The sequence below is a fragment of the Dendrobates tinctorius genome, unplaced genomic scaffold, assembly GCF_039654945.1.
Source record: "Dendrobates tinctorius isolate UK_male_01 unplaced genomic scaffold, ASM3965494v1 ptg000297l, whole genome shotgun sequence".
NCBI lineage: Eukaryota > Metazoa > Chordata > Amphibia > Anura > Dendrobatidae > Dendrobates > Dendrobates tinctorius.
In genome coordinates, this window is record NW_027361964.1 from 505,528 (window position 1) to 649,706 (window position 144,179).

General features: G+C 46.6%; 2 protein-coding genes across 2 annotated transcripts in view; one reads left to right on the top strand and one right to left on the bottom strand.

Annotated features, from left to right (window-relative positions):
* Positions 1 to 48,090: 48,090 nt before the first annotated feature.
* Positions 48,091 to 105,591, bottom strand: LOC141073123 (interferon-induced very large GTPase 1-like). Its single transcript, XM_073560479.1, has 5 exons — positions 105,528 to 105,591; positions 71,460 to 74,254; positions 67,920 to 68,194; positions 66,920 to 66,994; positions 48,091 to 53,741 (listed from the first exon to the last, which is right to left on the bottom strand). Exons 2-5 carry the CDS (start codon positions 74,171 to 74,173, stop codon positions 49,096 to 49,098), a joined length of 7,710 nt encoding a protein of 2,569 aa, XP_073416580.1. The 5' UTR covers positions 74,174 to 74,254; positions 105,528 to 105,591; the 3' UTR covers positions 48,091 to 49,095.
* A 32,701-nt stretch (positions 105,592 to 138,292) lies between these two features.
* LOC141073124 (uncharacterized) overlaps positions 138,293 to 144,179 on the top strand; it is an 8,089-nt gene continuing 2,202 nt past the window's right edge. The window contains exons 1-3 of the mRNA XM_073560480.1: positions 138,293 to 138,666; positions 141,533 to 141,656; positions 142,276 to 142,349. Of these exons, the coding sequence (XP_073416581.1) occupies positions 138,351 to 138,666; positions 141,533 to 141,656; positions 142,276 to 142,349 (514 nt within the window). The 5' untranslated portion in view covers positions 138,293 to 138,350. The remainder of the gene's footprint in view (positions 138,667 to 141,532; positions 141,657 to 142,275; positions 142,350 to 144,179) is intronic.

Sequence of the window (144,179 nt, forward strand, 5' to 3'; positions counted from 1 at the left end):
GCCTCATTATACCCCTGTATAAGGATCTAGTGACGCAGTGTAGACTGTTATTCAGCATTGCTGTTTCCTCAGATTGTCAGCTCTTGTGATCAGGCCTCTGGTCCTCCTCCGGTCTCTCCTGTACAGTGAGGCCTCATTATACCCCTGTATAAGGATCTAGTGACACAGTGTAGACTGTTATTCAGCATTGCTGTCTCCTCAGATTGTCAGCTCTTGTGATCAGGCCCCTGCTCCTCACTCCGGTCTCTCCTGTACAGTGAGGCCTCATTATACCCCTGTATAAGGATCTAGTGACACAGTGTAGACTGTTATTCAGCATTGCTGTCTCCTCAGATTGTCAGCTCTTGTGATCAGGCCCCTGCTCCTCGCTCCGGTCTCTCCTGTACAGTGAGGCCTCATTATACCCCTGTATAAGGATCTAGTGACGCAGTGTAGACTGTTATTCAGCATTGCTGTGTCCTCAGATTGTCAGCTCTTGTGATCAGGCCTCTGCTCCTCACTCCGGTCTCTCCTGTACAGTGAGGCCTCATTATACCCCTGTATAAGGATCTAGTGACGCAGTGTAGACTGTTATTCAGCATTGCTGTCTCCTCAGATTGTCAGCTCTTGTGATCAGGCCCCTGCTCCTCGCTCCGGTCTCTCCTGTACAGTGAGGCCTCATTATACCCCTGTATAAGGATCTAGTGACGCAGTGTAGACTGTTATTCAGGATTGCTGTTTCGTCAGATTGTCAGCTCTTGTGATCAGGCCTCTGCTCCTCACTCCGGTCTCTCCTGTACAGTGAGGCCTCATTATACCCCTGTATAAGGATCTAGTGACACAGTGTAGACTGTTATTCAGCATTGCTGTCTCCTCAGATTGTCAGTTCTTGTGATCAGGCCTCTGCTCCTCACTCCGGTCTCTCCTGTACAGTGAGGCCTCATTATACCCCTGTATAAGGATCTAGTGACGCAGTGTGGACTGTTATTCAGCATTGCTGTCTCCTCAGATTGTCAGCTCTTGTGATCAGGCCCCTGCTCCTCGCTCCGGTCTCTCCTGTACAGTGAGGCCTCATTATACCCCTGTATAAGGATCTAGTGACACAGTGTAGACTGTTATTCAGCATTGCTGTCTCCTCAGATTGTCAGCTCTTGTGATCAGGCCCCTGCTCCTCGCTCCGGTCTCTCCTGTACAGTGAGGCCTCATTATACCCCTGTATAAGGATCTAGTGACGCAGTGTAGACTGTTATTCAGCATTGCTGTGTCCTCAGATTGTCAGCTCTTGTGATCAGGCCCCGGCTCCTCACTCCGGTCTCTCCTGTACAGTGAGGCCTCATTATACCCCTGTATAAGGATCTAGTGACGCAGTGTAGTCTGTTATTCAGCATTGCTGTTTCCTCAGATTGTCAGCTCTTGTGATCAGGCCTCTGCTCCTCACTCCGGTCTCTCCTGTACAGTGAGGCCTCATTATACCCCTGTATAAGGATCTAGTGACGCAGTGTAGACTGTTATTCAGCATTGCTGTCTCCTCAGATTGTCAGCTCTTGTGATCAGGCCTCTGCTCCTTGCTCCGGTCTCTCCTGTACAGTGAGGCCTCATTATACCCCTGTATAAGGATCTAGTGACACAGTGTAGACTGTTATTCAGCATTGCTGTCTCCTCAGATTGTCAGCTCTTGTGATCAGGCCCCTGCTCCTCGCTCCGGTCTCTCCTGTACAGTGAGGCCTCATTATACCCCTGTATAAGGATCTAGTGACGCAGTGTAGACTGTTATTCAGCATTGCTGTGTCCTCAGATTGTCAGCTCTTGTGATCAGGCCCCGGCTCCTCACTCCGGTCTCTCCTGTACAGTGAGGCCTCATTATACCCCTGTATAAGGATCTAGTGACGCAGTGTAGTCTGTTATTCAGCATTGCTGTTTCCTCAGATTGTCAGCTCTTGTGATCAGGCCTCTGCTCCTCACTCCGGTCTCTCCTGTACAGTGAGGCCTCATTATACCCCTGTATAAGGATCTAGTGACGCAGTGTAGACTGTTATTCAGCATTGCTGTCTCCTCAGATTGTCAGCTCTTGTGATCAGGCCCCTGCTCCTCGCTCCGGTCTCTCCTGTACAGTGAGGCCTCATTATACCCCTGTATAAGGATCTAGTGACGCAATGTAGACTGTTATTCAGCATTGCTGTCTCCTCAGATTGTCAGCTCTTGTGATCAGGCCCCTGCTCCTCGCTCCGGTCTCTCCTGTACAGTGAGGCCTCATTCTCCACCTGTATAAGGATCTAGTGACGCAGTGTAGACTGTTATTCAGCATTGCTGTGTCCTCAGATTGTCAGCTCTTGTGATCAGGCCCCTGCTCCTCGCTCCGGTCTCTCCTGTACAGTGAGGCCTCATTATACCCCTGTATAAGGATCTAGTGACGCAGTGTAGACTGTTATTCAGCATTGCTGTGTCCTCAGATTGTCAGCTCTTGTGATCAGGCCCCTGCTCCTCGCTCCGGTCTCTCCTGTACAGTGAGGCCTCATTATACCCCTGTATAAGGATCTAGTGACACAGTGTAGACTGTTATTCAGCATTGCTGTCTCCTCAGATTGTCAGCTCTTGTGATCAGGCCCCCGCTCCTCGCTCCGGTCTCTCCTGTACAGTGAGGCCTCATTATACCCCTGTATAAGGATCTAGTGACACAGTGTAGACTGTTATTCAGCATTGCTGTCTCCTCAGATTGTCAGCTCTTGTGATCAGGCCCCGGCTCCTCGCTCCTGTCTCTCCTGTACAGTGAGGCCTCATTCTCCACCTGTATAAGGATCTAGTGACGCAGTGTAGACTGTTATTCAGCATTGCTGTGTCCTCAGATTGTCAGCTCTTGTGATCAGGCCCCTGCTCCTCGCTCCGGTCTCTCCTGTACAGTGAGGCCTCATTATACCCCTGTATAAGGCTCTAGTGACACAGTGTAGACTGTTATTCAGCATTGCTGTGTCCTCAGATTGTCAGCTCTTGTGATTAGGCCCCTGCTCCTCGCTCCGGTCTCTCCTGTACAGTGAGGCCTCATTATACCCCTGTATAAGGATCTAGTGACGCAGTGTAGACTGTTATTCAGCATTGCTGTTTCCTCAGATTGTCAGCTCTTGTGATCAGGCCTCTGGTCCTCCTCCGGTCTCTCCTGTACAGTGAGGCCTCATTATACCCCTGTATAAGGATCTAGTGACACAGTGTAGACTGTTATTCAGCATTGCTGTCTCCTCAGATTGTCAGCTCTTGTGATCAGGCCCCTGCTCCTCACTCCGGTCTCTCCTGTACAGTGAGGCCTCATTATACCCCTGTATAAGGATCTAGTGACACAGTGTAGACTGTTATTCAGCATTGCTGTCTCCTCAGATTGTCAGCTCTTGTGATCAGGCCCCTGCTCCTCGCTCCGGTCTCTCCTGTACAGTGAGGCCTCATTATACCCCTGTATAAGGATCTAGTGACGCAGTGTAGACTGTTATTCAGCATTGCTCTTTCCTCAGATTGTCAGCTCTTGTGATCAGGCCTCTGCTCCTCACTCCGGTCTCTCCTGTACAGTGAGGCCTCATTATACCCCTGTATAAGGATCTAGTGACGCAGTGTAGACTGTTATTCAGCATTGCTCTTTCCTCAGATTGTCAGCTCTTGTGATCAGGCCTCTGCTCCTCACTCCGGTCTCTCCTGTACAGTGAGGCCTCATTATACCCCTGTATAAGGATCTAGTGACGCAGTGTAGACTGTTATTCAGCATTGCTGTCTCCTCAGATTGTCAGCTCTTGTGATCAGGCCCCGGCTCCTCGCTCCGGTCTCTCCTGTACAGTGAGGCCTCATTATACCCCTGTATAAGGATCTAGTGACACAGTGTAGACTGTTATTCAGCATTGCTGTCTCCTCAGATTGTCAGCTCTTGTGATCAGGCCTCTGCTCCTCACTCCGGTCTCTCCTGTACAGTGAGGCCTCATTATACCCCTGTATAAGGATCTAGTGACGCAGTGTAGACTGTTATTCAGCATTGCTGTCTCCTCAGATTGTCAGCTCTTGTGATCAGGCCTCTGGTCCTCCTCCGGTCTCTCCTGTACAGTGAGGCCTCATTATACCCCTGTATAAAGATCTAGTGACGCAGTGTAGACTGTTATTCAGCATTGCTGTCTCCTCAGATTGTCAGCTCTTGTGATCAGGCCTCTGCTCCTCACTCCGGTCTCTCCTGTACAGTGAGGCCTCATTATACCCCTGTATAAGGATCTAGTGACACAGTGTAGACTGTTATTCAGCATTGCTGTGTCCTCAGATTGTCAGCTCTTGTGATCAGGCCTCTGCTCCTCACTCCGGTCTCTCCTGTACAGTGAGGCCTCATTATACCCCTGTATAAGGATCTAGTGACGCAGTGTAGACTGTTATTCAGCATTGCTGTCTCCTCAGATTGTCAGCTCTTGTGATCAGGCCCCTGCTCCTCGCTCCGGTCTCTCCTGTACAGTGAGGCCTCATTATACCCCTGTATAAGGATCTAGTGACACAGTGTAGACTGTTATTCAGCATTGCTGTCTCCTCAGATTGTCAGCTCTTGTGATCAGGCCCCTGCTCCTCGCTCCGGTCTCTCCTGTACAGTGAGGCCTCATTATACCCCTGTATAAGGATCTAGTGACGCAGTGTAGTCTGTTATTCAGCATTGCTGTTTCCTCAGATTGTCAGCTCTTGTGATCAGGCCCCGGCTCCTCACTCCGGTCTCTCCTGTACAGTGAGGCCTCATTATACCCCTGTATAAGGATCTAGTGACGCAGTGTAGTCTGTTATTCAGCATTGCTGTTTCCTCAGATTGTCAGCTCTTGTGATCAGGCCTCTGCTCCTCACTCCGGTCTCTCCTGTACAGTGAGGCCTCATTATACCCCTGTATAAGGATCTAGTGACACAGTGTAGACTGTTATTCAGCATTGCTGTGTCCTCAGATTGTCAGCTCTTGTGATCAGGCCTCTGCTCCTCGCTCCGGTCTCTCCTGTACAGTGAGGCCTCATTATACCCCTGTATAAGGATCTAGTGACGCAGTGTAGACTGTTATTCAGCATTGCTGTCTCCTCAGATTGTCAGCTCTTGTGATCAGGCCCCTGCTCCTCGCTCCGGTCTCTCCTGTACAGTGAGGCCTCATTATACCCCTGTATAAGGATCTAGTGATGCAGTGTAGACTGTTATTCAGCATTGCTGTCTCCTCAGATTGTCAGCTCTTGTGATCAGGCCCCGGCTCCTCGCTCCGGTCTCTCCTGTACAGTGAGGCCTCATTATACCCCTGTATAAGGATCTAGTGACGCAGTGTAGACTGTTATTCAGCATTGCTGTGTCCTCAGATTGTCAGCTCTTGTGATCAGGCCTCTGCTCCTCGCTCCGGTCTCTCCTGTACAGTGAGGCCTCATTATACTCCTGTATAAGGATCTAGTGATGCAGTGTAGACTGTTATTCAGCATTGCTGTCTCCTCAGATTGTCAGCTCTTGTGATCAGGCCCCTGCTCCTCGCTCCGGTCTCTCCTGTACAGTGAGGCCTCATTCTCCACCTGTATAAGGATCTAGTGACGCAGTGTAGACTGTTATTCAGCATTGCTGTGTCCTCAGATTGTCAGCTCTTGTGATCAGGCCCCTGCTCCTCGCTCCGGTCTCTCCTGTACAGTGAGGCCTCATTATACCCCTGTATAAGGATCTAGTGATGCAGTGTAGACTGTTATTCAGCATTGCTGTCTCCTCAGATTGTCAGCTCTTGTGATCAGGCCCCGGCTCCTCGCTCCGGTCTCTCCTGTACAGTGAGGCCTCATTATACCCCTGTATAAGGATCTAGTGATGCAGTGTAGACTGTTATTCAGCATTGCTGTGTCCTCAGATTGTCAGCTCTTGTGATCAGGCCCCTGCTCCTCGCTCCGGTCTCTCCTGTACAGTGAGGCCTCATTCTCCACCTGTATAAGGATCTAGTGACGCAGTGTAGACTGTTATTCAGCATTGCTGTGTCCTCAGATTGTCAGCTCTTGTGATCAGGCCCCTGCTCCTCGCTCCGGTCTCTCCTGTACAGTGAGGCCTCATTATACCCCTGTATAAGGATCTAGTGATGCAGTGTAGACTGTTATTCAGCATTGCTGTGTCCTCAGATTGTCAGCTCTTGTGATCAGGCCCCTGCTCCTCGCTCCGGTCTCTCCTGTACAGTGAGGCCTCATTATACCCCTGTATAAGGATCTAGTGACACAGTGTAGACTGTTATTCAGCATTGCTGTCTCCTCAGATTGTCAGCTCTTGTGATCAGGCCCCCGCTCCTCGCTCCGGTCTCTCCTGTACAGTGAGGCCTCATTATACCCCTGTATAAGGATCTAGTGACACAGTGTAGACTGTTATTCAGCATTGCTGTCTCCTCAGATTGTCAGCTCTTGTGATCAGGCCCCGGCTCCTCGCTCCTGTCTCTCCTGTACAGTGAGGCCTCATTCTCCACCTGTATAAGGATCTAGTGACGCAGTGTAGACTGTTATTCAGCATTGCTGTGTCCTCAGATTGTCAGCTCTTGTGATCAGGCCCCCGCTCCTCGCTCCGGTCTCTCCTGTACAGTGAGGTCTCATTATACCCCTGTATAAGGATCTAGTGACGCAGTGTAGACTGTTATTCAGCATTGCTGTTTCCTCAGATTGTCAGCTCTTGTGATCAGGCCTCTGCTCCTCGCTCCGGTCTCTCCTGTACAGTGAGGCCTCATTATACTCCTGTATAAGGATCTAGTGACGCAGTGTAGACTGTTATTCAGCAATGCTGTCTCCTCAGATTGTCAGCTCTTGTGATCAGGCCTCTGCTCCTCGCTCCGGTCTCTCCTGTACAGTGAGGCCTCATTATACCCCTGTATAAGGATCTAGTGACGCAGTGTAGACTGTTATTCAGCATTGCTGTCTCCTCAGATTGTCAGCTCTTGTGATCAGGCCCCTGCTCCTCGCTCCGGTCTCTCCTGTACAGTGAGGCCTCATTATACCCCTGTATAAGGATCTAGTGACGCAGTGTAGACTGTTATTCAGCATTGCTGTCTCCTCAGATTGTCAGCTCTTGTGATCAGGCCCCTGCTCCTCGCTCCGGTCTCTCCTGTACAGTGAGGCCTCATTATACCCCTGTATAAGGATCTAGTGACGCAGTGTAGACTGTTATTCAGCATTGCTGTCTCCTCAGATTGTCAGCTCTTGTGATCAGGCCTCTGCTCCTCGCTCCGGTCTCTCCTGTACAGTGAGGCCTCATTATACCCCTGTATAAGGATCTAGTGACGCAGTGTAGGCTGTTATTCAGCATTGCTGTCTCCTCAGATTGTCAGCTCTTGTGATCAGGCCTCTGCTCCTCGCTCCGGTCTCTCCTGTACAGTGAGGCCTCATTATACCCCTGTATAAGGATCTAGTGACGCAGTGTAGACTGTTATTCCGCATTGCTGTCTCCTCAGATTGTCAGCTCTTGTGATCAGGCCCCTGCTCCTCGCTCCGGTCTCTCCTGTACAGTGAGGCCTCATTATACCCCTGTATAAGGATCTAGTGACGCAGTGTAGACTGTTATTCAGCATTGCTGTCTCCTCAGATTGTCAGCTCTTGTGATCAGGCCCCTGCTCCTCGCTCCGGTCTCTCCTGTACAGTGAGGCCTCATTATACCCCTGTATAAGGATCTAGTGACGCAGTGTAGGCTGTTATTCAGCATTGCTGTCTCCTCAGATTGTCAGGTCTTGTGATCAGGCCTCTGCTCCTCGCTCCGGTCTCTCCTGTACAGTGAGGCCTCATTATACCCCTGTATAAGGATCTAGTGACGCAGTGTAGACTGTTATTCCGCATTGCTGTCTCCTCAGATTGTCAGCTCTTGTGATCAGGCCCCTGCTCCTCGCTCCGGTCTCTCCTGTACAGTGAGGCCTCATTATACCCCTGTATAAGGATCTAGTGACGCAGTGTAGACTGTTATTCAGCATTGCTGTCTCCTCAGATTGTCAGCTCTTGTGATCAGGCCTCTGCTCCTCGCTCCGGTCTCTCCTGTACAGTGAGGCCTCATTATACCCCTGTATAAGGATCTAGTGACACAGTGTAGACTGTTATTCAGCATTGCTGTCTCCTCAGATTGTCAGCTCTTGTGATCAGGCCCCTGCTCCTCGCTCCGGTCTCTCCTGTACAGTGAGGCCTCATTATACCCCTGTATAAGGATCTAGTGACGCAGTGTAGACTGTTATTCAGCATTTCTTTCTCCTCAGATTGTCAGCTCTTGTGATCAGGCCTCTGCTCCTCGCTCCGGTCTCTCCTGTACAGTGAGGCCTCATTATACCCCTGTATAAGGATCTAGTTACGCAGTGTAGACTGTTATTCAGCATTGCTGTCTCCTCAGATTGTCAGCTCTTGTGATCAGACCCCTGCTCCTCGCTCCGGTCTCTCCTGTACAGTGAGGCCTCATTATACCCCTGTATAAGGATCTAGTGACACAGTGTAGACTGTTATTCAGCATTGCTGTGTCCTCAGATTGTCAGCTCTTGTGATCAGGCCCCTGCTCCTCGCTCCAGTCTCTCCTGTACAGTGAGGCCTCATTATACCCCTGTATAAGGATCTAGTGACGCAGTGTAGACTGTTATTCAGCATTGTTGTCTCCTCAGATTGTCAGCTCTTGTGATCAGGCCTCTGCTCCTCGCTCCGGTCTCTCCTGTACAGTGAGGCCTCATTATACCCCTGTATAAGGATCTAGTGACGCAGTGTAGACTGTTATTCAGCATTGCTGTGTCCTCAGAATGTCAGCTCTTGTGATCAGGCCCCTGCTCCTCGCTCCGGTCTCTCCTGTACAGTGAGGCCTCATTATACCCCTTTATAAGGATCTAGTGACGCAGTGTAGACTGTTATTCAGCATTGCTGCTTCCTCAGATTGTCAGCTCTTGTGATCAGGCCCCGGCTCCTCGCTCCGGTCTCTCCTGTACAGTGAGGTCTCATTATACCCCTGTATAAGGATCTCGTGACGCAGTGTAGACTGTTATTCAGCATTGCTGTGTCCTCAGATTGTCAGCTCTTGTGATCAGGCCCCGGCTGCTCGCTCCGGTCTCTCCTGTACAGTGAGGCCTCATTATACCTCTGTATAAGGATCTAGTGACGCAGTGTAGACTGTTATTCAGCATTGCTGTCTCCTCAGATTGTGAGCTCTTGTGATCAGGCCTCTGCTCCTCGCTCCGGTCTCTCCTGTACAGTGAGGCCTCATTATACCTCTGTATAAGGATCTAGTGACGCAGTGTAGACTGTTATTCAGCATTGCTGTTTCCTCAGATTGTCAGCTCTTGTGATCAGGCCTCTGCTCCTCGCTCCGGTCTCTCCTGTACAGTGAGGCCTCATTATACCCCTGTATAAGGATCTAGTGACGCAGTGAAGACTGTTATTCAGCATTGCTGTTTCCTCAGATTGTCAGCTCTTGTGATCAGGCCCCTGCTCCTCGCTCCGGTCTCTCCTGTACAGTGAGGCCTCATTATACCCCTGTATAAGGATCTAGTGACGCAGTGTAGACTGTTATTCAGCATTGCTGTTTCCTCAGATTGTCAGCTCTTGTGATCAGGCCCTGGCTCCTCGCTCCGGTCTCTCCTGTACAGTGAGGGCTCATTATACCCCTGTATAAGGATCTAGTGACGCAGTGTAGACTGTTATTCAGCATTGCTGTGTCCTCAGATTGTCAGCTGTTGTGATCAGGCCCCTGCTCCTCGCTCCGGTCTCTCCTGTACAGTGAGGCCTCATTATACCCCTGTATAAGGATCTAGTGACGCAGTGTAGACTGTTATTCAGCATTGCTGTCTCCTCAGATTGTCAGCTCTTGTGATCAGGACCCTGCTCCTCGCTCCGGTCTCTCCTGTACAGTGAGGCCTCATTATACCCCTGTATAAGGATCTAGTGACGCAGTGTAGACTGTTATTCAGCATTGCTGTGTCCTCAGATTGTCAGCTCTTGTGATCAGGCCTCTGCTCCTCGCTCCGGTCTCTCCTGTACAGTGAGGCCTCATTATACCCCTGTATAAGGATCTAGTGACGCAGTGTAGACTGTTATTCAGCATTGCTGTCTCCTCAGATTGTCAGCTCTTGTGATCAGGCCTCTGCTCCTCGCTCCAGTCTCTCCTGTACAGTGAGGCCTCATTATACCCCTGTATAAGGATCTAGTGACGCAGTGTAGACTGTTATTCAGCATTGCTGTGTCCTCAGATTGTCAGCTCTTGTGATCAGGCCCCTGCTCCTCGCTCCAGTCTCTCCTGTACAGTGAGGCCTCATTATACCCCTGTATAAGGATCTAGTGACGCAGTGTAGACTGTTATTCAGCATTGCTGTTTCCTCAGATTGTCAGCTCTTGTGATCAGGCCCCTGCTCCTCGCTCCGGTCTCTCCTGTACAGTGAGGCCTCATTATACCCCTGTATAAGGATCTAGTGACGCAGTGTAGACTGTTATTCAGCATTGCTGTTTCCTCAGATTGTCAGCTCTTGTGATCAGGCCCCTGCTCCTCGCTCCGGTCTCTCCTGTACAGTGAGGTCTCATTATACCCCTGTATAAGGATCTAGTGACGCAGTGTAGACTGTTATTCAGCATTGCTGTCTCCTCAGATTGTCAGCTCTTGTGATCAGGCCTCTGCTCCTCGCTCCGGTCTCTCCTGTACAGTGAGGCCTCATTATACCCCTGTATAAGGATCTAGTGACGCAGTGTAGACTGTTATTCAGCATTGCTGTGTCCTCAGATTGTCAGCTCTTGTGATCAGGCCTCTGCTCCTCGCTCCGATCTCTCCTGTACAGTGAGGCCTCATTATACCCCTGTATAAGGATCTAGTGACGCAGTGTAGACTGTTATTTAGCATTGCTGTGTCCTCAGATTGTCAGCTCTTGTGATCAGGCCTCTGCTCCTCGCTCCGATCTCTCCTGTACAGTGAGGCCTCATTATACCCCTGTATAAGGATCTAGTGACGCAGTGTAGACTGTTATTCAGCATTGCTGTGTCCTCAGATTGTCAGCTCTTGTGATCAGGCCCCTGCTCCTCGCTCCGGTCTCTCCTGTACAGTGAGGCCTCATTATACCCCTGTATAAGGATCTAGTGACGCAGTGTAGACTGTTATTCAGCATTGCTGTGTCCTCAGATTGTCAGCTCTTGTGATCAGGCCCCTGCTCCTCGCTCCGGTCTCTCCTGTACAGTGAGGTCTCATTATACCCCTGTATAAGGATCTAGTGACGCAGTGTAGACTGTTATTCAGCATTGCTGTGTCCTCAGATTGTCAGCTCTTGTGATCAGGCCTCTGCTCCTCGCTCCGATCTCTCCTGTACAGTGAGGCCTCATTATACCCCTGTATAAGGATCTAGTGACGCAGTGTAGACTGTTATTCAGCATTGCTGTCTCCTCAGATTGTCAGCTCTTGTGATCAGACCCCTGCTCCTCGCTCCGGTCTCTCCTGTACAGTGAGGCCTCATTATACCCCTGTATAAGGATCTAGTGACGCAGTGTAGACTGTTATTCAGCATTGCTGTGTCCTCAGATTGTCAGCTCTTGTGATCAGGCCCCTGCTCCTCGCTCCAGTCTCTCCTGTACAGTGAGGCCTCATTATACCCCTGTATAAGGATCTAGTGACGCAGTGTAGACTGTTATTCAGCATTGCTGTGTCCTCAGAATGTCAGCTCTTGTGATCAGGCCCCTGCTCCTCGCTCTGGTCTCTCCTGTACAGTGAGGCCTCATTATACCCCTGTATAAGGATCTAGTGACGCAGTGTAGACTGTTATTCAGCATTGCTGTGTCCTCAGATTGTCAGCTCTTGTGATCAGGCCCCGGCTGCTCGCTCCGGTCTCTCCTGTACAGTGAGGCCTCATTATACCTCTGTATAAGGATCTAGTGACGCAGTGTAGACTGTTATTCAGCATTGCTGTCTCCTCAGATTGTGAGCTCTTGTGATCAGGCCTCTGCTCCTCGCTCCGGTCTCTCCTGTACAGTGAGGCCTCATTATACCTCTGTATAAGGATCTAGTGACGCAGTGTAGACTGTTATTCAGCATTGCTGTTTCCTCAGATTGTCAGCTCTTGTGATCAGGCCTCTGCTCCTCGCTCCGGTCTCTCCTGTACAGTGAGGCCTCATTATACCCCTGTATAAGGATCTAGTGACGCAGTGAAGACTGTTATTCAGCATTGCTGTTTCCTCAGATTGTCAGCTCTTGTGATCAGGCCCCTGCTCCTCGCTCCGGTCTCTCCTGTACAGTGAGGCCTCATTATACCCCTGTATAAGGATCTAGTGACGCAGTGTAGACTGTTATTCAGCATTGCTGTTTCCTCAGATTGTCAGCTCTTGTGATCAGGCCCTGGCTCCTCGCTCCGGTCTCTCCTGTACAGTGAAGCCTCATTATACCCCTGTATAAGGATCTAGTGACGCAGTGTAGACTGTTATTCAGCATTGCTGTGTCCTCAGATTGTCAGCTCTTGTGATCAGGCCTCTGCTCCTCGCTCCGGTCTCTCCTGTACAGTCAGGCCTCATTATACCCCTGAATAAGGATCTAGTGACGCAGTGTAGACTGTTATTCAGCATTGCTGTGTCATCAGATTGTCAGCTCTTGTGATCAGGCCTCTGCTCCTCGCTCCGGTCTCTCCTGTACAGTGAGGCCTCATTATACCCCTGTATAAGGATCTAGTGACGCAGTGTAGACTGTTATTCAGCATTGCTGTCTCCTCAGATTGTCAGCTCTTGTGATCAGGCCTCTGCTCCTCGCTCCAGTCTCTTCTGTACAGTGAGGCCTCATTATACCCCTGTATAAGGATCTAGTGACGCAGTGTAGACTGTTATTCAGCATTGCTGTGTCCTCAGATTGTCAGCTCTTGTGATCAGGCCCCTGCTCCTCGCTCCAGTCTCTCCTGTACAGTGAGGCCTCATTATACCCCTGTATAAGGATCTAGTGACGCAGTGTAGACTGTTATTCAGCATTGCTGTTTCCTCAGATTGTCAGCTCTTGTGATCAGGCCCCTGCTCCTCGCTCCGGTCTCTCCTGTACAGTGAGGCCTCATTATACCCCTGTATAAGGATCTAGTGACGCAGTGTAGACTGTTATTCAGCATTGCTGTCTCCTCAGATTGTCAGCTCTTGTGATCAGACCCCTGCTCCTCGCTCCGGTCTCTCCTGTACAGTGAGGCCTCATTATACCCCTGTATAAGGCTCTAGTGACGCAGTGTAGACTGTTATTCAGCATTGCTGTTTCCTCAGATTGTCAGCTCTTGTGATCAGACCCCTGCTCCTCGTTCCGGTCTCTCCTGTACAGTGAGGCCTCATTATACCCCTGTATAAGGCTCTAGTGACGCAGTGTAGACTGTTATTCAGCATTGCTGTGTCCTCAGATTGTCAGCTCTTGTGATCAGGCCCCTGCTCCTCGCTCCAGTCTCTCCTGTACAGTGAGGCCTCATTATACCCCTGTATAAGGATCTAGTGACGCAGTGTAGACTGTTATTCAGCATTGCTGTTTCCTCAGATTGTCAGCTCTTGGGATCAGGCCCCTGCTCCTCGCTCCGGTCTCTCCTGTACAGTGAGGCCTCATTATACCCCTGTATAAGGATCTAGTGACGCAGTGTAGACTGTTATTCAGCATTGCTGTCTCCTCAGATTGTCAGCTCTTGTGATCAGACCCCTGCTCCTCGCTCCGGTCTCTCCTGTACAGTGAGGCCTCATTATACCCCTGTATAAGGATCTAGTGACGCAGTGTAGACTGTTATTCAGCATTGCTATGTCCTCAGATTGTCAGCTCTTGTGATCAGGCCCCTGCTCCTCGCTCCAGTCTCTCCTGTACAGTGAGGCCTCATTATACCCCTGTATAAGGATCTAGTGACGCAGTGTAGACTGTTATTCAGCATTGCTGTTTCCTCAGATTGTCAGCTCTTGTGATCAGGCCTCTGCTCCTCGCTCCGGTCTCTCCTGTACAGTGAGGCCTCATTATACCCCTGTATAAGGATCTAGTGACGCAGTGTAGACTGTTATTCAGCATTGCTGTCTCCTCAGATTATCAGCTCTTGTGATCAGGCCTCTGCTCCTCGCTCCGGTCTCTCCTGTACAGTGAGGCCTCATTATACCTCTGTATAAGGATCTAGTGACGCAGTGTAGACTGTTATTCAGCATTGCTGTGTCCTCAGATTGTCAGCTCTTGTGATCAGGCCCCTGCTCCTCGCTCCGGTCTCTCCTGTACAGTGAGGCCTCATTATACCCCTGTATAAGGATCTAGTGACGCAGTGTAGACTGTTATTCAGCATTGCTGTTTCCTCAGATTGTCAGCTCTTGTGATCAGGCCTCTGCTCCTCGCTCCGGTCTCTCCTGTACAGTGAGGCCTCATTATACCCCTGTATAAGGATCTAGTGACGCAGTGTAGACTGTTATTCAGCATTGCTGTTTCCTCAGATTGTCAGCTCTTGTGATCAGGCCCCCGCTCCTCGCTCCGGTCTCTCCTGTACAGTGAGGCCTCATTATACCTCTGAATAAGGATCTAGTGACGCAGTGTAGACTGTTATTCAGCATTGCTGTGTCCTCAGATTGTCAGCTCTTGTGATCAGGCCCCTGCTCCTCGCTCCGGTCTCTCCTGTACAGTGAGGCCTCATTATACCTCTGTATAAGGATCTAGTGACGCAGTGTAGACTGTTATTCAGTATTGCTGTTTCCTCAGATTGTCAGTTCTTGTGATCAGGCCTCTGCTCCTCGCTCTGGTCTCTCCTGTACAGTGAGGCCTCATTATACCCCTGTATAAGGATCTAGTGAAGCAGTGTAGACTGTTATTCAGCATTGCTGTTTCCTCAGATTGTCAGCTCTTGTGATCAGGCCTCTGCTCCTCGCTCTGGTCTCTCCTGTACAGTGAGGCCTCATTATACCCCTGTATAAGGATCTAGTGAAGCAGTGTAGACTGTTATTCAGCATTGCTGTGTCCTCAGATTGTCAGCTCTTGTGATCAGGCCCCTGCTCCTCGCTCCGGTCTCTCCTGTACAGTGAGGCCTCATTATACCCCTGTATAAGGATCTAGTGACGCAGTGTAGACTGTTATTCAGCATTGCTGTTTCCTCAGATTGTCAGCTCTTGTGATCAGGCCCCTGCTCCTCGCTCCGGTCTCTCCTGTACAGTGAGGCCTCATTATACCCCTGTATAAGGATCTAGTGACGCAGTGTAGACTGTTATTCAGCATTGCTGTTTCCTCAGATTGTCAGCTCTTGTGATCAGGCCCCTGCTCCTCGCTCCGGTCTCTCCTGTACAGTGAGGCCTCATTATACCCCTGTATAAGGATCTAGTGACGCAGTGTAGACTGTGATTCTGCATTGCTGTGTCCTCAGATTGTCAGCTCTTGTGATTAGGCCCCGACTCCTCGCTCCGGTCTCCTGTACAGTGAGGCCTCATTATACCCCTGTATAAGGATCTAGTGACGCAGTGTAGACTGTTATTCTGCATTGCTGTGTCCTCAGATTGTCAGCTCTTGTGATTAGTCCCCGGCTCCTCGCTCCGCTGTCTCCTGTACAGTGAGGCCTCATTATACCCCTGTATAAGGATCTAGTGACGCAGTGTAGACTGTTATTCAGCATTGCTGTCTACTCAGATTGTCAGCTCTTGTGATCAGGCCCCTGCTCCTCTCTCCGGTCTCTCCTGTACAGTGAGGCCTCATTATACCCCTGTATAAGGATCTAGTGACGCAGTGTAGACTGTTATTCAGCATTGCTGTTTCCTCAGATTGTCAGCTCTTGTGATCAGGCCCCTGCTCCTCGCTCCGGTCTCTCCTGCATAGTGAGGCCTCATTATACCCCTGTATAAGGATCTAGTAACGCAGTGTAGACTGTTATTCTGCATTGCTGTGTCCTCAGATTGTCAGCTCTTGTGATTAGGCCCCGGCTCCTCGCTCCGCTGTCTCCTGTACAGTGAGGCCTCATTATACCCCTGTATAAGGATCTAGTGACGCAGTGTAGACTGTTATTCAGCATTGCTGTTCCCTCAGATTGTTGGCTCTTGTGATCAGGCCTCTGCTCCTCGCTCCGGTCTCCTGTACAGTGAGGCCTCATTATACCCCTGTATAAGGATCTAGTGATGCAGTGTAGACTGTTATTCAGCATTGCTGTGTCCTCAGATTGTCAGCTCTTGTGATCAGGCCACTGCTCCTCGCTCCGGTCTCTCCTGTACAGTGAGGCCTCATTATACCCCTGTATAAGGATCTAGTGACGCAGTGTAGACTTTTATTCAGCATTGCTGTGTCCTCAGATTGTCAGCTCTTGTGATCAGGCCCCGGCTCCTCGCTCCGCTGTCTCCTGTACAGTGAGGCCTCATTATACACCTGTATAAGGATCTAGTGACACAGTGTAGACTGTTATTCAGCATTGCTGCTTCCTCAGATTGTCAGTGGGTCGCTTTCGCCCAGGGCAGCGAGGGCTACCCGGTTCCAGGCCGGTGTCAGAGGGGGAGGGATGCTTCAAGGCAACTGCGACCTGGTCCGTGGCCTTGGGTCCCCAATGTCAATGGCGGTGATGTTAAAGGTGTTAGAGTTTATTAGAATAGTTCGTGACGCCACCCGTGGTGTTTGGCAAGTATGATGTTGAGCCAACGCTGCATGCAGATCCGCTGGGGCTGATGGTGTGGTGCAGCAAAGATGGTGTAGCTCCCCACAGGCGGAGCTGTAGTCCCAGGGCAGTGTAGGTGCAATGGATGAGGAGAGGCGCAGTATGGTATGGATGCTGGTACCCAGGTGTAACGGTGCGGGAATATCTGGAAGACACCAGAGTATGCGGTTCCAAAGCTTTACTCACTGTTTGCAGTTCACACAACTGCCTGCCTCCGTACTGTGTTCTCCAGGTCAGGGCTCCAGCCAACCTCCAGGCAAGATAGGATTCTCCCTTCCACACTCCACCAACATGTACCTTACTGAACGACTCCTCCAATGCGTCTTTAGGTGCGAAGCACTCCAGTACTTAGTTACCCTGGAATGCCTCTCTCTAGGTGTTCCTAGTCTTTACTTGTATGACAGACAGCTGTATCCTGCTTCAGGGACTCCACTCTGCGTCCCGGCTCTCTATTCAGTTGCTGTTGTGTCCCAAGTCTATGGTGGGAGCAAGGCATCAGCGGCTCACTACTCCTCCAGTGTCTGTTGCCGGACATAAAGATCCAATCAACCTCGGGGACCGGACCCTGGCCTTTGCGCTCTCTGGACTGGAAGAGTTCTCTCTCTTTCTCAACCATCTTCCCACCGTCCTTCTATTCTCCTTCGTTCCGATCTGTTCTATCTCTCTTATGGAAGGTTAGGTGTTATGATGAGTCACCAAAGGAGGAAAAAACAAAATACCAGCTAAGTCCAGAAAAACCAGAGAGGTTGGCAGCTATCGGATTGCAGACCCCTGAACCTATCGACAACAACTAGCAGTAGCCGTGGGGGGTTCCTACGGTGCCCTAGACCCCTTGATCACAGCCGGAGAGCTACATAGCCTAAAGACAGAAAGGGGAAAAACTAAACTGCCCCAGAGCAGACCCCAAAGCAATAGGCAGCCCCCAACATATAATGACGGTGAAGCAAGATGAAAACACTAACACAGATAGATTTATAGGTTGAGCAAATGATGGGGCCCAAGCTAACTACATAGGACAGGATAGGAAAGCTGCTGTCTGCCATCTGCAAAAACCCTATCAAAATGAGCCAACCGACTGATAGGAAAAACTGGCCCTGAAGTCACTAGGCTTCAAAAAACTATATCAGCACTCAGGTATATTCTGAAGACAGAGCAAAAGATCAACAGATCAGAGACAAAAATGGAATTCAGCTCACCCCCGGCCGGGGATGGCAGAACTCCCAAAAAACAAGGCAAAACAAAAACAAAACTGAAGAGTACAAAGCAGAGCAGAAAAACTTAGCTTTGAGACGCAGGAATCAGACTGGTCTCCAAGAATCCAGCAGGAAAATCACCAGCCAGGAAGAAGGGCGTCGGCAGCCTTAAATCCAGTCCTCAATTTCAGCCACCCAGTTATCATCTAGCTGCCCAGGTGTTTGGTAATCAGTCTCACTACCTTCCTTCACCAGAGGAGGGAGTTCATCAGACCTCAATGATGAAGGGAAAAATGAACTCACAACAGTACCTTCCCCTTGAGGAGGGGTCACCGAACCCTCATCCCTGCCACCAGGGCGATCCGGGTGAGCCCGATGAAAGGCACGCACCAATCTTTCGGCATGAATATCAGAGGCAGAGACCCAGGAATTATCCTCCTGACCATAACCCTTCCACTTAACCAAATACTGGAGTCTCCGTCTAGCCAGACGGGAATCCAGTATCTTCTCTACCTCATATTCCATGTTACCTTCAACCAATTACAGGGTCCGGAGGTGCCACCCCAGGATCTACTGGTTCAACAAACCTCTTCAACAAGGACTTATGAAACACATTATGAATTTTAAATGTGACAGGATGAGCCAACCGAAAAGAGACCGGATTAATAATCTCCAAAATCTTGTAAGGTCCAATAAATCTAGGCTTAAACTTAGGAGAAGCCACCTTCATAGCGATATTTTTTGATGACAACCAAACCATACCACCCACCTTAAACTGGGGACCAATGGTCCTATGCCGGTTGGAAAACCGCTGGGCCTTTTCCTGGGAGAGAGACAACTTATCCACTACTTGGTCCCAGATCTGGTGCATTCTCTCCACCACAGTGTCAACACCTGGGCAGGCAGAAGGCTCCACCTGCCCTGAAGAAAATTGAGGGTGAAAACCAAAGTTACAAAAAAAGGTGACATCAAAGTGGCAGAACTAGCTCTATTATTTAAAGCAAATTCGGCCAAGGGCAAAAATGAAACCCAATCATCCTGATCAGCAGAAATAAAACATCTCAAATGTGACTCCAAGGTCTGGTTTGTTCTCTCTGTCTGCCCATTGGTCTGAGGGTGAAAAGCAGAGGAGAAGGACAACTGAATTCCCAGCTTGGAACAGAAAGTTCTCCAAAATCTAGACACAAACTGGACTCCTCTGTCAGATACAATGTTCTCAGGAATCCCGTGCAAGCGAACCACCTGTTGCAAAAACAAGGGCACCAACTCAGAGGAAGATGGCAACTTAGGGAGTGGTACAAGATGGACCATCTTAGAGAATCTATCACAAATCACCCAAATAACAGTCATTCTCTGAGAGACAGGCATATCAGAGATAAAATCCATTGAAATATGGGTCCATGGCCTCCTGGGCACCGGCAAAGGCATCAACAAGCCACTAGAGCGAGAACAAGGTTTAGACCGGGAGCAAGTCCCACAGGACTGCACAAAATTCCTGACATCACGAGACAAGGCGGGCCACCAAAAAGACCGACTCACCAGATCTCTAGTACCAAAAATACCTGGATGACCAGCCAATGCAGAGCAATGAACTTCAGACATCACTCTCTTCCTCCACTGGTCAGGAACATACAACTTTCCAGTGGGACAACGCTCAGGTTTGTCCTCCTGAAACTCTTCCAGAGCACGTCTCAAATCGGGCGAGATGGCAGAAAGAACTACCCCCTCGCCTAAGATGGTAGCAGGCTTAGTCACAACAGGAGAATCAGCAAGGAAACTACTAGAGAGGGCGTCTGCCTTGACATTCTTAGTGCCCGGAAGAAAAGAGACCACAAAATCAAAACGTGTGAAAAACAAGGCCCACCTAGCCTGTCTAGGATTCAAGCGCTTGGCCGACTCCAGGTAAATCAAATTCTTGTGGTCAGTAAGGACCACGACTTGGTGTTTGGCTCCCTCCAACCAATGTCTCCACTCCTCAAATGCCCATTTCATGGCCAATAGTTCCCGATTCCCCACATCATAGTTATGTTCGGATGGGGAGAACTTTCGGGAGAAGAAAGCACAAGGATTCATTTTAGATGTCACAGGATCTTTTTGGGACAACACCGCTCCTGCACCAATCTCAGAAGCGTCCACCTCCACCTGAAACGGGAGTGAGACATCAGGTTGCCGCAAAACCGGAGCAGAAGTGAATCTTCGCTTCAGCTCCTGAAAGGAAGAAACAGCCTCCGGAGACCAATTCAGCACATCAGCACCCTTCCTAGTCAAATCCGTCAATGGCTTGGCAATACCAGAAAAATTAGCTATAAATTTCCGATAAAAATTAGCAAAACCCAAAAACTTCTGGAGGGCCTTCAAAGAAGTGGGCTGAACCCAATCATAAATGGCCTGTACCTTGGCCGGGTCCATTTCAATAGTTAACGGAGACAAAATAAATCCCAAAAATGAAACCCTCTGTACCCCAAAAAGGCATTTCGATCCCTTGACATACAGGGAATTCTCCCTCAAAATCAGGAACACAGTGCGAACATGTTCCACATGAGAGTCACAATTCTTGGAGAAGATCAAAATATCATCCAGATAGATAATCAAAAATTTATCCACAAAGTCTCGGAATATATCGTTCATGAAGCACTGGAAGACAGAAGGGGCATTAGTGAGCCCAAAAGGCATCACCAATTACTCAAAATGTCCCTCCGGAGTATTAAACGCCGTCTTCCATTCATCCCCATGCTTAATGCGAATAAGATTATACGCCCCCCTGAGGTCAAGCTTGGTAAACCAGCAAGCACCTTTAACTCTGGAGAATACATCAGAAATCAGGGGTAAAGGATACTGATATTTAACAGTAATTATGTTGAGGGCACGATAGTCAATACAAGGCCTTAATGAACCATCCTTTTTAGGCACGAAAAAAACCCAGCACCTAAGGGTGAAGAGGATGGTCTAATATGACCCTTCTCCAATGCCTCCTTAATATAGGATCGCATAGCCTCGTGCTCGGGTACAGATAAATTGAAAAGCCGACCCTTGGGGAATTTACACCCCGGGTTCAGCTCAATTGCACAGTCATAACTCCTATGAGGAGGTAAAGACACAGTTTCATTCTCACTAAATACATCATAAAAGTCAGCCAAATAGTCAGGAACATCATGCGACTGGGGAGAGGTGGAGAAAACAGGAGCATCACTAAGGGCACACCGACAACCCCAACTCACCACAGACAAAGATTTCCAATCCAGAACTGGATTATGGATTTGCAACCAGGGAAACCCCAGAACAATGGTATCATGCGAATTATGCAACACCAAAAATCTGCAATTTTCTTGATGGTCTGGGGCGACCCGCATTACCACCTGGGTCCAAAACTGAGGTTTATTCTTCGCCAAAGGAGTAGCATCAATACCCCTCAAAGGGATAGGCATCCGCAGAGGTGTCATAGGAAATCCACAACGTTTAGCAAAATCCAAGTCCATCAGGTTCAGAGCTGCTCCTGAATCCATAAAAGCCTTGGCGGAAAATGTGGACAGGGAGCAGATCAGAGTAATTGCCAGAAGAAACTTAGGTTGAACACCACCCACAGAAAACGTGTGTACACAACGTTTCTCTCGTTTAGGGCAGACAGAAATAATATGCGAGGCATCTCCACAGAAAAAACACAGCTTATTACGCCTTCTGAACTCCTGACGTTGCACCCTAGACAAAACTCTATCACATTGCATAGGTTCAGACATTTGTTCAACAGGTGGCAACATCTCTCGTGTAGTTTTGCGTTCACGTAAACGCCGATCCACCTGAATGGCTAATGACATAGAATTTTCAAGACCAGAGGGAACAGGAAATCCCACCATAGTATCTTTTACAGTTTCTGACAAACCCTTCCGAAAGAGGGCTGCCAAGGCACCATCATTCCAGGTAGTAAGGACCGCCCACTTTCGGAATTTTTGACAGTACAACTCTGCCGAATCCCGACCCTGGCTTAATGCCAACAGGGTCTTTTCAGCCTGATCAATAGCATTAGGTTCATCATACAACAACCCCAAGGCTTGAAAAAATGCGTTCACATTATTCAGAATAGGATCATCAGGTTTCAAAGAAAACGCCCAATCCTGGGGATCGCCGCGCAGCAAAGAGATGACAATTTTAACCTGCTGCGCGGAGTTCCCCGACGAGTTAGGCTTCAAGGCAAAAAATAATTTACAATTATTCTTGAAATTCAAGAATTTAGACCGATCCCCAAAAAACACATCAGGAGTAGGAATCTTTGGTTCAGCAGCATGTGAATGAGCAAGATAGGCGGAAATTCCCCGCACTTCAGCAGCGAGCTGCTCCACACGATCAGACAATTGCTTCATCTCCATTGAGAGAAAAATTCCCCCTACGGCCTCAGAGATATAGAGGAAAAAATATGCACACCAAAAAAAAAAATTCTGACACTTTTTCCCTTTTTTTTTTTTTTCCTTTTTTTTTTACAATTCTCTCCTGCTATTGAGTACCCTAGGATCTGCGGTATGGCTGGTGATTCTGTTATGATCAGTCATCGAAGGAGGAAAAAACAAAATACCAGCTAAGTCCAGAAAAACCAGAGAGGTTGGCAGCTATCTGATTGCAGACCCCTGAACCTATCGACAACAACTAGCAGTAGCTGTGGGGGGTTCCTACGGTGCCCTAGACCCCTCGATCACAGCCGGAGAGCTACATAGCCTAAAGACAGAAAGGGGAAAAACTAAACTGCCCCAGAGCAGACCCCAAAGCAATAGGCAGCCCCCAACATATAATGACGGTGAAGCAAGATGAAAACACTAACACAGATAGAAAGATAGGTTGAGCAAATGATGGGGCCCAAGCTAACTACATAGGACAGGATAGGAAAGCTGCTATCTGCCATCCGCAAAAACCCTATCAAAATGAGCCAACCGACTGATAGGAAAAACTGGCCCTGAAGTCGCTAGGCTTCAAAAGACTATATCAGCACTCAGGTATATTCTGAAGACAGAGCAAAAGATCAACAGATCAGAGACAAAAATGGAATTCAGCTCACCCCCGGCCGGGGATGGCAGAACTCCCAAAAAACAAGGCAAAACAAAAACAAAACTGAAGAGTACAAAGCAGAGCAGAAAAACTTAGCTTTGAGACACAGGAATCAGACTGGTCTCCAAAAATCCAGCAGGAAAATCACCAGCCAGGAAGAAGGGCGTCGGCAGCCTTATATCCAGTCCTCAATTCCAGCCACCCAGTTATCATCTAGCTGCCCAGGTGTTTGGTAATCAGCCTCACTACCTTCCTTCACCAGAGGAGGGAGTTCATCAGACCTCAATGATGAAGGGAAAAATCAACTCACAACAGTTAGGTTATCAGTCTTATCAGTCTCTTTCTCTGGTCTTTCTCGTGCCAGCAGCCCAGATCACTGGGACCTGCTGCAGCACGTCCATCAGACACCCATCTTCTCTCTTCTCTCTCCTCTAACCAAATAAACTGAAATCCTACACTTTCCCTCTCATTTGTATCATCTAACTCAACCCGCCTCCCAGCACATCTCGTGTTACGAAGCAGGATTTCACGAGGGGTGCTCTGCTAACCCCCAGCCTGAAGCTGTTAGGTGGCCCCACTGAACTATCCTGTGTGTGGGATGCAGGTGTTGGAGTGTGGTCAGGATTTCCCACCTTACCTGGATGGTGGGGCACTACACCTTAGGAGAAGGTGCAGTACCTCTGTGGCAACTGAAACCTCAGGGGCGCCACATCAGCTCTTATGATCAGGGCCCGGCTCCTCGGTTGTAGTCTTACCATGTATTGTGGCATTTTTTGTTCATGTGCTTTGTGAATTAGTTAGTGTTGTGATATGTGTCGGTGCACATGATGCCTCCTGATCCTGATGCAAACGTAGGTCCGTGCCTCCCTATGTTAAGTATAGGGATGTAATCTGGATCAGGATGCATCAGGATTGCTACACATCACAGCGCACTGTACCACAACGCTAGTGTGAACGCAGCCCCACTCGTGCAGCCCCTAACTGGGAGCCCCCATGTCATATACATGCTCCCAATACATTGTATTATCATTACCACACTGTAACACAGGGCACAAGCCTTTGTAGTGAGGCGGGAGAGATCACTGTATGACAGAGCAGCATGCGGACATAGTCTAGATTATGTCTGCAGACTGGTCCCATACAGCACATCCCTCGCTTCCGAGCACGCTCAGTGCCGCCACACGGATCCCTGCACACGGAAGCACAAGGACCCGTGTTGTCCTGCATCCGTGCTCCATAGAGCTCCATGTTAATTCCAGACGTGTAGCCGCTGATCTGTGCGTCTCCCTGCGCCTGTGTGTTTTTCAGGTGACACAAAACTGCAACAAGTTGTGTTTTTGTGCATCTCATAAAATATGCAGACATGCGGATCTGTGGGAAAACGGTGACAGCTGGATGCACAGTCCCATCCGTCACCACTGAACGTCAATGGAGACGAAAACGGATCCGTGTGCAGCCAAAATCTGCAAGTGTGACACCAGCTTACCCCTATATAGTGATTGGGGCCGGACCTGATCTCTCCACAGGCTTTGCCTAAAATCACTTTACATTACTTCCCCCACCCTTAGGGCTCACACTCACCAGTGAGAGAGTCGCCTGATTCTCGTGTGAGTCTCTCGCATGGAAACCTGGCGCTGCTGCCGGCACTCGGACCGGAGGGGGTGACGGCATAGAAGTACATGTAACCACCGCTCCGGTCCGAGTGCCGGCGGCAGTGCCAGGTTTCCATGCGAGAGACTCACACGAGAATCAGGCGACTCTCTCGCTAGTGAGTATGAGCCCTTAGCACCTGCCGTCTGTCCTCCTCCCTGTAGTGCTGTCCTGAATCCTCCCGGCCCTGCGTTCAGCGTTACGTAGCGGCACTAGCACTATGTAGCAGATGCGGTAACGCACCCTTTGGCCACAATGATACTAACGCATCCAAAATCGGCATGATGCGTGACTTCATGACGTCCCCTTGAACGCGGTCTGCAGCAGTCGGGGGGCGTCATGAAGTAACGCATCGTGACGATTTTGGCATCCGTTTGGATGCGCTAGTAGCACTGCGGCCAATGGGTGCGTTAACGCGTCCGTTACATAGCGTTAGTGCTGCTTGCTATGTAATGGATCCCATTGAACGCAGGGCCATTAACGCAATGTGAACCCGGCCTAACACTATGAGAAGATGATATACCAAACACTGTGCTGAGCCTCTCCTCCTGCACAGACCATATACTGTATGTATACGCCACGGATGAGGGGACAGTGAAGTAGATCTTTATTCGGGACTAAAGGTAACGCACAGGTCACTGCAGATGATGACAATGTGCTGAGTCCCTCCATGCCATATATGCCATGGAGGAACTGGCAGTGTATATTTGGGACTGAAGGGTTAACTCCCCTGCATTTATTCAAAGTCCTCTCCTGACTGCTCCTCCCCCAGATGAGTCACAGTCAGTCTAAGCTGGGTCTGATAAGCTGCTGAGGTGCCAGGAAAAAAAAAAACGGCTCGTTCACCCTGCAGAGCCGGCTCATTTCGTTCACAGCAGGGAGCCGGCTCTTTGCATCAGATCGTTCATGAACAACACATCACTACTTAGGCTACTTTCACACATCAGGTTTTCGGCGTCAGGCGCGATCCGGCGTCGTGCCGGAACGCCGGATCCGGCAAATGTTTCGTAAAACTGGATGTGACGGATCCGGTTTTCTGCCGGATCCGTCTTTTTCTTGACAGACAAAACCGGATCCGTCTCATCCGGTTCATCCGTTTTTCTATCCGTTTTTCGACGGATTACGCCGGATCCGGTTTTTAAAATTGACCCTTGTGGCCTTCCGAACGGGATTGGCTACTGGAAAACTATATATAGCATGTTCCTACAGCCCTTCTTTGACAGGTTGTAGAGGAGAAAGTGCAGGTTGGAGAGAAGAGCAAGTTACTGGCGAAGATGGATGTTGTCATTGGAAATATTTTGAAGAATTTGGCGGATTTTATAGCGGAGGCGAATCGTTTGAGGGTGATTGTTCTGGAGAAGGAGAGAGCGAGACAGCAGCGCATCAGGCATCGTAGACGACGTTTGTGGATCCACCCCATCACAGCCAAGAGAATGACGCGTGGGGTCTATTCTACACTCTGCATGGACCTTCGACGAAACCCGGATAAATTTTTTGGATATGTTAGGATGAAAATGGAGAATTTTGATTACTTGGTGGAGCGCATTGCACACCTCATAAGAAAAGCGGACACCTATTGCCGCTTCTCTGTTTCACCCGCAGAGTGTCTGATGGTGACTTTAAGGTAAGCCACATTTATTGGATGTGATCGCATCAGAGCACACTTTCACTGCAATCTTGTTGGTGGTAGTTTGTATCTCCAAGTGTTATAGCTCAGTTTTGGTATGTAATGCTGTGATTTAAAACTAATTGATTGTTTTTTAATTCCCCACAGATTTCTTGCAACTGGAGAATCCCTTTCGTCACTGCATTTCCAGTACAGACTCGGGATTTCCACCATATCTGGAATTGTGAAGTACACATGCCGTGCACTGTGGGACTCCTTAGCTGAAGAGTTTTTACCAGAGCCCACAACAGAGAGGTGGATTGAAATTGCTGACAAGTTTCAACAGATATGTCAGTTTCCAAACTGCTTGGGCGCTGTGGACGGGAAACATATCCGCATTGTAAAGCCAGCTGGATCGGGATCGGAATATTTCAATTACAAGAAATATTTTTCCATTGTCCTCATGGCCATCGCTGACGCGGAATACAAATTTATTGCGGTTGATATTGGGGCCTATGGCCGCTCCAATGACTCTCAAGTTTTCAAACTGTCTGCCATGGGGCGTAAACTGTATCTAAACACCTTCCAGTTCCCACCACCTAGACCGCTGCCGCAAACATCTGGTCCACCTATGCCATTTGTCTGTGTAGGGGATGAAGCCTTCCAGCTGTCAGAACACCTTTTGAAACCGTACTCTAGCAGAGGATTGACAAGACCAAAACGCATTTTTAATTACCGCCTCACAAGAGCAAGAAGAATGGTTGAATGTACCTTTGGTATTCTGACAGCCAAATGGCGGGTCCTATTGACTGCGATCAACCTCAAGACAGAAACTGTGGACTAGGTGATCAAAGCATGCGTGGTACTCCACAATTTTGTTATCTGCAAGGAACCCATTTCCATTGAGGACACCTCTGAAGAAACCACCTTGCAAGATTACCATGACATTACCACTAGAAGTTCTGTGACGGTTTCAGTAATGAGGGACAATTTTGCACTATACTTTATGTCACCTCAAGGCAGAGTACACTGGCAGGATGACAGAGTGTGAAAGATTTGTGCCCAACCAAACTTGTGTACCTTCTGTACCAACAGTATATACCTTTGCCAACCAAAGTTGGCTATCTTGTCATGGTCTCTATTTTTAGCTTTAGGCCACAGGTGTGTACCTGGTTGTGTTTTATGCAAAGTATTTCACCTTTTAACAAAAGTTGTGTACATTGTTAGGAAATCACCAACAATAAACACAACTTTTTATTTGAAATACTTTGCTTCAAACACAACCAGGAACACAACTGTGGCAAAAAGCTAAAATTTACCCACAGTTATATACCTAGTTTTGAATACCATTTCACCTTTTAAATACCCTGTATTTAACCTTTTTCGCCGCAGAAAGAAAAGACAGACAACCAGTGTAAAATAATTTAACTTTTATTGAAAAATGTTTTTTTTAGTAAACTTTTTTAAAATTTTAATAAACTTGTTTAATAAAACTTTGAAACCATAAAACTGGTCATTTTTATTTAAATACACACATTATAAATCTGTGTAGTGTGTGGTGGAAATACTGCTGTAGGGGCTGCGGGACACTTCGACACTAGGAGTGTGGAGAGAGGACTGGGATCGTGGTGGGGAAGGAACAGTTAGAGGTGAAGGTGTGGAAAAAACTACAGAATGGGTGGACATGTGGGAAGCAGAAGAGGTGGTGGGTGGTGGAGTGGAGGGTTGGGCAGGGACTGTAGGAGCAGATGATGTTGATGGCAAGTTGTATGGGGAAGGAGTTTGGTACGGGGCAGGTTGCTGGAAGTGGGGAGATGTCTGGTACGGGGCAGGTTGCTGGAAGTGGGGAGATGTCTGGTACGGGGCAGGTTGCTGGAAGTGGGGAGATGTCTGGTACTGGGGAGGTTGCTGGTACTGGGGAGTTTGCAGGTACTGTGGAGGTTGCTGGTACTGGGGAGGTTGCTTGTGCTGGGGAGGTTGCTGGTGCTGGGGAGGTGGATGGTGCTGGGGAGGTGGATGGTGCTGGGGAGGTGGATGGTGCTGGGGAGGTGGATGGTGCTGGGGAGGTGGATGGTATGTAATAGGAGGGGGAGGATGGAAAGTTGCTGGAGGTGGATGGTATGTAATAGGAGGGGGAGGATGGAAAGTGGCTGGAGGGGGTGTAGATGTAATAGGAGGGGGAGGATGGAAAGTGGCTGGAGGGGGTATAGATGTAATAGGAGGGGGAGGATGGAAAGTGGCTGGAGGGGGTGCAGGTGGAGGAACTACTGTGGTGGGAGGAGGAGGTTGGGAGGTAACTTGCTGGAGAGCAGCGTGGCATGAATGCATTACATGCATCTGCTGGGCAGGAGAGAGCGTTTCCATGCGCTCCACAACAGACCTGAAAAAGGTGTGGTTTGGCGAAGATCTTGCTTCTGAATGCATGGTTTGCAGAAGTGTCTTCACCTCCAGAATGCTGGAGTTGATCTGCTGATAGCCTGCGGAGATTTGCTCTGACAAGACTTTTAGACAGTTCTGGAAAGATGCATTCAGATGCAAGAACTCTGGCGCATAAGTCTTTTCCTGACCCCTCTGCCGCTGCCGCCCAGTACCCGCAGGTGTACTAGAGGTGGCAGGGGCAGAAGGGTGGGGTAAAGGGAAAGCGATCTCCTCACCAGCAGCTTCATGTAATGTAGGCGGCCACGATGCTCCTGTGCTGGTGGATGGGACAGATGGGTCGAATGTGTGGGAAGGCTGGTCGAAGTGTCCCTCGGTGCCGGTCTCCTCAGGGATCGCCTCAGAAGGGTCCAATCGTGCAGGCTCCCGAGTGCTGCTCACCGTGCTGTGGAATAAAGAGAAAAAAAAACAATTAAAATACTGACATGGTATGGCCCTGGCTGAAAAAAAAATTTACATCTAACATTTTTTTTCACATGTGGTGTGTAATATTTACCTTCTGGTGACCATTGTTTCCCGGAGGAACGACAGGGCTTCTGCGTACTTGTACTTGCTCCTGCGTCCTCCAGATCCACTCGGGGCCCGCATCTCATTATTGAACTCCTTCTTGAAACGATCCCTCACAGACCGCCACCGATTCACAATTCTGTTCCCTGAAACGAGAAAGGAGTGGTTAGTATACAACATCAGTGTTTCCCAAACTCCAGTCCTCATGGTCCCCAGGGGTCATGTTTTCAGGATTTCCATAGTAAATAGAAATCCTGAACACATGATCCGTGGGGACCACGAGGACTGGAGTTCGGGAAACACTGGTTTACATCAAGCAACCGGTACTGTATATACTTACGCTCTTTAATCTGGGCCCGAGCTTCGAGGTCCTCCCAGCGGCCCACAAGGAGCGAACAGATTTCCTCCCAGAGTCGTCGGGTAACGATAAGGTCAGCGTGGCGGCGGTCAGCCATATTCCAGAGCGGCTCCCTTTCTCTGACGAGATCGATGAGGTGGTCCACATCGAGTCCTCCATCCTCACCGTCAGAGTCGGGAGCACGCTGTGAAGGCTGTTAAAGAAAAAGACAAAAATAACATAATTAGCCTCCACATAAGAAATGAAATAAAAAGTGCAAAAAAACAAAGCAAAAATATTTATACTTACACGCTGGTGACCGCCGCGTTGCTGTCGCCGACGACCCTGGGAGGCACTGCGAGGACCTCTTGGCCGAGCACCAGATTGGGAAGACTAGAGAAGAAAACAAAAAATGTTATGTCTTTGGATGTAGGCATTTGTTTGCTGTGTGTGGTCTGCAGAACATTGTTTTCTATGTGTTGTGTGTAGTGTGATGTTGTGTTTCTGCATTTGATGCAAAAAACTTACCAATTGTGAGCCCACTCCAAGTGTCTGTCCACCCCTTCCTTCTTCTTCTGGGAGCTCCTCTTCATCTTGTGATTCCTGTTTTGAAATAAAAGGCAATGAATAGACATATATTATAGAGAAGATGGATTTTGGTAATAAAAACTTACCGTCAAACGCTGACGATGCGAGGGAGGGCTCCCAGAAGATGATGTGCTGTCTTCCTGGTGGCCACACTCCATGCCTGTGGGTGGTGTTCCAGCTGCTGCCATTGCTGCTGCTGCTGCTGCATCTATTGGGCGGCTGTTGAATAAAGAGAAACAAAGGGCCAATGAATATCTTGATATTCAATAGCCCTAGTTTGGAGGAATGGGTGATTTGATAATTACCGTCTCTCATCTGCTGCTGGCCTCCCCTCCTCAGCATGTTCTATTTGCTGCTCCATTTGGGGTGGTGGTGGTGCTGATGGTGCTGCAGTGGTCTCCTGCCTTCTCCTGCTGCGCTTGGTTGCTTTCTTGGGTGGCATGTTGGGTGTGGTGAGGGTCACACTGACTTGCTTTTATATATGTCTTGTGGGCAGAGCTACTGAGCATGCTCAGACCAAAAAACCGGATCCGGCGCATTGCGGCGCTCATAGGCTTTCATTGTGTGAAAAAGCCGGACGCGCCGGATCCGGCGTGTCCGGCTTTTTCGCCGGAGACAAAAAACGTTACAGTAGCCGTTTTTTCCAGACGCCGGATCGCGACACATTGCGACACATTGCCGGATCCGGCGAAAACCGGATGAAAAGCATGGCCATCCGGCGCGATCCGGCGCAAATGCAAGTCAATGGGGGGGAAACCGGATCCGGCATTGCATTTCGCCGGATCCGGTTTCTGTCAAAAGCGCCGGATCGCGCCTGACGCCGAAAACCTGATGTGTGAAAGAGGCCTTATTATGACACTGTGAAGGGAACAGCAGCCATTGTTCCTCCATGCGTCTGTGGAGAAACCTCACCACTCGTTTTATTCATGCTCCTTAAACAGCCTGCTCTAAGCATAGTTGGTAAGCGCTATCTATGTGCTACAGTCCTGCGTTTATCAATACGTTTGCTGTACTAAGTAGGTAATCAGCACCTATGTATTACCTCATGTTACTGTATACAGTTGTGGCCAAAAGTATTGACACCCCTGCAATTCTGTCAGATAATACTCAGTTTCTTCCTGAAAATGATTGCAAATACAAATTCTTTGGTATTATCTTCATTTAATTTGTCTTAAATGAAAAAAACACAAAAGAGAATGAAGCAAAAAGCAAAACATTGATCATTTCACATAAAACTCCAAAAATGGGCCGGACAAAAGTATTGGCACCCTTAGCCTAATACTTGGTTGCACAGCCTTTAGCCAAAATAACTGCGACCAACCGCTTCCGGTAACCATCAATGAGTTTCTTACAATGCTCTGCTGGAATTTTAGACCATTCTTCTTTGGCAAACTACTCCAGGTCCCTGATATTTGAAGGGTGCCTTCTCCAAACTGCCATTTTTAGATCTCTCCACAGGTGTTCTATGGGATTCAGGTCTGGACTCATTGCTGGCCACCTTAGAAGTCTCCAGTGCTTTCTCACAAACCATTTTCTAGTGCTTTTTGAAGTGTGTTTTGGGTCATTGTTCTGCTGGAAGACCCATGACCTCTGAGGTAGACCCAGCTTTCTCACACTGGGCCCTACATTATGCTGCAAACTTTGTTGGTAGTCTTCAGACTTCATAATGCCATGCACACGGTCAAGCAGTCCAGTGCCAGAGGCAGCAAAGCAACCCCAAAACATCAGGGAACCTCCGCCATGTTTGACTGTAGGGACCGTGTTCTTTTCTTTGAATGCCTCTTTTTTTCTCCTGTAAACTCTATGTTGATGCCTTTGCCCAAAAAGCTCTACTTTTGTCTCATCTGACCAGAGAACATTCTTCCAAAACGTTTTAGGCTTTTTCAGGTAAGTTTTGGCAAACTCCAGCCTGGCTTTTTTATGTCTCGGGGTAAGAAGTGGGGTCTTCCTGGGTCTCCTACCATACAGTCCCTTTTCATTCAGACGCCGACGGATAGTACGGGTTGACACTGTTGTACCCTCGGACTGCAGGGCAGCTTGAACTTGTTTGGATGTTAGCCGAGGTTCTTTATCCAACATCCACACAACCTTGCGTTGAAATCTCTTGTCAATTTTTCTTTTCCGGCCACATCTAGGGAGGTTAGCCACAGTGCCATGGGCTTTACACTTCTTGATGACACTGCGCACGGTAGACACAGGAACATTCAGGTCTTTGGAGATGGACTTGTAGCCTTGAGATTGCTCATGCTTCCTCACAATTTGGTTTCACAAGTCCTCAGACAGTTCTTTGGTCTTCTTTCTTTTCTCCATGCTCAATGTGGGACACACAAGGACACAGGACAGAGGTGGAGTCAACTTTAATCCATGTCACCTGGCTGCAAGTGTGATTTAGTTATTGCCAACACCTGTTAGGTGCCACAGGTAAGTTACAGGTGCTGTGAATTACACAAATTAGAGAAGCATCACATGATTTTTCGCACAGTGCCAATACTTTTGTCCACCCTCTTTGTTATGTTTGGTGTGGAATTATATCCAATTTGGCTTTAGGACAATTCTTTTTGTGTTTTTTTCATTTAAGACAAATTAAATGAAGATAATAATAACAAAGAATTTGTGTTTGCAATCATTTTCAGGAAGAAACTGAGTATTATCTGACAGAATTGCAGGGGTGTCAATACTTTTTGCCACAACTGTATATTACCTCATGTTACCTGTGTATTACCTCATTTTACTTGTGTATTACCTCATGTTACTGTGTATTGCCTCATGTTACCTGTGTATTGCCTCATGTTACCTGTACGTTACCTCATGTTACTGTGTATTACCTCATGTTACTGTGTATTACCTCATGTTACTGTATATTACTTCATGTTACCTGTGTATTGCCTCATGTTACCTGTGTATTGTCTCATGTTACCTGTACGTTACCTCATTTTACCTGTGTATTACCTCATGTTACTGTATATTACCTCATGTTACCTGTACGTTACCTCATGTTACTGTGTATTACCTCATGTTACTGTGTATTACCTCATGTTACTGTATATTACTTCATGTTACCTGTGTATTGCCTCATGTTACCTGTGTATTGCCTCATGTTACCTGTACATTACCTCATTTTACCTGTGTATTACCTCATGTTACTGTGTATTACCTCATGTTACCTGTACGTTACCTCATGTTACTGTGTATTGCGTCATGTTACCTGTGTATTGTCTCATGTTACCTGTACGTTACCTCATTTTACCTGTGTATTACCTCATGTTACCTGTACGTTACCTCATGTTACTGTGTATTACCTCATGTTACTGTATATTACTTCATGTTACCTGTGTATTGCCTCATGTTACCTGTGTATTGTCTCATGTTACCTGTACGTTACCTCATTTTACCTGTGTATTACCTCATGTTACTGTATATTACCTCATGTTACCTGTACGTTACCTCATGTTACTGTGTATTACCTCATGTTACTGTGTATTACCTCATGTTACTGTATATTACTTCATGTTACCTGTGTATTGCCTCATGTTACCTGTGTATTGCCTCATGTTACCTGTACATTACCTCATTTTACCTGTGTATTACCTCATGTTACCTGTACGTTACCTCATGTTACTGTGTATTACCTCATGTTACTGTGTATTACCTCATGTTACCTGTACGTTACCTCATGTTACCTGTGTATTGCCTCATGTTACCTGTGTATTGTCTCATGTTACCTGTACGTTACCTCATTTTACCTGTGTATTACCTCATGTTACTGTATATTACCTCATGTTACCTGTACGTTACCTCATGTTACTGTGTATTACCTCATGTTACTGTGTATTGCCTCATGTTACTGTGTATTGCCTCATGTTACTGTGTATTGCCTCATGTTACCTGTGTATTACCTCATGTTACCTGTGTATTGCCTCATGTTACTGTGTATTGCCTCATGTTACTGTGTATTGCCTCATGTTACCTGTGTATTACCTCATGTTACCTGTGTATTGCCTCATGTTACCTGTGTATTGCCTCATGTTACTGTGTATTACCTCATGTTACCTGTGTATTACCTCATGTTACCTGTGTATTACCTCATGTTACCTGTGTATTACCTCATGTTACTGTGTATTGCCTCATGTTACTGTGTATTACCTCATGTTACCTGTACGTTACCTCATTTTACCTGTGTATTGCCTCATGTTACTGTATTACCTCATGTTACCTGTACATTACCTCATGTTACTTTGTGTTACCTCATGTTACCTGTATATTACCTCATGTTACCTGTACGTTACCTCATGTTACTGTGTATTGCCTCATTTTACTGTGTATTACCTCATGTTACCTGTACGTTACCTGTTACCTATGTATTACCTCATTTTACATGTGTATTACCTCATGTTACTGTGTATTACCTCATATTACTGTATATTACCTCATGTTACTGTATATTACCTCATGTTACCTGTGTATTACCTCATGTTACTGTGTATTACCTCATGTTACCTGTACGTTACCTGTTACCTGTGTATTACCTCATTTTACATGTGTATTACCTCATGTTACTGTGTATTACCTCATATTACTGTATATTACCTCATGTTACCTGTATATTACCTCATGTTACCTGTGTATTACCTCATGTTACTGTGTATTACCTCATATTACTGTATATTACCTCATGTTACCTGTGTATTGCCTCATGTTACTGTGTATTACCTCATGTTACTGTGTATTACCTCATGTTACCTGTACGTTACCTGTTACCTATGTATTACCTCATTTTACATGTGTATTACCTCATGTTACTGTGTATTACCTCATATTACTGTATATTACCTCATGTTACCTGTATATTACCTCATGTTACCTGTGTATTACCTCATGTTACTGTGTATTACCTCATATTACTGTATATTACCTCATGTTACCTGTGTATTACCTCATGTTACCTGTGTATTACCTCATGTTACTGTATTACCTCATGTTACCTGTATATTACCTCATGTTACCTGTGTATTACCTCATGTTACTGTGTATTACCTCATGTTACCTGTGTATTACCTCATGTTACTGTATATTACCTCATGTTACCTGTGTATTACCTCATGTTACCTGTGTATTACCTCATGTTACTGTATATTACCTCATGTTACCTGTATATTACCTCATGTTACCTGTGTATTACCTCATGTTACCTGTGTATTACCTCATGTTACTGTATATTACCTCATGTTACCTGTGTATTACCTCATATTTCTGTGTATTTCCTCATGTTACCTGTATATTACCTCATGTTACCTGTGTATTACCTCATGTTACTGTATATTACCTCATGTTACCTGTATATTACCTCATGTTACCTGTGTATTACCTCATGTTACCTGTGTATTACCTCATGTTACTGTATATTACCTCATGTTACCTGTGTATTACCTCATATTTCTGTGTATTTCCTCATGTTACCTGTATATTACCTCATGTTACCTGTGTATTACCTCATATTACTGTATATTACCTCATGTTACCTGTATATTACCTCATGTTACCTGTGTATTATCTCATGTTACTGTATATTACCTCATGTTACCTGTATATTACCTCATATTTCTGTGTATTTCCTCATGTTACCTGTATATTACCTCATGTTACCTGTGTATTACCTCATGTTACCTGTGTATTACCTCATATTACTGTATATTACCTCATGTTACCTGTATATTACCTCATGTTACCTGTGTATTACCTCATGTTACTGTGTATTACCTCATATTACTGTATATTACCTCATGTTACCTGTATATTACCTCATGTTACCTGTATATTACCTCATGTTACTGTGTATTACCTCATATTACTGTATAGTACCTCATATCACTGTGTATTGCAGACTCTGTGTTTTAGGCTCTGTGCAGGTCTGCCTTCTGACTCGCTCCTGTTATTACATCCTCTAGCTTCTCCCTTTCCTCTCACATCTACAATCAATAAGAGAAGGTTACAACTTACAGTCTCTTTTTCGTAAAGCAGATGGGGGTTTCTCTCCGTGCCTCACTCCACACCGTGCTGACGTGTATGAGGACAGTGTCGGGATCCCTCAGATTACTCTTTCATCTGAAGGACCGATGTTCTTAGGTGTGAAGCATCATATGTCTCTAATTAAATCAGCTCCGTCGAGAAGAACTACACAGACACCAGCTGTATAATACCACTCAGGATGCCTCTCAAGACGCCTCTGGCTTATCAGTTAGGCTTCCGTCTTTTATAGTAAAGAATTTAAACATTTTACAGACATGCGCAGTACAAATGATTTTACAACTTGTTTTAGACAAAGAAAGTCATTTAGGCGAAAAAGCAGAGGTATTTGACCTTGGTTCACAAGGGAGATGTCTGAGACATCTCCTCGAAGAACAGATAAGGTTTTAAACAAGAGAATGCAACATAGACAGAACTCAATTTAACTCCTTCAGTTCCTATCATTCCCCCCTTTGACATCTTCATTTTCCACAATCTGGAACACTGGATCCTGCAACAACAGCGGATAGTGGCTCGTTCACCAGGTACTATCCCAGGCCGACGGGTTGCCCAAGGGAGACAGGTCTTCTACCTTCTCCATCCCCCAGATACTGAAGCCACGTCCATCATTGCAAGAGTACGCTCAGGCCCGGATTGGCAATATAACCAACCGGGCATTTTCCCGCTGGGCCGCTGTCACGTGGGCCGCGGGCGGCAGCGCCCGAACATCTGGCCGCTTGCCAGCTGCTGCGGCCACTGTTGCTCCTGCCGCCGGCCCTCTGCGGGCACGGCGGTGATAGTTTCCAAGTTCCTCCCGCACTGCAGGGAGATAAGCCACCACGCCCCCCTCGCACCCCATCCTCGCAGTAGCATGAGACCTCCTCCCCCCCGCCCCCCACAGCGTCGCACCCGCTTGCCTGCTCGCTCTGTTCGCAGGACCTGTGATGAGATCACAGGAGGGGAGGAGTCAGGGGGTCACATGATCAGGAGCCTTTGTCCAGACCCCCGATCATATCACCCCTGACTCCGCCCCTCCTGTGACCTCATCACAGGTCCTGTGCGCTCAGCCTTGCCTCTACCGTCTGCAAGACTCTGCTTTGCTGTTGTCATGGTGCTGGTTGAGGTAAGTATGTGTGGGGTCAGGATTTACAGTGTGGATGTAGCAGAGCTGTGTGTGTACGAGGTGTACGGAGAGGAGCTGCGTGTGTACGAGGTGTACGGAGCGGAGCCGTGTGTGTACGAGGTGTACGGAGCGGAGCCGTGTGTGTACGAGGTGTACGGAGCGGAGCCGCGTGTATGAGGTGTACGGAGAGGAGCCGTGTGTATATGAGGTGTACGGAGAGGAGCCGCGCGTGTATGAGGTGTACGGAGAGGAGCCGTGTGTATGAGGTGTACGGAGAGGAGCCGCGCGTGTACGAGGTGTACGGAGCGGAGCCGCGCGTGTACGAGGTGTACGGAGAGGAGCCGTGTGTGTATGAGGTGTACGGAGCGGAGCCGCGTGTATGAGGTGTACGGAGCGGAGCCGCGTGTATGAGGTGTACGGAGAGGAGCCGTGTGTGTACGAGGTGTACGGAGCGGAGCCGCGTGTGTACGAGGTGTACGGAGAGGAGCCGCGTGTGTACGAGGTGGAGCCGCGCGTGTATGAGGTGTACGGAGAGGAGCCATGTGTGTACGAGGTGGAGCCGTGTGTGTATGAGGTGTACGGAGCGGAGCCGCGTGTGTACGAGGTGGAGCCGTGTGTGTATGAGGTGTACGGAGAGGAGCCATGTGTGTACGAGGTGGAGCCGTGTGTGTATGAGGTGTACGGAGCGGAGCCGTGTGTACGAGGTGTACGGAGAGGAGCCGCGTGTGTACGAGGTGGAGCCGCGCGTGTATGAGGTGTACGGAGAGGAGCCATGTGTGTACGAGGTGGAGCCGTGTGTGTATGAGGTGTACGGAGCGGAGCCGTGTGTACGAGGTGTACGGAGAGGAGCCGCGTGTGTACGAGGTGGAGCCGCGCGTGTATGAGGTGTACGGAGAGGAGCCATGTGTGTACGAGGTGGAGCCGTGTGTGTATGAGGTGTACGGAGAGGAGCCGTGTGTATGAGGTGTACGGAGCGGAGCCGTGTGTACAAGGTGGACGGAGTGGAGCCGTGTGTGTATGGAGTGGAGCCATATGTGTACGGGATGTACGGAGCGGAGCCAAGTGTGTACAAAGCATACAAAGCGGGCTTTTCCCACGGACATAGGAGTACACGGCGGAGCCCCGAGGAGCATTTTAAAACACACACATGACGTTCCACCTGAAGTGATGTGCTGGAAGCTGACCGGAAATGAGATAATTTCTTGAGGAGATTGTGACGGAACCAGGAATGCTTCAGATCCATCACCGTGTCCTCCTCCGACAGCGCAGACAGCAGGATCGCCTTGGAATCGGGGATGCCGGCCATGTGAGCGGATCATGATAGGTCCTGCACCGGGAGGCTCAGGTGGGCACTACAATGGGAGCCGGGCTGCTATAGTATCTTTATAGAATCTTTCTTTATTTCTTTCTCTCTTTTTCTTTCTTTCTCTGTTCTTTCATTCTCTCTCTGTTCTTTCTTTCTCTCTCTAATCTTTCTTTTTTCTCTCTCTTCTTTCTTCCCCTCTTTCTTTCTTTTTCTTTCCTCTCTTTCTCTCTGTTCTTTCTTTCTTTTCTTTACTTCTTTCTTTCTCTCTCTGTTCTTTCTTTCTTTCCCCTCTTTCTTTCTCTCTCTGTTCTTTCTTTGTCTCTCGATGTTCTTTCTTTGTCTCTCACTGTTCTTTCTTTCTTTCCCCTTTCTTTCTCGCTCTCTCTGTTTTCTTTTTTCTCTCTCTCTCTGTTTTCTCTCTTCCTTAGTGCCAGTCAGTGTGCCCATAATGCCAGCCACTGCGCCCTCAGTACCAGTCAGTGTGATCAGCAGTGCTAAATGGGTGCGATTAGGTGTGGACATGGGTGTGACTAGTTGTGAAATGGGTGTGGTTGGGCGTGGCCAAAATTTACAGCGGCGCGCTGTGCGCGCCGCAGTCTTTGTCCGTCTTTCCCTTCTTCAAAAGTTGGGAGGTATGATAGGGGCGGCTATGACCAGGGGGTCTGGTTGCCCAATAGAGAGCAGTTCTGCCAGGAATTCTGTAATCATGCATACAAAAGGGGACAGCGCTTTGGGCGGAGTACTGTACCTAAAAGCAATAAATAAGACTGAGCTGAAATCCTGGGCACAGCTGTGACTACATGTTATATAGTCGTGTTAATCTCCTCTCACTTCTTGTAACCTACAACTGTACAAAAATATTATATAGTCACCATGTGACTAGTGGCCTGTGTAACTTCAAATGCCAGGGCTGAATTTTAGTCCCAGTCCGGCCCTGAGTACGCTCCTTCATGCCAGAAATGAGATGTCAATCTAGGACTCAAAGGAATAATAGTTAAATTCTTGTTGTTTACAGTCAAACTTCCTTATCTATTTCTACATCTTTTCTTGCATACAGAGATACACCAAAAAACAAGTTTCAATAGCACATATATTACGAAGATACAGACAACAATACGTAATAGACTTAGTATAATCCCAGTTATCAGCCTCCAATACCCTTAAACCAATTAGCTGGATTAAGAAAGGAGAATGTATCTGACCACCAACTATCCTTAGTACGATCATTGTCTTTATCGTACTGATCTCTAAGTTTTTGAACATCCTCTATTTTTGATCTTAACTTTAAACTACTGTTGGGATCTATATAATGACAGCAAGCTGGTCCGATGACTTGACACATACCTCCTTGCGCTGCAGTTAAATAATCTAATACTATGGTATGCTGATTAGTGGCTATGATGAGCTGATTTTGGACAGCAACGGTGGTGTTCAATATCTCCAATATATCCCATATTTGGTCATCTAAGTAATCTGTAGCCCTGACTAATTTATCCCACATTTAAGTGATCATAGGATAAATAAAAATAGAGCTGACAATTTTATTAGCCACACTCATCTGCACTATGTGTGGTCTCCCAGAGAGGCGAGGTGTATTGTCAGCAGCTCTTTTGTACAACGTGTGTTTAGGTATACCCTGAGTATTCAACTGGTCATTCGGAATAACAAAGGTAGCTGGAGTCAAACGACCCAGAGTACAAGCACCTTTTACCCCTACTGGCAACCATTTATATGCATTGTCTCCACATATCCAGTACATGTCACTAGGTAGGTCCCATAGGGCTGAATGTTGTAGTACCAGTCTATGAACTAAATCTATGAATGCAGATACATTCTGAAGCATACACCAATTTGGAAGTTGTCCTAAAGGGCTACAATACCCTACATCGGGATTTCTACAGGTGGGAGTTCCTTTCTCATATCCAGATGACTCGTTGCAAGGTATATTACTCTTATGCTTTGTTAATTCCTGTGGCTAGTTTGCAATGTGATGCGTGGATCCAGGTTGGTCGTCCTTCCAACTTAACAGAAGTAGGCGTTGTTAGGAGTACTTGGTAAGGTCCTTGATATCGGGGTTCAAGGGTCTTTCTGGAGTGTTTCTTGACATATACGTAATCACCAGGTTGTAGACAGTGAGTTCCTTCCACACTATCTGGATCTGGAATGGAAGAGAAAACTAGAGAATGCATTTGAGTTAAATGCTTTTGCAACTGGATTACATAACTTGTCAAATTATCCACATTGAGTGTTAAGACCTGTGGGTAGTACAACCCTGTGTTCGGTGGTCTTCCAAACAGTATCTCGAAGGGTGACAGTTTAGTTTTCCCCGTGGGTGTGTACCTTACTGAGAATAATGCTAATGGGAGACACTCTGGCCATGGTTTATGGGTCTGCTCCATGGTTTTCTGTATTTTCAATTTCAGTGTCCCGTTCATTCTCTCTACCTTCCCTGAACTCTGTGGGTGGTAGGGTGTATGAAATGCTTGTTCTACACCTATCATTTGCATTACATTTTGCATTACCTCAGCAGTAAAGTGTGTACCTCTGTCTGATTCAATTGTTTCAGGGACACCGAATCGTGGTACTAGTTCCATCACCAGTTTCTTTGCAGTGGCTCGAGCTGTAGCCGTTTTCACCGGGTAGGCCTCTGGCCATCCAGAGAAGAGATCTACACATACTAGGATATTTGCATACACTCCTACCTTGGTAGCTGTATGTCGTCAATCTGCCGTCTCTGAAACGGGTAGAGAGGCCTAGGTGTCGCTTTCTTAGGGACTTTTACTGTTTTACCTGGGTTGTGCTGTGCACAGATGAGGCATGATTGTACAAGTTTCGCGGCTGCGCAACTGAAGCCAGGAGCGATCCAGAAGGCATCTACCATGGCACACATGTGACTTTTTGAGGTGTGATTGGGGCCATGTGCTGCTTGCGCCATGATTGGGAACAGGGACTTTGGTGGGCACATTTTATCCTTATTCTCCCATACTCCATTTGAGTTCAGCTCAGCTCCCAGTCTCCCCCGGTGTACCTTCTCTGTTGGGGCAGCCTTTTGCTGGAGGGATTTCAGGACATCTAGACCCAATGTGGCTGGAATACGCTGACTCCCCGCCACCGTCCACTGCTCTCTCTAGGCCGCCTTGTGCTATTTTAGCAGCCTCGTTCGCCCTTCTATTGCCCTCTACCTCCACGGAGTCACCTTTGTGTGTGCTTTTACCTTGACAATGCCAACCTGGACTGGTAACATCAATGCCTCCATCAATTGTTTCACCAGCTCTGCATTTTTAATGGGCTTCGAATCTGTGAAAATATTAGCGACTTTACCTGCAGCGGCTCTACACGCCTCAGTGAGTGCCTTCAACTCTGCCTCCTGCGCCGACATGTGAGGAGAGAGTGGTTCTGCTCGGATTACCTCATGTGAGGATACTACTGCATATCCAGTGTAGAATCGTCCATCCTGGTGGTATCTGGGGCCATCTACAAAAAAGAAACTCAAAGTCTGCATTAGGAACAGGTTTTTCATGAATGTGTGCAAACCCAACTGTCTCCTGACTCATCAGTTCTATGCAGACATGTTCATGCGTCATGTCAAAGTATCCTTCCTCACTTGCCAATACGGTCACCAATTCCCCCCTTTCTGAATCCACAGGCAGGAGGGTGGCTGGATTCAGAACGTTACATCTTTTGAGGAGTGACATACTCAGGAATTAGTAGAGCACACTCAAGTCAGAGCTGTCTGGCCATAGACAGATGTTTTGGTTGAACTTGTAGGAGTATGGCATGGATGTCATGTGGGGAATAGATTGTCAAAAGAAACGTCAGTGTCATCTCACATGCCTTCCCTATTACGTCTCCACTTTTTTCCTTGTGCTCCAGCATACATGACAGGTCGTCTTATTGTCCTTGTTTGCTCAATTTCTTTAGCTACCTTAAGGAGGTCTTTCGGATCTACATGTCTCCATTCAGGTCTGGCTGTCTGTACTGCGTCTCGTAAGTCTTTGTTCATACCGTCAATGAATGCATTCACCAGTATTCTAACATCAAGTGGGTTTATGCAAATGTACCCCATGTCTGCCCATTTCAGCTGTAACCGTCCAAAGTACATCTCTACACTCTCTCCTCTTTTCTGTGTCACATTAGTCAGGAGTACAGACTGCTCTGATTGTTCCACTGCAGCCCATTGTCTTAGTGACTCACAGTACGTCTCCCCAGATCGTGCAGATTTATCATCCATGCCCCAAGCCTGATTCTTTGTCACATCTGTGTGTGTCTTAATTATATGATCTAGTGCGTCACCTGCCTTTAAACTCACCAACCTCTCTAGGTCTGCCCAGGTACACTTATATGTCTGCTGTACTTCCTTTATGTGTCTGTAAAACGGGAATGGTTGGTCTTCAGGGGCAGGCAGCTGCTTCAGCAAAGCTAGCTGGTCAGAGGGGCTCCAGGGATAATACACCTGTATCTTTCTTATTCTAGTCACACTTCTAGGTCCTGATGGGGTTGGCCGTCTGATGTCTACTGTCAGCTTACTCCTCAAGGGCCAATGTCCCTACTACCCACTATCCACACTATTATGTCAGCTTCTTATGATCTTGTCTGGATAGGATTTAGTGCAATTCTCTTAGGTCAGTAGCACAGGTCACACAAGTAGCTATTCAGTCTGGGTTTGTCTGAGTCTGACCACAGTGTTTACAAGTCCATCTGTTTTGTCTGTGTCTCTGGTTACACTTTGTCAATCAAACATTCATAATACACCTTCCACACTGCTGCACATTCTCAAGCATCATTTATTCACTTGCTATTTTCTTCACTTGTCTGTGCCTTTTTGTACATCCAAACATTCACACTCTGGTATTTTTGCCTTTTTCAATATTTGTCCCACTTGTTTTACTGCTTCCTTCCTTCTCTGTCTCTTGTAATTTGACACAATTTGCTATACAAATCAATCACACAACTAGAAGCAGGTTCAAACACATTAATGACCAAGCAATCACTTACAATTCCCTTCTAAATTAGGCACCATATCTTACTTTTAACTTCCAATCTTCAATTAAGTACTGTTGCTTTAAAATGCACAAATCTTTCAGCTTGTACCTTACGGATAGAATTACAGAGAATTTTGAGCACAGCTCACACTCAGCAGAGATAAGAGCGAAGGGAGAAGAAACTGCGCAGCGCCATCCTTCACCCCTCCCGTCAGAATGCAGCGTCGTCCTTCACAGAATTCTGTAGTTCTTTAGACTTATCAAAATCAATTTCTACAAAGAAACTCAAAATCACGGGATTTCACTGTAAGAGCAGATAACTGTATAATGAGATTAACCATGTCTTGCCCTTTTTCTGGCCAAATGCATTCAGGAAACTTTACAATGTAATGCCACATATAACACGAACTATATCATTACTCAATTCATTCAGTCTCAGATGTAGATTTGAAATATCTATAACGCATCTGTCCGGGATTCCACCACAACTAGAAAGGTCACAAATCTCTTGACACAAAAATGATGTGTGATGATTCATTCATACGTGCTCATTCACTGATTTTTTTTTTTTTTTTTACTCAATTACTCATCTCTCATCTTATTCAGAGGTTCTCATAGACATATATACAAGGATTCACACAGCCTGCCTATCTTGCACTTTGGATTTGATTAATACTTTTTCCAGGTTCTTTGCTGCACTACTTCCATATCTATCCTCAATTATATCACATAACCGATTTCCTTCTTCAGGTGTCTTTCCCTGACTGTTCCCCATCTTATCTTTTATTCTTATCCTGTCTCTCTTGTTGTCTTCCTGTTAGTCCCCTGCCTTAGGTGGTGTATTGGGTAAGCTCAAGACTAGGCTCTACTATACCTCGTTACCTTCTTCCTAAGGTGCTAACAGGCTAAATGGAGTGTCTGTTCCTCGGTGTACTACGTGTTTCGTGTACTTATATGCTATGTAGCATCCGAACAGAAATACTCCCACAACACACAGGATTGTAAATAAAGTGTCCATCTACTGGGGTTCTTCAGTCATATCCTGTCACAGGCTCATTTCACGGTCCTGTGCTCATTCGGTCACACTCTTATCTGTCACAAGGTTTATTCGTAAAGGGTGTTGATTTAAGCTTAGGCGGTGACCTCCCCGAAAGGACGCTGTCACATGACCCAGTTAGGCAATATCACCACTCTTTGAACGAATACCTACTGTGCAGCTTATTTTTCTACTTTCCACAACCTTTCAAATCAAAGTAGCCATTCAACAACCTCCTCTATTTCTAGTGCGGAATCGTCTATTGTGAAAAACTTGTCCGTCCGGGCTGCGCAGTATGAACTGTTCACCCAGCCTTATATTCCATAATGTCAGACCTCTCCCATTTTGATTTGCATCAGCTCTTTTTCTAAAAATAGCTGTGCACAGACAGAACCTACAGTAACCTCTCATTCGAGCAGAAATTACATATGCGTGTCACACCCGATTTCCTCAGAGTTCTTATATGGACCTGATTTTACGGCCCCCTCCTCTACTAGATTCCCCTTTATACGGACCTTAGTTATAATGATAGATTATGAAGAGCAGAGAAGAGAAAAATTGATCTCTTACCTGGCCAGGTGTTTAGGTCTGCTGTTCACAATTTCATCAGTAACTGGAGTGGTCTGTAGATCGGGTAGTCTTGGAGAGGTGCATATATCAGGTCCCTGTTTCGGGCGCCAGGAAACTGTCGGGATCCCTCAGATTACTCTTTCATCTGAAGGACCGATGTTCTTAGGTGTGAAGCATCATATGTCTCTAATTAAATCAGCTCCGTCGAGAAGAACTACACAGACACCAGCTGTATAATACCACTCGGGATGCCTGTCAAGACGCCTCTGGCTTATCAGTTAGGCTTCCGTCTTTTATAGTAAAGAATTTAAACATTTTACAGACATGCGCAGTACAAATGATTTTACAACTTGTTTTAGACAAAGAAAGTCATTTAGGCAAAAAAGCAGAGGTATTTGACCTTGGTTCACAAGGGAGATGTCTGAGACATCTCCTCGAAGAACAGATAAGGTTTTAAACAAGAGAATGCAACATAGACAGAACTCAATTTAACTCCTTCAGTTCCTATCAACAGTATAGGGATAATGAAGGGCCAATGAAAGGTCGTCGTTCCGCTCTCTGCTCCTGACACACTGTGCACTTGTGGCCCTGATACAGACGCAGCCATCTGTTCAGTGACGAGCACCATCCTCTACGATATCCTTACAGATGTCTGCACAATCTGCACTGCGCCACATCGCGGCCATTCTCTTACCTTCCAGCGGAGACGCTCGCGTTGTACCAGTTGTTCATAGAAGGAGTATCCGCACTTTCAGGAGACTTCAGACTAAGCTGAGGGATGACACCATTTCTTGGCCATTCTATGACTGGCGTCCTGCTTTTCTAGCACTTTTCCCCTCTGATTAGATTTTCTCTTTGTGAGATCGGCCATTTTCTCCCTCCAGCTTCTCCGCTCCTCTCTCCTTCAGCTTTTATAGGCAACGCTGATGTTTTTGCTGACAAATCTAGGCAGGTTTTGAGTGTGAACGATCAGTGCAGGAGACCCAAACCCGACTAATAAGCGGGGAAAGGAGCAGATTTGTGATCATCACTTGGACCATCGATGTCTGAATACTGTGTAATTACTATTTAAAATGGTTTTCAAGTCTTCGTAAGTTGGGTAAACTTGAGAAGTGCTTGTAGAAACAGATAACTTTGCAATTTACCTCTTATTAAAAACTAGATTAAGGCCCGATGCTGTCGCATCGGGAGGATAGTGATGCAGCGTTGGTCTTGATAGGGCAGAAACAGATTGCTGATTATGTCAGTGAACGGCATATAGGATGAAGTGTGGTAGTAACAGAGGCTTCTTCAGCCAATCTAATGGATTTAGAGTTAGGGGATTCGTGTGTGAGACGACGGCGTTTATAAGCCTTAATCTTGTCAAGGCGATGGTGTTTTTGCTCAGGAGTCTCATTAGCACGGCGTTGTTTATGACGTAGTGCTAAAGCGGCTTTCCTTTCACTGGCATTGGCATACTGTTTGGTATGACCCATGTTGGCACAGGTAAAGGAGTCTATTTGGCAGTTATCTGGCAGTGAAGAAGGCGTCCTGGAGTATTGTAGAGTAAACAGATACTTACAGTACTTATAGTCTTCTTATAGAAGTGGGATCCAGCAACACAGGGCATATAAATGGCGTGAGATAAATGACTCATTAACTGGTGTAATTACGCAGAAAACTTAAACTGGGGTCCTCCTGTAGTTATGCTTAACGTTTGAAGAAACTGGTGTCCTCCTAGTCGAGGCAAAATTGGCCCTGTAATTAGACACCGGCAGTGAACAGGCAGAGGAGCAAGGCAACACGTCCAGACAGCAAGTCGGCGTGAGGTAAATGACGAAATTCCGGGGGATCCAAGATGGCGTTGGTGAAATCTCGCGCGATTTCGCCGACGCCATCTTGAGTATCGCGGGATTTCGCCGATCCAAGATGGCGTTGCCGCAAGAACATGTTGCCGACATGGACAACGTCTGGATCCAGGATGGCGCCGGCGGAAGAAGATGTCGGGGATCGTGCCGATGCCGATGGCGATCGTGGAGCAGCGGCGATGACGGCGTGAGTATGAGAGATGGCGTGAGAGAAAGGGTCGTATGTGGAGTGAAAGGGGGGGACGTGAGTGGAGAAAGGTGAGAGGAGTGTGTGTTGAGGAGGAGTGTGTGTTGAGGAGGAGTGTGTGTTGAGGGTTAACATGGCAAGAGGTGTGTGGTGACGGCTGGCATGGTGAGGAAGGTGTGTGTAAGGCTACTTTCAGACTTGCGTTTTTTTGCTACGTGCTTTTTGCGCACACAAACGCATGAAAAAAACGCATCATGCGTTTGTGTGCGTTTTTTGCGGGTTTTGGTGCTTTTTTTTAAAAAAACGCATGCTTTTTTTGCGCATACGTGCATATTACAATGCGCACGTATGCGCACCCATAGACTATAATGGGTGTTTTGCTGTAATAAAAACACATTGCATGCGCATGCGTTTTTTGGGGGCAAGTCGGACGCACAAAAAATGCAACGGGATGCATTTTGTGCGCCCGAGCGCACACTGCAAAAAAACGCATGCGCATACAAACGCGTACAAACGCATATGTATGCGCACCTATGCGCACCCATGTTAAAGTATAGGGAAAAAAACACAAGTGTGAAACCAGCCTTAGGACGGTATATGGTGTCGGGGAGTGTGCGGGGGGCAGAAGAGGCGCAGTGCTACCGCCAAAGGCAGCTTCTGTCTGGATGTGACGTCACCAAGTTACAACCGGACGGAAGCTGCTTAGCGCATTTATTATTATAGATCCTCTCCAATCAAGAATGGAGGGTTTATAAACTCTATAGTTTACAGCTTATTGCCAAGGTAAACTGCCTCGGAGGTGGCCGGTCTCCTGGGCAAGGGGCGCGAGAGTACCAGCTGTTTGCCATGCATCTTGAACGCAGTGCCAGATCGCTGTATCCGGGCCGCTCCAGAGCCCCTGCGATGTTCCAATGCTGAGACAAAGCTCTCCCTATTATCAGCATCTGGAGCAGACCGCCCCGGCCGGTGGGTTTGTATCCCGCTGCATGCTAAGCAGTGTAATACACATTCATTACCGTTCATAGTAGAAGAGTGTGCACCACACCGGGTATATTCTTTTTCTGTATTGAAAAGCAAAGTCGACTGCACGTAACGTGCTGATTTATACTGATATGGAAATCTGCGCCAGCAAAGATCCAGTCTTCATAGGAGATTTGAATGAAAAAACAAACTTTATTTAGAATAAGCATTACAACTAAAAACGGATAAACATAACAGATAAAAACCGTATATGGAGACCGGTATAAAAATGAGAGCAAATGATCTGACTCATTACAAAAAAGTGGAGTATTGAAGTCAGAATTCTGTCTCACGGCCATTGGGTTCCTACACAATCCCAAACCAAAGAATGTGGCCTTCAGTAATAACTACGCGATTGTTAAGCAAATACAATCATTAGATTTAGACGATCATTATGTCTGAGAAGAATTAGCTGTGTCTTGTTTCTGTGAATACATTTTATCTTACAGAACGTTCTAATAATGTCTGCAGGTTTAGTCTCGGCTCTTTTAGCAGAAACAAAACATGATTTTCTAAAGCTGGTACGTAGACGACATATAACAGGAAATGTAACATAATGGCAAATTATGGGTTATAACAGCGGTATTGATTATTTTTTTTATTAATATCATTCAAATATACGTCAAAAAGTCCTGGTTGCATATTTCACTGTTTTACGAATGTGCACAAAGCTGAGATGTAAAACGGCCTCATCCCTACATGAATTCTAAGATATCTGAATATTATCTCTGGATAAGAAGGTTATATTGAACAACACATGCATCTTGTAGAGATACACGCGAGACAATAATGTTTCTACCATTTTAGCACAGTCTTTTGTCGTTTTTGCTGTATGTTAACATTAAAAGATTTTTGCTATGTTATAGTACTCGGTGTAGTATAAGTAGAGGTGTAGCCGGTACAGCAAAAAGCTCTTGTGAACATATAGTGATCCGTATCAGTAGGAACACATACCGAGCTGAGTATATGGACAATTGGAACAGCAGAAGAGAAGATGACACGTTGGATCTGCTAAAGCTTTTATAAAACCAACATTGGGTCTGATCCCTAAATCGTCATCAAAGAGCTGTCCCAAGGAATAGGCGGCCTCCATAGAAAGGATTCAGCGCTCATCATCGCACGTTCCTGCTTCTCCATATCTACATGTTGAAGGTTTTCTTCAGACTTTCTTTTGCCATTTCCTTGGTCAGATTGTTCCACTCTTCGGGATGTTCCGCACGTTTGGCTCTATACTCTTCTGCAAATTGTTCATTGAACTCCTTAAGAACAAATTTCCAGTAATCAGAGGCTTCGATGCTGGAATCAGGCTGGATTTTCCAATCAGGATAAATCTCTTTATATCTCTTATATGGATGAAGTTTTGCATCCTTATTAGTAAATGTTACATTTCCACAGACATGAGTGGTACAAATGTCATGACAAAGAATAGATGTAGATTCCCATCTGTACGTTCCTAATCCTTCAGGTCGATGTACAGAGGCAACATGTTCTTTGTGTTCTTCACCTCCCGCCTCACAAGGAACCTTACAGAATGGACACTGCTTTCCACATCCAAACACCTTCTTAAACAGCACGTCTTCGGGTTTCACTGTTACTTTGGAAAGAATCACTTCCACACCCTGAGATTCATTGTCTGATATGATTTCTTCTTTTATGTCACTCAAAAAGTTCTTCAGATTTTTTATAAACTCCTTGGTGTTTGCCGAGTTTTGGAAGAGAATTGCTTTCATTGTTTCTTGTGGAAACACCAAATCACTGCTCAGTTCCTCCTGGAAACCATCAAGAAAATCTTCCATATTCCCTGACTGATTCCACATGTCAGTATTGTTAAGCAGTAACTCGATCTTTTTTGTAATGCGTGATAATATATTGCTTTGTATTGAGCTGAAGTTTTTGTATTTGGCTTTAATATATTCCAAAATCCAGTTTTTCACAAACTCTTCATAGTTTGCTGAATAATCTACATATTTTTCAAAAATATTTTCTTCCAGTAGATTTAGGAGAACAGTATACTGGAAAAATGTACGAGAGGTGTACGTCTCCGAGCCTTCAGAATTCATGATGTCATCTACGAGTTCAATACCTAGATTTCGAATGGTGTAATCAATTACTGCTGGTTTTAGACAATTTTCATAGATTCTCCTGGCAAGATTCTGGCTTTCATTCTTCTCTTGGAAAACGTTCATAAATGTGTTAAAGTATTCAGATTTCAATGTTTCCATCTGTAGATAAGGGTCATTCTTCTTTATGAAGTTGTTTTGCATCTTCTGGAAATCTTCTACAGTGTGTCCGAGAATGGTCAATTTTATATTAAGTTCAACGTCAGCTGAAATATTCGACTCCTCTTTAAGAGTGTCATCAATTATGTTCAGCAGATGTTTACAGTAGGTGTTGTCATAGTCAACATCTCGACCAGCTTGCTCTTTAGAATATTTGCAACATTTTCTTAGTAGAGACTCAAAAAATGAATTGTGATTTTCAGTTCTTTTCCCGCTCTTGAATAAGTTTATAACATATTTACAAGATGCAGTGACTACAGCCCATCCTTTTTTTTTCTCACCACCAGGCTTTTCATTAGGTTTTGGCAATTGTTGTGTTCTCTGTAGTCTTTCGTTGACGGCTGATCCTTTGTCTCTCATGGTCTTGGTAAGCTGTAGTAGCATGTTCTTCTCCACATCACGAGGTATGAGGGGTTTCACTTTTAATTCTTCCACCGTATGTTGCCACATATTCTCAAACTCCTTCTCCATCTTTTCATCATCCAGCTGATGTCTTTTCTTTCGACATTCCTCCACCAGGCTGGACACTTTCTGTTCAATCTCCTCAATGTACTTCATACGAACATTTTTAATGCTGAGTTGCTGTTTTTGAATTTGGACTGCATTGTTGTATTTCTCATATGAGGTCAGTCTAAGGTTTTCTCCGAGCCTCTTTGCACTGATTTTAAAGTCTTCTTTGTACTTAATTAAATAAACGCAATCTGTTTTTTGTTGGAAATAATCTTCCACCCACGTTGTTAACTTATTCTGCTCAGCTGAAATGAGGCTTTCCAACTTAATACAACATTCTTTTCCTTTGTTTTCCAAGGTTTCCTCAGATTGGTTCTTGATAACAGTTTCAGTATTGGTGAACCACTCATGGATCAATTTGTTGAATTTCCACTCTAATTCAGAATATTGCATGGACAGTTTGTTGTAGGCACTGGCAACCTTGCTGTTACGGAAACTGAATATAAAGTTCTCGTGTTTGACTGCATTCCATAAATCTTCCATCCATTTAATAAATTCAGAAATGGTTTGTGGCTTATTTTGTTTTTTTTTAATCAATTTTAGTAAATTTTGTTTCATTTCCGCAACACTTTCACTGTATCCAGCGCTGACAGGAGCCATTGGTGGCGACCCTTTCCACAGACTGGGAATGTACCAGTGGTGATGTTCTGGATCATACTCCATAACATCAGCAAATACCTTATATTGAGGCTTCTTTTCCATAGTTGCCACAGTTTTGGTCATTTCATTTAGTTGTTCCAGCAGCTTATTCCTGTCTCTCATGTTCATTACAGGAGCCGACACGTCACTCACATTCTGATGAACAAACTGGCAATTAGGCTTTTTCCCAATTTCCTTCATTCTTAAAAATGAGTGGACAACAATCTGTAAAATATCCTTCATTTCTGCTGTATTTTCCATCGCCATGTTGACTATGGTGATGTCACTCAACCCAACCACTAATGTGGCCAATTCATTGTCATGCTCATAACTGTCTTCCAGAGAATCCAGCTCAGGAGCTTTTAGCCCTTCGGTGTCGATGACCAGGAGAAATTCACAGCCTAGCTCCTTAGAGAGGTTCTTTTTTACTTTAATGAGAGTCATGAAGGCTCCTCGTGTGCATCGTCCACTGGCCACCGGGAACTGTAGACCAAACATGGTGTTCAGAAGCGTGGACTTCCCTGTGCTTTGTACCCCGAGGACAGTAATCACCCTAATTCTGCTTCTGCCACCTGTCTTACTGTTCACTATATTGAGAACATCTGTTATCCACTGCACAGGGATCCTGGAGGCATCTCCATCAATCAGCTCTAGTGGGAAGCCATCAAGAAGAAGACTGGCTCCTGTTTCAGGAAGATTGTTGCGTTCTTTATGTAGACACTTTTTTTTCCCCATAATATGCCAAACCTCATAAAACTGAGACACCTCTCTCAGGAAATGCTCGATTCCTAATGAACTGTCTGATATCTTCTGATCAATTTCTTTCAGCTCTTTGGAATCACTGGCTTGGGAAGATTTCTTCTTGTATTCCTGCTGTAAAGATGTGAGAGTTTTCCTTGCTGCTAAGTCCAAAGAATATTTTAACCAGCTTAAAAAATAAAAATTTTTCGATGGATTGTTTGTTTCAATTCCTTTTATAAAATGATCAATTCCTTCCGGGACTTCACATTCCCACTGTTTTCTCCGTATCTCATCACATTTACGTCTCAGTTCAGATTTGTATTCTTCCCCATTTCTATTTCCCTGCTTTTTCATCTGACAACATTCTTTTTCTAGCTTCGACAAGTCTTTGAGAAGTTGTGCTTGTAGCGTCATTGTTTTCCCTTTATACTTAACGACATCACAGATCTCTCGAGTTATTTTCGTGGCTTGTTCTTTTGCGGCCTGACATTCCGCTGCATTTTCATCTACACAGATCTCTTGCACTGCTGCTGTATGGGCCATGCTTTCTATACTGAGATTATTAACATTTTCCTTCTGTAACCTCAGCAGAGCCGAGCGAATCTTCTTAACAGTTTGTGCTTCATTTGTAGCTTTTGTAATTACTAAGACACGGTCCTCTTTTCTTTCAGTCATGGTCATCACTGATTCTCGCAGCTCTTCTATTTCTTCTTCGCTCTGCTGCCCTTCAGGGGCAATAATGAAGAGATACTTGGTGCTGGAGTTTTTATATCTCTGTAATAAATCACAATGAGACTTACTGATAGTTTCCATAAAGACAACAACAGTTGAAGATATCTCTGCTAGAAAGCGGAATGGCTTCAAGTGGCTCTCCAACTCCCCACGAAGGTTTGTAACAGCAACAGGCTCAGCAAAGATGCCTTTACCAGAAGGAAAGTGCCAAGATATCTCCACCAGCCCCAAAGAAATGGTCCTTTCCACATTTCCACCTTCCATGTCTCTGTGAACAAAGATGTCTTGGCAATGTTGTGTGGAACTTAGAACCAGGTTGAGAATTTTAGACTTGGAAAGTCGGCATCTTCCCAGTCTCACAAAAGAAAACGTTGGCATGGAGATGTTCACCAAGTGTTCTTCCTGAAATCCTTTGCTCTCTGCCATAGATTGAGGTCTCCATTTCTTCACTATTCCCTTCATTGCCCACAACATAAAGGTGTAGTCTGGACTATCGATAGCCGGCAGCAGCAGAGGGACAGAAAATTGACACATGGACATTTTTGATATCATCTCCTGCTGCAGGAAGTGATCTGAGCAGTGGAAGATAGCGCACTGTAGGTCTAATGGGTGGATAGCGTCTGACAAGTCACTGTCCGCATCCAATGTAAAGCGGTCATCTCTGCTCATTCCAGCTCTGTTCCCCATTGTACTGACATTTCTTGCTTCCTCGTGCAGCGACATCAGTTTTCTTATAAAATACCAAGCCACATTTTGCCCAGGAGAAATGGATGGTGTCAAACATTCAGCACCAATGTCGAGAACTTTCTGTAATGTAAGCTTGGATGTCCAGTAATTCTGGAATTCAATCTTCTTGAGAAGATCCTGGAAGTGAGACATCTTATCTGAAAAATAAAGGTAAATAATGGAATTTATTCCGTCAACTTTGATTGATCTTATATTAATATGTAATGCATGTAAGACATTTATATCAAATGATAAAGCAAACATGTTTGTAGGAGGTGGTTGTGGATGGTGCTGGTGCGGCCATTTAAATATGACGTAATAGCGGCCCTTAGTGGTAAATTGGCTCCGCACTGGAGGATGGAGGAAGGATGCAGGCGTCCACAATAACGTCTGATGCTGGCACAGGTGTGAGTGTTGTGGCCAGGGCCGCCATCAGGGCATTACTGCCCTGACTGGCGTATGGGGCCCGATCAGCAGAGGGGGCTCTCATCGGGCCTCGTCACCTGTACCCATCGGGCCCCACTGCCCCGTCCTCAGGACGCAGGTTCAGTTACTCTATTGCCGTGCGGGCCCACACAGCAATAGTTAAAGCTGCCAGCCAATCGGAGGCTGGCAGCTGACGTCAGCACGCACGTCGCCAGCATCTGACATCATTGTCAGTCGCCGGCGAATGCACACTTTTAGGTTGGAGTACAGATCGCTCACCGCTGGAGCGCGGCAAGGTAAGGAGAAAGGTGTTTTTTTTTCTTTTTAATTAGTATTGAAAGCGGCAAGCCAGCAGGTTGGAGACGGGGCAGGATTGGAGACACTTGGGGCAGGATGGAGATGGGCCATGATGGAGACACGGGAGCAAGATGGAGATGGGCAGGATTGGAGACACTGGGGGCAGGAAAGAGACTGGGCATGATTGGAGACACGGGGGTATGATTGGAGACACGGGGGCATGACTGGAGACATGGGGGTGTGATTAGAGACACGGGGAAGAATGGAGACGGGGCAGGATTGGAGACACTGGGGGCATGATGGGAGACACTGGGGCATGAATGGAGACACTGGGGGCATGATTGGAGACAATGGGGGCAGAATGAAAGACATGGGGCAGGATTGGAGACACTGGGGACATGATTGGAGACACGGGGATAGAACTGGAGACATGGGGGGCAGGATTGGAGACACGGGGGCAGAATTAAATATATGGGGGCAGGATTGGAGACACTGGGGGCATGATTGGAGACACAGGGGGCATGATTGGAGGCACAGGGTTCATGATTGGAGACACATGGGGCATGATTGGAGACATGGGGCAGGATGGAGACATGGTACGGGATGGCCAGGACAGATGGGGCAGGATCATGGGGCAAGATGGAGACAGATGGTGCAGGATCATGGGGCAGGATTGGAGACATGGGGGGCAGGATTGGAGACATGGGGGCAGGATTGGAGACATGGGGGCAGGATTGAAGACACAGGGGGCAGGATGGAGACATGGTAAGGGATGGAGAAAGATGGGGCAGGATCATGGGTCAGGATGGAGACAGATGGTGCAGGATTGGAGACATGGGGGCAGGATGAAAAACATGGGAGCAGGGTTGGAGACAGATGAGGCAGGGTTGGAGACAGATGGGGCAGGGTTGGAGACATGGGGCAGGGTTGGAGACAGATCGTGCAGGATCATGGGGCAGGATAGGGAGATCATATGGGGCAGAATGGATACTCATGAGGGCGGGATGGGAGAACATATGGCTGAAGCGAAGCCAGGAATGAGACACACGGGGGTCAGGATGAGGGCTATTATTACCATAGGGGCTAAGTAAGGGATATTATTACTGCAGTGATGTATTTATTATATTTTTTGAGTATACAGTTTTAAATGGGGAGGCGGTCCTGTTACTGTGTAGAGCGACACAATGTCGCCTTTTTTTCTTCATGTGGTGTAATGTAGAAGTTGGGAAAAAAATAAGTAATGCGTTCTGCAAATGGAGCTCTAGATAATTGTTATTTCCTGCAGAGACGAGCCCTGGCTGGAAGAAGTTATGGCGGTCTGTGCTGGATGAAAGATGAAAAGCGAAGATGAAGGACTTCACCTAGAGACGTCACTGGTAAGTCAGTGTGTTACCTATACACTAACACTATACACTGTATACTATGTACAGATGTCCTCTGTATAATGTCACCAGTGATCACTGTATTACCTATACATTATATACAGAGCTCCGGGGTATAATTTCACCGGTGATCCCAGTATTACCTGTACACAGACACTGCATACTAAGTACTGATCTCCTGTGTATAATGGCACTTATGGTGATATTAGTATTGTGTTTTTTTATTACTGATCAGTATTGTAGTATTCAGTCACTATGTGGTGGTAATATGTGGTCTGGTCATGGTATGGCTGTATTTGTTCCTTGTATGTGCTATTATTTGGTCACTTTGTGGTAGTAATATGTGGTCTTGTCATGGTGCGGTGGTATTTGTTCCTTGTATGTGATATTCGGTCACTGTGGTGGTAATATGTGGTCTGGTCATGGTGTGGCGGTATTTGTTCCTTGTATGTGATATTATTCAGTCACTGTGGTGGTAATATGTGGTCTGGTCATGGTGTGGCAGTATTTGTTCCTTGTATGTGATATTATTCAGTCACTGTGGTGGTAATATGTGGTCTGGCCATGGTGTGGTGGTATTTGTTTCTTGTATGTGGTATTATAGGCCACTATGTGGTGGTAATATGGTGTCTAGACATGGTGCGGTGGTACTTGTCCCTTTGGATGTGATATTATTGGTCACTTTAAAAATTGAAAAATAAATAAAAATGTACCTAAATTGTATTAGATAATTTAACAAATGTTTAATAGGTTAGATTTGAGTAGAACCGGCCAAAAGTGTCTACCGTGTTGTGGAGCGGTCTTGCACCAGAGGGTAGAAAGCCCCTCTGCTCTTGGATCGGAGACTACGCGACATCATCACAGGGTCTCGATCGTTCTCATGACAACATCCGGGTCACCAGAGCTAGCAAAGTTGCTTGATCATGCTCTTAGCAGAGCTGACAGTTTGCATAGTATATGGAAGCTGCTTGAAGGTCTATAAATGCCATCTACTCCAAGCGAGGGCTGCTGAGCGGAGTGGATTGCATTTCAGTACGGGGCTGCAGGTAACTACATAGTTAAACACAATATCATAGTTTAACGCAAGAGCATAGTTTGGTGTTTTTCTCCTATTATCTGTACGGTTTATACCCATTGAATATGTGCTCAATGGAAAATGCTACCAGGTGTGCATCTTGTGAGATGTCTGCAGGCCTTGAACTGCCGTCTGAGGGTGAATATGTCTGCACTCGAGTGCAGAGAGTTACATGTTTGGAAGCCCAGGTAATGGATCCAAATGTGCAGCTTACCACACTCAGGAGCATAGTGGACCTGGGGAGGAGTTTAGAGCTCACTGAGAGCCTATGGCCGGGACCAGGGATATGGAGGACGGTGGAGGTGGAAAAGATCAGGACAGAGAAGTACGTAACTGGGTAAATGTTACAAGAATTGTTAGGGGGAAAAGAGCCAGGGAGCTCGGTCCTGATCTGGCACAACCTAAGAAATCTACCTGTTTGGCAGATATTAGGAATGGGAGCCCATGACGAGGATCACTACAGCAGGCCCAGGACTAGGATCACTACAGCGGGTCCAGTACTAGGATCACTACAGTGGGTCTAGGACTAGGATCACTACAGCGGGCCCAGGACTGGATCACTACAGCAGGCTCAGGACTAGGATCACTACAGCGGGTCCAGGACTAGGATCACTACAGCGGGTCCAGGACTAGGATCACTACAGCGGGTCTAGGACTAGGATCACTACAGCGTGTCCAGGACTAGGATCACTACAGCGGGCCCAGGACTGGGATCACTACAGCGGGTCCAGGACTAGGATCACTGCAGCGGTACCAGGACAAGGATCACTACAGCGGGCCCAGGACTAGGATCACTACAGCGGGGTCCAAGACTAGGATCACTACAGAGGGCCCAGGACTAGGATCGCTACAGAGGGCCCAGCGGGTCCAAGACTGGGATCACTACAGCGGATCCAGGACTAGGATCACTACAGCAAGACATTGCTCCTAGCAACCAGGAAAACGACTGCTGTAGGAAGGAGGAAAATAGCAGGAGAGGCCAGACAAGTGTTGGTGGTAAGGGACTCTATAATTACAGTCATCTGCCGCCAAGACCGAGAATGCTGAACAGTGTGTTGTCCTGCTGGGTGCTCAGGTTCGGCGATTCGCAGATTGGACAGATTGCTGGGTGGGGCTGGGAAAAACCCAGTGGTCATGGTACACATCAGTATCAATGACAGGTTAGAGGGAGTTGGAAGGTCCAGGACTAGGATCACTACAGCGGGTCCAGGACTAGGATCACTACAGCGGGTCCAGGACTAGGATCACTACAGCGGGTCCAGGACTAGGATCATTACAGCGGGCCCAGGACTAGGATCACTACAGCGTGTCAAGGACTAGGATCACTACAGCGGGTCCAGGACTAGGATCACTACAGCGGCACCAGGACTAGAATCACTACAGCGGGTCCAGGACTGGGATCGCTACAGCGGGTCCATGACTAGGATCACTACAGAAGGTCCAGGACTAGGATCACTACAGCGGGTCCAGGACTAGGATCATTACAGCGGGCCCAGGACTACGATCACCACAGCGGGCCCAGGACTGGGATCACTACAGTGGGTCCAGGACTAGGATCACTACAGCAGGTCCAGGACAAGGATCACTACAGTGAGTCCAGGACTAGGATCACTACAGCGCGCCCAGGACTGGGATCACTACAGTGGGCCCAGGACTGGGATCACTACAGCGGGTCCAGGACTAGGATCACTGTAGCGGATCCAGGACTGGGATCACTACAGCGGGTCCAGGACTAGGAACACTGCAGCGGGACCAGGACAAGGATCGCTACAGCGGGCCCAGGACTAGGATCACTGCAGCAGGTCCAAGACGAGGATCACTACAGCAGGTCCAGGACTAGGATCACTACAGCGGGTCCAGGACTAGGATCACTACAGCGGGCCCAGGACTGGGATCACTACAGCGGGTCCAGGACTGGGATCACTACAGCAGGTCAAGGACTAGGATCACTACAGCGAGTCCAGGATTAGGATCACTACAGCGCGCCCTGGACTGGGATCACTACAGCGTGCCCAGGACTGGGATCACTACAGCATGCCCAGTACTGGGATCACTACAGCGGGTCCAGGACTAGGATCACTGCAGCGGGTCCAGGACTAGGATCACTACAGCAGGTCCAGGACAGGGATCACTACAGCGGGTCAAGGACTAGGAACACTGCAGTGGGTCCAGGACTAGGATCACTTCAGCGTGCCCAGGACTAGGATCACTACAGCGGGGTCCAAGACTAGAATCACTACAGAGGGCCCAGGACTAGGATCGCTACAGAGGGCCCAGCGGGTCCAAGACTGGGATCACTACAGTGGATCCAGGACTAGGATCACTAAAGCAAGACATTGCTCCTAGCAACCAGGAAAACGACTGCTGTAGGAAGGAGGAAAATAGCAGGAGAGGCCAGACAAGTGTTGGTGGTAAGGGACTCTATAATTACAGTCATCTGCCGCCAAGACCGAGAATGCTGAACAGTGTGTTGTCCTGCTGGGTGCTCAGGTTCGGCGATTCGCAGATTGGACAGATTGCTGGGTGGGGCTGGCAAAACCCAGTGGTCATGGTACACATCAGTATCAATGACAGGTTAGAGGGAGTTGGAAAGTCCTTAAGAATGAATACAGGGAAATTCGAGAGAAGCTGAAGGCCAGGACCTCCAAGGTGGTGTTTTCAGAAATACTGCCAGTGTCACGAGCATCACTAACTAGAAAGGCAGCTCGAGCTAAAGGAGAAAAATAAGTGGCTTAAAAATTGGTACAGGAAGGGTTTGGGATCATTGAGAACTGGGCCGACTTCTCTGTCGGCTACAGGCTCTATGGTAGGTACTGGTTGCACCTCAATGGGGAGGGTGCAGCTATGCTTGGTGAAATAATGGTCAGAAGGATGGAGAAGCTTTTCCATTGGGATCTGAGGGAGGGTAGATGTGCTAATAAGGAGATAGAGTAGACAGAGAGAGGGAGGCAGTAGGGGTGATTGAGGATTTAGGACATGCTGGGACATGCAAGGAGCATATGAAGTTGACAAGGAGTAATAAATCTGGTAATAGTATTAAATGAATGAACTGGATACTCTTATGTCACAGAATACGATGTGGTGGGCATTACGGAGACCTGGCTGGACGAAACCCATGACTGGATGACAAACATAGAGGGTTATACTATATTTAGAAAGGACAGGAAAGACAGAAAAGGTGTGTATTTTTTATTAAATCTAACTTAAGACCACTGCTCAATTTGATTTTTCCAAAGCATTTGATACCGTGCCACACAAGAGGTTGGTACACAAAATGAGAATGCTGGGTCTGGGGGAAAATGTGTGTAAATGGGTAAGTAACTGGCTGAGTGATAGAAAGCAGAGGGGGGTTATAAATGGGATATTCTCTAACTGGTCGCTGTGACCAGTGGGGACCGCAGGGGTCAGTGTTGGGACCTCTTCTCTTCAACATATTTATTAATGATCTGGTGGAAGGTTTACACAGTAAAATATCGATATTTGCAGATGATACAAGACTATGCAAAGCAGTCAATACAAGAGAAGATAGTATTCTGCTACCGATGGAGCTGGATTAAGTTAGAAACTTGGGCGGAAAGGTGGCAGATGCGGTATAACAATGATAATTGTAAGGTTATACACATGGGAAGAAGGAATCAATATCACCATTACACACTGAATGGGAAACCGCTGGGTAAATCTGACATGGAGAAGGACTTGGGGATCCTAGTTAATGATAAACTTACCTGGAGCAGCCAGTGCCAGGCAGCGGCTGCCAAAGAAAACAGGATCATGGGGTGCATTAAAAGAGGTCTGGATACACATGATGAGAGCATTATACTGCCTCTGTACAAATCTCTGGTTAGACCGCACATGGAGTACTGTGTACAGTTTTGGGCACCGGTGCTCAGGAAGGATATAATAGAACTAGAGCGAGTACAAAGGAGGGCAACAAAATTAATAAAGGGGATGGGAGAACTACAATACCCAGAGAGATTAGCTAAATTTGGAATATTTAGTCTAGAAAAAAGGCGACTGAGGGGGCGATCTAATAACCATGTATAAGTATATAAGGGGACAATACAAATATCTCTCCGAGGATCTGTTTATACCAAGGAAGGTGACGGTCACAAGGTGGCATTCTCTGTGTCTGGAGGAGAGAAGGTTTCTCCACCAACATAGAAGAGGATTCTTTACTGTTAGGGCAGTGAGAATCTGGAATTCCCTGCCTGAGGAGGTGGTGATGGCGAACTCAGTTGAAGGGTTCAAGAGAGGCCTGGATGTCTTCCTGGAGCGTAACAATATTGTATCTTACAGTTATTGTTAGGTTCTTTAGAAGGATGGAGATCTGGGGATTTATTCTGTCGGAATATAGGCTGAACTGGATGGACACAGGGCTTTTTTTGGCCTTGCTAACTATGTAAAATGTTACTATGTTACTATGTTATGGGTAAATGTACATGGGGACGGCAATAATGGAAAGTTGCTAATTAGAGTTTGCTACAAGCCTCCTAATATAAAGGAACAGATGGAGGATGAAATGCTGCAACAAATTAAAAAGGCAGAAAATAATAATAGGCTCCTTGTTATGGGAGATTTTAATTATCCAGTCAATGGGACAGAGAATCTTTTAGTTGTGCTAAAAGCTGCAAATCTGCAAATCAGGACAATGACCTCAGCTGCTACAGTAGATGAATTAACCAAGAAAGGTGATCTGCTGGATCTGGTTCTGTCACATAGAGCAGATACAATTTCAGATCTACAGGTCCGGGAGCACTTGGGATGCAGCAACCATAATATGGGAAGTTTCAGTCACTTTCAATCAAACATTCAAAAGGGGAAATGCAAAAATCTGGAACTTTAGGAAAGCTGAAATCAACAGTATAAGGGAAGATCAACAACAGCCAAGTGAGAAAAAACTCACTAACAAATAAAGCAAAATAAGTATGAAATATTCACCAGAACCAATCCTACTCAAAAAAGTGAATATATCAACAACAGTCCAAGATATGAAGACTTAAAATAATTTTTATTAATCACAATGTTAAGAAAAGGGGAAGCTGACAAAAATAGATATAAAAAATACCATGATAGCATGGGAATACTGACCAAAAACATCATAATTCTGCCCTTCCTCGGGTATTTATTAGCACTCACATGAAGTACACTATCTCATTCTGATCAAACCTTTCTATTAATTCAAGGAAGTTTTTTCCACCTCCATAATCACTTCCAGTTTATCCCTTTTTTCTTGAACATATCAGGTGGCATTTTGTATATAAAAAATATTATTTGTTTTTTTACACCAGATATAAAAATATATTCTTTCAGCACTGTGCACTTTATTTATATTGGGATTTTCTGATTTTTTCTGCTCATTTATAGCTTGGTCTGTATTACTTACTGCATGTGTTGGTAGCCCTGGCCCCTGTTATCTGCTTTCTAGCAGATTTCTGTAACATTTTTAAGTATGTCTAATAAAGTTTAACACATGTATTTGGATTACACTCGTATTGTGGTGGTCCAATCACTTCCCCACGTTTCTTGATATCTATGTATCTGAGTTCTCTTGTCCCTCATTGAATCTTGCTCTGGGCGTTTTTGTGTTAAATACAATTAGTATATGCATTTTGCGCCTGGAATTATCGAGCCTTCTTTTCCACATGAAATCTGTGTTGTTTAGTCCAACACCATTCTGCCGCTGGACCAGCTGGGGTAGACCTGTCTAGCATACTGAGAATATGTCTGCCTAGAGTAATGCCACGCCGTTAACCTCAGCAAGGAGGGGAGCATTTTCACATTTGTTCCAATCTAAACTATTGCAACCTAGTCTCTTAGAGGTTTCCACTACTTTTATTCTTTGAGGAATTATACTGAATTTTGGGAGGCATAATAAACAAACAGCAGTGAAAAAATAGTTTTGCTTATGCTGTTCACCTTGTCGTATAAGTGATAAGAAGGCTTTATTCTTCAGGTCACTACGATTACAAAGATGCCAAATTTATGTAGTTTTTATGTTTTTTGTCACGATAATGTGAATATGATCTATGGTTTGCCTTATTAACACACCTTTCCAGAACGTTCCGCACACACTGAGCTCTGCTGCATTCAGAGTTGCACAGTGACAAGTGACCCCCCCTCCTTCCCCCCTCTTGCCAGCAGCTGCATCCATCAGAGCAGTACAATGACACGCAAGGTGTTTTGTCGACCCCCCCTTCCCTCACAGCGTTCTTCTCCTCTGCCTGCCTGTAATCCAATACTCTAGTGTGTGATCTCCTCACCTCCCTAAGGAATGTTCTTTGTCTTCCACATGTGCTTTGGATTTCCCATAGTATAGAGTTAGAATCTAATCATTTGGACATAATGCGATGCCAGCTTATGTTAGGAATCGGAAAATTACATATCTGGGACGTGCTCCGACGGAGCTTCATAGCCTGGGTTTTCCAGACTCCAGCACCAGCAGAATCCGAGAAATGGATTTCTCCTGAACCGAGGTGAATAGACAGTTGTTTAGAGTCAATAGGAAGCTAATTTCAAGACAAGATGAGTGATGGTTCTGGTGTTATTCTGCTAGGCTCTCCAGCCCAGTTATGTAGCCAAGACGTTTTCAGAGCCAAAACTGCAACTCAGAGAAAAGGGGAGGACACCAGTAACTCAGCCCCTTTAGTGAGGTCATGACCCAGAACTATACTGTCACTCAGTCTGCAGTCTCCGTCTGCCTGGGGAAACAGATACAGAGCCACTCTGTGATGCATTGTGACGTATGACTCCTCCCACCAGCCTGGTCTGCCTGAGATGATCTAAGCAACATGAGTGTTTCTTTCCGTTAATCCCTGTTTTTTTGTAATTGCCTTGTACATACTTTAATTGTCTCATATTGTAAAATCTTTTTATACCTTCTGTAAACACTGCCTCCCTTTTTGGAGTAAAATTAATAGAGAAATCGGAGCTGGTGGCAGCAAAGCGTGTTCTGGGGTAAGTGGGTAAGCTGGCAGTGACGGACCGGGTTTTATAAGCTATTGTTTGGCTGCGGCCAAAGCATTTATAATTCCCTCGCTGCAGTGTGCCTGATAGCCAGTCCACAGTGAAGCGGCCCGTCCGGCGACCAAATATCCCAGGTGCAGTTCCCTAACTGACCTGAGGGTAAGGGGGGCGCCGGAGAGCTGCGAGTTCCAAAGCGGAACCAGAAAGTGGGATATACATTATTCCCTGCAGTTCGTGACATATTGTTGGCAGCAGTGGGATAACTACAATAAGCCCCAGGGCTGTGGAGTCGGAGTCGGAGTCGTGGAGTCGGAGTCGGTGCTCATTTTGGTGGAGTCGGAGTCGGAGTTGGAGTCGGTATAAAATGGACCGACTCCGACTCCTAAAATATATAATAAATTGGGTACAGTAATTCAATGCAGGATGTGCTGAATATTTTTTCATAGGAATTTGGGAAAGTTATGAAATGACCTATAAATGGCTGTTCTATTCCTGATCTAAGGCTACATTCACACACAGCGTTTTTCCTGCGTTTTTCCTGCGTTTTTTGAGGATACGTTTTTCAGCAGCAAAAGCCGATCAGCTTTTTAAAAAACCGCATCACCTGAAAGGTTTTTGAGCTCATAGATAATGTTTTCAATAGCAAAAGCAGATTAGAAATCTGCTCTATCTATCCATTTATCCATATCTGTCTATCCATATCATATCTGTACCAAAAAGAATGAAAACTGGGTAGTACACCAATATATATTCTGTTCTATCTAAATATCTTGATTATTGGATCATAAAAATTATCAAATGTCTGAGGTTCACATTGTACTACAATAAATTTTTCACTTAAATATAAGCAATGTGTGTGGGAGTCGGAGTCGGAGTCGTGGAGTCGGAGTCGGAGTTGGAGTCGGAGTCGGTGTAAGGGAAATTGAGGAGTCGGAGTCGGAGTCGCAGGTTTGGCTTACCGACTCCACAGCCCTGATAAGCCCCCCCTGTGATAAATTGATAGGTCAATAACCTTGTTTTCTGTTTTCATCACATTGTTGGCAGCGGTGGGATAACTAAGATAAGCCCCCTCTGCACATGTGATAGCCGTGAGCTGGCCAAAGGTCCCCTTTTCGGGAGTTTTGCTACTTTTTTCACACTAAAAACTATTTTTGATTAAAATATATTTTATTTTTGCATCATTATAATCTAATAGCTTCAACTTCTTTCATTTTTTTAAAGTATTTACAATGTAAGGGGCACAGTTGTGTCATTACTATGTGGGGCACTAAGAGGAGCTCTCTTTTTGTGCCACACAGCAGAAATAGCTCAGTATTGGGGGATCAGCAGGATGAGGAGTTTGTGCAGGTTGGGAATAGTCCCATTGGGGACGGTGCTAGAAATGTGAGACGTCAAATGTGTCTTTGCTGTAATCTCTGTAGACGAGTTATGGCTGGAGAAGTCGTCATTTTGGTCTGGGCCAGACGGGAAAGGCGAATGATTCCATTAGAAAGAACATCAGCTGTAAGTTACCATGTGAACATCTGAAATACATGGACTGTCTTTATACAGAGACTGTGTCCTTTCTCTGGTAGATACCCTGAGCCTCGACCCCATGGGTTTCTGTGTCAGCAGATTGGACCAGTGGCAATCACTGTCTTAGCTTTCTATGTGTGTACGGTCAACTCCAGTGTCACGTCAGAGACGGTATTCAGCTTGGCAGGTGGCTTTGACACACCCAAGTGGACCAGATTGTCCTCTACTAGGTGGATCTTATATTTGTCAAAAGAAATTAGGCATGGATAAGTGAGAACCTTCATTCACATGCAGCTGGTGCTAATGAATAGATCGGCCATCTGCCATCGCATCCGCCTGTCTGTACACAGTGTTGTACATTGTTCTTGTACCACCAGTGCCAATGTCCCCACCCAGCCGGGCATCCACTACCTGCACATCATGTTCTCGCCCCACGCAGCCACACATCTCTTTACCTGTCCCCTAATTTTGTAAATTGCTGTCAGCACTGGCCCTACATTGTTAGACGTCTTCTTGCCTGATCGATCATATCCTATACTGTGCGGTTGCTCCATTGCCAGTAGTGAGTCACACATCTGCTTGTCCATGGCGTTCTATAGGGACACTGTCCTTCTGCTGGGAATCCTACTTTGCACCGGGTAAATAAACCTGGCACCGCTCTCAGGAAGAAAAGGATAAATCTTGCACCGCAATTTAATGGCCATTGCTTCTTCATTATCGAAACAGCAATATTGTACGTCAGGGATTCCTTTTGGAGCATTACTTTTGAAAAAGCCAAAGCTTCTTCCGCCGTATACGTACTGCACATGTGAAAAGCGGGTGTGTGCGGCGGGCTCCTGCAGCGAGCCTGCCCCATACCAGGCAGGTGATGGCTGTCCAGGATCTGCCCCTAACAACCGCGGGGAGAGCAGTGCTCAAGTGTTTACTTGTTAAATGCTGCTATCAATCTCGGACAGCAGCATTTATCTTGCGCCGATGTGTGAGCGTGCCAATAACTCAGCTCATTGGCACGATTGCAGGTCACCAATGGGTTGTCATCAGCTGGGGGTCAACCTGTCATAGCCGAGCTCCCTTGGGACCCTGCCTCGAATAAAAACATCATCTCACCCCACAAAAAATAATAAATAAAATAAAAATGTTACAAGTCTTGGAAAATGGCGAAACATTTTATTTGCAAAATTCTGTTTTTTTTCACCAGTAAAATAGTAAAGAGCTGGACGTTTGGTATCACCAAAATCATATTGATGAGGAGAATCATACTGCGAGGTCACTCTTACCACAAAATGTACACCGTGAAAGCAATTCCCATAAAACAGTGACAGAACTCTATTTTGTTTTCACAATTTCACCGCACTTGGAATTTTTTTCCCGTTTTCGAATACTCTATGTGATAAAATAAATGATACCACCCGTCCTGCAAAAAACAAGCCCTTATATTTCTATGTGGACAGAAAAATAAGAGTTATGTCTTTGGGAAGGCTTGAAGGAAAAAAAATGCAAAAACGGAAATTGGCCACAGCTTGAAGGGGTTAAAGGTGAGAGATACAGTACTAGGAGACCTCAGAGTGTTACACCCCTCCTATTCAATTGGAGGGTTTACAGAAAAACAATTTGTTGTGAACTTCGAATTTCAAAAGATTCAGTCATCAGTCATCTCTAGTGATTAGTATGTCGTTACCTTTGTCAGTTTGCACTTTCTTTGATTCTTCACTGTGTATTTTCTTCACCTTTTGCTCAGGAGAATTTTCCTCCTCTGATAAAAAAACATAAGAATTTGTAAATTATTGTGCACAGGTCTAAGCTAATTGTATCTACAAGAAGAAAGTCAGGAACACCCCAGACTCTAGAATTATGACACGAGACCCTCCACTCCCTTTCTCCTTTAACCCATTAAGAACTGAACCACTTTTGGCCTTAAAGGGAATCTGTCACCCTATTTTTCGCCTATCAGCTGCCGGCACCGCCATCAGGGGCTTATCTCCTGCATTCTGTAATGCATTCTGTAATGCTGTAGATAAGCCCCCGATGTAACCTGAAAGATAAGAAAAACACGTTAGATTATACTCACCCCGGTCCAATGGGTGTAGCCGTCCCGTCCGGCACCTCCCACCTTCTAACGGTGACGTCTTCTTTGCTGCCTGTCGAGGCTCCTGCACAGGCATACTATATCTGTCCTGTGAAGGGCAGAGCAGAATACTGCAGTGCGCAGGTGCCGGACCTCTGAGCTGGTCCGGCGCCTGCACACTGCAGTACTCTGCTCTGCCCTCAACAGGGCAGAGCAGTGCGCCTGTGCAGGAGCCACGACAGGAAGGAAAAAAGACGTCACCGTTAGAAGGTGGGAGGTGACGGACGGGACGGCGACACCCATCGGACCGGACTGAACACCGGGGTGAGTATAATCTAACTTGTTTTTCTTATCTTTCAGGTTACATCGGGGGCTTATCTACAGCATTACAGAATGCTGGCGATAAGCCCCTGATGGCGGTGCCGGCAGCTGATAGGCGAAAAATAGGGTGACAGATTCCCTTTAATGATGGAGATACATGGTAATAACTCTGGACTCAAGGCCACCAGTCTCCTTAGGGGTACAGTGGCTACACCCCAGGACATTTGTGAAGTTATTGTTTAAGCATAGATTTGATTTCTGTATAATTAATACATAATCTTTCAGCTCTTACTCGGGTTCAGTTCCAAGCATCGGAGGAAGGCTCTACAAGTTGATTCATCTTTTTGAAGTATCAGGTTCATTAAGGTCCGTGCTTTTTTGTCATTTTCCATATTTTCAACCTTAAAATATTCATCTTGTGTGATAATGTTCTCTACATCGATTTTATCCAGAAATTTATCAAAGTCCTTCTGTAGAACAGCCATAATCTGTTCCCTCGATCTTCGTATGTAATTAACAGCCTTCTTCTGTAAAGACTCCACTTTAGGCAGAATTCCGACTGAAGATCTTAAAATGAAGTTAATAATTATATTTAGAAACTGTGTTAAATCATTTAATATCATACTGTTTAGTCTTAAGGCCCCTTTACGTTTAGCGATGCACCAGCGATCCCGACCACGATACGACCCGGTCAGGATCGCTGGTGCATCGCTAAATGATCGCTAGTGAGCTGCCACACAGGCAGATCTCACAGCGATGCAGCAGCGATCTAGCGGTCGTTACTTACCTTTCAGACGCGACGCTCCTGACGTCCTCCTGTCTGCGTCCACGCATCGCTCGTTGGCGCCAGCAGGAAGCCCAACAGGAAGCGCCCGACGAGAAATGGAGCCGCGCGATCTTGCGCAATCAGCGATGGACAGCGGGGAAGCCGGTCGGAGGTAAGTATCACACATAGCGATATCGCTGCTGCGTCACCAAATCGGTGATGCTTTAGCGATATTGCTAGCGATATCGCTATGTGTAAAACCCCTTTAGCTGAATCACTTTATGGTCATCTAAATTGCTATATACCATGTGGTGCTGTGCTATATACCATGTGGTGCTGTGCTATATACCATGGGGCTGTGCTATATACCATGTGGTATACCATTCTATGGAGGGCTGCATTATATTCTATGGAGGGCTAGATTATATTGTATGGGGGCTTCATTATACTTTATGAGGGGGCTACATTATATTCTATTGGAGCTGCATTATACTATATGAGGAGGGCTACATTGTATTCTATGGAGGGGCTGCATTATACTATATAAGGGGCTGCATTATATTCTATGGGGGCTGTATTATACTCTATGAGGGGGCTGCCATATTTTCTATGGAAGGGCTACATTATGTTCTGTGGGGTGGCTGCATTATGCTCTAAGGGGTGGCTGCATTATACTATAAGAGGGGGGTGCATTATATTCTAATATTTAGAAACTGTGTTAAATCATTTAATATCATACTGTTTAGTCTGAGCTGAATCACTTTATGGTCATCTAAATTGCTATATACCATGTGGGCTGTGCTATATACCATGTGGTGCTGTGCTATATACCATGTGGTGCTGTGCTATACTGTATTCCATGGGGCTGTGCTATATACCATGTGGTGCTGCGCATATACCATGTGGGCTGTGCTATATGCCATGTGGTGCTGTGCTATATACCATGGGGCTGTGCTATATACCATGTGGTGCTGTGCTATATACCATGTGGGGCTGTGCTATATACCATGTGGTGCTGTGCTATATACCATGTGGGTCTGTGCTATATAACCTGGGGCTGTGCTATATACCATGTAGTGCTGTGCTATATACCATGTGGTGCTGTGCTATATACCATGTTGTGCTGTGCTATATACATGTGGTGCTGTGCTATATACCATGTGGGCTGTGCTATATACCATGTGGTGCTGTGCTATATACCATGTGGTGCTGTGCTATATACCATGCTGTTCTGTGCTATATACCATGTGGTGCTGTGCTATATACCATGTTATGCTGTGCTATATACCATGCTGTTCTGTGCTATATACCATGTGGTGCTGTGCTATATACCATGTTATGCTGTGCTATATACCATGTGGTGCTGTGCTATATACCATGTGGGGCTGTGCTATATACCATGTTGGGGGTACATTATACATTATATTCTATCAGAAGGCTGTATTATATAATATGGGGGCTACATTATATTCTATGGGGAAGTGGGCTGTACAGTATTATATTCTATTCGGGGCTGCATTATATTCTATGGGGGGGCTGTATTATATTAATGTTATTCTATGGGGGTGATTGCATCATACTCTATGAGGGGGTTACGTTATACTATATGTGGAGGCTACATTGCATTCAATGGGGGGCTGCATTATATTTTATGGGGGGCTAGATTATATTGTATGGGGGCTTCATTATACTTTATGAGGGGGCTACATTATATTCTATTGGGGCTGCATTATACTATATGAGGAGGGCTACATTGTATTCTATGGAGGGGCTACATTATACTATATAAGGGGCTGCATTATATTCTGTGAGAGGCTGCATTATACTCTATGAGGGGGCTGCCATATATTCTATGGAGGGGCTACATTATATTATATGAGGGGGGCTGCATTATATTCTATGGGGGGTTACATTATATTCTGTGGGGTGGCTGCATTATGCTCTAAAGGGTGGCTGCATAAAACTCTGGGGTGGCTGCATACTCTGGGGTGGCTTCATTATGCTCTATGGGGTGGCTGCATTATACTGTATCGAGGACTATGGGGAATACATTATACTGTACTATATGAAGAACTATGGGGTTCATTATACTATGGGAAGTGAATTGTACTACATGGATGACTGGCGGTGCATTATACTATACGGAGCACTATGAGGAGTATATTATACTATATGGAGGACTGAGCAGTGTATTTTAATATATGGAGGGCTATGGGGAGTGTATTATACTGTATGGAGGACTGAGGAGTATATTATACTATATGGAGGACTATGGGGCATATTATGCCATATGGAGGACTATAGGGAGTGTATTATACTATATGGAGGACATTATATTATATGGAGGACTATAGGGAGTGTATTATACTATATGGAGGACTATGGGGCACATTATATTATATGGAGGACTATGAGGAGTGTATTATACTATATGGAGCACTATGAGGAGTGTATTATACTATATGGAGGACTGAGCAGTGAATTTTAATATATGGAGGGCTATGGGGAGCGTATTATACTATATGGGGCACTATGGGGAGTGTATTATACTATATGGAGGACTGAGGAGTATATTATACTATATGGAGGACTATGGGGCATATTATGCTATATGGAGGACTATAGGGAGTGTATTATACTATATGGAGGACATTATATTATATGGAGGACTATAGGGAGTGTATTATACTATATGGAGGACTATGGGGCACATATTATATGGAGGACTATGGGGTGTAAACTGTAGATGTGCTGCTGATAACATGATACTGTATGGGGACCGATTGATCCATTAGTGATTGTTTTGTCCCCATCATTCTTTCTCAGACGGTGGAAAGAGGCCGGGAAACAAGTGTTGAACGACTTCAATATTGTCGATCACACTTATTTAGCGGCCTGAACTCAGCGCATGTAACTACAATCGAAATGCCTCTGTGTGATGTGCAATATGTCAGCATTTGAGGTCCCATTTTAAACTTTGCATAGGGCCCCACTTGGCCTAAAACCGGCCCTGCTGATAGATTATTTGTATCACCACCATCATTACTACACATCTGTTTTTCACACCTATTTGTCTCCATTTTTGTCTGGGATGTTGGATTCATGGAGATCTCATCTGTGCCCTCAGGTATTTGACTTTCATTCCTTATGTTTTGTTTCATTTCTCTCAGAGGTGTTGAATTTGTTGACATTTCAGTTTTGTCATCATCATCTTCATCTTTACATATTTGGGGTTCAGAACTTAATTTTTGACCAATTTCCATCTGAGAAGTTTGATTGACGTCTAAATCAGTTTTATCGGAATCAGCTTTGGATATCTGGTTTTCAGCCAATAAATATTGTTCCAATTTGTTCTGAGCAGCTTCATCCATTGAAGTACCATCGCTGTTCTCATTAGATGTCTGTATGTCAATACTTATATTTTTTTCCACTTGTGTCTGAGATGTTGGATGTATGGAGGTGTCAGTTTCCTTATCATCTTCTTTAGATATTTGATTTTTAGGGCTTACATTTTGTTCCATTTCTCTCTGAAATGTTAAATTGTTTGAGATGTTAGTTTTATAATCTTCTTTAGATTGCTGGTTTCCTCTGCTAATGTTTTGCTCCATTTCTTTCTCACATGGTCGATTGATGGAAATAGCAGTCTTATCATTATCTTCAGAGTTCAGATTTTCACTATCTTTAGATATCTGGTTTCTGCTTTCCAAATATTCTTCCATTACAATCTGAGACATTGGGTTCCCAAAACTTACAGGTTTATCATCATCTTTAGAAATCTGGTGGTCATCATGTTGTTCTATTTCAGTCTGAGATGTTGGCCTGAGGGATGTTCTGGTACCGTGATGATTTTTATCTACAGCGTCGTCTTCATCAGGTTTTTTGTGATGACAAATTACACTTGGTTCAGAATTTCCACCATCCTTGTGATCCTTTGGAGATACCGTTGTCTCTGTCGTTGTAATTTTTCTGATATGTGAATCCTGATCTGAATATTTATTGTCACTGGTTCCTGTGGACACAATAGATCTATTCTGGGGAATAATGATCTTTTGGGTGGAACACTCTGTGGATTCAGTTCCTTCTTTGTTCATTTCTTCTGGTTGGTTTACTGGGACATTGTGAACCATGTCGGGACTTTCCTGGGCTATTTTAGACTTAGCAGTTGGCTTATGTAGCATGAAGGAAGCTTTGTTTCCAAGCATTATTTTATCTTCTTGATTCAATATCACACCTGTCTGAACTCTTGAACTATTCACAAAGGTTTCAGCATAGTTGTTGGGGGTGAGAACAATGTTTCCATCTTGTAAGATGTCAATCACACAATGCTCCAACTCAATTCCAGGACCAGTGATCTTGATGTCTTGAGAATCACCAGACCCAATTTTTGTGCTTTCTCCTAAATAGTATAGAAATAGCTCATTGTGATTTCTTCTGTGACTAGATACGTTTATCAGATAACATTTATCTTCATCAACTCTATTGCCAGAATGTTCTACCATGATTCCAAGCCTTTGAAGCTGTTTTTGTCGTTCTAAGGCAGATATTTTTGTCTTTTGTAGCTTTTCTTCCCAGGAGGTTTTGAATTCTCCGAGCAGTGTTTCTGATTCATTTAGTTTTGCCTGCAGATCCTCTTTATGTTTTGTTTTAGCTTGTTGTAGTTGTTCTCTCAGTCCTTTTACCTCTTTTGCTAGGTCAGCTATCGTCCTTGCTTTAAGATCTTCATTTACCCTTGGGTTGTTGACTATGCACTTGGCATTATCAGCATATTTCAGAGTGGAGAGCGTCTCCTGATAGTTGATTGATGCTGGGCTGATGGTGGCCAACATGACAGTTTTGCTATTTCCTCCAAGATTGTTCTTTAGCAGCCAGGTAAGAACCGAATCTCTATAATTAACATAACTGCTCTTTCTTTTACCCTCGGAAAGTTCAGCTAATGAATTTATGACCAAACCAAGAGATGAAAGTGACTTATTAATGTTTGAGCTTTCTTTTAGCTCCTCTCCTGTAGCTCCAGTTATGGAAATTCTTTCACTTCCTGCTAAATCCACAAGACTAACCTTACTGAGAAGTTCTTTCACAGTATTTTTCTTCTGAAATGTCTGTGTGACTGTGATAGTGAATATTGCGTGTGACCGGCTGCTTTGTTCATTCATTTTCGTATTGCTGATTTTCCGGCATTTGTTTCCTTCAAGTATCAGTGATTTTATGTCTCCGGCATTTCTGACAGCATGATGAGATAAACCCTCCACATATGGACCAACTGATTTGTGTTCTCGAACTCTCAGTGCCTTAAAGTCACTGGTAGGACGCAAAAGATCTTGGACTTTTTCGTTGTATATTTCTAGGTACGTGGCTTCAACTTGGAAACTTGTCAGATGACTAACGTCTCGGCTAAACAAGGCAGAACAAATTCTTGGCACCAGACCGGGTTGGTCATCTGTCCCCATCATAGAAAAGGTCTTCCCTGACCCTGTTTGACCATAAGCAAAAATGCAAGAGTTGAATCCTCTGAAGGCATTGTCCAGAATGTCTTCCCCAAGGGTTGTGAAAACATCTTCTTGACTTGCATACTTGGCCGGGCCTTCATCGTTTACCGACCAGAAACAGTGATCAAAGTGAAATTCTTTCTGTGCTGGACAGTTTCCATCAAATGTGGGAGACGAGAATTTCACCGCAGTTTGGTTTCCTTCCATGTAGACGACACATTCTGCCTTTTCATCAGTCTCTTTCTGATTCATTGGCCGGACTCTTACTGCCACTTTCACTTTGCTATCTGCCATTTTGATCTGGTTGTAACTTAATGTAATTTGACAAAGATCAGAAAAGACAAATCCTGATTCCCAATCATTTTCTGTTGAAACCTGTAAAATGAAGAATAAACACAATATAAATGTTCTGTACAATGAACAGACATAAAACAAATAGGAGATCAGCACCAGTTGTTACAATCCATAACTGATTATTTACCAGGGTGGTGTCTACATAGTGGCCTGAAGGGGACGGGAAAGATTACAAGGAGAATATGTGTCTGTGGGTCTGGTGGTTGGCAGGGGTTCTGGAGTTCCCTGGATGTCTGTTCGTAAAGTAGAAAGGAAGTGTTTTATGGTAAGGGTGCTGTAACATCTAGATATTATTAGAGGAGGACATGTATGAGAGATGTAGCTAAGGTGACCATTGATGGAACCAATACACAAAATAGCGGTTATCAGTAAAGTAGCTCAAAACCTTTCTTTCTGGAACAGTTGTGGGACATTGTGTAAGGTTCACATGTCAAACTGAGTGTCCTGGAGAACAGACACAGAGAAAGATGGGAGCTGGCTGCGTCACAGCGACTGGTGGGGACAGCAGCCAACAAAGCAGTATTAGAGAGATGGAGGATCAGGAGACAGACTGTGACTGCTCCTAGGAGACAGACTGCCAAAGTGACCAGAGACAGAAGGAAACTGTGTATATTACAGTTCAGCAAGAATCTGGCCTTCCCTATAGAGAGCACACGTGTAAGCTGCAGTGCAGTACAAGAGGACGTAGCAGCAAGATCCGGAGCATCGGGGGCCATCGGCTGTGACTGCAAGTATTCAGAGATGGAGTTATTGTCATTGTGGCCTGATGCCCCTGCTCACAACCCATTCAATCAAAGAGACTTTAAAGTTACATATTCTGACTCATGGATATGTAGAACGTATGGTGCCTGGATAGACCTCTCTTTCTGGGCCCCTTCCGTATCGACCTGTACTCACGTTCATACCGATTAATCAGACAGCTTAACTCAGCCACGATCTCATGTAAGAAGACTCCAGGAAAAGAGGGATGCTTTAACTGAAATTCTTGTATTATGATGAAAGCAGCAGGTAAAAAGGAATATTCTTCGGAGGACATGTAAGAAGATGCATACAGATGGAGGGACGATCACAAAATGGAGAATAAGGGAGGGAACAAACATACATCACAGGACTACAGGGAGAGAGTTGGGACAAAATACAGGGAAAGGCAAACTTCTGCCTAGCAGCAAGGATACAACACAAGTAATGCAAATATTAAATGATTTCCCAAGTCGTGGGACATGACACTCCCCGTCTGAAATCCTTGGATTTCACGATGTCCTTAATTCTTCGAAGTCGTTCGAACCTGAAAAACAAGAGAAAAGAAAAACATGCATGCAATAATAAACATTTTTAAAGTCCAACTCGTTGTTGTTGACCCGTAGATCACACCGGAAGATAAGTCCAAGTCTATTAAACCCATCTTCGGATTGGGGAAGCCGCAAACATGCCAACTCTTCCACCAACCCAGCAATCCAATGGCAATGTTCAAAGTTCAATCCAATGGAAAATGTCAATGTTCAATAAAACTGGGGGATGAGGAGGTATGCTCCCCGCCGTGAGCAACGTCCAGGAGCAATGTTCAGTTCATGTGACGTCCTCCTTTGGCAGTAGCAGCACGAGATCGGTGACCGGACGGAGGAAGGTTCGGGTAGAGCCCCCTTTTGTCACCTTAACTTCTTTCTTACGAGTCTTTCCATCCTCGCTGGGCATGACCTTGGTGATAAGACCCATTGGCCAGTCGTTACGATGAGCCTCTTTGTCTTTTAAGAGGACAAGGTCTCCTTCTTGGAGATTGGGACTGGGTGTCTGCCATTTGTGACGGTTTTGAAGCAGGTGCAAGTATTCGGTCTTCCAACGGTGCCAAAACACGTTGGTTATGTGTTGTACTTGCTTCCACTGACGTTTGTAAATGTCCTTGTTATCGAACTTCTCGAGAGGAACTGTAGCAGCTCCAATCTTCTGTGTAAGAAGTGTAGCTGGGGTAAGAATCATTGGAGAATAACAACGTGGGACTTGGAGTTGCTCTAAGAACTTCAAGGACTTCTTCCATGTCTCCCACCTTTGCTGTTTCTGAGTCGGAAGCGGGGTGTCCCAATCAGTGTTCTCGGCAGTGAGCTGTCTTAACAGTATCTTGCCTTGAATAGTGATGGATGCTACAAACCCGAGAGGATCGTAGATGCTGTTTATGACAGATAGGACTCCTCGTTTGGTAAAGGGTTTGTCACAGGGCGACACTTGGAAGGTGAAGGTGTCCTGTTTGATATCCCACAGTAGACCGAGGCTGCGCTGTGTGGGAGGAACATCAGAACCTAGGTTGAGGTCCTTTAGGTTCGTGGCATGGTCCTCAGATGGAAACGCGCTCATTACTTCTTGACTGTTAGAGATGATCTTGTGGAGTCTGAGGTTTGATGTGGATAGCATTTCCTGTGTCCTGGAGAGTAGGTCAATTGCCTCTTCACTTGTGGGCAAGGACTTGAGCCCGTCGTCTACGTAGAAGTTCTTCTCTACGAATTGACGAGCATCGGATCCGTACTCTCTCTCACCTTCCTGGGCTGTCCGTCTCAGTCCGTAGATCGCCACAGCAGGTGAAGGACTGTTGCCGAAGACATGGACCTTCATCCGGTAGTCTATGACTTGATTGTTGACATTGTTGTCTTTGTGCCATAGGAACCTAAGATAGTTTCTGCTGTCTTCCTTAATGATGAAGCAATGAAACATCTGCTGGATGTCGGCCATTATAGCAACAGGTTCTTGTCTGAAGAGGATCAATACTCCAAGGAGGCTGTTGTTCAGGTTGGGTCCAGTTAGTAGCAGGTTGTTGAGAGAGAGGCCTTCATACTGAGCACTGGAGTCAAACACCACTCTGATCTGGTTAGGCTTGCGAGGATGATAGACACCAAAGGATGGAAGGTACCAACATTCTTCTCCTTCCTTCAGTGGTGGTACAGGTTCAGCATGATCTTTGTCAAAGATGTTCTGCATAAAGTCAATGAAATGCTTCTCCATCTCTGGTTTCCTCTTTAGGGTACGTTTTAAGGATGAGAACCTTGCAGTTGCTTGCTGCAGGTTGTTTGGCAACCTCGCTCTTGGAAAACGAAAGGGTAAAGGAGCTACCCAACTGTTGGAGTCATCTTGAACAAATTCTTTGTCCATAACCTTTATGAATTCTTTATCTTCCCTTGTGGGTGCTAACTTGTTGTCTTCACTTGTGGAATCGAACACTGTTGACCCGAGGTTTTCATCCCAGGGCTGGAGCATGTTCATGTTGTTGAAGGATTCCTGTTGCCTCTTGGTGTTGCTCACTTTCTCTTTCACCCAGTAATGATGTGGGCATGGCTGAAAATGAGTGCTGCGACCATTTGGCAAGATGTGTGTTTTGTAAGAGGAGATGTTATTAGGTCTCTTCATCTTGTGTATGCAAACATTGCCTATAATTACCCAGCCTAGATCAAAGCGTTGGGCAAATGGTGCGTCGTGTGGTCCGTTAATTTGCTGACGTACCGTTGGGATATACGTTCACCAGGCAAATCTTCGCACAGGACTTGTCCCAGAGACCTTCTCCGCAGACATCTGTGCATGAAGAAGATATTGTGGTATGACTTGCAGTTTGAGCTGCGTCCTCCCCGCCATGGTTCGTGGTGGGGGAAGGAGTACGTGTAGAGTCAGGACTAGAGTTGAGCGAAACGGGTCAAAAAAATTCAAAAGTCGCCGACTTTTGGCAAAGTCGGGTTTCATGAAACGAAACCCGACCCTAGGATGAGGTCGGCCACGAGGTCGGCGACTTACGCGCCAAAGTCGCGTTTCAAAAGTTTGTTTTGCGCTCTTTTTCAGCCAATCAGGATCCACGGACACTGTGGGCAACGTGATGACATAGGCACGGGTCACCACCATCTTTCAGAAGGGCATGCAAGTGATTGGCTTGCTTTGGTGGGCGTCACAGGGGGTATAAAAGGGCGTGCACGCCGACCGCCATCTTACTTCTGCCGATCTTAGTATAGGGAGAGGTTGCTGCTGATTCTGTAGGGAGAGCGTTAGGCAGGGAAGAAGACAAAAAAACTGCTTCTGCTGCTAGCGATTTGGCCTGCACAACACACCAGTCACTGTGTGTGCAGTGCAAGGGGAGGCTATATAGTGGTGTATCAGTGGTGTTGGTTGTTGGGCTGCCTTCTAAGGCTTCCTGACATTCCTGCATTGCTGTTTACCCACTGCTCCGCAAACTGCTTTATTAAAAGCAATCCCAATTTTTTTTTTTTGTCCTGCTGAGAAGAAAAAAAAACTGCTTCTGCTGCTAGCAATTTGGCCTGCACAACACACCAGTCACTGTGTGTGCAGTGCAAGGGGAGGCTATATAGTGGTGTATCAGTGGTGTTGGTTGTTGGGCTGCCTTCTAAGGCTTCCTGACATTCCTGCATTGCTGTTTACCCACTGCTCCGCAAACTGCTTTTTTAAAAGCAATTCAATCTCCCTTATCCTCTAGTCACTTTTGTCACAGCTGTGCCATCGAGCCTGTCACATAGCGCTCAGATATTCATTGGGCCTCACACAATCCAAAAGTGTCCAGTGTCCAAAAGTGTGTGCAGAGATTCAAAATCTCCCTTATCCTCTAGTCACTTTGGTCACAGCTGTGCCATCGAGCCTGTAACATAGCGCTCAGATATCAGTGGGCCTCACACAATCCAAAAGTGTCCATCCAGTGTCCAAAAGTGTGTGCAGAGATTCAAAATCTCCCTTATCCTCTAGTCACTTTGGTCACAGCTGTGCCATCGAGCCTGTCACATAGCGCTCAGATATCAGTGGGCCTCACACAATCCAAAAGTGTCCAGTGTCCAAAAGTGTGTGCAGAGATTCAAAATCTCCCTTATCCTCTAGTCACTTTGGTCACAGCTGTGCCATCGAGCCTGTCACATAGCGCTCAGATATCAGTGGGCCTCACACAATCCAAAAGTGTCCATCCAGTGTCCAAAAGTGTGTGCAGAGATTCAAAATCTCCCTTATCCTCTAGTCACTTTGGTCACAGCTGTGCCATCGAGCCTGTGACATAGCGCTCAGATATCAGTGGGCCTCAGACAATCCAAAAGTGTCCAGTGTCCAAAAGTGTGTGCAGAGATTCAAAATCTCCCTTATCCTCTAGTCACTTTGGTCACAGCTGTGCCATCGAGCCTGTCACATAGCGCTCAGATATCAGTGGGCCTCACACAATCCAAAAGTGTCCATCCAGTGTCCAAAAGTGTGTGCAGAGATTCAAAATCTCCCTTATCCTCTAGTCACTTTGGTCACAGCTGTGCCATCGAGCCTGTCACATAGCGCTCAGATATCAGTGGGCCTCACACAATCCAAAAGTGTCCAGTGTCCAAAAGTGTGTGCAGAGATTCAAAATCTCCCTTATCCTCTAGTCACTTTGGTCACAGCTGTGCCATCGAGCCTGTCACATAGCGCTCAGATATCAGTGGGCCTCACACAATCCAAAAGTGTCCAGTGTCCACAAGTGTCTGCAGAAATTCAAAATCTCCCCTGTCCTATAGACACCTTGTACCTTGTTTTACATTACTGTATAGTTTGTTGGATTTTGTCTACATTTCTACCAAAAATGAGGAAGGCTGGTGGAAGAGGCCATGGAATTGGGCGGGGGTTGGCAGCTGGTAATGATGGTGTTGGTGGTGGATCTGATGGTAGTGGCAAGAGCAAAATAGGACCGAATGCAGGAGGTGCTGACCCTGCGTCATCGTCTGGCTACATAAGGCCTCGAACGCTTAGTTTTCTAGGAGTTGGCAAACCGCTTTTAAAGCCAGAGCATCAGGAAAAAGTTTTGTCTTACATTGCTGACTCAGCCTCCAGCTCTATCGCCTCCTCTTCTTCAGTTGTAAAAAGTAAAAGCACTGAGTCGTCATTGGAGGCTCATGTTCATGAACCACACCTTTCCTTGTGTCCTTCACCCCAACCAAGATTGAAGGATGACGCAGGCCATACTACTGATTACTCCATGGAGCTGTTTTCACATACCATGCCTGGATTATCAAGTGAAATGGTGAATTACCCAGGCCAAGATGAATCTGACATGGAGTGCACTGATGCACAGCCGCTGATGGATGATTCTGCTGGTACATTCACTCAGAGCACTACATTGTCCTCGCAGTGTACAGAGCCAGATTCTGACCCTGATGAGACTCAGGTGCCCCTTCCCGCACACTATACCACCATACATGGTGACACAGAGGAAGGTGCACATGACATAGAAGAGGAGGTGATGGATGACCCAGTTGTTGACCCAGATTGGCATCCATTGGGGGAAGAGGGTGCTGCTTCCAATAGCTCAGATGAGGAGCATCCACAGCAGACATCGACATCGCAACAGCTGTTATCTGGCAGGCCCGGAGCACTCCAAAGACAGGTTCCAAACATCAAAAGAGTTGCTGGACAGCTTGTCCAGAGGGTCAAAAGATCACAGCGTGCTAGGCCGCAAAATGTCTGCCAAAGTAGGAAGAGTGCAGTGTGGCACTTTTTTGACCAAAATCCTCATGATCAGGCCAAGGTTATCTGTAAGAAGTGCGCAAAGACCTTTAGCCGAGGGAAAAATCTGAAAAATTTGAATACCAGTTGCATGCTTAGACATTTAACCAGCATGCACTTGCAAGCGTGGACACAACACCAAACCTCAAGTGCCACATGTGCAACTGATCACAACGAAGGTAGTCAGCAACGCTACATTGTTTCCCCCACTGTAAGCCCACCGGTTAGCACAGCAGCAAATGTTGAGGTGTCGTTGCAAGACCACAGCAGTCAGGGAATCCCACTGTTATATCAACGAAAGACTGATTCTAGGCCATCAGAAAGAACACCAACTCCATCACCATCATCAACCCTCTCTCAGTCCGCCCTGTCCACCTCTACTTCCACCATATGCAGCTCTCAAATCCAGCTCACCCTCCCAGACACTATGAGTAGGTCAAGAAAGTACTCAGTCTCTCATCCGCGTACACTGGGTTTGAACGCCCACATTGCCAAACTAATCTCGTTTGAGATGATGCCCTTTCGGTTGGTGGAAAGCACAGCTTTCCGCGAACTCATGGCCTATGCAGTACCACGCTATGACCTACCCAGTCGCCACTTCTTCTCTCGCAAAGCCATCCCAGCCCTCCACCATCATGTGAAAGACCGCATTGTCCATGCACTCAAGCAGTCAGTGAGCGGAAAGGTGCACCTCACAACTGATGCATGGTCCAGCCGGCATGGCCAGGGCCGTTACGTGTCCATCACTGCGCACTGGGTTAATGTGGTGGATGCAGGGTCCACAGGGGACAGCGGTGGTGGGACAGTGCTGCCTAGCCCACGGTATAAGAATCAGTTGGCTGTAGGCGTTCGACCCTCCTCCTCCTCTTCCAGAAGCGAAAGCTCGTCCACAGAGCACAGTCGTACGAGCACTCCATCTGCAGCTGCCACTGTTGCACACGATGTGTCCCCCTATCGAGCAGCTAGTGGAAAGCGTCAGCAGGCTGTGTTGCAGATGATGTGTTTGGGCGACAGACACACCACCGAGGTGCTGGCCGAGTACTTGAAGCGACAAACTGAGTCATGGCTGGGCAGTGTACATCTTGAGGCAGGCAAGGTAGTTAGTGATAACGGCCATAATTTTGTGGCAGCCATAGCCCTTTCAAAACTCAGCCACATACCTTGCTTGGCTCACACCTTGAACCTGGTGGTGCAGTGCTTCCTCAAAAATTATCCGGAGTTAACAGCCCTGCTCCAGAAGGTGCGAAGACTGTGCGCGCACATCCGCCGGTCGCCTGTACACTCCGTTCGTATGCAGAAGCTGCAGCGATTGCTCCACCTTCCCAACCACCGCCTCATTATCGACATTGCAACAAGGTGGAACTCCACCCTGCACATGGTGGAGCGGCTGTGCGAGCAGAGGCAGGCCATAATGCATTTGTGGGAGGATACACGGCCAGGCACTTTGAGAGCAGACATGGAGTTGACAGGTGTGCAGTGGTCGAAGCTGAAAGACCTTTGTAAAGTCCTTCAGTGTTTTGAGGAATGCACACGGCTGGTAAGCGCAGACGACGCCATCCTAAGCATGAGCATCCCACTTATGCGTCTGCTCATGCAAACTTTGACGCACCTTAAGGAGCAGGCGTCTGCAGCCAATGTTGATGAGGAGGAAGAGGAGGAGGGAATCCTTGATGACATTTAGCCATTGTCTGCTCAGGGACCTCTCCTGGACGAGGTGGAGGAAGAAGAGGAGGAGGAGGATGATGATGGGGATGATTACTTAGGGGAGGAGGATGCATCTCGTGGGGCAAGTGAAAATGTTGGCGTGGCAAGGTCTGGTACAGGGTTTGTGCGTGACTGGAGGGATGTGGATTTGCCAGAACGTGCTCCTCCACCCAGCACTCGCAGTGCATCATTGACACCGGGAACATTGGCCCACATGTCAGATTATGCCTTGCGGATCCTCAAAAGGGACCCCCGCATTGCCAAAATGATGAACGATGACGACTACTGGTTGGCCAGCATCCTGGATCCACGCTATAAAGGCAAATTACAAAACATCATGCCACAGGAGAACCTTGACCTAATATTGGCTAATAAACAAGCAACTCTGGTAAATCGGTTGCTTGAGGCATTCCCAGCACACAGCAGCGGTGATGGTTCTCACACGAGCCGTACGGGCCGGGGGCAGCTTGGCAGAGTTGTTCGTGATGCACACAGCAGAAGTGGCGTTGGAGACAGGGGTTTCATGACAATGTTGTGGACTGATTTTTCAAATACCGCTCACACAACTGGTAATACTGCATCGATGGAAAGTGACAGGAGACAGCAGTTGTCAACTATGGTTACAAACTACTTTTCCTCCCATATCGATGTTCTCCCACACAGGTCATTCCCCTTTGACTATTGGGCCGCTAAACTGGACACCTGGCCTGAATTGGCCCAATATGCCTTACAGGAGCTCGCTTGCCCAGCTGCAAGTGTGCTATCGGAAAGAGTCTTCAGTGCAGCTGGATCAATCCTGACAGAAAAAAGGACCCGTCTGTCAACCCAAAATGTGGATGATCTAACCTTCATTAAAATGAACCACGCATGGGTTTCCAAGGATTTTGTCCCACCTTCCCCTGATGACACATAGGGTGACAGAAAAATGGCTTGCTTTGGTCCACCTCTTCCTGGTACTTCACCTATTTCGCCTTTTGCATCAGCTGAATGTCCAACATCAACATATGTCACTTTCTAAAACTCCCTAACTGTGCTGCCTCCCCCCCATGGCCGGGGTCACCACCTAGCGCACGACACCGTGCGAGTGCCGTTGCCCTGGACAGGTGGGTAGGCCGACTCTTGGGCGCGGGCACTGGCACAGGGTCCCTCATAGTGCAATCAAGTGTCTCTGACGGTGGTGGTGCACACCCGCCGTCAGACACACCGCTGTACTATGAGGGGCCCAGTGCCAGTACCGACGCCCGCGAGTGGGCCCCCCTTGCTTGGGCAGGGCCCCAGCATTTGCAATCTTTACCTCTCCCTGCTCCTCCGCTGTGTAATCTGGGCCGTCAAATCCATACTGTGCCTGACACCGTCTGAGCCTGCCTCCTGATGTATAGACATATATTTTGAATGTGTACGCTATCCATACATGTTATCCGGGGAAACGGTACCCTTTCTAACCTTTGTGCAATCACGTGCAATCCATACTGGGCCTGACACCATCTGAGCCTGCCTCCTGAGACATATATTTTGAATGTGTACGCTATCCATACATGTTATCTGGGGATACGGTACCCTTTCTAACCTTTGTGCAATCACGTGCAATCCATACTGGGCCTAACACCGTCTGAGCCTGCCTCATGAGACATATATTTTGAATGTGTACGCTATCCATACATGTTATCCGGGGATACGGTACCCTTTCTAACCTTTGTGCAATCACGTGCAATCCATACTGGGCCTAACACCGTCTGAGCCTGCCTCCTGAGACATATATTTTGAATGTGTACGCTATCCATACATGTTATCTGGGGATATGGTACCCTTTCTAACCTTTGTGCAATCATGTGCAATCCATACTGGGCCTAACACCGTCTGAGCCTGCCTCCTGAGACATATATTTTGAATGTGTACGCTATCCATACATGTTATCTGGGGGATACGGTACCCTTTCTAACCTTTGTGCAATCACGTGCAATCCATACTGGGCCTAACACCGTCTGAGCCTGCCTCCTGATGTATAGACATATATTTTGAATGTGTACACTATCCATACATGTTATTTGGGGATACGGTACCCTTTCTCACCTTTGTGCAATCACGTGCAATCCATACTGGGCCTAACACCGTCTGAGAATGATAGATGGGGCCCACCATACACTGGAACATTCCAAAGGTGGACATCAGACACTGGAGCAGCATTTACAGGGCCCATTATACACTAGAGCATTAGAAATTGGGCCCATTATGTTTGGAGCATTATTTGGGCCCATAAGACAGTAGAGCTTCATCCATGGGGACCAACATATACTGTAGCATTATGTGGAGCTCATCATATACTGTTTCAAACATTATATGGGACCAATGATTCTGTATGGAGAAATAGATGGGCCTCGTCATGAGATGTAAAAAGTGAGGTATTTTTCATTGTACTATACCGCTATTTCTCTGCCGTATCGGAGCATGATGAGTTGTGGTATGTGTTAAAGGGGCGCTCTTTCGCCCAGGGCACATGAAAACCTGGAGCCAGCCCTCCCCCCCCACAGTCTGTAGCCAAATAACCCCCATTTTTCAGTGCATAACTTGTATTATGAAGTTAATTAAGGTTGACAAGCTTAAGTAAGAAGAATTGATGCTTTTGGCATTCAAATGGGCACTGTAGGTGTGTTTCCTGTCCTCCTCTCACTGCCGACTTTTATTCCCCATTGACTTACATTGGGTTTCGTGTTTCGGGACGACCCCGACTTTTCCCTATAATCGGACGATCTTGCTCGACCCGACTTTTGGAAAAGTCGGGTTTCACGAAACGAAACGCGACCCTAAAAAACCAAAAGTCGCTCAACTCTAGTCAGGACGGTATGGGTGGAGTGCTTGTACGTGATCCTCACTGTCACACTCCATACACTTAATTGTAGTTTTACAGTCTTTAGCAAGGTGTTCAGTAGAAGCACAACATCTGTAGCATACCCCGAACTTCTTTAGAAGTTCCTTGCGTTCTTGGAGCGGTTTCTTCCTGAAGCCGATGCACTTTTTTAAGGGATGTGGCTTCTTGTGGATGGGACACTCACGATTTGGGTTCTCTATCTTTTCACCCTTGTTGCTCTTGCCTGGGGCTGATGTTGGTAAGGGAAGAATATCCGTCTTCTTCACTGAAACTGGACTCCTGCGGTTTCTGTCATTCGAGCGTGTGCTCACGTATTTAGAAGGAGGTGAAGCTGGGCCACTGGATTCTCCGTAGGAAAAGCTTGGGTCGTTCTTCCGCTCTGCAATGTCTTTTATAAACTCACAGAAGTAGGAGAACGGAGGAAATGACACTTGATGGTCTTTCTTGTATTTTGACCCTATTGTAGTCCACTTCTCTTGTACATTGTATGGTAGCTTGGAGATAATGGGGTTTACTCCACGAGCAGTGTCCAGGTAGCTAAGGCCAGGTAGGTGGGTGTCTGCCTTGGCCAGCTGGAGCTCTAACAGCAGGTCACTGAGCTCTAGGAACTTTGAACTGTCCTTGCTGGATATCTTTGGAAAACTCTGTAGTCGCTTGAACAGTGCATCCTCTATGGCTTCTGGACTGCCAAAGTTTCTCTCTAGTCTTTCCCATGCAGCCATGAGACCAGCCATTGGATTACTGATATGTACAGACCTGAGTCTCTTGACACGCTCTGTGGATTGTGGTCCTAACCATCTGATCAGCAGGTCCAGCTCTTCCGCAGCAGTGATGCCGAGGTCACTAGTTACGGTTCTAAAGGCACTTTTCCAACCTCTGTAATTTTCAGGTTGGTTGTCGAACCTTGTGAGACCGGTTTTAGTAAGTTCACGACGAATCATATACCTTGCGAAGTCGGACATGTCTGTTCTTTCTGACTTAGGATGCACAATTGTAGGCTGAGCGGTGTTGTACATAGGGGTGGAGACGTCTTCGCCTTGAAACATGGGGAAGTATGGAGTGGCATATGCATTTAGTCCAGCAACTGGTTTGGTGGGTATGGTTTCTGCTACCTGCGGAGGTGGCACTATGTGGTTGTCGAGGGTATAATGACCTGCCGGCATATTGGGTTGCATGTAGGTATTAGCCTGTGGAGTTTGGTGAGATGCAGGGTTTTGGCGCATACTGGAATATGAAGGAAGTTCAAGTTTGGGAGCATTGTACTGACCTTGAATGCAGGATTCTGTAAGTGGATCGGCATCCTGGTGCTCTGGAGAAGTGTCAACACCATCAGGTGTGTTAGTGATGATCTGCGGTTCGCCATCTTGGCTTAGCACGTAGTCTCTTGTGCGTTCAATAGGGTCTTCTGCCTCCATTTCACACAAACTGACGCTGTCTCTTTGACTCCCAATGATAGCCTGCTCGAGTACCTTTAATTCTGCCACGGCTGTTGCATGCTCACATTCCTTCTCTAGAGCTTCCTTTTCCGCTTTCACGCATGCCGCTTCTGCATCCATTTCTGCAGCAGCTGCATCCATTTCTGCTCTTTTGTGCAAAGGCAGCTTGTACCTTAGTAGTTTCAGCCTTAGCACGTGCTCTTATAAGCTGCTCAGTAAGAGTAGAATATTTTGATGAACTTGACCTAGATGAACGTTTTGAGTGCTTACACGATTTGGATGAGCGAGTTGATGCATCTGGTGTTCGTGCGATTCTAGCCTCTATCCTGGCTTTAATGTCACGTACAGTGCAGTCTCTTTCAGGATTAAGCTGCTGGAAACCTTGCAATTCGTTTAAAGTCGCTGGGAGATTCAGATTCTTCAGGAGAATAATGTATTGGTCACTCTTCTCCATATACATTTGGTATGCTGTGCATAATTGTTCTAGGACTCCCTCTGGTGGTAACTCATGAGAAGCAGGCCTTGATGCAGTGTCTATATGACTCAGCACTTTCTTCCATACTGAAGACACATCACTATATAATTCACATTTTGCAGTCTCTAAATTCTCCATGACTTTCCATGTGGGTTTGACTGTACGTTTTCCCCTTTCGCTAGATGGTGGATGGGGGTCTGGGTCTCTTTCCTGTGCTTGTAAGTCTGGTAGGGACATTGTATTCCTTGCTTCAGACATGATTAGATTGCAGGCAGGAAGAGTTGATGATGAGGGTTATACTTCCCACTGTTCAGCAACAGGAAATACAGACTCTGCACAGAGATGATACTTTGTATCTAATGCTGGAGCAGCTGCAGGGTCCTGTGTAATGATGGGAGTTATATTCCTCTCTGTTCAGCTGCAGTGTGTGGCTTCTATGCACGCTGGGGTCTGGCTGGAACTGGGTTACAGTCTATCTGGAAAATGTCCTTTTCCACTGAGATTCAGCACAGACATTGAGTTACTGTCTCTGAAGGCAGGTTATTCCTTTTTACTATTCTGACTCATGGATATGTAGAACGTATGGTGCCTGGATAGACCTCTCTTTCTGGGCCCCTTCCGTATCGACCTGTACTCACGTTCATACCGATTAATCAGACAGCTTAACTCAGCCACGATCTCATGTAAGAAGACTCCAGGAAAAGAGGGATGCTTTAACTGAAATTCTTGTATTATGATGAAAGCAGCAGGTAAAAAGGAATATTCTTCAGAGCACATGTAACAGGATGCATACAGATGGAGGGACGATCACAAAATGGAGAATGAAGGAGGGAACAAACATACATCACAGGACTACAGGGAGAGAGTTGGGACAAAATACAGGGAAAGGCAAACATCTGCCTAGCAGCAAGGATACAACACAAGTAATGCAAATATTAAATGATTTCCCAAGTCGTGGGGCATGACATTACATTTGCAACTTTATATCTTACTTATGATGAACACTGAATCTATGTCAAAAATCAATCCAGTCCCAGCGTTACATTTAATGGATTTAATTTGTTCTTAGAGGATAAGTGAGAGAGACGGGATGGAGAAGTCACCGAGTACATTACATTGGTCTGTGCAGGGCTCATCGGGCTGTCGGGGGGTTTGTGTCGGGCTCATCGGGCTGTCGGGGGGTCTTGCGGGGGGTCTGTGGGGCTGTGAGTGTGTGTGTCTACTTGTCTACAAGTCACAAATCATGCAGATGAGATGACGAAAACTACATCTCCAAGCACGCCAAAATACTCGGAGGTCACCCAAGCAACAAGTATACTCGCTCCTCCCTACATACCACAATAATGTACACTGCTACCATATTTGTATCATAATTGCCTCAGTCATACTGGTATTCTCATGGCTTCACAGTGTATCACACCTCTCAACTTTGGAAGAATAGAAAGAGGAAGAGATCATGCGCACGCCGTGGCAAGGTTTGGCCATGCCCCTGGCCACACCTCAATACACACCCATTTGCCTTTTCTTTCTCCCCTGGCAGGAGGAGTTGTCAGAGGGGCAATGGCAGTGCGGGAAATTCAGCAGATGCCCAAGGAATGGGACCGTTCACTGTATCCGGGGGCTATCCTCTGTATCCAGGGGCTGTCCACTGTATCTGGGGTCTGTCCGCTGTATACGGGGGCTGTCCACTGTATCTGGGGGCTGTCCACTGTATCTGGGGGCTGTCCACTGTATCCAGGGGCTGTCTGCTGTATCCAGGGGCTGTCCACTGTATCTGGGGGCTGTCCACTGTATCTGGGGGCTTTCTGCTGTATCTGGAGGCTGTCCACTGTATCTGGGGGCTGTCTGATGTATCCAGGGGCTGTCCACTGTATCCGGGGGCTGTCTGCTGTATCTGGAGGCTGTCCACTGTATCTGGGGGCAGTCCGTAGTATCCAGGGGCTGTCCGCTGTATCTGGAGGCTGTCCACTGTATCCGGGGGCTGTCCGTTGTATCCAGGGGCTGTCCGCTGTATCCAAGGGCTGTCCACTGTATCTGGGGGCTGTCCGTAGTATCCAGAGGCTGTCTGTAGTATCCAGGGGCTGTCTGCTGTATCTGGAGGCTGTCCACTGTATCTGGGGGCTGTCTGATGTATCCAGGGGCTGTCCACTGTATGCGGGGGCTGTCCGTAGTATCCAGGGGCTGTCCACTGTATCTGGAGGCTGTCCACTGTATCTGGGGGCTGTCCGCTGTATTCAGGGGCTGTCCGCTGTTTTCAGGGGCTGTCCACTGTATCCAGGGGCTGTCCGTAGTATCCAGGGGCTGTCCGCTGTATCTGGAGGCTGTCCACTGTATCTGGGGGCTGTCCACTGTATCTGGGGGCTGTCCACTGTATCTGGGGGCTGTCTGCTGTATCCGAGGGCTGTCCACTGTATCTGGGGGCTGTCCACTGTATCCAGGGGCTGTCTGCTGTATCCAGGGGCTGTCCACTGTATCTGGGGGCTGTCCGCTGTATCCAGGGGCTGTCCACTGTATCTGGGGGCTGTCTGCTGTATCCAGGGGCTGTCCATTGTATCCGGGGGCTGTCCGCTGTATCCAGGGGCTGTCCACTGTATCTGGGGGCTGTCTGATGTATCCAGGGGCTGTCCACTGTATCCGGGGGCTGTCCACTGTATCCAGGGGCTGTCCGCTGTATCTAGGGGCTGTCCACTGTATCTGGGGGCTGTCCGTAGTATCCAGGGGCTGTCCGCTGTATCTGGAGGCTGTCCACTGTATCTGGAGGCTGTCCGTAGTATCCAGGGGCTGTCTGCTGTATCTGGAGGCTGTCCACTGTATCTGGGGGCTGTCCGCTGTATCCAGGGGCTGTCCACTGTACCCGGGGGCTGTCCGCTGCATCCAGGGGCTGTCCGCTGTATCCAGGGGCTGTCCACTGTATCTGGGGGCTGTCCACTGTATCTGGGGGCTGTCCGCTGTATCCAGGGGCTGTCCACATTATCTGGGGGCTGTCCACATTATCTGGGGGCTGTCCACTGTATCTGGGGGCTGTTCACTGTATCTGGGGGGCTGTCCACTGTATCTGGGGGCTGTCTCCTGTATCCAGGGGCTGTCCACTGTATCTGGGGGCTGTCAGCTGTATCCGGGGGCTGTCCACTGTATCTGGGGGCTGTCTGCTGTATCCAGGGGCTGTCCACTGTATCTGGGGGCTGTCCGCTGTATCCAGGGGCTGTCCGTAGTATCCAGGGGCTGTCTGCTGTTTCTGGAGGCTGTCCACTGTATCTGGGGGCTGTCCACTGTATCCAGGGGCTGTCCGCTGTTTCCAGGGGCTGTCCACTGTATCCAGGGGCTGTCCGTAGTATCCAGGGGCTGTCCGCTGTATCTGGGGGCTGTCCACTGTATCTGGGGGCTGTCCACTGTATCTGGGGGCTGTCCACTGTATCTGGGGGCTGTCTGCTGTATCCGAGGGCTGTCCACTGTATCTGGGGGCTGTCCACTGTATATGGGGGCTGTCTGCTGTATCCAGGGGCTGTTCACTGTATCTGGAGGCTGTCCGCTGTATCCGAGGGCTGTCCACTGTATCTGGGGGCTGTCCACTGTATATGGGGGCTGTCTGCTGTATCCAGGGGCTGTTCACTGTATCTGGGGGCTGTCTGCTGTATCCAGGGGCTGTCCCCTGTATCCGGGGGCTGTCCACTGTATCTGGGGGCTGTCTGCTGTATCCAGGGGCTGTCCACTGTATCTGGGGGCTGTCTGCTGTTTCCAGGGGCTGTCCACTGTATCTGGGGGCTGTCTGCTGTTTCCAGGGGCTGTCCACTGTATCTGGGGGCTGTCCGCTGTACTCAGGGGCTGTCCGCTGTGTCCAGGAACAGCTGGGACTAGAGATGAGCAGATGGATTCCAAGGACTCTGATCCAGGAAAGTGATATCTGGTGGCTGAAAAGGAGGCCATGAATCTCTAACTTTCCAACGTCCTCAGTGGCTTTTATTCCCCCTGGGCCAAAGCAACATCATCTGTGCGTCCTCCTCATCTCTAGTTGGGACCTGTGGATTAGGTTTTGTTCCTTCATTCACAGTCAGAGCCGCCAGAACTGTTTTCATGAAATCACATCCACTTTGCTTGGACAATTAAACACAGCAGAATTTCTGTGCTAAAAAGCAACAGAAAATATTCAGCATTTCCTCTACATGTGAACAAGGTCTAAGTTTTAAGCAAAATGGATGTGATCTATGAAATCTCCGCTCCTTGTGATTTGAAGAATCTACTGAACACTGCTGAGGTTTTGGTGCATTTTTCCTCTCTATGCTTCTTCTGAAAAAAAAAGCATGAAAAAAAAAACACAGTTGCATTTTTAAGCGCAGAATCAAAGCTTTTCTGTACTTTTAAATAGAGTTGAGCGACTTTTGGTTTTTTAGGGTCGCGTTTCGTTTCGTGAAACCCGACTTTTCCAAAAGTCGGGTCGAGCAAGATCGTCCGATTATAGGGAAAAGTCGGGGTCGTCCCGAAACACGAAACCCAATGTAAGTCAATGGGGAATAAAAGTCGGCAGTGAGAGGAGGACAGGAAACACACCTACAGTGCCCATTTGAATGCCAAAAGCATCAATTCTTCTTACTTAAGCTTGTCAACCTTAATTAACTTCATAATACAAGTTACGCACTGAAAAATGGGGGTTATTTGGCTAAAGTTGTGGGGGGGGAGGGCTGGCTGCAGGTTTTCATGTGCCCTGGGCGAAAGAGCCCCCCTTTAACACATACCACAACTCATCATGCTCCGATACGGCAGAGAAATAGCGGTATAGTACAATGAAAAATACCTCACTTTTTACATCTCATGACGAGGCCCATCTATTTCTCCATACAGAATCATTGGTCCCATATAATGTTTGAAACAGTATATGATGAGCTCCACATAATGCTACAGTATATGTTGGTCCCCATGGATGAAGCTCCACTGTCTTATGGGCCCAAATAATGCTCCAAACATAATGGGCCCCATTTCTAATGCTCTAGTGTATAATGGGCCCTGTAAATGCTGCTCCAGTGTCTGATGTCCACCTTTGGAATGTTCCAGTGTATGGTGGGCCCCATCTATCATTCTCCAGAGTATAGTGCTCCCCAAAAATTGCTGTCCCAACATTGAAAACAATCAAATAAGTCTCCTCGCTAGGGAATCCCTGTACTTGTCTGGATTCCTCGTCGTCCCCATCTTCCATCTCACTGCACAGTATTTCAACTTTGCAAGTGCTGTGATCCTGGGCAAGCAGGGGGGGGCCCACTCGTTGGCGACGGCACTGGCACAGGGCCCCTGATAGTACGGTGGTGTGTCTGATGGCGGGTGGGACGAACCTGCACTTTCATCTGCAGCTTCCTCTTTGTCACCGTGTAAGATGGAACTGTATATGGGAAGGGTAACCTGAGTTTCATCAGGGTCAGATTCAGGCCGTGTAGCGTGCGAGGGGAATGTAGTGGTCTGGGTCAATGTACCAGCAGATTCATCGAGCAGTGGCTGGCCATCAGTGCACTTGTGTCGCCCCCAGGAGTACGGTCGCCACAGTGGCATTACCTTCTTCCTAGGGAGTGTGATGTCATGCTTGGGAGCAACGAACGATCTCTCTAGCAGGTTAACTGATTGGGCGGCGTTATTCCCACGAGTCATGACCCTCCAAACAGCGTTCATGAAGGCAAAGTGTTTGTTTTACGTGGGCAGTATGGTTGCAAAGCTGAACCTTAAAGGAATGTCCAGAAGGGCACCACCAGGAGTGGAGCCTACGGTTAAATTCGACTCCACCTGGAAAACCTCAACCATGCCAGCTACAGAACAGATGCACACATTTCAAGCTTAATTCCGTTAACGAACGAGACTCCGTCATGCCCCGCGGTCCGAGTCCGGCTTACTAGAGGGACACGTGAGACTCTGGCACATGAGATTGGCCAATAACTGGTGTGTCATGCCCTTACATGTCCGTGACTGCATGTGCTCTACACTGAAAAGGCCAGCGTTTGTCGCTTACAGGTGCAGATAACCCGCTGAACAACGTTAGTGATGGGGATCACTGATTACAATTATTACCCGTGAACAATGATTTCCCAGTAAGTGCAGGTCAACCGCAGTTCCGGAATTAGGCCTAACCGTCATTCCTGAAAAAATGAAAAACTTACGTGTGCAAACCACAGGTGCTGTAGCTTGCTTAACAGCTCGCCAGCCGTTCTCACGCCCAGTATGGATTACACGTGATTGCACAAAGGTGAGAAAGGGTACCGTATCCCCAGATAACATGTATGGATAGCGTACACATTCAAAATATATGTCTATACATCAGGAGGCAGGCTCAGATGGTGTTAGGCCCAGTATGGATTGCACGTGATTGCACAAACGTTAGAAAGGGTACCGTATCCCCAGATAACATGTATGGATAGCGTACACATTCAAAATATATGTCTATACATCAGGAGGCAGGCTCAGACGGTGTTAGGCCCAGTATGGATTGCACGTGATTGCACAAAGGTTAGAAAGGGTACCGTATCCCCAGATAACATGTATGGATAGCGTACACATTCAAAATATATGTCTATACATCAGGAGGCAGGCTCAGACGGTGTTAGGCCCAGTATGGATTGCACGTGATTGCACAAAGGTTAGAAAGGGTACCGTTTCCCCGGACAACATGTATGGATAGCGTACACATTCAAAATATATGTCTATACATCATGAGGCAGGCTCAGACGGTGTTAGGCCCAGTATGGATTGCACGTGATTGCACAAAGGTTAGAAAGGGTACCGTATCCCCAGATAACATGTATGGATAGCGTACACATTCAAAATATATGTCTATACATCAGGAGGCAGGCTCAGACGGTGTCAGGCACAGTATGGATTTGACGGCCCAGACTACACAGCGGAGGAGCAGGGAGAGGTAAATATTGCAAATGCTGGGGCCCTGCCCAAGCAAGCGGGGCCCACTCGTGGGCATCGGTACTGGCACTGGGCCCCTCATAGTACGGCGGTGTGTCTGACGGCGGGTGTGCACCACCACCGTCAGAGACACTTGATTGCACTATGAAGGACCCTGTACCAGTGCCCGCGCCCAAGAGTCAGCCTACCCACCTGTCCAGGGCAACGGCACTCGCACGGTGTCATGCGCTAGGTGGTGACCCCGGCCATGGGGGGGGGAGGCAGCACAGTTAGGGAGTTTTAGAAAGTGGCATATGTTGATGTTGGACATTCAGCTGATGCAAAAGGTAAAATAGGTCAAGTCCCAGGAAGAGGTGGACCAAAGCAAGCCATTTTTCTGTCACCCTATGTGTCATCAGGGGAAGGTGGGACAAAATCCTTGGAAACCCATGCGTGGTTCATTTTAATGAAGGTTAGATCATCCACATTTTGGGTTGACAGACGGGTCCTTTTTTCTGTCAGGATTGATCCAGCTGCACTGAAGACTCTTTCCGATAGCACACTTGCAGCTGGGCAAGCGAGCTCCTGTAAGGCATATTGTGCCAATTCAGGCCAGGTGTCCAGTTTAGCGGCCCAATAGTCAAAGGGGAATGACCTGTGTGGGAGAACATCGATATGGGAGGAAAAGTAGTTTGTAACCATAGTTGACAACTGCTGTCTCCTGTCACTTTCCATCGATGCAGTATTACCAGTTGTGTGAGCGGTACTTGAAAAATCAGTCCACAACATTGTCATGAAACCCCTGTCTCCAACGCCACTTCTGCTGTGTGCACCATGAACACCTCTGCCAAGCTGCCCCCGGCCCGTACGGCTCGTGTGAGAACCATCACCGCTGCTGTGTGCTGGGAATGCCTCAAGCAACCGATTTACCAGAGTTGCTTGTTTATTAGCCAATATTAGGTCAAGGTTCTCCTGTGGCATGATGTTTTGTAATTTGCCTTTATAGCGTGGATCCAGGATGCTGGCCAACCAGTAGTCGTCATCGTTCATCATTTTGGCAATGCGTGGGTCCCTTTTTAGGATCTGCAAGGCATAATCTGACATGTGGGCCAATGTTCCCGGTGTCAATGATGCACTGCGAGTGCTGGTTGGAGAAGCACTTTCTGGCAAATCCACATCCCTCCAGTCACGCACAAACCCTGTACCAGACCTTGCCACGCCAACATTTTCACTTGCCCCACGAGATGCATCCTCCTCCCCTAAGTAATCATCCCCATCATCCTCCTCCTCCTCCTCTTCTTCCTCCACCTCGTCCAGGAGAGGTCCCTGAGCAGACAATGGCTGAATGTCATCAAGGATTCCCTCCTCCTCTTCCTCCTCATCAACATTGGCTGCAGACGCCTGCTCCTTAAGGTGCGTCAAAGTTTGCATGAGCAGACGCATAAGTGGGATGCTCATGCTTAGGATGGCGTCGTCTGCGCTTACCAGCCGTGTGCATTCCTCAAAACACTGAAGGACTTTACAGAGGTCTTTCAGCTTCGACCACTGCACACCTGTCAACTCCATGTCTGCTCTCAAAGTGTCTGGCCGTGTATCCTCCCACAAATGCATTATGGCCTGCCTCTGCTCGCACAGCCGCTCCACCATGTGCAGGGTGGAGTTCCACCTTGTTGCAATGTCGATAATGAGGCGGTGGTTGGGAAGGTGGAGCAATCGCTGCAGCTTCTGCATACGAACGGAGTGTACAGGCGACCGGCGGATGTGCGCGCACAGTCTTCGCACCTTCTGGAGCAGGGCTGTTAACTCCGGATAATTTTTGAGGAAGCACTGCACCACCAGGTTCAAGGTGTGAACCAAGCAAGGTATGTGGCTGAGTTTTCAAAGGGCTATGGCTGCCACAAAATTACGGCCGTTATCACTAACTACCTTGCCTGCCTCAAGATGTACACTGCCCAGCCATGACTCAGTTTGTCGCTTCAAGTACTCGGCCAGCACCTCGGCGGTGTGTCTGTTGCCCAAACACATCATCTGCAACACAGCCTGCTGACGCTTTCCACTAGCTGCTCGATAGGGGGACACATCTTGTGCAACAGTGGCAGCTGCAGATGGAGTGCTCGTACAACTGCGCTCTGTGGACGAGCTTTCGCTTCTGGAGGAGGAGGAGGGTCGAACGCCTACAGCCAACTGTTTCCTATACCGTGGGCTAGGCAGCACTGTCCCACCACCGCTGTCCCCTGTGGACCCTGCATCCACCACATTAACCCAGTGCGCAGTGATGGACACGTAACGGCCCTGGCCATGCCGACTGGACCATGCATCAGTTGTGAGGTGCACCTTTCCGCTCACTGACTGCTTGAGTGCATGGACAATGCGGTCTTTCACATGATGGTGGAGGGCTGGGATGGCTTTGCGAGAGAAGAAGTGGCGACTGGGTAGGTCATAGCGTGGTACTGCATAGGCCATGAGTTCGCGGAAAGCTGTGCTTTCCACCAACCGAAAGGGCATCATCTCAAATGAGATTAGTTTGGCAATGTGGGGGTTGAAACCCAGTGTACGCGGATGAGAGACTGAGTACTTTCTTGACCTACTCATAGTGTCTGGGAGGGTGAGCTGGACTTGAGAGCTGCATATGGTGGAAGTAGCGGTGGACAGGGCTGACTGAGAGAGGGTTGATGATGGTGATGTAGTTGGTGTTCTTTCTGATGGCCTAGAATCAGTCTTTCGTTGATATAACAGTGGGATTCCCTGACTGCTGTGGCCTTGCAACGACACCTTAACATTTGCTGCTGTGCTAACCGGTGGGCTTACAGTGGGGGAAACAATGTAGCGTTGCTGACTACCTTCGTTGTGATCAGTTGCACATGTGGCACTTGAGGTTTGGTGTTGTGTCCACGCTTGCAAGTGCATGCTGGTTAAATGTCTAAGCATGCAACTGGTATTCAAATTTTTCAGATTTTTCCCTCGGCTAAAGGTCTTTGCGCACTTCTTACAGATAACCTTGGCCTGATCATGAGGATTTTGGTCAAAAAAGTGCCACACTGCACTCTTCCTACTTTGGCAGACATTTTGCGGCCTAGCACGCTGTGATCTTTTGACCCTCTGGACAAGCTGTCCAGCAACTCTTTTGATGTTTGGAACCTGTCTTTGGAGTGCTCTGGGCCTGCCAGATAACAGCTGTTGCGATGTCGATGTCTGCTGTGGATGCTCCTCATCTGAGCTATTGGAAGCAGCACCCTCTTCCCCCAATGGATGCCAATCTGGGTCAACAACTGGGTCATCCATCACCTCCTCTTCTATGTCATGTGCACCTTCCTCTGTGTCACCGTGTATGGTGGTATAGTGTGCGGGAAGGGGCACCTGAGTCTCATCAGGGTCAGAATCTGGCTCTGTACACTGCGAGGACAATGTAGCGCTCTGAGTGAATGTACCAGCAGAATCATCCATCAGCGGCTGTGCATCAGTGCACTCCATGTCAGATTCATCTTGGCCTGGGTAATTCACCATTTGACCTGATAATCCAGGCATGGTATGTGAAAACAGCTCCATGGAGTAATCAGTAGTATGGCCTGCGTCATCCTTCAATCTTGGTTGGGGTGAAGGACACAAGGAAAGGTGTGGTTCATGAACATGAGCCTCCAATGACGACTCAGTGCTTTTACTTTTTACAACTGAAGAAGAGGAGGCGATAGAGCTGGAGGCTGAGTCAGCAATGTAAGACAAAACTTTTTCCTGATGCTCTGGCTTTAAAAGCGGTTTGCCAACTCCTAGAAAACTGAGCGTTCGAGGCCTTATGTAGCCAGACGATGACGCAGGCTCAACACCTCCTGCATTCGGTCCTATTTTGCTCTTGCCACTACCATCAGATCCACCACCAACACCATCATTACCAGCTGCCAACCCCCGCCCAATTCCACGGCCTCTTCACCAGCCTTCCTCATTTTTGGTAGAAATGTAGACAAAATCCAACAAACTATACAGTAATGTAAAACAAGGTACAAGGTGTCTATAGGACAGGGGAGATTTTGAATTTCTGCAGACACTTGTGGACACTGGACACTTTTGGATTGTGTGAGGGCCACTGATATCTGAGCGCTATGTCACAGGCTCGATGGCACAGCTGTGACAAAAGTGACGAGAGGATAAGGGAGATTTTGAATTTCTGCACACACTTGTGGACACTGGACACTTTTGGATTGTGTGAGACCCAATGAATATCTGAGCGCTATGTGACAGGCTCGATGGCACAGCTGTGACCAAAGTGACTAGAGGATAAGGGAGATTTTGAATTTCTGCACACACGTGTGGACACTGGACACTTTTGGATTGTGTGAGGCCCAATGAATATCTGAACTCTATGTGACAGGCTCGATGGCACAGCTGTGACCAAAGTGACTAGAGGATAAGGGAGATTTTGAATTTCTGCACACACTTGTGGACACTGGACACTTTTGGATTGTGTGAGGCCCAATGAATATCTGAGCGCTATGTGACTGGCTCGATGGCACAGCTGTGACCAAAGTGACTAGAGGATAAGGGAGATTTTGAATTTCTGCACACACTTGTGGACACTGGACACTTTTGGATTGTGTGAGGCCCAATGAATATCTGAGCGCTATGTGACAGGCTCGATGGCACAGCTGTGACCAAAGTGACTAGAGGATAAGGGAGATTTTGAATTTCTGCACACACTTGTGGACACTGGACACTTTTGGATTATGTGAGGCCCAATGAATATCTGAGCGCTATGTGACAGGCTCGATGGCACAGCTGTGACCAAAGTGACTAGAGGATAAGGGAGATTTTGAATTTCTGCACACACTTGTGGACACTGGACACTTTTGGATTGTGTGAGGCCCAATGAATATCTGAGCGCTATGTGACAGGCTCGATGGCACAGCTGTGACCAAAGTGACTAGAGGATAAGGGAGATTTTGAATTTCTGCACACACTTGTGGACACTGGACACTTTTGGATTGTGTGAGGGCCACTGATATCTGAGCGCTATGTCACAGGCTCGATGGCACAGCTGTGACAAAAGTGACGAGAGGATAAGGGAGATTTTGAATTTCTGCAGACACTTGTGGACACTGGACACTTTTGGATTGTGTGAGGCCCACTGATATCTGAGCGCTATGTCACAGGCTCGATGGCACAGCTGTAACAAAAGTGACTAGAGGATAAGGGAGATTGGATTGCTTTTAAAAAAGCAGTTTGCAGAGCAGTGGGTAAACAGCAATGCCAGCCTGTCAGGAAGCCTTAAAAGGCAGCCCAACAACCAACACCACTGATACACCACAATATAGCCTCCCCTTGCACTGTACACACAGTGACTGGTGTGTTGTGCAGGCCAAATCGCTAGCAGCAGAAGCAGTTTTTTTTTCTTCTCAGCAGGACAAAAAAAAAAAATTGGGATTGCTTTTAAAAAAGCAGTTTGCGGAGCAGTGGGTAAACAGCAATGCAGGAATGTCAGGAAGCCTTAGAAGGCAGCCCAACAACCAACACCACTGATACACCACTATATAGCCTCCCCTTGCACTGCACACACAGTGACTGGTGTGTTGTGCAGGCCAAATCGCTAGCAGCAGAAGCAGTTTTTTTGTCTTCTTCCCTGCCTAACGCTCTCCCTACAGAATCAGCAGCAACCTCTCCCTATACTGAGATCGGCAGAAGTAAGATGGCGGTCGGCGTGCACGCCCTTTTATACCACCTGTGACGCCCACCAAAGCAAGCCAATCACTTGCATGCCCTTCTGAAAGATGGTGGTGACCCCTGCCTATGTCATCACGTTGCCCACAGTGTCCGTGGATCCTGATTGGCTGAAAAAGAGCGCAAAACAAACTTTTGAAATGCGACTTTGGCGCGTAAGTCGCCGACCTCGTGGCCAACCTCATCCTAGGGTTGGGTTTCGTTTCATGAAACCCAACTTTGCCAAAAGTCGGCGACTTTTGAAATTTTTCGACCCGTTTCGCTCAACTCTACTTTTAAAAAAGCATTGAAAACTCTGCTTCATATTGTAAGAGAATGGCCAGCCATAATATATACCGAACAGCCATGTTGTCTTTAGCAGCCTTCTTGGACAAACTCTAGTCAACTAACTTTGCTAAAATAGCTGAGGCTCTCCCCAGAATAAAGGTATAAAATGACCTCGGTGCCATTAGTAAGTATGGATTGAGTCCAGGGAGACTAACTGGATCAGCTGCAGGGCCTGTGATAGGAAATAAGTGGTATTATATGGTAGTGAATAGTATATATAATGAGCTAACATAGAAACCAGAATCAAGAGCTGTCAGTGTATGAGGGGTTATAGCAGCACGCTAAAAGCATGATGTGAATAATGGGGTTAGCTAAGAGGGACAGGGAGATTTATGATTTTTAATATAGTTTGGGGAAATGTTAATTAATGTTGTCATATTGTATTATTGTATTCTTTGTTCTAAAACACGTTTCTCTCTGCAATATGAGGTTATCATGAATACGCCCTTTACTGCAAGGTGCAGCTTTCTTTGTCTAAACCATGTATAAAAAGCCCTTGTTACTGTTCTTCGGGGCCAGAACATCGCCATTATGCCGCTATGCCACACCATGGCCAGACCACCGGCAGAAATCCCAGCGCTACTTTGCCTGTCTGGACCCCTGTTTGTGCCTGCATGCTTTGTCTGAAATGATTTTCCATGAAGTGTTCTGCTGCGTATCTCCAAATAAACTTCAGCCTCAGCTTGATAAAAGGATTGTCTACATATTCTTCCCGACTCTTCCAGCTCTCAGTAAGGGCTTTTCTTACACATATCTGCCCCCAAATTGCATTAAACAAGGAGAAAACTCATAAAAGAAATGCAGCAAACACTGTCACAGACCCACCCACTGACACCGGTATGTCACGGATGGAGGATTGCGATGCACTGCGACACACGGCTATCATAGGCGCAGTGGGGCTTATCTTAGTTATCCCACCACTGGCACCATGTGATATAAACAACAGCAAGCTAGCCTTGCCCTAACAATTTATCACAGGGGGGTTATTTTGGTTGTCCCACCACTGCCTACAATACTTCACAAAGCATTTCAGTTCCACTTTGGAACTCGCAGCCCTCCGGCACCCCCTTACCCTCAGGTCAGTCAGGGAACTACACCTGGGATAATTGGTCACCGGCCAGCTGCTTCAATGAGGTCTGGCCACCCGGCATGCTGCAGTGAGGGAATTATAAATGCTCTGGCCGCAGCCACCCAATTAGCTTATAAAATCCCTTTCTGTCACAGCCAGCAGTACCCGGGGCCCAGATCACATCTCGCTGCCACCAGCTACGATTCACTTAATCAATGAGTTAATTAAGAGTGTCCGTAGCAAACCCCCAAATTAGTAGCAATTATCTTAAAAGCGCATAAGTTCGTTTTTTAGAGCATGGAGACAGAGCCAATAAGTTTATAATTTATTCCCCAAAAGGAGGGCAGTGATTACAAAGATAAAACGATTTTACAAAGTTGAGATATTAGATATGTACACTGCAAATATAAAATAAAAGGGATTAACATTGATCAACATTTACAGTTGCTTAGGTGGTCTGTAGGCTAACCATGTGGTGGGGGAGGGCCAGCAGCCACACGTCTCCCTGCATCTGGGGACCTCTTGGCATCAAGCCTCCAACTCGAATGAATGATCTTTGGAAGGGAATACCTTAAAGCTTTGGGTTTGTGACATCACAAAAGGGGCAGTCTGGAGAGGGTCAGCCCCTTTTCTTGGAGCTACAATTCTGACTACAAATCTTATTATAACTATATCTTGCAGAGGGTACATCGTATAAACACGCACATGGTATCATTCTTTTTAGCCTGTCGAATACAATAATTCAAAACCAAATATGCAGTAGTTATGTTACACCATTTAGGAGAAATCCAGCTCTCCGTTTCTATGGGTGCTGGAACCGTGAAAATTATGGGCCAGAAAGCTGGGTCGATGCATTTTGCAGAAATGTAATTTTCATATCTCTGCCGTGTATGATTTTCGAAATTTGGCTTTTTTCATATTACCCATACTTATATCCAGCCGCATGGCAGGAAACAAAAGAAATCCTTTTCCTGGCTGTGCAGGGAGGGGGGAAGGTGGAGAGAGAGAATGTTTGCACAGGAAACGTCTGGTGTAGGGTTACAAGCAGGCATATAGCTGTGTGGGGAAAAAGGAGGGGGCTGCAGCTATGTGACAGGTAATTCTCAGTGTAATAGGGAACCTTAAGTCATACCTTACAGTCATATCTTACTTAACATTACAAACACGTAATAATCAGAGAAGATTGTTACTGCGTTGTCAGGTGCGGATCCTGCAGAAAGAACGCAGCATTTATGCTTCGTGTGGACATGGCCTCAGCATTACAGTTTTACTATATTTTTTAGGAGTTTAATAGAGAAAAATATTTTAATAATTTTTTTTACATCATTTATCAATTCCTGCAAATAATCTGATCTCTGTTTTGTGCAGGTCGTTACAATTACAGGGACTCAAATATGTTATTTGCTGATTTGTGATGTTTATTTCATTTTTTTATTCATTAAAGTGACAATTTTTTTCATTATCAAGTGTTTTTCATTTTTTAGTAATTTTATAGGAAGAAAAAAAATCTCTTATTCTCCCTCTATTATACGAATACATCGAAAACCACTGCTGTGTACAATGTTTCAGTATAATCGGCCTGTAGTCAGAGCCTGCAATACAGATCAAGTGTAAAGAATGTTTCCCATTACATCACCCAAGTCTGTCGCTCAGTAGCTTTAACTTCTGCCTTTAATGTTAAGGTCATGGGTTCGAGACCTGGGGAGACTCTCTAAAAAAAGTAACGCTTTTGTAATTGCTTCTAATTAATTTTACTACTTTTATAAGAACCCCCCAAAATATTTTTCTTTGCCTCAGTATACAGGAGCCACAGAAATACATTTTTTGTACACAATGTATCTCTATTTCCATGTATCACCTGCTTCTGGGTTCACTGCCTGCAGTACAGATCAAGATTACCAAATTCTCCTATCTACATCATTGTGGCCTGTAGCTCCTAGATAGCGGAGCAGCTTGCAAACATGCAGACGTGAGGTGGAATCCCAAGGAGACCCGATCACACAATGGAGGAAAAAGTGAATAACGCAGTTTCATTTATGCAGTTGTAAGGGGACAAGGGTGGTAGCCGTGGCAATGGGATTTAGCGTCTCTGCACCCTGGCTCCTCACAGGTGAAATATAAAGTTCCTTCAGGTGCTTAGCACTTGCGGTTTCTGCCACTCTGACTTCAGGGTTCCAAGAATCACTGCAGAGTCACAGCCCTTTGCAAACAATTCAACTTTACTGGAAGCAGTCACATAACACTTTGGCCGCACATTCCATACGGTTCCACATCCTGTTCTTTCCCTGGCTTCCAGGTGAACTTCAACATTCCGGTGATCTCTCCTTCCATTATGTTAGCAGTCCCAGCTGTCTCCATGGACAATTATTGCCCTATATGCATCACCAGCTCCTTGTAGTCCTCTTGTCCGGCACTCATAGGGATAAGATTCCAGGAACACTATTAACGCTGCTCCCATCCTGGTCATAGACCCCGGATCCTTCTTGGAGATCGTACACTCAGCTAGTGCCCATCCACAGTCTTAAGGCCTGAGGCCCCTCTCCTCCACAACAGCTCTATCTTCACAACCTGAAGCTGTCCCATAAAACTACATGCTCCTCGCCCTTCGGCAAGATGCTCTGGTTTCTGATGACTGAACCAGGAAGTACCTTTCCTATATCTCCCTGCTCTGTGCTGCTCTGCAGCCCCTCCAAACTGCTTAACCCCTGTGCTGCCTGTATCTCACTAGCCTATTCTATGTTATTACCTTGCTCTAATGTGCCCCCCTTAAGTTAACCCCACTAATGCTTTATGCTAGCATCTATCCTATCTTATCCATAATCCTAAACATATCAAATATATCACATTACAATGCATGACACACATTATTCAACAATGGGGAACAGCCAATTACGTTAGCATTACAGTATATGACAAATACATTACAGTACACACAATAACAAAACATTAATAAATCTTCAGGGTGCCACATATGTCTCATGTGCATCGCAATCAAAGGAGAAGCGGCACGTGACGCACTGAGTCACCCCCTTACACAGTGAGCAGACAGCAGCGGCAGAGATAAGCGAGTATATAGAAGATGGGACATAAGCTCTGACATGCTGGGACACTCCTGCTGAGCTAAGGACGGCTGGGAGCTTTGCTGCATATGTAGGGCCACTGCTATGGACATAGGATGGTTTGACATGTGATCAACTATTTGTAATCAGTTCTAAGTCTGTTGTGCACCAGAAAGGAGACAAAAAGTGTTGTGTATGGCTGATTGCACAGGAATGGTCAGATTTGACGTTTGCCGGGTCTTGCACATGTGCGCGGCGTGGTGACTTTCTTCACAGTGAGACTTGCGATGCAGGCCCATTGTGTGCACTGGTTGCTATGATGTCTATGGTGGGTCACCTGACTGTATGGTCTCTTATCCGAGAGAATTGGATGATTATACAAATCAGAGTGTGAGCATAGTGTACTCCGATTCTCTTGGGTGTGGAGGAGATGAGGTAACAATGTCTCCATCTTCTCCTTTGTGTCAGTCTGTGGAAATCCGTCTGCACTCAGAAGTCATCCGAGTGTGGTCTTATTGACTTGTATGGGTGAGCGCGAATATCGGATCAAACAGCTTTTTTTTTCTCAGTAAAAAAAAATTAATGGTGTTTGTGATTTTTTTGAGGCTGAAGAGACTGTAATCGTTATCATTATAGATTTCACGGTGACGGCAGCCTATGTCTGATCTCTGAATTCTGGGCTATGGACACAAGTCGCTGATAATCATCTGGATTTTTTTCCAGTTTTCCATTGTGTCCTTAACAAATCTTATCTGTCCATGATATTTTTGATAAGCCGTGCAGATAAGCATAAAAAGTCAAGTTGGCAGCTCGGCCCCCGAAAACATGTCTGTCCTTGTTATCAGCCCCTGCCAGAGCCACAGGTCTGGTGACATTCAGTCTGTGCTGCCCAAAAACGGAAAAAAACGTCTACCATGTCTGAGCAGTGCTCCGCAGATGTCTGGAGTCGTTCCTCGGGTCAGGGAGACTTGTAGATCTGGAGTGACAAAGTGTAGGGGTACTGGAAACTATCAAGGTGGTATGGGGGGAGACAGAGCAGTGCTGGGCAGGGGGGCACCATACCAGGGGCAAGAACCTTTGGATCAGAAAATGTATCCGGTTCCCTGAAATGGTTGTTTAATGTCTGATTCCGCCATTAATGCTTCTATTCTGGAATCGTGGCTTTGTACGGTCACTTTATCCGTTGTGTGTCTTTCTTCTACACGACCTTGTACACACTCGCGAACAGCTTTCTGCTGATGGTCAAATATGCAACATTATGGCAAAAACAGAAAAAGAGAGGAGCCATTTTCTTACCTTTCATCAAGGCTTTCCGCTGCCCCGAGGATCTTTTGTATCTCACCGGGGAGGTGATCGCTGCTCCGTATGTATCTCCTGTCATGAGAGCAATAGCTAAAAAGAAGTCTGGAACTTTCACTTTCTATTATGAGAAACTGTTTCGATTCCTAATTTCTTGCTTCACTTTTTTTTTCTATTTTTCATTCATCGTTGCTTTTTATTTTCTTCTTATATTTGCTAAATATTTAACCCTTTCCACGATTTTTACATTGACATGGACGTATGAGAATCGTTCTTTAGCAGGATGAGTTGTAGCTTTGAATGACATTTATTTGGTCATATAATGCACTGAAAAACAGGAAACAAATGATCAAATCCTGTAAAAAAAATTTAGGTTTTGTTTTCTCTGTGTTTACTATGAACGCGTACGGCCAATATGGGTTTTTTCCTTACCGAGAAACCATCTTATGCCCACCCGAACTGGTAGGCAACACCAATTTACCTTTAAAATAACAACACTACACAAAATAATATTTTTGGATAATTTTGGCCACAGCGGCCAGTTTATTAACAAACAAAACATAACCATGTTTAACAATAAATATTAAATATTAATATGTCATATGTAATGACATGAAGGGGAGGGTTCTTGGAGCCCATAAAATCTGGCTTAAAATATTTTGGCAAAAATTGTCCAACGATAACTCCAACCGCCAAGTTACCCCCAGCCGTACACCACCAGCTCGAGGGCACCATAAATCCCGTTCCGGGAAGGCCAACCACCAAACAGCTCCCAGGGTAAAACCCCCGTCCAGAGCCCGTAACCAAAATGCCAGATCACCCACAGAATTTAACTGTCCGGAATTTTACCTAAAATTCCTTTTTACGCTGAATCAGCGTCAACTCCAAGAACCCCACCCCCCGCCACACACGAACAGCCCTGACCACCTCAGGCTCGTGAGTGCCCCAACACCGCCACAGCCCTCTCAATTCCTTCTTGCATTGCAAGTGACCACAAATCCATCCCTATCTCATTCAAATGAACCCCATCATTCCTCCAAAAATTACCCACCCCAGCTTCCAATTCGAAATGTCGCACGCTTATACCCCCATTCCTTGAAACAAAACTCGACACAGCCCTATTCAACTTCACCCTAGCCCTATTGATACCCTTCACAGATCGGGCAGCTCTCCATGTCAGCCTTGGGACGATATCCGACCATACAGTAACGACCCCAGGAAAAGACGACCACAACCGAAGGAAGTCAAACCGGATATCCCTGATCAACTCCCTAACAGGTCTAACGCCTAAATCATTCCCTCCCAAATGCACCACCAAGATGTCGGGCGCTTTATCCAAACGAGCAAACTTGGCAAACTCAGGTAACGCCCTGCTCCACACCATCCCCCGAAAACCCAACCAACGAATGACGACCAGGTCCCTGTTAAAACCAAGCTGCCTGCCATCCGGCCTCACGTCTGCCCGAAGCGCACCCCAATGAACGAACGAGTGTCCAAGAATCAAAGCCAAGTAGGGTTGCCGACCTGAAATACATAACCACAACAACATCGTTAAATCCCCCCAGTCTGAGCCATGCCGCTCCAATCAATGACGTACATATGTTCGGTAGCAGCCCGAACTTCAACGACCAATCCGCTTAATCGCGGCCTCCCCCATTCCAAGGCTATCCGCCTCAGATGCTGCCCCAATCCTAAAGGAATGTGATCCATACATGCCTGGTGGAAGGCCCAACTCTCCCAAACTCCTTTTTAGCAGCGCAATAAACTGAAAACGAGACAAGAACGCCCCGTCTTCGTGGCACAACAATGGGCCGACCCGACCCGGCCACAAACTCCAATACAATTCCAAACAGCTTTTTGGGCACATCAACGCACCCCCCACGCTCCCCAACACCACACGCTTCCCTTTCCCGAGCTGATCAGTTTTCGAACGCCGAATCCAAAAAGAAACACCTGACGACCCCAATTCAACATCCTCCGCAAGCAGGCCACCTGCCCTGCCCCTACTGAGCGACACTAGTTCACCCAACCTCATCGCCCCAAAGAACGCCAGAGAAAAAGCTAATTTGAACAATGCCGACTCAAAAGTAGAACAGCAAACCACCTCCAGGACTCCACCTAATCGTTCCAAAATACTAAAAGAGATTGGTCGACGCCTAGCAAAAACCCGGTTACACCTCCGAAAACCTTTGAGAGCCTGCTTCACCCGAAAATCCTTCGTCACATCCACCGAACCCTCCAACTTAAAGCCGAAAGCAAGGCCAGCCATAAATTTGTTAACCCTTGAAACAGACCACCGCAGTTCCTCTGCCCTACCAACCAAAAACAAAACCCCCGACGTCTTCTCCTCTACAGACCCCAAACCTCCCCAATGGGACTCCCAACTCTGCCATATTTTCCATGATGCCTCGTACGACGCCCAAGTCTGGCTTGTAACAGACTCCCGAATTAACCTTCCTGCTCCTCCGTAACAATCCGCCACAAGTGAGAAGGGCATTCCTTTCCGGAAATCTCCGCGCCTGGTGCCAGCTCCCGAAACCGCTCCCACTGTAAACGAGACAAAGCATCCGCTATAGAATTTTGCACTCCCGGCACATGCACAGCCGAAATCCACGCATTCAATGCCAGACACCGCAAAACGAAATCTCTCATGAGCTTAACAACCGGGGGGGAAGAGGCGGACAAAGTGTTGATTACTGACACCACACTCATATTGTCACAGTGAAACCTAACTCTGCGGTTCTCAAACATTTCACCCCATATTAATACCGCCACGACAATGGGGAACAACTCCAACAAAGCCAGATTTTTCGTGAAGCCTCTCTGCCGCCACCAATCCGGCCAGCTACCAACGCTCCAACGCCCCTTACAAAAAGCCCCGTAACCAACGCCACCTGCCGCGTCCATATAGATTTCGCAATCAAAATCATTCAATATCTCTTGTTGAATCAGAGATCTACCATTGTAAGTCTCCAAAAATCACTGCCACACCGCCAAATCATCCCGGTGCTCCTTTTTTAACCGGATAAAGTGGTGCGCCGACCGAGCTCCCGCCGTCGCGCCCGACAACCGTCGGCAAAAAATCCGGCCCATGGGCATAATCCTGCAGGCAAAGTTCAACCTTCCTAGAAGTGACTGTAATTCTTTTAACGTCACTTTACGCAATCTCATGATTCGCCGCACCTCCAGCCTCAGCAATGACAATTTGTCCTCCGGTAACCGACACTCCATTTTTTCAGAGTCAATCAGTATACCCAAAAAACTTAAGACTGTGCAAGGACCCTCCGTCTTATCTCTCGCCAATGGTACCCCAAAAAACTCCGACACCCATTCCATTGCGGCCAACGTATTCTGACACAAAACCGAATCCGGTGGGCCTATGAACAAGAAATCGTCCAGATAATGAATCACGGACGAAACACCAGCAACGTCCTTAACCGCCCATTCCAAAAAAGTACTGAACGTCTCAAACAGTGAACACGAAATTGCACAACCCATTGGCAAACATCTATCCAAATAATAACCTCCGTTCCAAAAACATCCCAACAAGGGGATGCTATCCGGGTGTACCGGTAGCAGCCTGAAGGCAGACTCAATGTCAGTTTTTGCCAACAAGGCCCCCTTACCGTACCTGCGAACCCATTGCACCGCCGTGTCAAAGGAGGTATAAACAACCGAACATAACTCCTGATCAATGCCGTCATTTACCGACAACCCCTTTGGGTAAGACAGATGCTGAATCAACCTGAATTTATTCGGTTCCTTCTTGGGAACAACCCCCAATGGGGAAACAACCATTCCTTCCACAGGAACCTCCGTAAATAGACCTGCCATCCTACCCAATTCAACTTCTTTCAGTATTTTGGCTCTCACCACCTCAGAATGCAGTTCAGCCAACCTCAAATTCTTAACCGAAAAGGGGACCGTATGGCTAGGAGAAGGGATTATAAAACCATCCGCAAAACCATCCCGTATCACACCAGCCTTTTCTTGATCAGGGTACCTACTTAGAAAGGGGGCCATCTTTTGAAGTCGCACCGGTGTCTCCCCCTTGACCGGCTGCCACTGCTGGCTTCCCCCTTGTTTTCCTAAAACATTTGGATGCTCCATGCGAACTACCGTTGCAATGGGAGCAAACATGCTTAAACTTGCAGGTACTGCCATACTTGCATTGACCGTCGTTTAACTGCCAGCACGCTCCTGATTTCTCTTTTCCCCCTGACGCCCCTTGACTGCCGCTCCCTTGTGCGGCCTGCTGATTGCCACTCCCTCCACCACCAAGAAAGGGCTGCCCATGCCTAACCGGTGCAATCACCTTTAACCAAAGCCCGATATCCTTTTGGTCCCACCGAATCTCCGGCCGCACCGCCTTCCGCTGCCTAAATTGCTCATCATAACGCAGCCATGCCTGACCCCCATACGTACGGTGAGCCTCCCCAATCGCATCCAGATAGCAAAACAAGCCAGAACAATTGCCCGGAGACCTCTCTCCAATCACACTCGCCAATATCGCAAACGCCTGCAGCCAATTGACAAATGTCTGCGGGATCAACCGCCATCTCCGCTTTTCGTCCTCCTCCTTCTTACTATCGTCCTTCTTTCCCTTATCCAAATTAAACTTTTCCAATGGAAGAAGGGAGAAAATCTCCACAAACTCATCCCGCCAGATCTTCTCTTTCACTTCTTTCTTCAAATGTGCACCCAAAGGCCCCTCAAAACACACATATACCTCCCCTTTCGCTCGGTCATCCAATCTCACCGAATCCCCTTTTTCCGTTTCTGTCTGGACCGACACAAATATACCCGCCACTGGTATTTGGCCGCCTCCAACCGGCCTCCTTGCCTCGCTCGCCACGTGCGCCCCTGCCCCCATCCCCGGGATCCATGCCCCCGCTGGCGACACCGCGGACACGGGTACTCCCCCTGCAGCTGCTCGCACCCCTCCCACAGGCCCCAATGCATCCCCCGCCAAGGCTGGGCCATGCCCCGCCCCCGAGATCCCCGCTCCCGCTGGTGACATCCCAGACCCGCACGCCATCCCACTTTGCAGCCTCTCCAACATTTGCGACACGCTAAGCAAAAGATCCCGCAGGCCGGTCGCCTCCGCTCCATTCACTCCCCCCATCCCCCTCACGCCCGATTCAAACCCCCGACTCACACCCGCTACATCAGATACAGCCCCTATGGGCGACAGACAAAACATGGACTCATACTCACCAAGCTGCGCGGGTGCTGTGTCCCCGCCAGCCGGACATCCGGAATCCTGCCGCTCTCCGTCCTGCCGTTGCTCGCTGTTGGAGTCAGAATCTTCCGTGCCGCTTGGCTGCCCCAGGCCCGCGCCCCTGGCCTCCTCGTCACCAGGGGGGACCGGAGCGCCCGCAGCACTACGCACCCCTGACCTCAACCCTGATCTCGAGCGAGTTCGCCCGCGAGACCCAGGCAGGTTTGCCTGGTCCGATCCACGACCCCTGCCAGACAGCACGTCCTTGCTGCCCGCCGCTCCCCCCGCAATCTGTTGAGTGCCAGGGCCTGGCAGCAGGGCATCCCATTCCTGCTGCCCGCCCGCCGAAGTCCTCCTCCTTGTGGTCCTCCTTGCAGGGCCCCCCCCACGGCCTCCACTAGGGGTGCCCGCTGCGCCGCTGCTCCCGGCGTCCCCGACACCGTCTGTGCCGGCCGCCGCTGTCCTCCCGGCCTGCACCGCCGCTGGTCCGTCCCTCGACGAATCTTCCCTCCTCCCCTGGAGCGCCGCGGGCCCGAGCCGCTGCCCGCCGCGCTGCGACAGGCCGCACTTCCGGTGCGGCCCTCACTTCCTGCCCAGGCCGCACCGTGGTGACCCGCCGCCTCTGAGCGCCAGCCGGCCGGCTGGGCGGATTCCTGCCGGAGCTGGGGCAGCGTGGAGAAGCCGCGCCGCTGCACCCAGCCTCCGCAGGGTCCCCGGAGGGGCTCCGGAGCCTGCGCCTGCCACGCGTAGCTACCTCCGGGGAAAGTCTCTCTGGGGGCCGCGTCCTTCTCCTGCCCGCGCTCTCCTGGGTCCCGGCCTCACGAAGCAGCGAGGACAGCTGCGCCTGGAGCCAGCCTCCCCTCCTGGACCTCGCCACGTCCTGCAGCCTGCCTACGAGCGCCTCCACCGACTCCATCAAGACCGGACGGCGAAGTGTGGGATCAGGAACCTCTGGTAGGTCTTCCCTCGGCGTTCTCTTCCAGCCAGAATGCATTTTTTCCCGCACTTTCCTCACCCCAGTATCATCTGTCCCTCCCCCATACTCCTCCCATCATCTGCCTCACCCAATCCCCTCCCAATCCACCCCTATTTCAAAAACCCTGACCTGCCCAACGCAGTCATGGGGGGCCTCCATCTAGCTGGGCTTACTTCCAGCCCCCTCCTGGATATAAAATGACCTGCTGCTATGATTTTCCACTTCAGTGCTATTATGAGAACACTTTGCTAATTTACATAAATTTACATCTCCTGGTCCAGATGAATTACATCCTAGCGTACTGAGTTATCAGAGGAAATTGTAGAACCACTAGCCAGAATCTTTGAGAAATTCTTGGAGAACAGGAGAAGTCCCAGAAGATTGAAGAAGGGCAAACGTTGTCCCTATCTTCAAAAATTGAAAGAAGATAGAGCCAGGAAATAACAGGCCAGTGAGCCTTACTTCTATACCAGGAAAGATCTGTGAACAAATTATTAAACAGCATGTATGTAAGTACTTGGATAAGAATATAGCAATTAACCAGAGCCAGCATGGGTTTGTAGCAAACAAGTCATGCCAGACTAATCTAATTTCCTTCTGTGATGGAATCACTGACTGGGTGGATCAGTGAAATGCGGTAGATATGGTATATCTTGACTTCAGCAAAGCATTTGATAAAGTATCTCACACAATCCTTATTGAAAAAATGACCAAGTATAGGATTGACAAGGCTACGGTTAGGTGGATTCATAACTGGCTCAGTGATCGCACTCAAATGGTGGTTTACTGAAAGTAAAAACATCAAAAGTAGATTGACTGACAAAGGGTACAATATATCCACATCAACCGTGAAGTTGAACAGGCCAGAAGTATCCCACGTAAGAATTTGTTATACGGTCCTGGAAAGAGTCACACATCCTTTTCTCCCTCCATCATTACCTTTTCTACTGCTTACAGCTTCCAATTTCACACTATTAAGAGCATTATTATGAAATATCTCTCTGTGGTGAACCAGGATAACTGTCTCCATACTACAGGGTGGGCCATTTATATGGATACACCTAAATAAAATGGGAATGGTTGGTGATATCAACTTCCTGTTTGTGGCACATTAGTATATAGGAGGGGGAAACTTTTCAAGATGGGTGGTGACCATGGCGGCCATTATGAAGTCGGCCATTTTGGATCCAACTTTATTTTTTCCAATGGGAAGTGGGTCATGTGACACATCAAAGTTATTGAGAATTTCACAAGAAAAACAATGGTGTGCTTGGTTTTAACATAACTTTATTCTTTAATGAGTTATTTACAAGTTTATGACCACTTATAAAATGTGTTCTAAGTGCTGCCCATTGTGTTGGATTGTCAGTGCAACCCTCTTCTCCCACTCCTGACACACTGATAGCAACACCGCTGAAGAAATGCTAGCACAGGCTTCCAGTATCCGTTGTTTCAGATTCTGCACATCTCGTATCTTCACAGCGTAGATAATTGCCTTCAGGCTTACTCACATTATCCGATCCTGAGAATTACATCATATGGCTGAATGTTGCATGTGATAGATTCTTACTCCAAAAACTACATTAAAGGGAACCTGTCACCAGATTTGTCCCATGTGAGATACAGCTGCCATCTTTCAGCCCTCATATACCACATTCCGTAATGCTGCATATAAGTGCTTGATTCAGGCTGCAAGAGAAGAAAAACACCCTTTATTATACTCCCCTGCGGGGCGGTCTGGTCTGAGGGGTGTCGCTGTTCTTGGTCCAGTGCCTCCCTTTTTGTGAATGCAGTCCTCCTTCTTGGTTCGTGTGGATGATGCGTCCAATGCAGAGACGTAGCTAGGGATTCTGCTCGGGGGGGGTGAGAAATCTGAGTGGGCCCCTAACCAGTAACCCTGATTACAACTCAGGTGGCAAACCCAGTGGCAGTAGCTCTGGGTGGGTCCCCTCAGAGCAAGGGGCCCGGGGCAACTGGATCCTCTTCCCCCCTGGTAGCTACGCTACTGGTCCTACGCCATCCACACCGTCTCCCTGGCATCATGCTCCTGCCCTGATGAAGGCAGAGTAAAGTACTGCAGTTTGCAGGCGCCTCCCGAAGAAGCGAAGCGAAACGCACGTCGGGGCAGAGGGACTCCATCGCATGTGTGGCGGGCAGCACCTTGGATGACAGGTATAATCATCTCCTTCACTGTTTCTCATGGATTCAATCATGTGTGTTATTAGCAGCCTGTGAGCATAATGGGAGTTGGTTCTGTCATCTTAATGGCACCCCTGTTATTGGCCATAGGTGGCAATAGACATTTAGTGGTTAGATAATGCATATTGCTATAGCGCTAATTACCATATGTAATTCTTCTTGTTGTTCTTTGGTTCATATATTGTAATTATTGTATGCCAACTATACAAATTTTTTTTCCGCGCTGTCCGGGCACCATTGTGCACAGCTTTGATTGTAGGTCCCTCTTTTTAATTGCATCCTTTTTTGTATATATTGCTGTTTCTATTATTTCAGTAAAATTTACATTTTTTTATGAAATTAATATATGCTTCTTGTTGTTTCCATGTGAAATTGATTGGCAACTTAGTAGATGAGCATTTTGTTTGAGAAGTAAAATATTGTTGATTACTATTGGACGAATTTTGGCTATTTAGATATCACTTACAATAAACTAACAATCACAGACTGATACAGAGGAGAGAGGACCCTGCCCTTGCGGACTTAAAATTCTACAGGATGGTGGGGAAGGAGACAGTAGGTTGGGGGGTTGCAGCAGCTCCAGTGATGGTTGCCGGAAATGCCGTCTTCACTTGTCTGCTAGCTCTGACTTTCTGTAAAAGAGCTGCAAGAGTAGGGAACTGATAAAGTGTCAGCGCAGCCATTATCCTCCAGAATTTGCCAATACGTTATATGACCTGTGATATGTCAGCCGCTTTGTTTCTGTGAAACGTTCTGCAAGTTCTGGTTCTGTAGATAAGAGGTGCTCCCAGAAACCCGGCGTCCGGAGGTCTCTGGTACCAAAGTTATCCTTCAGAACTGATCATGGTTATCTTCCAGTCGGGGCATGTGTGGAAACGTCACGTCTGTGAGACAGAAGTTTCATTTAAATACTGAACACTTTTGTAACAGGGCAGATTGATAGGCGTCCTGTATACGCCTTTTATATCTTATTTTTATATATTTCTTTTAATTGCAACTTTTTTCCACATACATTTTCTTTTAATTGAACAGTGAAGAGGGATGTTTAGCATCTAGATTTCCATTTCAGTTGGTGGAGAATGCGGGCATCTCCAGCAGCCATTGCCCACTTGGCCCTTGCCCTTGCCAAAGCAACTTACACAGGAGGATCAACAGAACAGACGAAAGCGGCCACAGGTGAGAGGATCAATAGAACAGACGAAAGCGGCCACAGGTGAGAGGATCAACAGAACAGACGAAAGCGGCCACAGGTGAGAGGATCAACAGAACAGACGAAAGCGGCCACAGGTGAGGGGATCAACAGTACAGACGAAAGCGGCCACAGGTGAGAGGATCAACAGAACAGACGAAAGCGGCCACAGGTGACAGGATCAACAGAACAGACGAAAGTGGCCACAGGTGAGAGGATCAACAGAACAGATGAAAGCGGCCACAGGTGAGGGGATCAACAGTACAGACGAAAGCGGCCACAGGTGAGAGGATCAACAGAACAGACGAAAGCGGCCACAGGTGAGAGGATCAACAGTACAGACGAAAGCGGCCACAGGTGAGAGGATCAACAGAACAGATGAAAGCGGCCACAGGTGAGAGGATCAACAGTACAGACGAAAGCGGCCACAGGTGAGAGGATCAACAGAACAGACGAAAGCGGCCACAGGTGAGAGGATCAACAGAACAGACGAAAGCGGCCACAGGTGAGAGGATCAACAGAACAGACGAAAGCGACCACAAGTGAGAGGATCAACAGAACAGACGAAAGCAGCCACAGGTGAGAGGATCAACAGAACAGACGAAAGCGGCCACAGGTGAGAGGATCAACAGAACAGACTAAAGCGGCCACAGGTGAGAGGATCAACAGAACAGACGAAAGCGGCCACAGGTGAGGGGATCAACAGTACAGACGAAAGCGGCCACAGGTGAGAGGATCAACAGAACAGACGAAAGCGGCCACAGGTGAGAGGATCAACAGAACAGATGAAAGCGGCCACAGGTGAGAGGATCAACAGAACAGACTAAAGTGGCCACAGGTGAGAGGATCAACAGAACAGACGAAAGCGGCCACAGGTGAGGGGATCAACAGTACAGACGAAAGCGGCCACAGGTGAGAGGATCAACAGAACAGACGAAAGCGGCCACAGGTGAGAGGATCAACAGAACAGATGAAAGCGGCCACAGGTGAGAGGATCAACAGAACAGACTAAAGTGGCCACAGGTGAGAGGATCAACAGAACAGACGAAAGCGGCCACAGGTGAGTGGATCAACAGTACAGACGAAAGCGGCCACAGGTGAGAGGATCAACAGAACAGAAGAAAGCGGCCACAGGTGAGAGGATCAACAGAACAGACGAAAGCGGCCACAGATGAGAGGATCAACAGAACAGACAAAAGCGGCCACAGGTGAGTGGATCAACAGAACAGAGGAAAGTGGCCACAGGTGAGAGGATCAACAGAACAGACGAAAGCGGCCACAGGTGAGAGGATCAACAGAACAGACAAAAGCAGCCACAGGTGAGAGGATCAACAGAACAGACGAAAGCGGCCACAGGTGAGATTTCTTACCCGGATCTCCTTTCCTCCTCCTCTATAGGTCTTGCTTTGAGGACTTTGGCTACAAGAGATATTGTCGATCTCTCACAGGTGACTCTTAGCTGTAACTGCTCCATGCATTGCCCCTAATCCTGGAAGCAAGCAGCTTCCTGGAGGTTATAAGTTAATTTTCTCCTGCTAGCAGCACTTTCTAACTGGGCAACATTGTTATGCCATTTACCTGCAGATTATCTCTATATCTGCAGGTAATTAGTGTTGTTGCATATGACAGGTTTACTTTAAAGCATTGTTCTGTGTTGAACAATATTTTGCTGCCACCTACTGTTCCTACAAAGTATTACAAACAACTGTGTTCAAGAAGTATCATTTCTCCTTGCGGAGAATGACATGCTAAGCATGTCGCAGTGAGGAGACTTAAAGCCGCAATGCTCCTCTGGGAAATATGCTAATTATGCAAATTGTCTCTTCAGAGAGGAAGAGGACTAGAACTCTAGTGCCACCTATTGGAAGTAGCAATCCTAAAAGTAAATGTTAACCCTTTAACGAGCCTAGTTACATGACTTAGGATAAAAGCCAAGCCAGAGTCTCAATTTGCAGACATGTTGTTTTGGGGCGTAGTCCCTCGGCTGAAGATGCAAATTGCATGGTAATTTAAGAACGTTTCCACCTCTGATAGAACTGTATGAGAATTAGAAAATGTGAATATCTCCTCTATAACAACATATGAAATGTGACAGTTTATGTCTGTACTCTGAGCCATTTTGCTTTTCATGATATAAAAGGTTTTTCCTAATATCTTGCCTAGTTTAAAGATGAGTCCTGCTGAGAGTAGGCACCGGCAGGCCTCCGTCACTGCCTGTCAGATGGCTGATCTGACACAGTGCTGTGCAAAGTGTCAGATCAGCGATCTGACTTTACAGTATATAGTAATGTCCCATACTGGGACAATGTAAAGAAGTAAAAAAAAAATATTAACATGTGTCAAAATAATTTTAAAAAATTCCTAAATAAAGAAAAAAAAATAAAATAAATATTTTTACAATAAATAAATTTCTTTATGTAAATAAAAAAATAAATAAAAATACACATATTTGGTATCGCCGCGTCCAAAACGACCCGACCTACAAAACTGTCCCACTAGTTAACCCCTTCAGGAAACACCGTAAAAAAATAAATAAAAAACGAGGCAAAAAACAATGCTTTATCATCATACCACCGAACAAAAAGTGCAATAAAACGCAATCAAAAAGATCATAAAATAAAAATGGTACCGCTGAAAATGTTATCTTGTCCCTCAAAAAACAAGCTGCCATAGAGCTCCATCAGCAGAAAAATAAATAAGTTATAGCTCTCAGAATAAAGCGATGTAAAAATAATTATTTTTTCTATAAAATAGTTTTTATTGTGTAAGAGCGGCAAAACATAAAAAATATAAATGAGGTATCGCTGTAATCGTACTGACCCGAAGAATAAAGCCGCCTTATCAATTTTACCACACGCGAAACAGTATAAAAAGCAAAAAAAAGGAATTCCTGAATTGCTGGTTTTTGTTCATTCTGTCCCCCGAAATTCAGAATAGAAGGCGATAAAAAAATGTCATGTGCCTGAAAATGGTACCAATGAAAACGTCAGTTCGTCCCACAGAAAACAAGCCATAGCATGACTCTGTCGGCCGAAATATAAAAAAATTATAGCTCTCAAAATGTGGTGATGCAAAAGCAATTAAAAGCGTCTTTTAGTGTGTGACAGCGGCCAAACATAAAAACCTGATATGAATCTGGTATCGCTGTAATCGCACTGACCCGAAGAATAAAGCCGCCTAATCACTTATACTGCACAAAGAAAGGCGTAAAAAAATAATAAAACCAACTTCACCTGCTGTTGATTTTTTTAATTCTGCCTACCAAAAATTGCAGTAAGGCTCGGCGCATATTTATCCTGCGCTCTACGCTGAGCGCTTACACCAGGGTTTCTGTGTAAATCTCTGGAATACGTGATTCACATGAAACCCCCAATGGAAAATTCCCTATAATGAGGCTGTGGAAGGCACTGTGGGCACCGTAGGACCTGTGTTCTGGCAGCGTCCGTCTTCTTAGGACTGCATAAAAGGCCACAGTTTTGTGCAGTTTTTAAAAGGACACCGCTGAACAGAAGCCAGATGGAGTCCAGAGTAACTCTGCTGCATCATTAAAGTGAATGGATCCCTTGGGGGTTTCATCTGAATCACGTCACTCAGAGATTTAGATGGAAACCCCAAAGTAAGTGCTCAGTGTAGAGCGACGGATAAATACGATCCCAAACGTTATGTAAAATGTTCCCAATAAAAGCTTCCACTTAATCCACAAAAAAAGCAACTCCCCACTCAGATCTGTCATCTTGTAATGGAAATATGGGGGCTTCCACATTACTGGTAGCACAAAGGCTCTAGAAGAGCTAAATGGCTACATGCTCCACAAAAGAAATTCAGCAAATTCTGCGCTCCCAAATCCAAATGCCCCCCTCTCTTCTGAGCACCAGTGTGCCAAAACAACATTTAGCGCCCACATGCTTGGTATTTCTGTAGTGATAAGAGCCCGCCTAATTTACAGGTGCGTGTCCACAGAAGCATGAGCTGGCAATAACGTACTGGTCACTACAACGCAGTTTGCAATTTTCACTCACCAACATCCACTGCTGCTTGTTTCTGATACCCATGGAGTCAAAATCGTCACTACATCTGTAGATAGACTCTCAAAGGGTTATAATTTTCAAAATGGGGTCACTTGTGGGGGTTTTTCACTGTTTATGCACATCAGGGGCTCTCCAAATGCGACATGGCATCCTCTAATTATTCCAGTAAATTTTACATTAAAAACGTCAAGTGGTGCTCCTTCCCTTCCGAGCTCTGCCGTGCACCCAAACAGTGGAATTCCCCCACATATGGGGTATCGGTGTACTCAGGAGAAATTGCACAACAAAATATATGGTCCATTTCTCCTGTTACCCTTGAGAAAGTAAAAAAAATTAGCTCTAAAGGGAAATTTTTGTGAAAGAAAAGTAAATGTTTATTTTTCCTTCCACATTCCAAAAATTCATGTGAAGCACCTGAAGGGTTAATAAACTTCTTGAATGTGGTTTTGAGCACTTGAGGGGTGCAGTTTTTAGATTGATGTCACTTTTGGGTATTTTCTGTCATATAGACCCCTCAAAGCCACTTCTAATGTGAGGTGGTCCCAAAAAAAATGGTTTTGCAAATTTTGGTGCAAAAAATGAGAAATCGCTGGTCAAATTTTAACCCTTATAACATCTTAACAAAAAAAATTGTGTTTCCAAAATTCTGCTGATGTAAAGTAGACATGTGGGAAATGTTACTTATTAACTATTTTGTGCGATATGACTCTCTGATTTAAGGGCATAAAAATTTAAAGTTTGAAAATTGCGAAATTTTCAAAACTTTCACCAAATTTCTGTTTTTTTTAACAAATAAATGCAAGACAAATCAAAGAAATGTTACCACTATCATAAAGTACAATATGGATTGAGAAAACATTCACAGAATCGGTGGGATCCGTTGAAGCGTTCTAGATTTATGACCTCATAAAGTGACAGTGGTCAGAATTGTAAAAATTGGCCCGGTCAGAAAGGTGAAAACAAGCTTCGGGGTGAAAGGGGTTAATTTGTACATCCAATAGATTTCTTTCCTGTTACGTTTCTGTATCCTATTGGGAGTATTTATAAGGATGTGTTGTAAGAGGAAACCTCTCCTGATATTGCGTCTCTGGGAGTAGAGTGGAAGGTGTAATGGTTGGGTAGTCTTAGCCACATACTGTTTACTGCATTTACTCTCAATAACATAAGTAACACATTCCGTTGAGCAATTTAAAATTGATTGGTTGGGAAAAATTTCCTTGTAGCAGAGAAAATGAAGTTCGTTGCTCTATGGTCAATGATATTGGAACATAAACAATTTACTCTTTACTTCTGATGTTCAATCTGGGATCATTCACATTAACGGAAGATTTCAGGCGGCGGGGGCTACAATGATTTTTATAGTTAGAGCCCTATGAAAGGTAATATTCTGCCTTCAGGCAAGCTGACACGATATGCAATCCAGCATACAGCATAAACCACGGCTCTGCCTTCCAAAATAAGCAGACTGTTCTCTGTAGTCTAACTTGTTTGTTTGTGAAGAGTTTAGAACATGCGCGGTAAAACTGTAATGAATACAAATAACATGCATAAGTATTGGCAGATGATCACAGCTAACACATTTATAGAAAGTGTACGGTGTGATGCAAACATTACATAAGAATACGAGTCCCTGATTACATTCACTGTGAACTGGCATCTAAACGGTTAATAACATCTCCAGGCTGCTAGACAGTAATTAACACCTCTCTGAATCACTGCATTGCAAGAAACACTGATTCCTACCAGATATGCTTTAGCCGGGTAGCGACTCAAGTAGAGAAGTTGCAGGAAAATCAAAGGTTACACAGGAGGACAAAATAACATGTGCATCCTTGTGAGATCCACAAAGGAAAATGGAGTTTCCCTCCTACCAGAATACACTGCTTCGTTACCACAAAGCATTGCATCAATCCCACAGTGCATTGCTTCTGTTAAAGGCACAGGCTTTAAATGCATTTAGGCATAGCTATAAATTCAGCCACCACTAGATGGTGCTAATATTAACCCAGCACATATTACAACATACTGCCCTATATCAGAGGGCAGAACAGGTAATGTTGGGATTTCTAGGGAGAATTTTTCCCATCGTTTAATACAATTTGCCAATTTTTTTTTAAAAAAATCACATATTTGCTTATGATGACAATTAAATTGTGTGAAAAAGTTGGAAATGTAATTGTTCTCCCCCATTACACGCAACGATATTGTGAACGATATCATTGCAACTTCACCAGATGGTGACGTTGCAGCGATGTCGAAACGACATTGTTGCGTGTGACACGTAGCAACAATCAATGATCAGTTGGCTGATCGTTAATCATTGCCTAATGGTCTGGGCCATAAATCTATCGTTGGTCTCCCGCTGGGCAGCACACATCGCTGCGTGTGACAGCGAGAGACCAACGATCAGCGAGCTCCCTGCACCATACAGCAGATGCGGGGAGCTGGTATCAAGGGTAAACAGCGGGTAACCAAGAGCGACTAATCCCAAAGAGTTTTTTATGCTCGTTTAATTAGCTGATTCGGATGTTTCTGAACGGAGAATCTCTTCTTGATGTTTAAAATCCTCATCCAAACTACATTTTTTTCTAATTCTATGAAATTTGTTAGGAGTCGGATTTCTGCGTTTACTCCGCAGGGATCCAGACCCTCACATTCTGCAGTCTCCTGCTGTTTATCTACTGCAGAAGAGATTGCAGAGGAGATTGCCTTGCAGCAAATCTCTCCTGAGGCTAAGTCCTTCTGTCCTCCTACTGAGCATGCTCTTGGGATGAGCTCCCATTGGAGATCGGGAGTCATGTGCTCAGGTCCCGCTACAGACCTCATTGGTCCATCTCAGAGATCTGGAGGCTTGCAGAAGGTCCCGGCTGCTATAAAAGGCGCGCATGGCTGTTCCGCCATGCGCTAGTATAGACTTACTTGCTGCTGTGTGTATGAGGACGGATGTATGATTCTGGTGAATGACTCATTATAAAACCCCTTCCCTCTGATATTACGCATGTGGTTAGGGACTGAGTTAGAATCAGGACCAGCGCTCCTCTGCTGCAACATCCACAGCTGCTAGGGTCCGACATTGCGCTTGCGCCTTAGCCTTGTCGTTTAGCGGCAGTGTCCACGCCGCGCTGCAGTAGCAGCTCTCCTTAGCATCCGCAGCTGCGACGCTCCGCACACACGGTAGGTCTAGACAGGCGTAGTGCCGCCATCTTGGGCTACTCCTGTGACCTGATACTGTGTGTGTATTTATACTGAGTACTGTGTCCTCAACAGGCTCAGTCTGTGAATTTGTGTTTATTTTTGCATCTCTGTGACTTAACCAAGATTGCTCTGCGCACCTGGGTGAAGTTTAACCCTTTGCGCATATCCGCCATATTGCTCCTGCCACCACTTAGCAGCGGTTATATCACCTACTGCACGGTGGACCCCGAGCGGCGAACGCACTTTATTATTATTTCTATTTAGCGCGTTCCGCCGTTCCTAACAGAAATTGGTTGTTTGGTATAGTATTTGGCCACTTAGTGTAGTGGCTACCTTTGTAGTGTATGTAGCTGTTGTTGTCCACCTCCTTAAAGAAGGTTTATTGAGGATGGTGTCATCTTTTGAGAATATTATATAAATTATATAAATTTATACTACCGGAATTATAAAGCGGGGAAAAGGAAAGACCCCAATTATTTTTATTTGTTTGATGAATATTTCTATATCATTACACATATTATCCCAAATAAAAAATAGGTCATCGATGAAACTTTTATATAAAACAACCTGTCTTCACCAAGTGCCACTTAAAGTAAATAATTCCTCAAAAATACTCATGAAAAGATGAGCATAAGTAGGTGCTACTTTCGAATCCATCGCAATGCCCTTTACTTGATGGTACTGATGTCCCTCAAAAATGAAAAAATTACGTATTCTCTAAAATGAATTTCAAACCTTTCAAAATGAAGGTTTTTTGCCTTGCAGATAGTCTAGTGTCCAGAGTAAGATAACTAGTAAAACAGATTAAACCAATATCATGAGTAATATTAGAGGAAAGTCCATCCATTGTAAAAAACACACATTGTGTTTTCCAGTAGACAGGGCTGGCGTTAGCAGCAGGCAGACCAGGCAGCTGCCTAGGGCCCCCGCTCCCCCAGCCATGCCGCTAATAGTGGCACATCATACAGCTGCTATGGGACCCGTGGGTAAGCGGGCCCACCTGCCACCAGTGCTGACTCCCCCCACCGCCGCCACATTGAACTATATCGGTGTCACAATGGCAGTGCAACATCTGAGACCAGAGCAGAGCCTGGAGTATCGTGGGGCACGAGGAGAGGTGAGGATTGTTTTTTTTTAAATATATCAGTGAGTACTGGACTGTGGGGCCACTCTCGGAGAGGGGGGCTACATTATATTCTATGGGGAGGTGGGCTGTATTATATTCTATGTGGGGCTACGTTATATTCCATTATACTATATGAGGGGGTTAGATTATATTCTATGGGGGCTGCATTATACTATATGAGGAGGGCTACATTGTATTTTATGGAGGGGTGACATTATACTGTATAAGGGGGCTGCATTATATTCTGTGGAGGGGCTGCATTATATTCTGTGGGGGGGCTACCATATATTCTATGGAGGGGCTGCATTATACGCAAAATTTGGCATTTCCGTGCGGTCACCGCACACGTCAGTGTAGGGTTCGTGGGCCGGGCTGGGGGCTGGTCCCTCAATATACCGCGCAGTGACGTACAGACACACGATGAGGCAAGTTTCGGGTACAACAGGTCCAAGTTTATTCTCTTGCCGTCCACCTGACGGCCTCCGAAGTACACCGCACTTCAATTCACTTTGCTTCACTTCACTTATTGGCCCCCCGTTTCCAGGACCGCTTTCCGCACACCGTACTTTACACCGGGACGTACATTACGTACCGTCCCCTCTTCACTCTTCGACGCTCCTGTCAGATCCATCACTGTGGCCTCCTTAGGCCCGTAAACCAACAGTACTTTTACTGATCAGTCATCTCTCTCTCAATACGGTATGCTTTACCTCAGTGCCTCGCCTAAACTGCGGGACTTCGTGTCAGGACCACCCCCCTGACTTTCTCTCTCCTCAGTCCCCCTGGTTCGGTTTTCAAATTTATATCATTCCCGGTTCCCTGTAACTCCGCCCCCATGACCAACGGTTTCCTAAGCCCTAAGCAGATGTCAAGTCCTTTGCTCACACTCCTCCCTGCCCTCTAATGGTCAACCCAAGGTACTGCACGTCCACTACACTTTCTCAGCTGTTTCTCCACTGTAATAACTGACACCTGTATAAACTGTGCAAATCTTCCTTTCTCTATTCTGACACGTCCGTCCGTCCATCAGGTTATCTTCCCTACATCAACTCACCGCATGTGGACGCAGCTGCATTCAGCTCATGTCCCTGTGTACCCAATGTTAAAGATAGGTGCTCAGGGAAACATTGGACGCATGCGGCAGTAGGCGGAGCTTGGTGGGAGCTTCACGGAGGAAGAAAGGAGGAAGGAATGCAAATATGAAACCAGCCTAACAGAGCACTTCCTCCAATAGTAATGAAACAGCACAATATGGAAATGTCCAGAGTATTGAAGAGCGGGGTGCGACCGCTAATATGAATCAGTCTGTAACGATAATTTAAAATATGACGTAAGATTCCCCTGATTATCACATTTTCTGGCGCATTCCAGACTTTTCTATTCACATACTGAACTCTGCTATGTCAGTGGTGAGGGTTTGACTCCCCCCCGTTCTTCTCCCTCTGCCTGACTGTAATGTGAAACTCCAGTGGGCGCATTCCTCCCTCCTCCTCCACGAATGTTAATTAGCAGAGAGAATCCCCTTTTGTTTGCCAACATGTGCTCTGAGACTAAAATGGATGTAGTTAGAATCTAATCATTCGATATAACTCGGAGCCAGATTATGATAGAAATATGAAAATTACATATCTGGGATGTGCACCGACAAGGCTTCATGGCCCGTGTTTTTCACGGTTCCAGCACCAACAGAACCAGAGAAATGGATTTCTCCTAAACCAAGGGGAACAGACAGTCAGTATTTGTAGTCATCAGAAAGCTGATTTCAAGATAAGCTGAGTGATGTGTCTGACATTATTCTGCTAGTGTCACGTCTCCGTCAGATTTGGGGCCTGCTGTTCCGGTCGCAGCCACTAGGAGGCGCCGGACCGCCACTTCGCCGTCAAACTCGGGTACGGCTGTTCCTGCCGCGGCCACTGGGAGGCGCCGTGGTTCTATTGCGTCGCCGTCGGACTCAGAGCCTATGGTTACAGCTTTAGCCACTAGGAGGCGCCGGTCTGTCACGTCACCGTTGGATTCGGGGCCTGCTGTTCCAGTCAAGGCCACTAGGAGGCACCGGACCGTCATTTCACCGTCAGACTTGGGGACGGCTGTTCCTGCCTCGGCCACGGGGAGGCACCGTGGTTCGCCCATGAGAGGTGGCTCCTGCGCAGGCATCTGGTGGGCGCGGGCTCTGCCCCTCTGTCAGTCATCAGGGGGTTACTGCATCACCATCTAGCCTGGTCCTGGGGGCGGCCCTAATGACATCACCAGTCCAGGAACCTGTGAGGGATGACCTGATCCCTCAAATACCTTGGGACTGGTCTTGCAAGCCGCCGGATATATTCTTGGTTCCCCTGTGTGCTACTTAGTGATTGATTTCTGTTTGACTCTGACCTCAGCCTGGATTTCTGACCCCTCTTTTGCCTGACGATTCTGTACTTCTGCTACTCTCCTGGTTTATGACTCTGACCTCAGCCTGGATTTCTGACCCCTCTTTTGCCTGACGATTCTGTACTTCTGCTACTCTCCTGGTTTGTGACCTTGGCCTGGATATTCTGACTCTGCTTCTTCCTAACGATTCTGTACCTCTGCCGCCCTCCTGGTTTTTGACTCTGACCTTGGCCTGAATTTGACTCTGTTATTGCCTGCCGTTTTTGTACTTCACTCTGACGACCGTCCTGCTCTGGCCGCTGCTCATATTCAGACAGCTACCTCCTGTGCTCTGTTGTAAATCCAGATCCCTGTATAGGGGTAAAGGGTATCAGTGTTTCTCGGGGTGTTGCCTGGCTGCAGCCCAGAACCGCAGACGGATGTTACATTATATCCGGCCATAACATTAACTGCTTCTTGTGTATATACCCAACATATACAAAAGCAGTCCCCCTGAACTTTTTTTTCCTTCTTCTGACTGAGCTGATTTTTGGCCTGAACACCTGTTGCACTGCACTGCCTGGAAGATCACTCTCATTTTCCTGCACAACTATGCGGCAGTCTGGAGTCTTCAGGGAGAGAGCTGCACCTCAGAGATCCATGCTCCTGGGACGTCGACCTCTGGGCAACTACTCTGGCTATGGTTGCCCAGGGGCTCAGGTATTGCCCGCAGATGCGGCTAAAGTTTTATTACCTATCTCAGTTTTATTTGGTCAGAAATCGCTGTGTTTAAACGCGTATGTGGATAGTGGGTCTGAAGGAAATTTTATGGATTCTTTGACTGCTAGGAGTCTGGGTGTAACTCTACTAAAACTTAACGCCCCTATTAAAACCACGGCTATTAATGGCACGTCCATTATTCAGGAGGGGGTTAAGTTTGTTACTGCCAAGGTTGCTATGTCTGTGGGAGCCTGACACACTGAGGTTGTGTCATTTTTTGTGATGGACAATTTATCCTCTGCAGTTATTCTGGGTATGCCATGGCTACGCCAGCACAATCCTGTCATCGACTGGCACTTGGGTGACGTTGTACGCTGGAGCCCACAGTGTCAGGAAAATTGCATATCCTTGGCAGTAAACCAAGTTAAGGTTAAAACCCCCCACATACCGTTTGCTTTCAGAGATTTTGAGGATGTCTTTTCTATTGTGGAATCTGAAAAGCTACCCCCCCCTCACAGAGAGTATGATTGCCCTATTGATCTGATTCCGGATGCCCGTCTCCCTAAGGGAAGAATGTTTAATCTCTCTGGCCCAGAGCGTCAGGCCATGAATGACTATATTGCAGACAGCCTAAAGAAAGGGTTTATCAGACCGTCCATTTCTCCAGTTGGGGCCGGGTTCTTCTTTGTGGAAAAGAAAGATGGTGGTCTCAGACCCTGCATTGATTATCGGGAGTTGAATGCAATCACTATACAGAACCAGTACCCGCTTCCACTCATCCCTGATCATTTTAATCAGCTAACAGGAGCCCGTTGGTTTACTAAACTTGACCTCCGGGGGGCATATAATCTAGTCCGCATAAGAAACGGTGATGAGTGGAAAACGGCCTTTAATACACCCCTTGGCCATTTTGAGTACCTGGTAATGCCGTTCGGACTCAGCAACGCACCTGCCGTATTTCAGCACTTTGATAATGATATTTTTAGAGACATTTGTGGGGTGTATGTCGTGGTGTATTTAGATAACATTCTGATTTACTCTGCTGACCCTGTGACACACTCTCAACACGTCTGTTCTGTGCTACAGAGACTACGTGAACACTCCTTGTTTGCTAAACTGGAGAAATGTGTATTTTTTGCTGAGGAGGTACAGTTTTTAGGATACCTGGTTTCAGGTAAAGGCTTCCACATGGATCCTGCCAAGGTCCAGCCTATTGAGGCTTGGGTGCAACCCAAATCGCTAAAAGCGCTGCAGTGATTTTTGGGGTTTGCTAATTATTACCGCAAGTTTATTAGAGGTTTCTCAGAGATTGCCAAGCCACTCACGGATCTGACCAGGAAAGGGGCGGACGTGGCCAATTGGAATCCTGAGGCAATTCAGGCGTTTTCTACATTAAAAGAGTGCTTTGTGGCCAATCCGGTTCTGGTTCAGCCGGATCTGGACCGTCCATTTATTGTGGAGGTTGATGCCTCTGAAGTCGGAGTGGGAGCAGTGCTATCACAAGGCACTACCTCTCTCACTCAGCTTCGTCCATGTGCGTTTTTTTCCCGTAAATTCTCTTCCACGGAAAAAAAAACTATGATATAGGGAATCGGGAACTATTGGCAATTAAATGGGCCTTCAAGGAATGGTGTCACTTCCTCGAGGGCGCCAAACACACGATCACGGTAATTACCGATCATAAGAACCTGACATACCTGGAATCAGCAAAAAGGTTAAATCCTAGACAAGCAAGGTGGGCATTATTTTTCTCTAGGTTTAATTTTATAATCACCTTCCGCCCTGGTACAAAAAATGTGAGGGCCGATGCCCTCTCTCGCAGTTTTTGCCCCTCACAAGCTGAGGACTGTGAACCAGTTCCGATATTGGCCACTGGGATCGTGGTGTCCGCAGTGTCTTTGGACCTTCTGGAGGAGATCCGTAAATCCCCAGAACAAGCCCCTGACACTGCGCCACCCAACAAATTGTTTGTTCCACCTGCGTTCCGCCTACAAGTGCTTAGAGAATCACATGACTCTGTCTTGGCAGGCCATCCTGGTCTCAATAATACCGCCAGATTGATAACTAGGAATTTTTGGTGGCCGACGGTGGTTAAGGACTGCAAAGAATATGTGTTAGCATGTGAGGTCTGTGCCCGCGCCAAGTCCTCCCATAACCGCCCTGCCGGCTGGCTCCAGTCCTTGCCCATCCCCGAGAGTCCATGGACCCACATCTCCATGGACTTCATTACGGACCTGCCGTCCTCAGAGGGAAAAACATGTATCTGGGTGGTGGTGGACAGGTTCAGTAAACAATGTCATTTTGTCCCCCTGTCGGGGTTACCTAACTCGGAAACGCTCAGTAAACTGTTTATTGTACATGTGGTACGTTTACACGGTGCCCCGGCCAATATTGTGTCTGACAGGGGTACCCAATTCGTGTCAAAATTCTGGAGGGCGTTCTGTAAACGCATTGGTATTGAGCTGTCTTTTTCCTCGGCTTACCACCCTGAGACCAATGGGCAAACCGAACGTGTCAACCAGGCTCTGGAGCAATACCTTCGCTGCTACATCTCAGAACACCAGTCCGATTGGGCAGAACATCTGCCACTAGCCGAGTTTGCCCTAAATAATCAGTATCAGGACTCCATTAAGTCTACCCCCTTTTTCTGCAACCACGGGCTGCATCCGCGCTTTGGCTCATTCTCGGCCAGAATGTCGGAACTTCCTGGGGTAGAGAAAAATATACATCGTTTAAAAACCATTTGGTCTGAGGTAAACTCGAATTTAAAAGGGGCCCAGGTTAGACAGACCTCGGCAGCGAACAAACGGCGATCCAAAGGACCGCACCTGGGAGTTGGAGACAAGGTTTGGCTCTCCACAAAAAACATCAAGCTTAAAGTGCCATCTGCCAAACTGGGTCCCAGATTTATTGGTCCATACGAGATTATAGAGGTAATTAACCCGGTGGCCTTCCGTTTAAAACTCCCTCAGTCTTTCAAATTACCCAATGTCTTCCACAAGTCTCTCCTCAAGTTGTATCGCTCCCCTATTCACCCTGCCCCGTCCCCTCCTCCTCCCATTTCGGTCGGAGGGTCCTTGGAGTATGAAGTCCAGGGTGTCCTTGACTCCCGCCTTGTAAGAGGGTCTGTACAGTATCTGGTACACTGGAGGGGCTACGGCCCGGAGGAGAGGTCCTGGGTCCCTGTGAAGGACATCCATGCCAAGGCACTAATTAGAACGTTTCACCTCCTTCACCCTGACAAACCAGGTTTTGAGGGTCCGGAGGCCCCTCTTGGAAGGGGGGGTACTGTCACGTCTCCATCAGATATGGGGCCTGCTGTTCCGGTCGCAGCCACTAGGAGGCGCCGGACCGCCACTTCGCCGTCAAACTCGGGGACGGCTGTTCCTGCCGCGGCCACTGGGAGGCGCCGTGGTTCTATTGCAAAATAAAGGATGGAATCTCCAGCGCTGGACTTCAGTTAAAAATACATCATTTATTGTAAATTCTTAAAATAAAACAGGAAAAAGTATGAATAAGGACATACAGGCAGATGGGGTCTCTGGTGGTCTCCAACCAACGCGTTTCGACCTAGAGGGTCTTACTCATGGTTCACACTAGACCAATACTGACGACTACAAATAGTACAAAAACTAGTAAATCACAGGTGTTGGACAAAAGAATTAATGAAAATAGGGAGTATCCCTATCAGTTAACTCTTGCAAACACTCAGCCTAATGTGGAGCTGAAACAAAAACTTGTCGGAAAAACAGGGAAAAAAAAAAAAAAAAACAATAAAAAGATATCATAAGAATATAATAACAATCACAAAAATTATCAGAATAACCAGAATTGAATAGGACTAAGTAGAATGTAAATATACAGAAGAAAATATCAATCTAATTGCAATATTAAATCAAGTCGTTTGTTCAGACCTAATGGTACTCTTGTATTTAATTTAAAAATCCAAAAGGATTCACGATTTAATAATTTTCTCCTGAAATCACCTCCCCTAGTAGATCTATAGACTTTCTCTATTGCTATAATTTTGAGACTATCAGTTTTACCTCCATGAACAGTTTTACAATGATAAGAAACTGCTGAAATATTATAATTACTACTAGTAGCTTCTGACAAGTGTTTCCTAATTCTCTTTTTAAGAGGTCCTATTGTGCAGCCTACATATTGTAGGTTACAAAAAACGCATTCAATAACATATATGACTCCTTCTGAATTACAATTTATGTGAGACTGAATAGGGTATGATATGCCAGTAACACTAGAAGTGAATCTGCTAGTTTTAACCACATAGTTGCAGACTTTACAGGGATGATGTCCACATTTGGAAAAGCCTTTATATGACAACCAAGTATTATTTGGGGCCTGCTGTTCCGGTCGCAGCCACTAGGAGGCGCCGGACCGCCACTTCGCCGTCAAACTCGGGTACGGCTGTTCCTGCCGCGGCCACTGGGAGGCGCCGTGGTTCTATTGCGTCGCCGTCGGACTCAGAGCCTATGGTTACAGCTTTAGCCACTAGGAGGCGCCGGTCTGTCACGTCACCGTTGGATTCAGGGCCTGCTGTTCCGGTCAAGGCCACTAGGAGGCGCCGGACCGTCATTTCACCGTCAGACTTGGGGACGGCTGTTCCTGCCTCGGCCACGGGGAGGCGCCGTGGTTCGCCCATGAGTTATCGTGGTGACAGAGAGGTGGCTCCTGCGCAGGCATCTGGTGGGTGCGGGCTCCGCCCCTCTGTCAGTCGTCAGGGGGTTACTGCATCACCATCTAGCCTGGTCCTGGGGGCGGCCCTAATGACATCACCAGTCCAGGAACCTGTGAGGGATGACCTGATCCCTCAAATACCTTGGGACTGGTCTTGCAAGCCGCCGGATATATTCTTGGTTCCCCTGTGTGCTACTTAGTGATTGATTTCTGTTTGACTCCTGACCTCAGCCTAGATTTCTGACCCCTCTATTGCCTGACGATTTTGTACTTCTGCTACTCTCCTGATTTGTGACCTTGGCCTGGATATTCTGACTCTGCTACTTCCTAACGATTCTGTACCTCTGCCGCTCTCCTGGTTTTTGACTCTGACCTTGGCCTGAATTTGACTCTGCGATTGCCTGCCGTTTTTGTACTTCCCTCTGACGACCGTCCTGCTCTGGCCACTGCTCATATTCAGACAGCTACCTCCTGGGCTCTGTTGTAAATCCAGATCCCTGTATAGGGGTAAAGGGTATCAGTGTTTCTCGGGGTGTTGTCTGGCTGCAGCCCAGAACCGCAGACGGACGTTACAGCTAGGTTCTCAAGCCACGTTATGATTGTAATTAGTTTTTTAGCCAGATTGTCACTCTGAGAGAAGGGAAGGGCAGCCATAACTCAGCCCCTTTAGTGATGTCACAAGCCCAGAGGTATAAGGTACTTTCCCTCCATGTGCAGTCACTTCTAGCCTGGGACGCTGTGGCTCCAAGATCTCAAATGCGTTGTGATGTCTGGCTCCTCCTCCCCCAACATGGTTCTGCCTGAAATGATCTAAGTAACATGTGAGTTTTATTTATTCTCTTAACCCTCTTTTATTTGTATTCGCAATGTACATATTTTAATTGTCTCCCATTGTAAAATCTTTTTATATCTCTGTAAACACTGCCTACTTTTTGGAGTAAATATAAAATTTATTAGTTCCGACTCCTTGCTCTGTGACAAATTCATGTGCCTATAAGCTAATTACGCTACTAATTTGGGTTGGCTTCGTACCCTGTTATGAATGGGTCACCGAGGAGGAACAACAAAAAGCTAAGTCCCAGAAAACCATAGAGGTTGGTAACTATGCAGATTGCAGATCCTTGATCTTAACCACACAACTAACAGTAGCAGTGGAGCGTTCCTACGATGTTCCTAGATGCCTCGTCACTGCCGGAGGACTACATAAACCTAAAGCAAGAAAAGGGAAAACTAACTGCCCCAGAGCAGACCCCAAAGGAATAGACAGCCCCTACACATGTATTGACGGTGAAGCAAGATGAAAACACAAACACAGGCAGGAAAATAGCCTGAGCAAACGATGGGGCCCAACTAACTATAAAGAACAGGAAAGGAAAGACACTGTCTGCAATCTGCCAAAAAACCCTACAAAATAATGTCCAACACTTCTGATAACAAAATTAACCCTGAAGTCACTAGACTTCTCCCACTATATCAGCACTCTGAAATATTCTGAGACAGAGCAAAAAGAGGCCAATCTAATAAGGGACTAAAAAGCAAATTGGCAAATACAGATAAATAGGAGTGGAAATTCAGCACAGCCCAGCCGGGGCTGGCTGAACACACAAAAAACTGAATAGACAAACAAAATCAAGTGTGAACATTAGCAAAAACACTTAGCTTTGAGAAGGCTGGAACAGAGCTGAAAACCAAGACCTGAGCAGCCTGAAGCAATCACCAGCACTGACGTAGGGTGTCGGCAGTCTTAAATCCAATCTAAGATTCCTGAGGTCCAATCGTCATCATCACCATCAGGTGGTAGATCTCCACTGACCAAATCAGCCTCACCACCTCCTGTCACCACCAGAGGGAGTGTGGAAGGCTAACTCACCACTGGTGGACCAGAGAATGAACTCACAACAGTACCCCCCCTTGAGGAGGGGTCACCGAACCCTCATCCACGCCACCAGGCAGATCAGGATGGGCCCGGTAAAAAGCACGAACAAATCTATTGGCATGAATATCAGAGGCAGAGACCCAAGAATTATCCTCCTGGCCATAACCCTTCCATTTGACCAAATACTGGAGTCTCCGTCTAACCAAACGAGAGTCCAATATTTTCTCTACCTCATATTCCATATTGCCTTTAACCAATATAGGGTCAGGAGGTGCTGCCATAGGAACCACTGGCTCAACAAACCTCTTCAACAGTGATTTATGAAATACGTTATGAATCTTGAACGTAACTGGAAGAGCCAATCGAAAAGAAACAGGATTAAGAATCTCCAAAATTTTCTAAGGTCCAATAAATCTTGGCTTAAATTCTGGAGATGCAACCTTCATAGGAATATTCTTAGACGACAACCAAACCATATCACCCACTTTAAACCGGGGACCAATGGTCCTACGTCGGTTGGAAAATCGCTGGGCCTTTTCCTGAGAGAGTGACAACTTATCCACCACTTGGTCCCATATCTGCTGCATTCTCTCAACCACAGTGTCCACACCTGGGCAGGACGAAGATTCCACTTGCCCTGAAGAGAATCGAGGATGAAACCCAAAGTTACAGAAAAAGTGTGACATCAAAGTGGCAGAACTAGCTCTATTATTCAGCGCGAATTCAGCCAAGGGCAAAAATGAGACCCAATCATCCTGATCAGCAGATATAAAACATCTTAAATAAGACTCCAAGGTCTGGTTTGTGCTCTCAGTCTGCCCATTGGTCTGGGGATGAAACGCGGAGGAGAAGGACAACTGAATTCCCAGATTGGAACAAAAGGCTTTCCAAAATCTGGAAAAATAATATGCAAATTGCCTCTTCAGAAAGAAAGAGGACTTTTACTCTACAGCGCCACCTATTGGTAGTAGCGATCCTACAAGTCAGAATCAACCCTTTAACGAGTCTTGTAATATGACTTAGGATAACAGCCAAATCAGAATCTCAATTTGCAGACACGGTGTTTCGAGCTATTGGCTCTCGTCAGTGCAAAGTATGAGATCTGATTTGGCTAGGTGAGAGGCTCTTGACTGAGGTCTAAGGGGTAAGGTTTCTCCTTGTGGAGAGTGACATGCCAGCTCTGGCTTGTCAAGGTAAGGAGGCTTAATATACAGCGAACTCACCACTGGTGGACCAGAGAATGAACTCACAACAGTACCCCTTTATTAATTTAAATATTGATAGAGAAAATCAGAAGCTGGTGGCAGCGAAGTGTGTTTTGGCTAGGTGGGTAGCGCTGGCAGTGACGGAGCGGGGTTTATAAGCTAATTGTGTGGCTGTGGCCACTGCACAACAAGTAGCCCGTCCGGCGACTAATTATCCTAGGTGCAGTTCTCTGACTGACCTGATTGTAAGGGGGCGCCGGAGAGCTGCGAGTTCCAAAGTGGAACTGAAAAGTGGGATATACATAAATCCTGGCAGTTTGTGATATGGTGTGGCAGTGGTGGGATAACTAAAATTAGCCCCCCTGCGGTGAATTGTTAGGGCAAGACTAGCTTGCTGTTTTTCATCACATGGTGCCAGCGGTGGGATAACTAAGATAAGCCCCCCTGCGCCTGTGATAGCCATATGCGGCCAAAGGTCACAGCCCTGATCGTGACACAGTCCAACAGTAATATGACGCAGGTGTGCACAAGGCACTAAATGTGGGAGTCCAGCAGTATGAGAGTAAGCACACCACGCTAATAAGGAAGTCCAGCTATATTATGAATGAGCACACACACAACACTAAAGTGTAGAAGTCCGGCAATCATATGGGTGGAAATGCACTCGGCACTTAAACGTGGAAGTTGAGCATTGTACGGGAGTAGCATTAACAAGAGAAGGTCACTATATGTTCCTTTTGGGCTGAAAGTCCCGCACAAGTCCAGCACCGCAGCCCAACAAACACAGACCAAGAGGAGATGGTGATGTCAGGATTTCTTAGGCTGTGTGCACACGCTGCGGATTATGTGCGGATTCATCCGCGCGGATTTTGTAAAATCCGCAGGTGAAACCGCAGGTCAAAAGACCTGCGGTTTTACCTGCGGATTGCTCTGCGGTTTTGCCCTGCGGGTTTTCATCTCCTCAATGGAGGAGATTGCAAACCGCAGGAGAATCCGCAGAAAGAATTGACATGTCAATTCTTTCTGCGGATTGAAAACCGCAGATAATCCTCGCGGAAAATTCCGCACCGTCTGCACTGCGGTTTTTGATTCCCATAGGGAATCATGGTACTGTACACCGCAGCAAAAACTGCTGCGGGTCCGCAGCGGCCAAAACCGCTGCGGAACCGCAGCAAAATCCGCAGAGTGTGCACACAGCCTTTCAGGTCAGAAGCAAATAGCTCCGCACTAGAGGTCCGGATAGTAGTCAACCACAGAGAGCATCAGGGAGATGCACAGAGGACTGTAGGCAGCAGAACGTGGAGAGGCAGAGCACCGAGTAACGAGCAGTAGCAGGGAGTCCACCAGAAGACAGGCAGGAGCTCAGGAGCCAACAGCAACAAAATACTCAGGCAAAGAGGAACACATGGGCCGGACTTAAATAATCAGGACAGACAGGAAGTTCCATGACAGGGCGAGATACAAGACGCCATATTGGATAAGGGCGAACAGGCACAAAGGAAAGTCCAGAATCCTTACACAAAGGGAAGAGCTGACGCCGAGTGCACAAGAGCTGCTGAGTTCGAGTGATGACATGTGCTCCTAACAAACTGGTAATCGCTGCAAGTGTTGCGGCTGTCAAACAGCCACGAGACATGCAGCCATGGGGACTCAAACATAATAGTAGCGCACGCCCACGATGCTCTATGACCACTCGAGCATGCTCAGATAACATCATATCCCAGCATGCTCGCTCATCACTACTTAACATCACTTTTTGGCAAATGTGTCTCATTCATTGACCATTGAGACATTAATTGCAGTTGCAGACCTTCATGTTCTTCTGATCGTGGCTGCTCAAATATTTGGGCATCACTACACACGATCTCCTCATGTCCCTCATGAAATAAGAGGTCGAAATCAATAAATGGAAATGTAAAGACTCACTTCTCGGAGTGTCCGAGTGTGGGAATGTAGGGGACTGGAATGGAACACCCCTTTAATATCTTCCCTCCCTTTAAGAGTTTCTATGTACAGTCGTTATTAATGTAAATATTCTATTATGTTTCGGTACTGCTACACAGCTGTGTATTACCGACGGTCTTTTTGGTACTGCCTCGATTATGTGTTACCAAACTGTAAAATATTATACTTTGATGTGACCTTATCTTATATTGAATTGTATGTCATATTATAACGTGTAGATTAGGGTAAGTCAGTGTATCCTTCGGGTTCAATAGCGGAGGGCACTTGTAGGATATAGTATTTATAGACTGGGTAAGTGTAGTGTTGGAATGGGCCACTAGATGGGGGCTTACTAGTGGGTCCTTGATAGGTACAGTTGATAGATAGTTTACTAATAGTTAACTGTAGGAGGAGCTGCTGTGGGTTAAGCTAGCGTAGGTAGTAGGAATTAGCGTAGGTAGTAGGAATTAGCGTAGGTAGCAGCACGCCCGACAGGTCCACAAGGGCTCTAAGCCCAGGACGCCACAGCAGTTACGCAACGTTGGAGTAATAAGTCTCTTGTTCCATATGCATGGTTATCTGGTGGCCTTGTATGTATGATGTACTAAAACTAATGATGATTGTACAAAGAAAATGTTTACAGTAGGGTCAAAACGTCTCTCTGTTTGCACAGTTGCACTTTGGATCTGTTTCGCACATGTTGTCCATTTGTCCAGTCTTGCATAAATTAATAAAGGATATATATATTTTTATCTTATATGGGTCTTTCATCATCTTTTTGCTTGTGGTTTCCACATTCCTCTTTTTTTTGACTCTACATGTTTAAGCGATTGATCCTTAATTTTTTGGTCCAGTTCTTTGACAGCTGACACCAAGAGATTGATTTGTTTAATACATATATATGATGTATAACATTAATTAGAAGCAGAGAAGCACGGGCACAGTCAGACAGGTGCTGGATAAGACCGGAGCACCTTGGGAAGTTACAGTTCACATCAGCAGCAGGAACAGAGAAGGAAACATGGTCCAAAAGTCATGCAGGGCGCAGATGTGGCAGATTCTCAATAGGGTTGAGGCCTGTAAGTCAGGCAAAATGGATGAGCGGGATCCCCTATGTACTGAGGTCCTACAGTAGTGAAGCTGCGGAACCGCCAAAGGTGCTATTACCCCGAAATGTACATGAGGGCGAAGAAAGTCAGAAAGGGAAAGAGCAGGAGGAATGCTGTGTGGACTGTGATGTAACTGATGTGTCCGGGACCGTTGAAGAGGAAAGTAAAAGCATTAACTTTGCATCAGAACCGGTATCTGTGTCTGTTATTTCATCTACATGCACTGGAAGTAAGTGTGCAGGAGCTGGGTCGCACCGCAGTGGAATCCCTGACCATGGACCAGCAATCAGAACAGGTACTCCGGTAGATACTGAAGATATTCCTGTGGGAGGAGAACGGGACACCAGAGCCCCGGTGTCCTCGGCTGCGACTACCGTGCTGCCCTCCTCTTACAGGACCACTTGTCTCCTGGGACTCGCCATGGTGGGAGGAAGGAGGATCGATTAGAGAACTATATGGTCCAGAAGTATAGTTAATACTCTCTGTAAGACCTGGAGAAGAACGTCTTGCCCATTAAGATCTATATGAGAAATATTTTCAGTTCTTTATATTTTTTGCATTTTGGTACGTTTCTATGTGAGACCTCCTACTCTGTAGAACATGGACAGCAATCTGCGACACTCCGGTAAGAAATAGATCCTGAGTGTGGACTGATCGCAGGTCAAGAAAGTATCCACAATCTCAATAAAATATAATCGATCCTCCTGTTAAGAGAAAATTGCTATGACTGTAATATTTTCTCATCACTATCTTCTAGTGCGCCATAAGGAAGTAGAAACATATTCTGGTAAGAAATTATACATTGACCCCTGTATTTAAATCTCCCTGGAGCATGGACTGATTAAAAATCAGGAACAAAGCTGTGTGTAGATAAGGTCTGAAGAAACATTCACAAACAAATGGCTATAAAAACAAGACTTTGGCCTAATGTCTTGGTGGCTTAGTCTGAGTGCAGAGCGTTGAATGTGCAGACATCTCACCAGCCATGGACGATGAAGGACGGAGGAGGAAGATTACAGATTTTACCTTTGACAAATGTAAAAGGGGCAACCAGGGTTTTCAGAGAATCCTCCTGCAGCTGTTCGGGTACCTCGGCCATGGGAAGTCATCATTTATCAACTCCGTGATGTGTGTCTGGTCCAACAGTGGCTACAAAAATTGGGCAAACGCAGCGAGTACAGACGAGGGTCACACGACGCAGAGGTTGACTTACCAGCTCACCGAGAACATTGTCCTGGTCGATAACAGGGGCTGCTCCAAAATGAACACATATGAAACTGGGGAAATCTTCGCCCAACTTGGTAAGTGTAAGAAATAAACAGGAAGGTGTGAAAGAAGACCTGGCTTCTTAGTGATGTCCTCCAGAACATTGTCACTGTAACTGTGCTTTCTCCATGGATGGTGTTACAGAACAGATACTGAAGAAATGAGAGTCCCACATATACTGATGCAATTAGCGTGAGTTACTCCTGATCATGGTGGATACCTTACTGGCAGTGTTGCCCAGTATCAGACAAAGCAGCTATTCTTAGGGCCACCATTTAGATCTATCGAACATGTACTCTTATTCCGTTTGTATTGTACATATTAACCAAGAATGAGATTTAAGGTAACAGAAATAGTGCCAGACCCCATCATGGAGTTCTTTTCTCTGTTAGAACCTCGGCAACCACTAGGTCTCAGCTGTTGGGCCAGTCCCACCATGATCGGAGGGCACTATAGGATTGAGGCGTTGAGTCCGTCCAACCACACATTATTTTTTTCTTTCTGATGTCATCATGAATCACATGAATATCACATATCAATGACCACCAGCTCAGATAAGTGATCTGCTCCTAGCTGCAGAGCTCCTCCATCCATATCTCTTCATAGTGATAATCATTAATCTCAGAGTTGTTTTACACCTGAGCTAATGTGATAAAATACCTGGTAAATCCATTCATGTTTGTGGTCGGATAGAATTCGATCAGAAGTTTATAAATATTGTACCCCGAATTCTTGATCGGGGTAAAGCCCAAGTTCTCGCCATGATTTCTTATAAATAAGGAGATTTAATGATTTCTTAATGAAATCTTACTGAAAAATATGGAATAATTTGTCTGTCGTGAGTGAGTTATTATGGATGTCTTCCTTGCCATAACTCCATCCCTGAGTCTTCTCTGGTCTGTCACCTATTCCAGAAGATACAGGCGTGTCGTAAATGTCAGCACTGACCTCTAGCGGGGGAACGTTTGACCGTCATTATGGAAGGCACAGTACGAGGAGGGCTTGGATGTCTTTTTGGATAAACGTAATATTTCAAGTTATAGTTACTAGTTTCAGTGACTGAAAATTCTTCTTCGCATCTAGTCTCATTTAGTTTTAACGTTTAAGCTATAGATCTGTGAAATTATAAATGTATAGCAAATTGTTTATTTACTGTACAAGAGTTAATATGTTCCACACTCCGGTTACATGAAAACTTGACTTTCTCCATGAGGTCACTGTCTCCCTAGTCATTGTTGGGCAGGTTTGACCATTTTACGTTAGTTCATTTGTGAGTGTGGTGCGGGAAAAAATGGCTGCCGCAGTTGTGATGGGTCTGAGGGTATGTTTGGTGCTCATATTTATTGAAGACTTTGTGAAAAACCGGGCCTTGTGGCAAACCCGAGAAGCAAGGTGATCAAATACATACTGGATACTGTCGCGATGAACAGCTAGTGGACGGACAAGGAGGAAAAAGACGTGCAATGATTAGTGATAAGCGAAGAGTGAAATATTTGGATTCGAGAAAATTGGCACGAATAATTTCTAATATCCGCGTATTCGTACCGAATAACGAATCCAAGGCAAGTCAATGGGAAAGCCGAATATTTTTCTGCTGGACCCAACAAACAAGCATGGAGGCCTGAGAAAAAAGCTAAAATAGATGGGATGGCGATCTGTTATGATTGCATCTGCCGAACTAAAAACCCGCTCAGACAACACACTCGCAGCAGGGCATGGCAGCGCCTCCAAGGCGTACACGGAGAGGTCGGGCCAAGTGTGGAGCTTGGACAACCAATAGTTAAAGGGCACTGAAGAATCAGGAAGGACGCTGGTATGGTTACTTAAGTAGTCCTTCACCATCTTGGTCAACTTCTCCCTCCTCGTCATAGTTACACCCACAGATAGCCCTTGCTAATGTGACGGTCTCATGAATATGGCCCAGTTAGTGGACATTTCGCCCCTCCCTGAGATGCACCTGGTGTGCCTGGCCCTCCCCTTGTAATCATTGTGAGTGAAAAGAGCCGGTACCTCTGCCAGCAGTGTTGTCTGAGGGTAATATTTTCAGCAAGTCTTCCACAATGGCCCTCTGGTATGCAGGCACTGAAAATGGCCCGCCAGGAAAAAAACATTAAAAAACCCTCCTACTTACCCTCCCTGCGCGCCCTCGCAGCATCTTGTTAGCTGAAATGCTCGGTCTGCTGTGGACACTATTGGTAGCATTAGAAACTGACACTTTTTAATAGAAAGTGATTAGTGAATTATTTATATTCTATGTGTAAGATCTGTAGCCCAAACACTAGATGTGCGGTGCTCGTTATATGAAACACCACAAGTTGTTATTTCTTCTATTTGTAGAGAGGAACTGATCATAAATCTCTGGGTGTAAGTCTCAATCCCCATGACAATGGTAGTGATTATCTGAGCATTACTGTATACGGGCTATTCCTATTGATATATTTATCATTGCACGTCTTTTTTCCCCGTGTCCGTCCTCTAGCTGTTTAGTGTGACAGTATCCAGTATGTATACAGAGAGATTATTATGGCTGAAAATTCTGAATTTATCGTCTCTGAAAGATAATACACATAAATTCTGCCGTCAGGGTGCGGATTATTTCTTACTGTCCCTTGTGTTATTTCTATCCGGGTTACAGCGCAGGGTTTATCTCATGTGTAATAGATGCAGGTGTTCACTTTGGGACCTGCACCATTGTCCAGAATGAGGGTCCCCCTGATCCCCGGTTCTGACTGTTGCAGCGGCCTCAATGACCGGAGCGGTGGTCACACGTCATGAAACATCCGCTATGTATAAGAAGTAACTGAACAGAGAGAATGTGATGATGATGATGAATTAATTTCCTTCTGATTGTATCATTTATAGTTGTTATCACCTATTTGATGCCTAATTGTAACTTTTCAGCTAATTTGCTGCCTCTGGACAAGTCGGTGGATTGGAGCAAAGGATTTGGGCTGGTGGACAGGATTGTGGAGGCCGAGACCCAAGTGAAAGCCTCTGACTTCACTATTCCTATATTCGTGTACAGGTAGGAGCTCTTCTCCCCAATATCCCGATCTCAGTAATAAGACATTCCTTATATATATATATTCAGAAGCTGCGACATGTAAGAGCTTAGAAAGAGCCAGTAGCACAATCTGTACCAGAGCCAGCAACGTCCCATGTGTACCGGGGTTAATGTATGTGGCGCTGAGACACATGGGCTCCCCAAGCTACAAGGGCTAGAGGTCAGCAGAACGGTCTCCGGAGGATCAATTTCAAATTGAATTTCCTGAAATTCGTGGTTTTACACCAAATTAAATCATTTTAAAATTTTATTTGAAGTTCACAACAGTGGAGACCACTCTCCTCCCCCCAGGTGCTTTTTTGCATTTTACAAGCAATTTTAAGCTTTTCATTATTACGATTGGATCAAATTCATTTGCTGTAATTCAATTTTTGGGGTAAAATGAAATTGGCAAATTAGAATTTCCAAAAGATCATCTCAGCTCTAACCCGTCCCACCTGCAGCCGTCATCTCTGTCCCCTTATCGTTTCACTAGTAGCTGCCTGTAGTCGTTGCACAACGCTCACACTGCTGTCTACGTAATTGCTCTGTATTCATGATCATTGGGATCGGTTGATTGATTTCTTTCTGTTTGATTTAGTGTGACAAGTTCTCCAACTCCTGGGCTACAGGACGAGCTAAAAGAAATATTTCTTACTGCCAGACAGCTAACAAGTAAGTGTCCTCCGTGTACATACAGATCCATCATAATATAATAATAATCGTTATTTATATAGCGCAACATATTCCGCAGCGCTTTACAGTTTAACAGTTTCAAAACACAAGTAATAAGTAACAACGCTAACAATACAATAATTAAAGCACAATCAGCCGCCCCTGCTGGTGAGAGCTTACACTCTACAATGAGGTGGGGGAGATACAGAGGACAGAGGTGTATTTACAGTGATGTATTTACAATGATGGTCCAGCCATCTTGAGGGAGTGAGGGATGGATGGAGATAGTGAATGGGCTACACACGCACACTTACACATAAAATTACTTTGATTAGTGAACATGATAGGCTGCTCTGAATAGATGTGTTTTGAGGGAGCGCCTAAAACTGTGCAAATTGTGGATAGTCCTAATTTCTTGGGGTAGAGCATTCCAGAGGATTGGCGCAGCGCGGGAGAAGTCTTGGAGTCGGGAGTGGGAGGTGCGGATTAGTGCAGAGGTTAGTCGAAACGAAAGTCGTTTGCAGAGCGCAGCGGTCAGTTAGGCCGATAGACAGAAATGAGGGAGGAGATGTAGGGGGGTGCCGCACCGTGGAGAGCTTTGTGGGTGAGAACAAGTACTTTGAATTGGATCCTGTAATGAATGGGCAGCCAATGTAAGGACTGGCGAAGAGCGGACGCATCTGAGTACCAATTAGCCAGATAGATGACCCTGGCTGCTACATTAAGTATGTACTGGAGAGAGTAAAGTTGAGTGACGGGGAGGCCAATTAACAGAGCGTTGCAGTAATCCAGGCGGGAGTGGATCAATGCGACAGTGAGAGTTTTTGTTGTTTCCATGGTGAGAAAAGGGTGAATTCTGGAGATGTTCTTTAGGTGTAAGCGGCAAGAGCGGGCAAGAGATTGTATATGGGAGGTGAAGGAGAGGTTGGTGTCAAACATAACACCCAGACAGCGCGCCTGCTGCCGGGGTGTTATTATGGTGCCACTCACGGAGAGGGAAATGTCAGATTTATGGAGGTTAGTAGATGGCGGGAGCAGAAGAAGCTCAGTTTTTGAGAGGTTAAGTTTCAGATAGAGAGCGGACATGACATTGGAGACTGCGGACAGACAGTCACTGGCTTTCTGTAGTTCAGCGGGGGTAAGGTCGGGGGTAGACGTATATAGTTGTTTCATCAGCGTAAAGATGGTACTGAAAGCCAAATCTGCTGATGGTCTGTCCAGTTGGGGCCGTGTAGAGAGAGAAGAGAAGGGGGCAAAAGGACTGAGCCCTGAGGTACCCCGAAAGCAAAAGAAAGAGGAGATGACGTGGAGCCAGCGAACAAAACACTGATACATGTATTGGTAGGTAAGAACCCGTCAACTCCAAAAAGATAGAAAGAAGAGTCAAGTTCCCACAGGAACGTTTCTCTGTCGTATTTCTTCCTTTCTCATCTACATTACTCTGATATTGGTGCCATATGTAAAGGTATTGCAACATCCGGAGCGCAGGTGTGAGACCCTCCAGTACACCAGCATGGGTCGCATCCTCTTCTTCGTGTCACACAGGTGATGGTGGCCCGTGCCCTGCGCCTGGCGCTCCAGAGCCATTGTGAAGAGGCATATGGCTGTGGATGTGTGGGGGTTAAACACCACTTTTTACTGTTCCCTCTTAACGTGATGGAGCTCCACATGGTATTGGTGCAGAGGGAGACAGAAGAGTCAGGAGTAAGGGTAATGGTGGAACAGGTTCATACAGCCAGAGATGGAGCAATGAAACACATGCAGGTGACAGAAGTTCCCATGTCACAGATGGTAGACGGTGGCAGTAATAGAGAGCTGGGTGCATGAGGA

Bases quoted from the DNA above. Each gene is read 5' to 3' on its own strand.
- LOC141073123 (XM_073560479.1), bottom strand. From the start codon at position 74,173: ATGGCAGATAGCAAAGTGAAAGTGGCAGTAAGAGTCCGGCCAATGAAT. The intron at 66,995-67,919 runs GTAAGAGCTGAA...TTTTTTTATCAG, and splicing joins ATGCTTGGAACTGAACCCGA to AGGAGGAAAATTCTCCTGAG. The intron at 53,742-66,919 runs GTAACGACATAC...TTTATTTTTCAG, and splicing joins GAAAGTGCAAACTGACAAAG to ATAAGATGTCTCACTTCCAG.